Genomic DNA, 144,179 nt, shown 5'->3' on the forward strand with positions numbered 1-144,179 from the left:
GGATTGTGGTTGAGTTTCATCAAACATCTTTTGAGTACCTTTTGAGATGATCATATATTTTTTCATCTAAGGTCTATTTGTGTTATAATTTATATAAAAATACTCGTGTAGGGGAAAATTTGTGTTGGAAATGTCTGTAGTGAATTAATTTTTAATAAATTATTGAGTTTAATTTGTGGTGTTTTATTTGGCATGTTGACATATGATTTATGTTTCATTTCATGATTTTTTTTCTTTATTCAATCTTTGTCTATTTTTTTAATATCAGGGGAATATATAACACTTAATCCAACTACATATTATAAGGAATATATTATTATAAGGAATGAGAATTATTCAATGTTTAATATTTGTGTGAACTCACCAGGAAAGTTATTTGAACCAAGATATTATTTTAGAGATAATTCTTTCTTAGATTTTCTGGTTTTTCTATTGTCACTGGCCTGATTTGATTTTCTAATTCTTGAAATAATTACAGGAATTCTAATTTTGCCAGAAAACTCACTAGGATAGGATACTGAATATATTAGCATAAGTTCATGGACACTATTTCATAACTTTAGGAATCTCCAATTGTTTTTACCATTTCTTAATTTTTTAAAAAAACATATCAAAATTGTTTTATTTATAAATAGTATACAAATTTATCACCATTATACTAGTAATTAGTTGCTTATATTAAGTTGCTTAAATGATTTTATAGTTTTATTTTATTGTTCACTTATATTTGTGTAATTAACTTCTTGACTTTGTATTATGGTATAAAAATGTCATATATTGTATTCTTTGGATTCACTGCATTCTTTCTGATCTGTAAGTCATAAATTCTAAAAATTGTTTCATGTAATTGAAAAATTGTTTATTCTCTATTTAAGGATTATATATACATGTATTATCAATTAAACTTTATTGTCTATATTATTTCATTTGTTTTTTTGTATGTTATTTTCAAATTTTGTCTTTATTTGACTAATTATGTGGGCTTAAAAACACAATAATTGTTTTTTCTTACTTTTTCCCTTTATATATCTCCTTTTAAGTAATAGTATTCAAACCACCTACTTCTAAGAGGACATAGTTTATTCTCCTGTCTACTGGGAATGTCGCATATTTACAGTGAAGCTCAGGCAGTAATTGTTGGAAAAAGTAGGAAAGCCATGGTAAGTTTTATTAACATCATCAACATTAAAATGTGAGATAAATTCAATTAGTATAAGTGTCCAGAAAAAGACATTATTTTGAAGGAATTATAAAGATAAAAGTGCATTTAAAATGGAAAATTATAAAAATAACATTTTACTCTGCCCTAAAAAATAACTTGTTTGTGGAACTTATTAAAATGGTATATTTGGGAATTCATTAAAATCAAAGTCTAAATTAAAATCAAATATATTTCTGAATTATTTTCTAGATAAAGTTCTACACTTTTAATTTTCTGCTCAAAAATTATGTTAAATATTTCCTGTGGATTCTTTTGTCTTCTGATAAGAAATGACAAGTTACTACAAATTTGCAAAAATTTCAGGGCATATATGAAGAGAGAATAATGTTTTAAGGAGAATAATGTTGAAAATGGAAAGATGCCTAATCTTTAGTATTTTATAGTAATGAGATGACAGTTTGAGCTATACTTCTGACCTGAAAGATCCTTCTCTTGACTGCCATTCTACATCTTACTGGTAATTTCCTCTTGGTCTTAGTGAGTGACATTAAAATTTTTTGTTGAAAGATTGATTTAGTTGTGCCACAGAGTAAAAGCCTGCTTATTTGGTTACAATTTGATGCTGACCAAATGTTCTTTTGAAAAGTAATTCCAACATCTGCCAACTAAATTCTATCATACATCAAATTAGATGTTAGAACTATTTCTTGCCATCTGTATTCTGTAAACTCTTGCATGATAATTTACCATGATTATACAGAATATATTTTTTAGATGGGGAATCTATTTTGCTTAATCTGTGATGGATTTGTGATATGTTATCATGCTAATTTTGAAGAGTTTTAGTTTAGTTTTTTTTTTTTTTAATCAAGTGTGGTTGTCACTTCTTCTTGGGCATACAAAAAATTACACTTCCCAACATCTTGCAATTAGAAGGGACCATGTAATTAATTCTGGCCAATAAAATGTACGTTGAAATGATGTGTGCCACACCACGGTAATGAAATTAAAAGCCTCTTAGTGACTTGCTAGGGTCTTCCTTTCCTTGTTGGTGGTGGTTGTAGACTTTGTTAGCTGAGAAGTCAGAATCAAAAGACTAAAGCATCCTGAATACTTGAGTCACTGTGTGGTAGAGGGATGGCCTATGTAGTGGCTTAGACCTATGTGGACTTAGCGTGGATAAGGAAGAAATTTTTATTGTCTTAAGCTATTGAGATTTTGGGTGTTTGTTATTGCAGCCTAGTCCCTTGTGACAAATACTTCAAGAAATCTGCTAACTTGGGGCTTTTATTTACCAGTAGGGAGTTTATGAATATATGCTTACACTTATAACTACTCAGATACTTTTTAAATTTAGTCTGCTTTAAAAATTCCTTCTCAATATAAATATGATAATTTAATAATTTTATATTCATATACATTATTATATTTATATAAAATATGCTTTATATCTAATATTTCTATTCACTTCACTGTTATCAAATATGTAAGTACATGGTGGCAATTATATTTGACCCAGAAATGTTGAACTCATCCATTTTATTTGTAGCACTTGTCTTAGGACATGATTGATTATGTGAAATGTGCTCCACCCGTTGAATTTTGTTGTTATATTTTGTACTTGTCACATAGAATGCTTAACATGAAATATTTATGTCTCCCGAGGAGCCTTAAATATGCTCCTCAGCATTTGAAGTAGACAATTGTGGTAGTAAATATTTATTAATTGTAAAGCATGACACCAAAATTTATGAGATGGACTACACGCATATGGAATTTCCATACTGAATGCCAGTGTACACATTGATGTGTAATGGATAATAAGGCTGACATCTCTGAAAATGACTGTAAGCTCTTTTGAGGAAAGAATCTATAAATATACTGAAAAGACATTACTTAGCCTTTTTTTTTCTGTTTCGTTTTTTTTTCTCCTCAAATTTGGTGACAGAGAAATAAAAACCTTCTTTCCTATGTGCCTATGAAATTATTCACTCGTACCTTTAACAGCTATTTATTGAGTACCTACTTTATGTCAGGTACTCCTTTAGATGGTGAATCAGAACATTTAAAAAAGCAGATAATTTTCCTGCTCTCATGGAACCTCTATTCTCCTAGAGACTATAACAAGATAAATACATGTGATGATTTCATGGAGTAGTAAATCCTATGAAGTTGATGTGATAGGGATAGTGATTGGATATCTCTTAGGGGAAGTGATATTTGAACTAAAGCCTGAACGATGATCTGCAATCCCTGTAAAAATCAGATATATATATGGAGCCCATGGAGATCTAAATAAAACAGTGTAATAACTATCATCAGACACTTTTTGGTTAAAATTCTCTATGGGGGCATTATCCCATATAATGATCTTTTCATTGGGCTTAAGGACTGAAAATGTGCTCTAGAAGCTATTTTTGGTATAATTTTCAATTTTAGATGCAAGAATCATTAATTATTTTTGTGTAGTCCTCTCCATCTTCCAATGAGTGCAGTAGTATGTCAAGCTTGATACCTAAACCCAACTCAGTTTCTTCTGCTAAAGCTGTCATATTTCTTACTATTTTTCTTAATCACCTGGAGTTCTGCAGTGCCTTTCAAATGCCCATACACATCCACTAAATTCACTCCAAATAATTTCTTATAATGCAACTAAATTAAATGCTTTTTATTTTATTTTATTTTAAATCCTTTTTAAAATATCAATCTTATTACCACCCAAGGCCCCTTACACACATATCTGAGATTCTCTATGAGCTTCTCTTTGCTCTTAGAATGAAGTCACTAGATCCTAATAAAACCTAGAAAGCCTACATGATCCCTTCACATCCCTACCTCTCTTGGTCTCTCTACCCTAGAACACAAGAACTGGTGAACTTTCTTGCACGTATCATGTTCCATCCTGCCACAAATCTTTGCATATGTTACTCCACCTGGAATATTCTTAACTCACCTCATATCCTAATGATTTCTTTACAGTTTTCAAAAACTGATTTATTTTAAATGTTAGGAAACATATATAGAATAACAGCAAATATTATTGTTTAGACATTATTTATTGAATTAAATATTTTATCAAATTTGTTTCAGAATTTTTTAAAATATTGCATGTTTTACAGCAATACTGAAATAACTTTTGTAGCTATTATTTCATTGTCTTCTTCCTAACCCCAGATCAACCACTATTATGAATCTGGTGCAGTCTCCATTAATAATTTTGTACCAAAAGTTCCCCTTTCTATACAATTATAATCTTTATCTGAATTTGGCTAGTAAGAGTTTTGGTAAAGGATTAGGGAGAAAAGAATAGCAAACTATATGAATCTATTAGGGCTCTGGAAATTAAAAAGGCAAGTAGTGAGAATTTGGACAGGAGGAAATTTATACAAAAATTTACCAGAATTTACCAGTTCCTCTGTTTGAATAGCAAGAGTTCAGATTGTGAGGTATCTCTGAAGTGTGTGTATGTATAATCCTTGCATTTAAATAAATTCATATAAATGGATTCACATGGTTTACATAGTTTCTGCTACTTTAGCAACATTCTTTTCTGTAAATGTATCCATGTTGATCTAGTTTATTCACTTTAATGGTTATATTCAACTGTGTAATCATGCTGTAATTTATGCTTCCTCTTACCATTTTTAAATTATCAGTAATGGTTCAATGAACATTTTTCCATATTTTACTTATGCCTAAGTATAAGAATTTTTCTAGGATATATACTTATGATAACAATTGCTGGACTAGGGGCTTGAACATCACCACTTTATAAGATATTGCTAAATTGCTCTCTAATACAGACTTATCAATTTATCCTCCACCTGTAATTTACAGGAATGCCCATTTCTTGCCTTGCATGCCAACACTTGGTTATATCATCATATACTGTAGTTTTTATTTCCATTTTTCATCAGAATACTAATAAGGTTGAATAATTTTTATAACTTTATTGGCTAATTTTCTTTTTTGTAAACTGCCTATTCACCTCTCTTACCCAGTGTTATATGGAGTCATTTGTCTTTTTCTTATTAATTTATAGAAATGCTTTACATCTATGTGGTACCTATGTGGTTCAGTTGATTAAGGTTCTGACTCTTGATTTTGGCTCAGGTCATGATCTCAGGGTCATGAGATCAAGCCCCACCTTGGGCTCTGAGCAGGGCATGGAAACTGCTTTAAGACTCCTTCTCCCTCTGCCACTCTCTTTTCTGCTCTCTTACTAAACAAACAAACAAAAATTTTAAGAAAGAAATGCTTTAACTACCTATTAAAATATTGACATCACATGTGTATTTTGAATTGCTTCTCCTTATATGTGACTTCTCTTTTGTCTTTTTTTTTAATTTTTATTTTTTATTTAAAAGCAATTAACACATAATGTATTATAGTTTCAGAGGTAGAGGTCAGTGATTCATCAGTCTCATATTATACCCATCGGTCTTATATTATACCCAGTGCTCATTACATCCTGTACCTTCCTTAATGTCCATCACTCAGTTACCCCATCTCCCCACCCCACCAGCAACCGTTAGTTTGCTTCCTATGATTAAGAGTCTCTTATGGTTTGTCTCCCTCTCTAATTTTGTCTTGTTTTATTTTTTCTCTCTTCCCTATGAACCTCTGTTTTGTTTCTTAAATTCCACATGTGAGTGGGATCATATAATTGTCATTCTCTGATTGACTTATTTCACTTAGCATAGCATAATACCTTCTAGTTCCATCCACATTGTTGCAAATGACAAGATATCATTTTTTTGATGGCTGAGTAGTATTCCATTATATATATGTGCCACTTATTCCTTATCCATTCATCTGTTGATGGACATCTGGGGTCTTTTCATAGTTTGGCTATGGGACATTGCCAATAGAAACACTGGGGTGCAGGTACCCCTTTGGGTCACTAGACTTGTACCTTTGGAGTAAATACCCAATAGTGCAATTGGGGGTAGTAGGGTAGATCTATTTATACCTTTTTGAGGAACCTCTATACTGTTTTCCAGAGTAGCTGTACCAGCTTGCATTCCCAACAACAGTGTAAGAGGATTCCCCTTTCTCTGCATCCTTGCCAAGATCTGTCATTTCCTGACTTGTTAATTTTAGCCATTCTGACTAGTGTGAGGTGATATTTCTTTGTAATTTTGATTCTTCTGATGCCAAATGATGTTCAACATTTTTTCATGTGTCTATTGGCCATATGTATATATCCTTTGGAGAAATGCCTCCTTGTGTCTTCTGTCCATTTCTTGATTGGATTATTTGTTCTTTGGGTGTTGGGTTTGGTAAGTTCTTTATAGATTTTGGATACTAGCCCTTTATCTGATAAGACATTTCCAAATATCTTCTCCCACTCTGTCTTCTGGTTTTCTTAACTATTTCCTTTGCCGTGCAGATGCTTTTTATCTTGATGGAGTCCCAACAGTTCATTTTTGCTTTTGTTTCCCTTGCCTTTGGAGAAAGATGTGTCTACCCAAAGATTGCTGCCTGTATTCTTTTCTAGGATTTTGATGGATTCCTGTCTCATATGTAGGTCTTTCATCTGCTTTGAGTCTATTTTTGAATATGGTGTAAGGAGATGATCCAGTCTCATTCTTCTACAAGTGCAGGCACTTGTAGAAGGCAATTTTCCCAGCACCATTTGTTGAAGAGACTGTCTTTTTTCCATTGGAAATTCTTTTTTGCTTTGCCATAGGTTGACCATAGAGTTGAGGTTCTAGTTCTGAGTTCTCTATTCTGTTCCATTGACCTATGTGTCTATTTTTTCCAGTACCATACTGTTTTGATGACTATAGCTTTGTAATAGAGCTTGAAGTCTGGGGTTTGGCTTTCTTTTTCAACATTCCTTTGGCTATTTGGGGTCTCTTCTGGTTCCATACAAATTTTAGGATTATTTATTCTAGTTCTGTGAAAAAATTTGATGGTATTTTGAATGGGGTTGCATTGAAAGTATAGATTGCTCTGGATAGCACAGACATTTTTAACATACTTGTTTTTCTAATCTATAAGCATGGTATGTTTTTCCATTTCTTTGTGCCTTCCTCAATTTCTTTCTTGAGCGTTCTATAGTTTTCAGAGTACAGATCCTTTGCCTGTTTGGTTAGGTTTATTCCTAGGTATCCTATGGTTCTGGATGCAATTGTAAATGAGACTGACTCCTTGACTTCTCTTTCTTCTGTCTCATTGTTAGTGTGTAGAAATGCACCCGATTTCTCTGCATTGATTTTATATTCTGCCACTTCGTTGAATTCCAGTATGCATTTTAGCAATTTTGGGGTGGGGTCTTCAGATTTTCCACATAAAAAATTATGTCATCTGTGAAGAGTAAGAGTTTGACTTCTTTTTTGATGACTTGAATGACTTTTATTTCTTTTTGTTGTCTGATTGCTGAGGTAAGGACTTCTAGTACTATGTTGAACAACAGTGGTCAGAGTGGACATCCCTGTCATGTTCCTGACCTTAGGAGAAAAGTTCTCAGTTTTTCCCCATTGAGAATAATATTTCCTGTGGCTTTTCATATATGGCTTTTATAATATTGAGGTATGCTCTCCTTATCCCTACCCTGTGAAGATTTTTTAATCAAGAAAGGATGCTGCACTTTGTCAAATGCTTTTTCTGCATCTATTGAGAGGATCATATGGTTCTTGTCCTTTCTTTTATTAATGTAGCATATCACACTGGTTGATTTGTGTATGTTGATTTACCCTTGCAGCCCAGGAATAAATCCCACTTGGTCGTGGTAAATAATCCTTTTAATGTACTGTTGGATCCTACTGGCTAGTATTTTGGTGAGAATTTTTGCATCCGTGTTAATCAGGGATGTTGGTCTGTAATTCTTTTAGGTGGGGACTTTGTCTGGTTTTGGGATCAAGGTAATGCTGGTCTCACAGTAAGAGTTTGGAGGTTTTCCTTCCATTTCTGTTTTTTGAAACAGCTTCACAAGAATAGATGTTAATTCTTCTTTAAATGTTTAGTAGAATTCCTCTAGACAGCCATCTGGTGCTGGACTCTTGTTTGTTGGGAGATTTTTGATTACTGCTTCAATTTCCTTGCTGGTTACAGGTCTGTTCAGGGTTTCTGTTTCTTCTTCACTCAGTTTTGGTAGTTTCTATGTCTCTAGGAATGCATCCATTTCTTCCACATTGACTAATTTGCTGGCATAAATTTGCTCATAATATTTCTTATAATTTTTTTTTATTTCTTTGGTGTTAGTTGTGATCTCCCCACTTTCATTCATGATTTTATTTGGGTCTTTTCTCTTTTCTTTTTGGCAAGTCTGGCCAGGGGTTTATCAATCTTATTAATTCTTTCAAAGAACCAGCTCCTAGTTTTGTTGATCTTTTCTACTGTTCTTTTGGTTTCTATTTCATTGATTTCTGCTCTCATCTTTATTAATTCTCTTCTCCTTCTTGGCTTAGGTTTATTTACAGTTCTTTCTCCAGCTCCTTTTGATGTACAGTTAGGTTGTGTACTTGAGACCTTTCTTGTTTCTTGGAAAGGCTTGTAGTGCTATATACTTCCCTCTTAGGACCACCTTCACTGCATCCCAAAGGTTTGGAATAGTTGCGTTTTCATTTTCATTTGTTTCCATGTATTTTTTAAATTCTTCTTTAATTTCCTGGTTGACCCATTCATTCTTTAGTAGGATGCTCTTCAGCATCTGCATATTTGAGTTCTTTCTAACTTTCCTCTTGTAAGTGAGTTCTAGTTTCAAGGCTTTGTGTTCCAAAAATATGCAGGAAATGATCCTAATCTTTTGATATTGGTTGAGACTTGGTTTGTGACCCAGGATGTGATCTATTTTGGAGAATATTCCATGTGCACTTGAGAAGAATGTGTATTCTGTTGCTTTAAGACAGAATGTTCTCAATATTTCTGTGAAGTCCACCTTGTCCAGTGTATCATTCAAAGCCCTTGTTTCCATGCTGATATTCTGCTTAGATGATCTGTCCATTGTAGTGAGTGGGGTGTTAAAGCCCCCTACTATTATTGTATTATTATTGATGTGTTTCTTTAATTTTGTTATTAATCGGCTTATATAATTGGCTGCTCCCATGTTAGGGGCTTAAATATTGACAATTGTTAGATCTTCTTGTTGGACAGAGCCTTTAATTATGACATCATGTCCTTCCTCATCTCTTATTATAGTCTTTGGTTTAAAATCTAATTTGTGTGATATAAGGATTGCTACCCCAGCTTTCTTTTGATATCCATTACCATGATAAATGGTTTTCCACTCCTTCACTTTCAATCTGGAGGTGTCCTTGGGTCTAAAATGAGTGTCCTGGAGAAAGCCTATTGATGGGTCTTGCTTTTTTTTCATTCAATCTGATACCCTGTGTCTTTTGACTGGGGCATTTAGCCCATTTACATTCAGAGTAACTACCGGAAGATATGAATTTAGTGCCATTGTATTACCTGTAGAGTCACTATTTCTGTATATCGTCTCTGTTCCTTTCTAGTCTATGTTACTTTTGGGCTCTCTTTTCGATTTAAGGATCCCCTTTAATATTTCTTGCAGGGCTGGTTTAGTAATCACATATTCTTTCAGTTTCTGTTTGTCCTGGAAGCTTTTCATCACTCCTTCTACTTTGAATGACATCCGAGCTGAATAAAGTATTTTGGCTGCATATTTTTCTCATTTAGCACTCTGAATATATCATACCAGTCCTTTCTGGTCTGCCAGGTGTCTGTGGATAGGTCTGCTGCCAATCTAATGTTTTTATCCTTGTAGGTTACTGGCCTCTTGTCCTGAGCTGCTTTCCAGATTTTCTCTTTGTCTCTGAGATTTGCGTGTTTCACTAGTATATGTTGAGATGTTGACCTATTTTTATTGATTTTGAGGGGGGTTCTCTGTGTCTCTTGGACTTGAATGCCTGCTTCCTTCCTCAGATGAGGGAAGTTCTCTGCTATAATTTGCTCCAATATACATTCTGTCCCCTCTCTCTTTCCTCTTATTCTGGGATCCCAATTATTCTAGTATTGTTTCACTTTATGGTATCACTTATCTCTTGAATTCTCCCCTCATAATCAGTAGTTTATCTTTCTCTTGGCTTCTTTATTCTCTATCATTTTGTCTCTATATCACTAATGATCTCTTCTGCCTCATTAATCCTAGCAGTTAGAGCCTGTACTTTTGATTGCATCTCATTAATAACCTTTTTAATTTTAACTTGATTAGATTTTAGTTCTTTTATTTCTCCAGAAAGAGGTTCTCTAGTGTCTTCTATGCTTTTTTTTTTCAAGCCAAACTAGTATCTTATAATCATTATTCTTAACTCCAGTCCCAACATCTTACTTATATCCATATTGATTAGGTCCCTGGCAGTCAGTACTGCCTCTTGTTCTCTTTTGAGGTGAGTTCTTCCATCTTGTCATTCTGTCCAAAGAAGAATAGATGAACACAAGAACAAAATACTAAAATGGCAACAACAACCCCAGAGAAATATATACTAAACAAATCAGAAGAGATCCAAAACCGAAGAGAAACAAATGAACAAACAAAAGAATATAATCAGACAGGTGAGTAGAAAAGAGTAAAACACTGGATCCTGTGTGTATTTTGGTCTGTTAGAAAATTAGATCCCAAAATTGTAAAGAAAGAAAAACTTATATATGTGCAAAAACAAAATTAAATACATCAAAAGGATAGAATGTATCTGTAAAATTGAAAATTAAGACCAAAAAATTAAGAAGAAGGAATATAAACAGACAGGTGAACATAACAGAGCAATACATTATATCTTGTGTGTATTTTGGATTGTTTGTTAGAAGAAACTGTCTTCCAAAATTTTAAAGAAAGAAAAATTTATATAAATACAAAAATAAAATTAAATATAATGAAAGGATAGACTTTAAGTATAAAAATGAAAATTTTAAAAATTTTTAAAAAGAGCTGACAAAATAAGAAATCTGTTGAAAATGGACAGAGAAAATTAAAATTAAAATTGGAAGACTAAAGAATTGTGGAGGAAAAAAAACACATGAATTCCATATACTATTTTCCCCTAGTGCCAGAGTTTGCAGTTCTGTGTGATGGGTAAACTTGGTCTTAGTTGGATGTTCTTGCTGATCTTCTGTGGGAGGGGCCTGTTGCACTGATTCTCAGCAGTCTTTCCTGGGGGAACTGTACCACTCTTGCCAGGTGGCCAGGCTATGTAAGCAGCTTTGGCTTGTTCTATGTAGCTTTTGTTCCTTCAAGGCTTTCTGTACTGCATCAGAGGATGAAAATGAAAATGGCAGCCTCCCAATTTCTAGCCCCAGAGCCCAGAGCTCAGGGCCTCACTTCTCAGTGCACCCCCAGAGAAAAGCAGTCAATCACTCCTGTCTCCCTGGTCTTCTTCAGTGTGTGCTTACCCAGCCTATGACCCAGTGTTTCTATCTCAGGCACGTGACTCCGCTTTGAGTCTCCAAACCCTGCAGACTCCTGCAGTGTGCACCTGTGCTGCTCCTCCTGGGGGAGGAAGAAGGGATCTTGCGGTGGTTCTGCAACTTGCTGGGCCCTGCTCAGAGAACAGTTGCCTGACCAGGCCGAGGTTCACAGTATATGGTAACCCTGAGCTAAGAGCCCTCTCCTAGGCTCACTGATTGCAGCCAGTTTTCCTGCTCAGATGCCTGGGAATGCTGCTGCATTCAGTACCCCCTGTCTTCCAGTGACCCCAGGGATCCTGAGACCACAGTGTTCCATCTAGGATTCTGCTCTGTTTCACCACATGAGCACCATTCAGGCAGGGATGTCCCTCACTGGAGCAGATCTTTAAAAGTTCTGATTTTGTCCTCTGCTGCTATATCACATGCTGATGCTGGCAGACAGAGGCTCCCTCCCTCCTGGTTTATCCCACCTTGCAGAAAGTAGTCGATTTTCTATTTGTAGAGTTGTAGCCATTCTCTTCTTAGATCTCTGGTTGAGTTTGCAGTTGTTCAGAATGACTTGATAGTTATCTAGGTGAATTCCTGGGACCAGACAAAACTAAGGTCTCCTACTCCTCCCCCATCTTAGATTATCTCTCTATTTTGTCTTTTAAATTAGTCTCTAATAACTTTTATTGAAAAGATTTAAAATTTTAATGTAATTAAAATTCTCAGGTTTTTTAACTTACATATCGCTTTTTCTGCTTCTTGTCCAGATATCTCTCCATATCCTAAGACTGTAAGAATATTGTCTTACATACTTTTATCAAAGTTTTAGAGCTTACCATATTTATTGTGCTGAATATTTTATTTAGGCTTAAAATTTACATTTGTATATCATATGAAGTAAGGACATATTTTATGATCATAGATAATCGAAAGTCTAAGCACCATGTACTAAGTAGTCCATACTTTCTCCCGCAAATTTACAATATCAAATATGCCCTATATCATGAATTCTTTGCTTGATTCATTTCTTTAATTCTTGTATCAGTAGTGAACATATTACAACTTACTGTATAAAGTAAGTTTTGACATTTGGTAAATTTTCTTCTTATTTAATAATGTTTTTGGTATTCTTAGCCCTTTATTCTTTTATAGAGCATTTTTTGAGTTAGGTTATCAACCCCAATAAAAGCCTCTATTTGAATTTTGGTGAAAATTGCATTGACTTTAGAGACTAATTTGTGGAAAACTGACACAATTTTGATAATGAGTTTTTAGTGCATCGATATTTATTTATTTATTGGAGAGTATAGGTGCAGAGCAAGGGGCAGAGGTAAAGGGAGAAAGAGAATCTTTTTTTTTTTTTTTTAAAGATTTTATTTATTTATTTGACAGGTAGAGATCACTAGGCAGAGAGGCAGGCAGAGAGAGAGAGAGAGAGAGAGAGGAGGAGGAGGAAGCAGGCTCCCTGCTGAGCAGAGAGCCCGATGCGGGACTCGATCCCAGGACCCTGAGATCATGACCTGAGCTGAAAGCAGAGGCTTTAACCCACTGAGCCACCCAGGCACCCCGAGAAAGAGAATCTTAAGCAGGCCCCAAAGCAGGGCTTGATCTCAACCCTGAAAGCATGACCTGAGCCAAAAATCAAGAATCAGATGCTTAACTGACTGAGCCACCCAGGTGTCCCTACTGCATGGACATTTTAAAAGTTTTGTTTTACATCCTCAAATCCACTGTTTGATTTCCTCCATGCATTTCTTGAACATGTTTTTTAAAGAAACATTTCCAAGTATCTCATATTATTTGAAGATAGTATCTTTTTTAAAAATGTATTTCCCAAATGTTTGATTCTGATGTAAATAATTACTGTAATTACTCTTTGCACATTACTTAATTTTCAGATCTTCATCAAGTATGTTACTTCAGAACCCATCTGACTTCCTCCACATATCTCCTAGCTCTTTGAGTAGTTCTCCTTCATATATTTGCCACAGATGCTATTTGCCTTTGTTTTCATGATTACTTATTAAATGCTACCTCTTCCACTAGACTTCATGTTCTAGGCTATAGATTATGTTTGTTTTTTCCTATCTTTATGTCTTTATATGTCCTATGCCTAAGGACAGTGCTTTGCACAAAGAAGATACCTAACTAGTACTTTTTGAGTACTACATGAATGAATGAACGAATGAATGAGTTAGTAATATCATTTCTTTAAAGCAACGTATTCTTTATGCTTAGATTCTCAGACTGTAAGAGAGATTAAAAGAAGTTTCTCTTCAGACATAACAGTTCAGTTCACACTGGAGACAAATCAATTAAGGCTAGCAGTCTTTAAAAGACTGAAAATGATCACCATTCAAGACTTAAAATTATGTTTTCACTAGCTCCTGTCTGCTGATCATAACAACCTCTTCAAAGAAAACATGAAATAAATTGCACAGAAGAGGAGAGAAGCAAATGTTGCCCTTCATTTTAAGTGTCCTTTAATAGGAAAATGCTGTGGAGTATTTATGTAAATCAGCATGAATAACAAATGAAAGTGTTCTGATCAAGACTACTAAAAGGAAAGCTCAATGAATTAATTGTAAACAAAGTACAGCTCTTTACAATGCAATAGTTCTTAACTGGGTTGCAGTTTGATGAAGTATAAAGAAAATAGTTCAATTTTATACCGATATAACTAAAGTTTTAACAACTCTTCTTACAATTTGGATTACAAAGGAAGAGGAGCATATTAACTGTTGTCAAGATAATTGTACACGCTTTTATGTATACTTTTTCCTTTCAGGAGACTTTGAGCTTAAAAATGACCTTTTCCTCACCAATTTTTCTGTTAATAGCACATGAAGGAAAATAGAATTTGAATCCAAAATATATCTCTTTGGCATAGGGATTATTTTAGGCTGATTATTTTGAGTAAACAGCACAACATAGGAAAAGCTCTGAAACAGAGTAGAAGTTACCCTTCTGTTAGAGACATTTATATTCATAAGGGACAGGTCAATTTGTAAGTGTAGCTCCCTCTCAGGATCAAAAAGAGGAGGAGGACTAAAACCCTAGAAACTCTTATCAGCAGGGCAGGCACTGAATCTGCATAACAACCATAGCCTTGTTTATAGTGATTTGCCTGATAACGTCCTATAATTGTCCCCTCCCTCCCCATCTTTTGTTGTTAGCTGGAAATGGTATTTAAGATGGCAGCTAGGGACATTTTGGGGAGTTACTCAGTTTTCTTGGTATTTCTCACTTATACAAGAAGTATATATGTTATTATGCCTCTGCTTTCTTTTTTTTTTTTTTCTCCTGTTAATCTATCTTATATTACAAGAGATTCTCAGGCAAAAACCTAGGAGGATAAAGGGAAATTATTTTTCCATCCCAGAATAGTTAAATATTTGGTGTACATTGTAGTGATGATCACAGCTATATTTCTGGGTCATGTATGTTTTTTTCTCTTTGTCTCACTTTTATACATTTTCTAGGACTTTTGGAAAGGTCAAGGATTATAGATAAAGAAGAATTAATTCTCACTTTGCACATATACCCCCAGATTCATGTCACAGACTGTGAGTGGCTGATGGCACTTTAATGAAAGGTTTTAATGAAGAACAGTCCTGAAGAAAGGCAGGCAGGGACAAGGGGCCCCAACCTAAGAGGAAACTATCATTAAAAGGATTTTACACCATCCTGGAAGGAACCCTCCACCCTTTCCCATGGGAGCAACTACCTGATAGATAGATTAGGACATGGACAAAAACCTGACAGGTGACAGGTACAACGAGGGTTAATCAGATTAAAACAGCTCACCAACATTCTCATCAAAACTCCTAGACTAGGGGCGCCTGGGTGGCTCAGTGGGTTAAAGCCTCTGCCTTTGGCTCAGGTCATGATCTCAGGGTCCTGGGATCGAGCCCCTCATCGGGCTCTCTGCTCAGCAGGGAGCCTGCTTCCTCCTCTCTCTCTGCCTGCCTCTCTACCTACTTGTGATCTCTGTCAAATAAATAAGTAAAATCTTAAAAACAACAACAACAAAACCCTAGATTAGAAACTTGGAGGGCAACCCTCTTGGGTCTCCTCTGTCTTTGGGAGCTTTGTACTATGGCTTAATAAACTTTGCCTTCTGGTCTATCTCTTCATTCTTTGAAGCAGCGTGACCAAGAACTGCAGGCAGCAAGGAAAAGAAATTCTACAACAGTTCTGTAAGAAACAGATAACTACTGCTTCAGCCAGGATCAACTACATAATTTATGGGATCAAATGCACAGTGAAGATGTGGGTCCTCTGTTAAAAAAAAAAAAAAAACAAAACATTAACAGATTGACATCAAAGCATTCAACAAAATTTGGGGCCCTTTTGAGTCCCACAGGTTGCTGATTCATATAATGGAGTCTTCTACATCTGTTCTTTCAATCCCTGTATTGGCCAGATGGGGTTACTTTGTGCTTCTTCTTTTGTGACCAGGTGGTAGTGAAGAGCATATGAAGAACGGATTTGTTTTCTCAAAAGCGTTCCAAGTGAGCCCTAAAACAAAGACTTTAACCAATCATCAAAACACCGAGTGATCCTTGAGAACATGACAGGCCTTTCTTATAGAGACAAAGGTGACTATTACTGGGCATAATTTCTGTGAAATGAGCCTAATTATAAAATTAATTATATGTGTATTTTAATTATACAGTTATATTAATTATATAATTCCATTTCCCCCTTGTGATATTTTTAGTATGAAGTAACTGAAAATTGTGACATTGTCCAAATTAAAAAGACTTTAATTTGAAAAGGTACAATGCAGTTACTACTGCAGCTGATCTCAGCTTCTCTATGCACTGGTATTTTATTGCTTCAAACTTCATTCCTTTTATTCTGGATGATATCACCATGTCACCTACCACTTCAATATGAACTACCTTTTTTTTTCTTTACCTCTTCCTCTCTCAAAAAAAAAAAAAAAGTGGAAATATTTTTTAGAACTGGGCTGCAAACCTCTAATGTTTTCTGTGAAGTACAGAGGCAAGAGCAGATGTTGAAAAATGGTTCTTTCTGTTGCAGAAGAGTGATTATCTTTGAAAAGCAGAATATAGAACTGTGGTCTTTTGGGCCTGACTTGGGTCAGCTAGATATCAACAGTTTAATCCAACAGTTAGAGTAAGGAAGGAAGGCTCTAAGAAAAGGGTGATACTTGATGTCAAAAAGATGGCAACATCATGAATCATAAAGTAATAAGTTTGTTTCTGGAAGATCCATCCTCTTAGCAGGGTGTATATGGAACCGAGTTTAGCTCTGAAAAGATGAAAATGACAACAGCACCATGGGGCTAGTCCATGTTGAGGGGGTTTGGTCTATGGCATGCATAGCTTCTGCCTCAGCAGGAAAACTGAAACAGAAGCTCAGTCAGAAGGACTGCTGTGCAAGGAGGCAATGTGATGGCAAAATGGGAGCAAGTAAAGGCTGAATCAGAGACAACAGCATGGGATTTTCAGGCATTAAGAACAGTGACTATCAGGGGTAAGACTTTTCTACCAACATTTACAGAGCACTAGGATGCATGATAGGGGCAGGTGAGAAATAGAGAGATATATGACATGCATAAACATGCCTTGGGTGCTCTTGATTTAGGAGGCAAAAAAGACACAAACAATTTCATTATAATAGGGTAACAACAGGCTTAGAAGTACACACAAAGTAGGTGTAGCAACAGCAGAGTAAAACAAAGTCTGGAATTTTAAGAAAGATGTGACTGAATCATGACAAATGAGCAGAAATGAGTCAGTGAGTCATTCTAGGCAAATGGAAGAGCATGAGCAATGTCAGAGAGGTGTGAATCACCACAGTGTATCTAGAATTATAGACAACTCACTATTTCCTAGACTTTAGTTTTCAAGGCAAAGAAAAGGGGGAAATGGAGAGATTAATGGGCCAAGTCATGGAAAGAACTTTTATGTCACACTGTCATGCTTGGACTCCTGAAATGAAAATATTTTTAAATTTTTAGAGTTCAGTAAGGCAAAACTGCATTTTGAATTTAATCAAAGGTAAAGAGATCTGAGTGGTATAATTTGGAGGCAGTGAGACCTCTCAGGAGGCTATAGCAGTAATCTTGTGAGAACAGCCAAAGGCCTGGATTAGGAGAGTAATGGCAGGACTAAAAACGAAGAGCTACATGTGAGTAAGATTTAGGAGATGAAAGGGAGTAGAATTTGTCACACCAAAAATGTATCTTTGGAATAAAGATCATTTTAGGCTGTTTATTTCTAAGAAAGAGCCAACATAGGAGAAGCTGTGAAAACCAAGTAGAAGTTACCCTTTTGTAACAGACATTTACAAGAGAAATTTCCCTGGGTAAGGGTGTTTCCTTCTCTGTACTGGGAAGATGAGCTAATCCCTAGAAACTCTCACCCCTGAAGAAGGCACAGACTTAAATCTGCATAACAATTGTACGCTTGTTTAATGTGCCTTGACTGATAACCTTCCATAACTGCTCTCCTCCACCTCACTCAACACCTACTATCTTTCTTTTGTCTTTAGCTGGAGATGGTATTTAAGGTGGTGACTTAGGCAATTGGGGGAGTTAAACAGTTTTCCTGGATCTCTCCTATGTGTAAAGGCATATTATATTATTATTATTATTATTATATTATTATACATGATATTACTTCTTTTTCTCCTATTATGATGGGGCAGGGGTGAAGGGGTAGTGGTCTCAGCCAAGAACCTAAAAGAGTAGAGGAAAATTTATTTTTCCTTCCCCACAGAGGTAAAGATATTAATTAATTAACCAAATTGGTTTGTGGTTTAATTATGAACTTGAGGGAAAGGAAATAAAATAACTGGTTCTGAATGTCACTGAGGAAGGCAGGGCTAAATATACCCCTTGGGAAGTGTGTAAATTTACTTTAATGGCATGAAGGATATTAAGATAGGCTGTTATGCTGCATCAAAAACAAACAAAAAAACTTTCAGCAGATTAATAGCAAGTTTATTTCTTGCTCATGGTATGTATCCTGTGTGGACTGTGAGGGATCTCTGCTCCACGCAAGCACTTAGGGACCCCAGCTGTCACAGTGTCACCATTTTGTACCTGCAGCAATGGAGTCATGTCCTAGCAGTACAGGAAGGATAGTCAGGGGAAATGTTCATAGACATTTCTCACCTTAGCCAAGAAGTAACAATTTTTTTCTGCTTCCATTTCTTTGGTCAGAACTAGTCATATGTCCTCATCCAACATACACTTTATGCCAAAACCTGATAAATGTAATCTTCAGAGATGTGGGAAACAAAGGCAAAAGAAAAAAAAATTAGTAAATTTTCTTACTGTCTATAGCTCACGAACAATCCTTGAAACAGGCAGAGTGTCATTGCTCTAAGAACTCAGCTGCCTCAATGTTAATACTTTGCTAAGGGCAAAAGGCAATCTTAGCCTAACGCCCAGGATCCTGTAAGTCTACTATATATATTTATTTATCTATTTATTTATTTTTAAAGATTTTATTTATTCATCTGACAGACAGAGGTCACAAGTAGGCAGAGAGGCAGGCTGAGAGAGAGGGGGGAAACAGGCTCTCCACTGAGCAGAGAGCCTGATGCGGGGCTCAATCCCAGGACCCTGGGATCATGACCAGAGCTGAAGGCAGAGGCTTTAATCCACCGAGCCACCCAGACACCCCCTGTAAGTCTACTTCAACATTAAAAGTTCCTTTGGAAACTTCCTTTAACTTTATCCCCCAAGATACATGTTGGCAATCATCTCCCAAGCATATGACCCACCAATACACATCTGAAGGGTCTCATGACTCAGGTTCTATTAGACAGTAATAAATGATGTTTTCTCAACAATAGCTAGCCCCCTCAAGGTCCTGGAAATCTTGTTTCCAAAATTCCTTAGAGACTTACATTCTCCCTAACCACCACCACCCCCACCTTGAAAGTATTTAATGGACTACTCCTCATGACCCCAGCACAGCTCTGTCCATGGGACCCATCCCTGTGTTTTAATAAAATCACTTTTTTGTACCAAAAATGTCTCAAGAATTCTTCTTAGGCTTTGAACCCTAATGTCTTTACTACATCATTCAGTATGCCCAGAGGGAAAGGAGAACCAAATATTGATGATGACTAGTGAATTATGGTAGAACCTGAGGTAATGCTAATCGGTTCCAGGGTGAAGTTATACAGCATAAGACAGGCTAAGTTTGGCCTTAGTAAACATAGTGAGCATTCATTTTGTACTAATTCACTCCGTGCCAGGTCCTGTGCTAAACCTGTACATAGTAAAATAACTCAGTAATTTAACCCTCACAACCATCCAATAACACAATAAACTCTTAATAACTTTTTGAGTTTCAAGTTTGGAAGAGAACTTCCAAATGATCATCTTAAACCCTTATTTCACAGATGAAGAACTGATATTAAGAAGAATGAAATAAGGGGTGCCTAGGTGGCTCAGTTAGGCATCAACTTTTGGTTTTGGCTTAGGTCATGAGCTAAGGGTGGTGGGATCAAGCCCTGTATCCACCTCCACGCTCAGCATGGAGTCTGCTCCAGATTTTGTCTCCCTCTTCCTCCTCCTTTGACCCTACCCCCACTCGTGTGAGCTCTCTCTCTTTCAAATAAATAAAATCTTTCGAAAAAAAAAAAAAAAAGAAGAAGAATGAGATGAAAAGGTAAAAACTTTCAGTTATAAAATAAATAATTCATGGGAACAGAATGTACAACACGGTGACCATAGTTAATAATACTGCACTGCACATTTGAAAGCCGCTGAGAGAGTACATCTTAAAAGTTCTCATCAGAAGGGAAAAAAATTGTATCTTGTAACCCGATGTTAACTAGATTTCTCATGGTGATCATTTTGCAATATATACAAATATCGAGTCAGTATGTTGTACCTGAAACAAATACAGTGTTATATGTCAATTATAAAGTAATAAAAATCAAATAAACAAAAGCTCCCAATAAACCAAAGATGCTGATAGACAAAAGTGACCATCCTATGAGCAGGAGACCAGGCATTTTTATTTATCACAGATACTCATAAAAAAAGGAAAAAATAAGTAATTTAAAAAGAAAAAAAGTGAAATGATGAGTCTCAGATAACATAAAAAATAAATCGCACGGTTAAGAATCAAACTCAGATTAGACTCAGAATGGGAATTCCAGAGTATGTATCCTCCATTACACTATTCCTCATGTCCATGATTTAGATCCCAAAGATAAACAAAGGCCCTGTGATATATCATACAGCTGGACAAAATTATTGGCATAAACCTCTCAGTAAAGAATGGGCATAAAGACACGCTTAAATTGTTATATTTATTCAATATTGATATTATCTCTGTGGCTTACTCAAGAAACCATGGCTGGCCAGACACAATGTATAGGTATCCCAAATGACAATGCATTATTTATACTGCAAACTTTATGGGTTAATGGGGTAAGGAAAGGGTGTCATTTCTCCTTTACAAATTTCATAAATGCTTGTCAATGAACTCTTTATTTTTATGGCTTGCAGTCATATTTGGCACTATTTGTCACACCAAATTTCTGTCTAGTATACATGACAGGAGGGAAATAGAGCACTCCTCTGGCTAATTCTGATGGCCTACCACATTTATTTAACCTATGAGTTGCTATATCATGGTGCTAACATCCTGATTTAAAATTTCAAACAAAATTGCAAAACAGAAATGAATTTTAATTGTGAAATATTAAAAGTGATACTCTATTATTTAAACTGGCACTTAGATCCAGATACATAATCACTGACACAAGTGAAATTAGTGCAAAAGCTAGTTTACTTTCGGGTTGCAAAATTTAACAAATCCTATATTAAAGTTTACAGGCAAAAATGAGATTTAATTCACCACTGGTTTATAAAGAGAAGTAATACCAAAGAACAATAAGTTATAAAATTAAACACCAAAGGGCTTTTATGAATGAAGAAACACTTTTAGAAAAGCATGTGTATGGGGGCGCCTGGATAGTTTAGTTAGTTAAGCATCTGCCTTCCACTTAGGGCATGATCTCAGGGTCCTGGGATCTAGCCCCACAAGTGGCTCCCTACTCAGTGGAGAGACTGCTTCTCCCTCTCCCTCTGCTTTCCTTGCTTGTGTTCTCTCTCTAAAATACATGGATAAAAATCTTAAAAAAAATAAAAAGGCATGAATACAAGTTGGAGTGCACTTTCCAAACTTTGGTCCTTACCTCTGAGGAGTGTGCAGAGGATCTTTAAAATTATAGGTTAGAATACCAAATAAAAACATTTCATCTTCTTGGAGACTCTACTGTACAAACATTTTAATGATTTAACCATTATTTTTATATATTATGAACATGGATATATTATGGGGTAGAATCAAAGCTTACATCACTTTTTACAATATAGCAGGAATTATAATGGAAGCAGGTCATTTAGTTTTCTCTGAGAATAGCTGTTAGTGCCCTTTGCTACAAATGGTAGGAGAGCAATCAACTCTAAGACATTGATGTTGGGAATCTGCAAATTGAAGCAATACACGTTCGTGGTTTTATCATGTCTTTGGACTTCAGAGTAAGGACTCAAATTATCCTTCGGTAGGTAAAAAAATAGAAAAAGGCCAAGAATTATCTTCCTTTGAACATGAACTGGACAATAATGTGGATAAATGATGAGAGGTTACATTCAGTTACAAAGTTGGCAGATCATCTAAGAACCTTCCATTTTTATATTAGAGGACAGAGGGTTGGCTGAGCCCTAGGCAACAATACTCTTAAGACACCTGTCACCATGAGGATTTTAATCCTGCCTACTCCTTCAGAATCTATGTCCTCCATTCCTCTTGGCATAGATTTGAATTGTATACTGAAACTGTGAAACAGAGAGACAGATTTAATAATCATTCCACTTAGTAAGTACAGCTGGGGCAGGTAATTAAACAGGTTTTCTCTTGCCAGCAGGCCTAAAGCAATGTAGCTCAGAGTCTCAGTCACACCACTGGACTGATGGAAAGCTAATATTAAACAGGACTTCTCTATGCAGGCCCATGTCAGCATTGCTGTTCTTCCCAAGAAGGAGTTATTAAAGGAGCCTTGTCAGGCCGCCAGAGGGCTGCCAGATCTTCAGTTTTAGAAATATTGGATTTATAGGTTGAAAAATGAAAAAGGACTAGAATAATTGAAAAATTATTATCATTATTATTGAGGTGGTTGATATCTAATAAAATATGCTCATTATGAATCTTTGATATTATCATATGAATAACTATTCAAACATTGGGGAAATAGCTTCTTAATTTTTAACATTTCTAGTTTTCTTTGCATTATGAAAATACAGTATTTAATTGATGTGAGTCATAGGAGCGTAATTGCAAGTAGGTTGGAAAGTGAAAAAATACTCATAGGGAGTTGAAAATTGATCTTAGTTAAATAGCACTTTGTTAGGAAAGGGTTTCTTGCTTGTTTGAAGTTGGGAAGTCAAATCAACTTACACATTTTTCATTTAAAAAATATACCAAATTGTATCTTCAGTTCAGTTAATAATTTTTCCTGTATTTATCATCCCTGTTATATACTGCTATATAACAAACACCCCCAAATTTAGTGTCTTAAAAATAGTAAACATTTTATCATATCTCAAAATTTGAGGTATTAAGAATTTGGGTAGAGCTTGGCTAGGTAATTCCACTGCCGCACATTGTGTTGACCTAAATCAATTGGTGGTATTTGGCTGGTGGTTGATCTGGTCCAGGGAGTACAAGATAGTGGGACAAATGGAAGTTTTGGCCTAGCTGCCTCTTTTTCCTTCTGTATGGAATCTTAGGGCCTATCCATAGGGCTATTTTTGGGTCTGCCATTAATGCCCAGTCAGCATGTATTGATTAACGACCAGTGGAGTTCATGAACGCTACCTATTCAGTGTCTGCGGATCTTAACAATACATCTTGTCCTAATTTCTACATTGTGTCAATACTATAACCATTTTTCACATATCAACATATAAATTTCAACAAATGTTTTTGGACAGCATGGTAACATTTTAATTTTGGTCTACTGTCCCGGAAAACATCAAATCTAAGTACAATTTCCTTGGACTACTCCAATCCTATAGTTTTACTTTCAAGTGGGTGTGTGTATGGTTGTGGTGGTGGTAGAAAGAACAGAAGGGGCTTGGTTTGAATGACTTTTCAATGACTTCCCAGTATGATGTGCTGTTTATTGTTTGCTTGTTTTTTGGAGGAGGGAGGGGAAGGATGGTAGGGCTACAAAATCAGTGACTTAAATAATGTATTTTTTTTTTTTTACTGCTTTAAAACATTCACAAAAACTCTCCTAATCAATATGAATTCAAATTTCATGCTATATGTTAAATAAAAACATTTGGGCAGCTGTGCTAGATGAGAACAATGCAGAAATAAATAGGATTGGAACTGTTGACTGAGTATTTAAAAATAGAATAAAGACACAGTTCTATATTATAGGAAGCTAAGTTTCAGATATAGTCACACAATATTAAGCATTAAAATTTATAATTTTCTTTTTAAAGATTTTATTTATTTATTTGACAGAGAGAGATCACAAGTAGGCAGAGAGGCAGGCAGAGAGAGAGAGAGAGGGAAGCAGGCTCCCTGCTGAGCAGAGAGCCCGATGCGGGACTCGATCCCAGGACCCTGAGATCATGACCTGAGCAGAAGGCAGAGGCTTAACCCACTGAGCCACCCAGGTGCCCCCAAATTTATAATTTTTTTAAAAACTAATTTTTTACTAGATAATATTTTTATGGCCAAAAATTACAAAATGCACTAAATATTAAGTCATCAAAAAAAGACCTTTCCTAGCTCCTTGTTCTTATCACCTTTGTCCTGTGGAGAACTAATTATTAGCAGTTTCTTTATGTTTAAACCAATATGAATATGTATTCTTATGTTCCCATTTTCACAAAACTGTTGTATTCTACACATGCTATTATAAACTATGATTTTTTCACTTAATAAATCTATATGCACCCCTAAGTGCTTTCTCATTTTTTTACAATTGCATAATATTGCATTATATGGGTACACCACAATTTAAACACCTTCCTCTTGATGAACATTTGCTTTTTAAGAAAACCTTAAAAATATAATTAGTAATCTATCACTTATATTATGTATGTATGTATGTATGTATGTATTACAGAGAGAGAGAGAGCATGAACAGGACGGGGGTAGGGGAGAGGAAGAGGGAGAGAGGTAATCTTAATCAGGCTCCATGCCCAACATGGAGCCCAACGCAAGACTTTATCTCACAAACCTGACGTCATGATCTGAGCTGAAATCAAGAGTGGGCTCCTTAAGAAACTTAACCACCCAGGTGCCCCTATTGCTGATGTTATTTTTAAAAAAAGTATTCATGGAAAACTTCCCAGAAGTGAAATTACTGGGTCAAAATATATATGCAATTGTAATTTTCATAGATATTACCAAATTGCTCATCATAAAAGCTGCAAATATGTACTTACTCTAAAATTTATGAAACTGGCTTCCACACAGACTTACTGACAATGTATAATGGAATATTATTATTTTTCTCCAAATCGGTAAGTCAAAAAAGTGGCATTTCTGTATCATTTATGTGTATTCTTTTATTCTCATTAAGTTTATGCTTTGCTTTCCATATTTTAAAGAGCATTTGCCTTCCTGTAAACTGTATGATCATATCCTTTCACCAAAGAGCTATTAGATTGTTTTTTTTCTTATTAATATTCCTTAGTACTAATATTTCCGGAATTTATATATTGAGACACTTTTTAAGATTATTATTTTATTTTTATTATTTTTTAAAAGATTTATCTATTTATTTCACAGAGAGAGAGAGAGAGAGAGAGAGCGCACACATTCCTGGGTACAGGGTGAGGAGATACAGAGGGAGTGAGAGAGAGAGAGAGAGTCTTAAGTAGGCTCCAATGCCCAGAGTGGAGCTATCTCATAACCCTGAGATCATGATCTGAGCTGAAATCAATAGTTGGACACTTAACTGACTGAGCCACCCATATGTAGGAGCCCCTATACTGAGACATGTTTTACCTGATTTTAAAAAAACATGTGTCTTCCTCTTTTATTTGCATGGCCATTACATATGTGTATATATACATATTTTGGCCTTGCAGGATTTCTTTATGTTTGTGTAGTTAAATCTATCTTTTCTTTAATGACGTCTGGAATTAGAGTTATATGGAAAGGCTTTTGTCTCTCCAGTCTTAGGAAGTAATTATCCCAGTTTTTTTTCTGGCACATTTATGTACTTTTTAAATACTTGCTCTGATTGGAGTTTATCTTTATGTCTGGTGTGAGATATGGATACAGTTTACTTTTCTCTAGTAATTCCAACGCCACTTTTTGAATCTCTTCCCCACTAATCTGATATGCTAACTTTATCATCTTTCAGATTTTTATATACATTTGTATAGGTTTTGGAATACTTTATTCTGGGGCATTGTTTTGTTTGTTTATGAGCCAATACCTCAGTGTTTTAATGTTGAAGCTTTACTAATATTTATTATAAATATGTTATAAATAAACCGTTGTAAGATTCGTTCTTGCTGTCTTCCTTATTCTTTTTCAGAGTTTTGCTGAGAATTCTTCTTTGTTTATTTTCCTATTTAAACATTATGATTAGTTATGATTACGATTAGCTATTACAGTTTGCATAATTAACACTTTATTGAGGTGGTATCACACTTATAGAGTAATTTACAGATGATATTGAGCATTCCTAATGACACAGTATGCTATTAAATTTGTTCATGTCTGTGTCTTGTCCTTCAATGTTGCTTTAAAGTTTTCTTCAAAGACATTTTTTTGTCTTTGTTATTGTTATTCTTTCCTACTTAAACTTGGTATTATAAACGGGGCTTTTTTTTTCTTTCCTTTTATTTTCTAACTGGTTGTTATTTGCATATATGAAGCTATTGGTTTCTCTGTGTGTGGTTTTTTTTTTTTTTTAAGATTTTATTTTTTTGTCAGAGAGAGGAGAGAAAGTGCACATGCAGGGGTGGTCAGCAGGGAGAAGGAGAAGCAGGCTCCTTGCTGAGCAAGGAACCAGATGTGCAGGATTTGATTCCAGGACCCTGGGATCATGACCTGACCCTAAGGCTCACTTAACCAACTGAGCCACCCAGGTGTCCCGAAGCTATTGGTTTCTGAATATTAATTTAATAATCCTTTAGTTTACTGAATTTTTTGTAATAATTTTCTAGTTCATTTTCTTGGGTTCTACATGTAAATAATCACATCTCAGCAAATAGTGGTAATTTTATAACCTCCTTCCAAAATGTTCTACCTACAATTTCTTACTCTAAATAAATTCATTGACTTGTGAGCTGAAATAGATTTTTTTTTACCACGAAGTCACTGACTTCCATTTCATTTGGTATTATTAAGTTGAATAATATTTGATTTCTTTTTTCACCTACAAAAATAATCTGCTATATAATTCAACTAAATGTTTATCAGGGATGGTTGCTAAATTCTTTCAAATGCTTTCTTATCATGGGTGGTGGCAATTTATACTACTTATTTTTTTTTAAATTTATACTACTTATATTAATAGATTTCCTACTGTTGAATCATCATTACATTTATGTAATAAATAAATTTATTACATATTATTACATGATACAATTACATTTTAATTTTTCTGTATTTTCTGTTTCAGTATATTATTTAGGATTTTTCTATTAATATTTATGTGAGATTATTCTGTAGTTTATTTTCAAAGTACAGTCTTAAGGCTTAGTAGTATCAATGCCATATTCTTCTTATAAGCTTGCTTTCTTTTTTATGCCTGGAGCAGTTTAAGAGCATTTCAATGGTCTGATTGTTAAATATATGTTAGAATTCTCTTGTGAAGCCCTTTAATCCTAGTGCTGTTTAGGAGGATTAATCTTTGACCATTTTTCTCTCAATTGTTTTATGGAGATTTACCTTTTCTGATTTCCCAAGTTTCAGTACCAGTTTTGACAAATTATTTTTCTTAGTAAAATATCTGTTATCCAGGTTTCAAATTTATTTTCATAGTGTGAATACAGCATTTATTAGTCATCTGATTTCTTTCATTTCTGTGAATCTTCTTCATTATAACTTCCTATTATATGTTTTCTTCTAATTGATTTTTATTAACTAGTGATTTGTATATTTTACTGTTTACTTCTTTCATCAAAGAAGCAGTTTTTCAAAAAAAAGCAGTTTTTTAATTATTTTTGTTGTTTACATATTTTTATCTCATTAAATATTCTACTTTTATTGTTATTCTTTCCTTATGTTTCCTTTCAATTTATTTCTGTACTTCCATCTGAATCAGTTCCTTAATTTGTTTTTTCTTTTTAACTGATTCACATATTTAAGGCTGTGCATTTTTCTATGAACACTACTTAACTCTGTTCTGTATGTTCATATATGGAAGTTTTATAATTTTGATCACTGTCTGAGTTAAGAGAGAATTTTTCTATATCTAAATTTATAGATACATTTGTTTACTTATTTTGTTAATTTCTAATTTTGTTGCATTTTTATCAGAGAATATTGTCTTTACTACCTCTGATGGTTAATTTTACGTATAAACTTGACTGGGCAATGGCCCACCCAGATATGTGGTCAGACATTCTGATGTTTCTGTGACAGTATTTTGGGTAAAATTAACATTTAAATCAGTGGACTGGGAGTAAAGTAAATTGCCCTCCGTAGTATAGGTGGGTCTCACCCAGTCACTGAGTCTGTTGAAGACCTGAATAGAACAAAAAGACTGGCCTCCACAAAGGAAGAGAGAATCTTCCAGCAGCCTGACCTCAGGTTTCATCAGGGACATCAGGCCCTCTTGGTTTTACAGCAGACTGCCTTAGGACTTGCACTAGTATACTGTCTTGCCTGGGTCTTCAGCCTGTCTGTCTACCCTGCAGATTTTGGATTTACCAGCCTTCAAAATCACTGAATCAAATTAAAATCTGTCTCTCTGTCTTCCTGTCCGTCTCACTCTCTTCCTCTCCCCACACATACATCCTATTGTTTCTGTTTTTCTGAAGAACCCTAATCACCACCTAACATTTTAATCTAAATTCCCCCATTCTCATTTTACTAACATTTTTAAGAGGACCTCATGTGAACAGCATTTTCTGAATCTGTTCATTATAAAATTTCAATGACTTCATGACACCTGCACTTACTATAAAAATCTGTAAATGCCTTTTTAAAAAAATTTTTTTGTTTTATAATGTTTTCCACCATCTTCTGGCATTGAGTTTTACTGTAGCCAGCCTTACTTTTTACCCTTACAGATACCTGGTTATTTTCCCTTGCTGCTTTATAGTTAAACTCTAGTAATTTTACTAACTTATGTCTAGCTGATGAGTATCCTACTCAGTTTATTTACCCATATAGTATGCCTTTTTAATGCATAAATACAATAGTCATTGCCACTTACTAACCAAAACTTGATAAAATTACTTAACTTCTCTGCATCTAAGTCTCCTTATCTTTATAATAAGGAAAATAATTGGATTTGACAAAGAAGGTTGTTATGATACTAAGCATTTTAAAAATGCTTAACACTGTGCTTGATATATAGTAAATGATATTGTTTATTTAATAAGTTAATAAGCCAAAATAAATTCCTTTCAGAAAAGTGTTCTTGATTTTAAGTGTTTAAACATTATTTGAATTTTTCTTCTTGGAGAACTTCAATTACATGTGAATTAGATGTTATTTTTCTGTTTTCTTTATATATTATTTTCTCTCTAATCCTTAATCAAAAGCAAAGCCATAAAGAATTACTGAGGTTTTTTATTTTTTTGTAAGCACAGAATTTTTTGGGTTTCAGTGAATGTATATAGCTGTGCAATAACAATTACAGTGAAATTTTAGAACACTTTCATGACCTCACCTCCCCCCCTCCCCAATTTCTCTCATGTTGCCTGCAGTCAATTCCGGCTCCTGCACCTGGCCCTAGGCAATCTCTGATCTATGTTGTTGTTGTTACAGTTTTACCTTTTCTAGATTTCATGTAAAATGACATCATCTAGTATGCAGGCTTTAAGCTGGCTTCTTTCATTTGTATTCTATGTATAGTTTTTTCCTTTATTATTATTGACTGGCATTTCACTATATGGGTATGGCACATTTTATTTATTCTAATCTGCTTTAAAATAGTTATTTCCTATTACTTTTTGCTTGCTCTACTTGTATCTATTTCATATGCTCCTTACTGGGTTTTCTGAGGTGTCTCTTTCATTAAATTTCAAATTTCATTTTTCTACATGTTTCTTTTTTTCTTACTTATTCCTGTCTTCCCCCAGGTCTTATTGCATCTTTCCCTGTTGTCCCCTGTCTCTGTCCTAAGTTCTTAAATTTGTCCTTTTTGAATTTCCTTTAGGGAAGTGAAGGTTTAATTTGGTTTTCTTAATTTTTAGAGATATGTTTGGGCATGTCTTTTATCTGTTCTGTGGAAACATTTGTCTGAAGAGAGTATATTCCCTCATTTACTTAATAAGTATATTTTGAGTTCCTACACTGTTGCAAGCACTGAGAACATAGTAGTAGATAAAACAGAATAAAATTAAAATTTTGTGAAAATAACATGTCAGATTATGACTTGTGTTATGCAGGGAAATACCACTCACAGTAGAGGGATAAGGAAGGTTGATGCGTTTGTCACAATTTTAAATAATGTGACCCATGATGATCACTCTTGGGAGGTGACAGTTGATTAAAATTTGACAGGGCTAAGGGAGAGAGCGATAGTGATTCTTGAGGAGAATATGCCAGGCAGAGGAAAGAACAGGAAAAGTCTTTGAGGGATGATTATGCCTTGTATGTTCTTGGAAAAGAAAGAAGCTAGGTAACAGAAAGGTTTAGAAACCAGAGGTAATGGGAAGTGAGATCATATGGGGCCTTGACGGTTTTCCTTAAGTTTAGCTTTTGCTAAAGTGAGATGGAGAGGGAGCCCTGCAATATATGCAGTGAAAGATGAAAGAATTCTGAATATTTTTAATCTTTTGGTTAATTTGGTGATCTCTACCACTTTTTAAATAGTATTTATATACTGATTCTGTTGCACATCGTCTTTTAGTATGTATCATTGAATATGTTAGAATTTCCTGAACTAGCTAGTTGTAGATGGTTTCTGTGAAAGTGGAGTGTGAAAGGATGCTAGGCAGCATTCTAGACTTGACAACCTAAAGGCTCTCCTGCTGCTGCCATAGAGACAGACTGCTTCCTACCAATATGGCTCCTTCTGTGTGTCTTTGCGCACTTTCCACAACATCCCCCACCCTCTGTTCCTCTTGATCATATATGGGCCAGAGGTCATGTTCTATCTTGTTCAAGAGATGTAGATTTTGCACTTTTGGGTGAGCGCTCCCCTACCTTTGTTGATGTTGTCAGAGAAATGCTCTTGAAATCTCCGCCTTGAACTCTCTGCTTTTATGATCTCTTCCTTTATGGCTTCTGCCCATCTAAGCTTCTTTGGTAGCCCACACAAATAACATGAAAGCAGCTTATTATAGTTGTCTCCTAATTTCCCTGAAAAATTGAAGTTACAGGGTGGTATTCCTTTTCTTTGCTGCTTTAGTATGATTTTCAAGAAGATGAAAGGAGAAACCCTGACATAGGTAGTATGAAGGTTAATTTTATGTCAACTTGGTGAGGCTAATGTGAAAATATTTTTTAGATGTGATGAACATTTAAATCAGTAGACTTTGACTAAAGTTGATTACCTTCCACAATGTGGGTAGGCCGCGTCCAGTCATTTGAAAGACTGACATTCTCTGAAGAGGAAGGAATTCTGCATTCAGATTGTCTTCAGACTCAACACCGCAACATCAATTTCTGCCAGAATTTCTAACCTGCTGGACTTCCCTACAAAATCTGAACTTGTTATGCCCTACAATTATGTGAGCTAATTCCCTAAAATAAATCTCACTTTATATATGTACATACATCCTATTCATTCTATTTCTCTGGAGAACCCTGACTAACATAGATTGCCATATTTGTAATGAAAATTCAATAACTAATTTGATACAACTATTGGGAAAATTTTGTACAGAGTCTTTCCTTTAATAATTTTTATATTTATTCAGCATTTATATAAGTTTAAGTTTTTCAAAGATACATTGATCAGCTCACATATAATTCCATAGGACATTTTTTGGGAGTAGTTGTTTAACGTGTCAGGTAATTCTGTATTTTATTCTGACATACTGAAATGTTTGGGAAGTGGTATTAAAGCAGAGGGGTCAAAGGGCTAAAGTTTGAAGGGATTATTAAATGGGAAACTATGTCTGTTAGATATCAATGACTGGGTCAGTAGATCACAGCCTGAAGATGGAGTTCATGTCATCTTTGAGTGAAGAGAGGAATGTTATATGTCTCTTCCCTTTGAACATATCACTATTTGGTAAGGCATTCTTCAACTACATTTTGTAACCAAAAATGTATTAGAGATATAGTTTAAAATTCATGAAATTAAATGTTATGGATACACAGTGATGTCATATATTCTAGCTCTCTATTTAAAAATATTTCTTGGGCATTCTTGTTAGGGTCTTTAAAGCAGAACTGGTGGGGTGGGGCTTAAATTTTAATCCAGGTTCAGGAAAGTATAAGGGTCATTGGAAAAATATCCAAACCTTAATCATTAAAAACACAATTGAGTATACATCTTTTTTTTATTGCCATTGTTTCATGTTATTTCACATTTGTGTTATGAACATATGCTATGGCAGTATACTAAATAAATATAATATATAAAATAATAGCTTTTTATCGAAAGGCTTTTTATTTATATGAAAAGCTACAAACAGTAGCTTTTTAAAATGTAACCTGAATAACTACAATTTAGAGGATTATCTCTAATATCCAATGAGAGAGACAGTATTTATTATACACTTAACCCTATTGGACCACATTCATTTATAGCATATAAGAGAAATAGATTTTCCAAGGGAGCAGTCCAATCAGAATTACCAGACATTTATCAATGCGCAGAATTACCCCACTGGCTTGTTTTTGAAAGAAAGAACACTTCTTACACGTTTCCATATGGCACACTGCTTTGGGAAGTCTCATATTCTTGAATATGTGCCATGTTTTATAATTATTAATGGCCAAATCATTTGCGTAGTGTTAGGTTGCCTTATATTTTCATTATATTTATTCATAAAATTCTTCATAGCCATAAAGAGTGTCTATGTCCCCCTACTTTAATAATTGCTAGTTGGGAAATTTAAACCTGAGGTTTCTTAAGCTGAACATAAGTAAGTGCTAAAGATCCTTAGCAATACGTTTCTTACTTTATAGTATGTTGTAAAATCTTTAGAACCAAACACACTTACCACATAGATGACATTACATAGTATGGACTACGGTTTACCCACACCAAAAGGGAACCCTAAAAAGATGAAATGGAAGAAATAAGCAAAAATGATCCTACTGGTGATTGATAAAAATTCAGATATTAGACTAAGATTTCTAATATGGTAGAACAACTTTCAAAGCGATCTTTGATGTATACTATGAGATTTGGCCAAAGATTTTCTAGTCTTAAATTTTGTTCTCAATTCATAACAGGAATTTTGTGAAAGTCCTTAAATAAATTATGAGAGAGTTTCTATTTGGGGGAAAAAAAAAAAATTCAAGATGTTCCTTCAATTCAGATCCATAAGCCAGAAAGTTTGTCAACACTTAAATGTTCCATAAAGAATATATAGTGGATTTTAGTATTAATTTTGGCCTGCTTAAGTGTGTAGCCAACAAAATGTTTTATTTCTGTCGGATTTGCTCTGGACTTTATATGTGTCCCAGGTTGCTCTTATTCCTCCACGTTTTGCTCAGGTATCTCTTCTTGCTTCAGAGATGATAGTGCTGGTTTTTCAAAGGTGTTTATGTTTATGTGTGCCAGAGGCTCTCAAACCTTGTAGATCAGAATTTACCAGGCCACATTTTAACAGTGCCAAGACCCCAATCAAGGAGATTCTCATTTATTAGTGGAGTGGGCATGCATCTGAAAATGGGCACAGCTGGTAATTATGATAACCATCACTTGTGCTTACACTTACTTATCTTAAAGTTCAGTCTTTATCAAATCTATTATTTCTAATGGCAAGAAAATGATCTGTAAAATATGGGTTGCCTGTTTTTTTGCTTAATACCAGAAATGACTATGTAAGATCATGGTGTCCTTTCTGAGTTTCTCTGAGCACTGTTCTTCAATTTGGTTCTCTTTTCTTCTGTTCAGCACCATGATGCTTCCTCGCTATGCTAATAAACAACTCCTTGCCATCCCTCCTATCTTTTCTGTCCCTCTACCCCCCAGCAGCAGCTCAGCATGTTTACTGCTTAATCACTTCATGCCCAAGAACATGTGGGCTCTACTGAATGAGGCTTGTAATCAAATGATAGAGCTCTACTTGATTATCATTCACAACAGTAGCCCAATACATGATTTTTCTAATTATCTCCCCTGTGGTGGACATTAGCCCCTGTTCGGTTTTCAATTATAACATCTATATGTCTTAGTAGCCAAACATTCCTAAGGGATATACTATCAGAATAACCATGGAGAAGTTAGTCAGAGTGCCAGGAAAGCAACTTCCTTTGATGACTCCTTTTCCTTTCATGGTTAAGTTGGACTATTGTCAGGAGCTGGGCCAAAGGAACAAAGGTGAATCAAATGCCTTTGTTTTTTAGTGAAATAATACTTCTCTGAATTTTTCCCAGATCATAACAAAAAGTAAATGCCATATTAACTTCTCTTATGTATTTTCTCAGATATGTAAGCATCATTCCTTTCCACTGCAGGAATGTTCTAAATGAGCTTGTTTATTTTCTGTAGTCATTAAGATTATGACTTCTAAAAAAAGTTTCATTTGTTAAGTGACTGTTTTAGGTACATCATTTCTTAGGATCTGAATCAGACCTGATTATAATAATATTATTTCTAAAATAATTGATGTTATTGAAGCTCTTTCAGGAAGTCTTCAATTAAATGTTGTCAATATGTATTTTGCGTTTTACAGACCATAGTATATATCATTTTTACTATTTTACAGTTTTCCTGACAAATTTGTAACAGAGAAAGTGATTTCCTGAAAAATGTTGAATTTGGCAAAATATTAATATTCTTCTCATGCTCTCTGTCCCCAGAGGAGATACTATGGAGTCATTTTGTTTGAGTGTCAGGTTTTATTGATGATCTTGGTCAAAATCATTTATATTTTGCAGTTTCCTTGCACATGTCATTAATAGAGAACTGCTTCCTTGCTTGCATGAATGTTTGATTTCCTTTTCCAGTTAAATAGTGATCCAAATGCAAAATCTAATGCTTAGGGTAATCATGTGAATTTATGGCCATCGCTTGGATGCTGGGCTTTCAGAAATGAAATTGAATAGATCATATTTCTCCATAAATGTAGGTTTTACAGCTGAGATAGATCTAATATTGATAATCTCTTTATTTAACTGTTTCAAAATGCCATATGTGACTGAAAGCAACAGAATGGAAATAACTATGTTTATAGCAAATAGAACAGGAAATGAAAGCAAGATATGCAGAAAGCTTCTTACTGAAGTGAGCGTCATATGAGTGCTATAGCACAGCAGCATTAAGGGCAGCAAACAGCAGGTTGATAAAAGGGATTGGGGTGCACTCAAATGTAGGATGAGGAAATTAAAATGGGAAAAATATGACAGCTATTTTCAGATTTTACAGAATATCCCAGAAGGGGTGACTTGACGATTAAATTAAAGCCAACTTAAAATCGGGGAAAATACCTGCTGATTTATTTCAACAATTTTGGATGAAACAAAGTACATCTGCCCCATCATGTTTTTCCAGTATCTGCCATTGTCAGATCTGTATTATTGCAAAAACAATGGCTCGGATACAAAAAAATTTTCAATTTAAGTGACTTTACTTATTCTAAAATGGATTTTGACTTTGTCTTTTTCTTAGTCTCTATTCATTCATTTATCCTACATGGTCATCTGCAAGTGAAATTAGTTAAGGGAAGTGCTTTGGATTGAATTGCGTTCCCTGAAATTCCTGTGTTGAGGTCCCAACCCTCAATATGACTATATTTGGAGTGAGAATTTTTGGGTGGTAATTAAGGGTTGGGTCATAATCAGATGAGATTGGTGGCATTATAAGAAGAGGAAAAAGAGAGAGAGATCTCTCTCCTTTACCATGTGAGAACACAGTGAGAAGAGGGCTGTCCGCAAGTCAGTAAGAGAGCCTGCACCACAAACTGACCAGGTTGGCACCCTGTTATTGGACTGTCCAGACTCTAGGGCAGTAAGAAAATAAATTTTTGTTGTTTAGAATAAAATTTCATTGTTTAAACCAGTTGGCCTATGGTATTTTTTTCTATGGCAGTATCACCAGACTAAGACAGAAAGCATATTCATTCCAAAGACATATCTATGCTCAGATGACAGGACAATTATTTACCATTTCATTGAACTAAATGAGTTCATTTAACTCACTGTTTCTGCTGTGAGGAAACTACTTCCTACTACTACTCACTACTTCCAATGTTTTAGCAACCATGGTGGTGACAGATCCACAGAGGTTTTCTGAAGACAGTATTCAGTCTGCATTTGCTCCCTGTGCTGCACTCATTTGTCAAATTTTTTTAGAATACACGGTTATTTTGTGGTTAAAAACAAACAAGCAAACATGAAAGCTTTGTTTGAACTTTCAACAATGTCAATTAGAATCACATCAAGTTACTTAAGGGAATATTAGGCATAACATACATGGATGCAAGAAATTTTCATATTTTATTCTACAGGATTTAAATCTAGTTATTCAAACTGTAATTCAAGTCCTAGAATGTCTATTTTCTTATGTCTGGGATCTGGAGGAGTCCCATATGTATATAGGAAAAAGGCGGGGTTTCCTCTGAGCTAAAATTTGGGGAAAAAAAGCTATTATTTACCAAATTTATACAAATATATATGAAGGATATATAGATTTTTACTCTCCAGATTGAATTTTGGAGGTATCATAAAATTCACTGTAAAGTCAACTCTTCCTTCTTTTCACCCCTGTGGTTTGCCTATAATTTATTTTTTCAGATTTCTCTGCAGCATTAAAAAGTCTTTCAGGGGCACCTGGCTGGCTCAGTCAAAACAGCATGTGATTCTGGATCCTAAGGTAGTTGAGTTCAAGCCCCACTTTGGGCACGAAGTGTACTTAAAAAAAAAAAAAGTTTTTTCACATGCATTGTCAGGCTCCCTGCTCTTGGTCCTCTTTTCCATGCACTCATTCTTCAAGCATTTTCTCATCTCTGGATTAAGACCATCTCAATGACCAAAAAATTTCAGAATGCTGTGATTTTTGTGACATTCTTTAAGGAAGTTAATGAAGACATTGCATTCTTCAGCAGGTGAGTGTGGAGATAAGTCAGGATGAATCTTTAGAAGAAGGTAATGGAGCACAACAGAGCAACCCGACTGCAGCCACTCTGGTAGGGCTGAAGTGATAGTCACCAGCAAAGACTCCCCATCCAAAAGCCTGCTACCTGGGCCCCAGAGCCAGGCCAGCTCACACTTGTGAAGGCTCTCTTCCCAACAGCCCAACTATTACTGTTTTTAAACAATCATAGATATCACAGCAAATGGAGAAAGAAAAAGTATGTAAAGTACATGATAAAAATGAAACTACTGTTTTTAAATCATGACATAAAAAAATCATTCAAAAACACAATCTAGGGGCGCCTGGGTGGCTCAGTCAGTTAAGTATCTGCCTTCAGCTTGGGTCCTGATCCCAGAGTCCTGGGATCAAGCCCCGCATCGGGCTCTCTGCTCAGTAGGGAGACTGCTTCTCCCTCTCCCATTCCCCTGCTTGTGTTGCCTCTCTTGCTGTGTCTCTCCCTGTCAAATAAATAAATAAAATCTTAAACACACACACACACACACACACACACACACACACACACAAAATCTAGCTCTTTTAAGTTCTGTCACATTAGTATTTATTTCCCATGTTTACACATATATTTATTCCTTATATATTTAAGTACCTACTATATGCCAGTCACCTTGTTAGACTTTGGACATAAAAGGAATACAAAGACACGGGCATCCCTGTCTTTAGGATTTCTTATACAAAAATTGGCCAATATGATGAATCATAGACCTTACCCCTGAAACAAATAATACATTATATGTTAATAAAAAAAATTGTCCAGTAACTCTGAAATTCAGTAAATTGGAAATCTGGACTTAAGAGAGCTACACAGATGTTACTATGAAACTCATTCAGTTGCAGTTTGCACAGGTGAGTTCTTTAAGTATATTGCCTATTATGAAAGTCAGAAAGCAGATACTTCATGTAACTGAAAAAAATATCTAATAATTATTGATAGCTCCAAAGTGAAACGAACTTAAGACTGACTCATTAAGATTGTGACTGTTAAAAACACCAGTAAGAAAACTACACAATATAAATCATTAGAGCATAGCTTTTCCAAAGTGACTCTGCCTCTAGAGATGACCTTTTCCTGATGGATTCATTGATAGGTTTAAACACAGAGAGGAGATAGAAGGAATGGAGAAACTGTGCATTCTCCTCTTCACCTCTTTCTCTCTCTCTCTCTCCTGTTTCTCCTGCAGATTATGGGAAAGATTTGTTTATGTAAGTACACTGGGGACTACTTCATGGTTTATGTAGTTTTTAAGTATGATCTATTTACACTTCAGCCTTTGACTTAATCTCCTCATTTTTGCTTCTTCTTTAGCTTTTCTACCCAACTCATTTCCTACTGATCTTTAGCAGGTACTGCTCTGGTTTGAATAGTTTTTATCATCAACATTTTAATCTAACTAAGAATACATCTTCACAAATACATTCTGTTACATCATGATAAAATAATCAACAATACCTAGTATTCACTGATTAGGTATTTGTGACATATCTAAATGCAGTACTAATGGATTTTTATGTGAATATCCTGTTATTTCAGCCACATTTATCAGATCCAACACTCTGATGATTTAATCTATTATTGCTAAAATCAAGAGTTTTATATTACCTAGATTCAAGCAAATCCCAGTATACCTGAGTTCCATAATTTTTCTAAACTTATCCCATCTAAACTTTGTATTCCATATTACTAAAGACCCTCACCTTCCACAGTTTTAGAAGTTACTTGCCATAATTCTTCCAACAGACACAGATAAAGTGAATTACAAACTGTTCACTGAAGAGCATTACTTTTTTGTTCTCCTTGGCACATTTGTGGGATTTGCTCTTCCACTACATCACAAGGCAATTATTACGAAGATGGTATAGACATTCAGAACAGGCACTGAATCTCATTTCACAACTGCCTGTTTGTTTTGGTCAACTGGCTTATCTTTTGTGGTGCTGGATATTAAAAAGCATTTCATCTTTGTAAAGTTGGTATCAAAGAAAAGAGTCTGGGAAATAGGTGTCCTGGGTTCTGGTCTTCCCTTTGGTATTATCTTCTTGGGATGGGAAACTCAGTTCATCTCTCTGATTCCTCATCTGTAATTAATGCATCCAGACTATACTAATGATAGTCTATACTTTCTTCATTCTTCTCTTGCTTCCCGTTTTTCAAGAGCAGTCAGAATGAGCCAGCCCTCATAGTTCAATTTAAGAGAGATTCATTCAGCACTGTGTGGAAGTAGTCAGCTGGTATATTATTGTTCATTTTGCTCCCCAGTTGGTAAGGCATTGCAGTTTACAAATCCTTGAGGAATTTGCTAGAAATAACATCTTAGATATCAGATGTAAAATAAAAGATGTTAGAACTTCAAACATTCCTTATGGTCTGTCTTATGGCTGACGCTGGTATTTGGGTTGTCTTTCTCCATAAAAAATATTTAGAACTCTGTTTTCATTTTTACTCTTCAACTGTCTCATTTAAGTTGGCTAAAATCTCTTTATAAATGGTCACATCGTGGATCTTTTATGCTATTTAAACACCTTTATTTCACCTTTTTTCCCCTTTTGCTTATATTCAGTATAGAGATAACTGGTTTCTAGGAGAGAATTTATTCATAATTTTTAAAGGCTAGAATTCACTTCATTGCTTTTCTTCTCTCATATTAGGAAATTACAAAGAACAGACCACAGTGGACAATTCTGGTTTCTTTGATATTCAAAATTTAAAACTGAGGTGACAAGAAAATTATTTTGTGTGTATGTTTTAACGCTACTGCATAATTAATGCATCCTAGTGGGAAAGGAATATAAAACATGTACGTTAGAATATCCAACTAACACACTGTGGTAGAAACCAAGCTTTCAATAATCATTTTCTTTGTGAAAGAGAAAGAAAAGAAATCCAAGCATTACTACTATTGAATTATAAAACAACAAACTATCTCTTCCTCTGTGGCTTTCATCCATATAATTTACAGTGCAAATGCAATTTTTGGTACACAAATGCTTCTATATTGAGAGCTGTGTGGAAAATAGAATGCCTAGTTCCAATTTTCTTGCCAAACAAAGAAAACAAAATCCTTCCCCATCTTCTGTATTATGTGAGTGCCAATAACGCCTCTTTGATGGTAGCTTTGTGTTGTATTGTGTTTTTGCTTTTAATTAAGATATATTGGGTAAAATAGTGCTTCATTGTATTGTACAAAATACTAAAGCATGGGCTAATTACAGCCTTCAATGGGATTCAGTATAGACCTCATGTTACTGTCTCATGCCCATTTTTTTTTAGTGTTTAGCGAAGTATTCTGATGTTATATTTTCTCCTGGGGTTTTCTTTTTAGTTTCTCTTTACCCAAATGAAAAGCAATGACCCCTACCTAAAATGTTAATTAAATGGCTACTTCGCTTGTTATAAAGTTTTTATTTAAAAATATTCTTACATTTTGGATGCCAAAACTCAATTTTGCCCCATATGGCCCTTTTCACAACACTTGTTTTTAGAGGGCATAATTTTCACAGAAGGCAGAATTCAAAGTTAGCAGAAAGCAGGTTGGGAGCCAGACAAATATGGAAGAAATGTCACCCTCATCTTTATTTAAACCTGATTAACCTTTTTAATTTAGTCATTAAGTTTTATTGAAAATGAACCAAATGTGGTCATTAGTTGTGGAAAGAGAATGGAATCAATTTAGACATTAAATTAAAGGGCAAAATCTCTAGAACTTCTAGGTAAAGATAAAATGGTAAGGTTGCTCATTGCAAACCAACTATAGGGGAAAAATATTATCTATATTGAAACTGCAATTTACCAAGATGTCAATCTACTTCAGCATTTGCCACAATGTGATAAAACTCCAATAATGCCTAGTATATATCTTTTCAAGAAACCGATTAAATATTTGTTAGTTGACTTGAAAAATGACTCTGGCTTTGATTCCTGAGCATGGGGTATGATTAGGGTACGGGTAAGGGTCAAAAGGACAATTTTATTTCCTTTTATATGATCTTAGTAAAATATCTTTATCCATAAATGTGATACAAACAGTGTGTTGCAAGAAAAATGTCCAAACACCCAAAGGAAAAATTTTGTGTACATTTTAAAAGAATGTTATCAATAACTGTGAAAGGTTCTGTTTTATGTTCTTTCCCTGACCCTTTCGCTAAATGCCTGCAATTCTTTTGTCGTGAATTTTCTGCAAACATTATTAGTGTTCATACAAGTATCTAATCTTCTGTTCAACTGCACTGGATTAAAATGGAAATTGTAATTGTTGTAATTGTCATTTTCATTCTGCATGCTAAATACAATGGAGTCTATTAAATTATTGCCTGAAAATGCATAATGTTTAATAATGTATTTTGAAAGTTGGTTTTGCCAACAGCAATAATGACACACAAATACATGTATTATGGAGTGCTTACTATGTGTTCTTGCTTGGATCATGTCATGAAATCCTTACAACTACCCTGTGGTATCACATGGATACATGGGACTTCTTATTTTGTTCCAAGATGATGCTATGGTTTTTCATACAATTTCGCATTGAATATTTACATCAGCTCCCCCTCTCTTAGGAAGTAGGGATTTTAAAAATGAGGAAACTGAAGGTTTGAAACTAGGTTATGATGAACAGAGTTTCAAACCCAGACAGACTGCTTCTATATTCTGTGGTTTCAGTCAGTATATAATGCTGCCTTCTTATATAGATTATGCTTTACTGAAAAGAGTAGCAGGCTGGTTTTTGAGTTCTTTTATACTGGAGATTTTTGTGAAGTCAACAGTGACCATGTGAAAGTGCTCATATATCATTGGCCATCAACATGAAAGCAAACTATTGCACCGGAGTTTTGGGTATATACAAGAGATATTTGTGTCATGATCCTTGCATTGGGCTCGGCTTTAAAATCTAAGTTACATCAAATCTTAGGATGGCTCCTCTTTTTACTCAAGTGAAAGATTAAGTCCTCAATGTGGGCTACAAAATCCTGCATAATCTCACCTTCTTATCTCTCCCCAACCTCATCTCCTACTGTTCTTCTTGGGTTCTACGGTGGTTCAAGCATATTAGCTAGTGTTTTATGTTTTATAATACACATATATGTTCTTTTGTTTGTATCAAATAATATGTTAATAAAATGTTTTTATGGTTATCACCAGTGTTTCTTCTAAAGTAACAATTTCTTTTTTTCTTTTTTCCTTTTTTAAATTTAAATTGCACTAACCATTTCAGTTCTGATACACAAAGTGAACAGATGTTAGCTTTTTTTCCAACGTAAGATTGTGCTACCAACAGGTGCTACACTTTATTTTCTTCTACTTCCATTAGAGAGTTTCAGAAATATACAAACCTTTCTGAAAATAATGTAATTTTTGGATAGAATCACTAGAAGGATTTTCCCATGCACTAGATTCCTAAAGCTGCTATTACAAGGTACCACAAACTGGTTAGCTTTAAACAATTTATTCCCTCACAGTTCCGGAAGCTAGAAGTCAGAAATCCAGGGGTCAGCAGGGCTGCACTCTCTTTGAGGGCTCTAGGGGAGAATATGTTCCCTCCCTTTCCCTTGGCTTTTAGTGTTGCCAACAATCCTTAGTAATACTTGGCCTGCAGATGTATGACTCCAACCCTTCTCTCTTTTGTCACATGGATTTGCCCTGTTTGAGTCTCTTTTCTTCTTAGCAATATAAGAAGTAAACTATTCATAATTTAGATACCTTATTTTATTTTATTTTTTCCCAATTTTTTATTTAAATTCTAGTTAGTTAATGTAGACTATAATAATAGTTTCAGGAGTAGAATTTAGTGATTTATCACTTACAGGTAACACCCAGTGCTCATCATAACAAGTGCACTCCTTAATACTCATCACTGATTTAGTCCACTCTCCCTTCCCACCTCACTACATCAATCCTCAGTTTGTTCTCCATCCTTAAGAGTCTCTTGTCATAGGATACCAGTCTTATAGGAACAGGGCCCATCCTAATTACATATGACCTCATCTTAACTTGACTACCTGTACAAAGATGCTACTGCCAAATATGGTCAAACCCTCAGGTTCCAGGAATGGGACATAAATGTATCTTTTTGAGGGCCACAATTCAACCAATAACACCACTCTACTATGGGCAAGCCATTTACATTCTGTTTGTTTTCTGATTGCTGCTATAGGATTTTCTCTTTTGACTATAACTACTGAGCAATACTTTTTCCTTTTACCTAGATATTTATAGTTGAGCCATATCATGCCATGTACAGGTCTTGTATATATATAAGTATATATATATATACAGTTTATATATATGAAATTTGTGTTTGACTAAAAATCTGCTTGCTCCTTTTGGGTCACTTAGATTTAGATTTAGATCCTTATCTACTGGGAGGGCTCACTCCTAGTCCATATGTTGTCCCAAATAGTTCATTCCACTGGTGCTACCCTTGGCTATTATTTCTATTCATCATACAATATGATTGTGTTTATTATTGCTTGACATCATTTCTGCCTATCAGATTCAGTTTTCTCATTTCTTTAGAAATGAGACATACTTACTATATTTGACCCTTAACGTGCAGAGAAAAGAGTTATGTTGTCTTAAAAATAATACGTTCTTCTCTATGGCACCACCTTAACTTGCATTTGGCTGGGGACTGATGGACTGGTTTTCTACAGTTATGGCTAACCCTGTTGCCCCGTATTAGTGTTTGGAAGAAGGGAAAATAGCACCCAGGGAGGACACCCTCATACCTAAGAAGACTGCCAGACTATTTTGTAACTCAGAGAGCCCTCTGGAGGCTCTTGGACAAAATATTCAAATTAAGTATTAATAAAGAAACAAGTTTCCCTTGCCTAAATGACAGAAGGGCATACTATGATTGCTATATTTTTGCATTTTTTTTGGAGGAGGGGAAGTGCTATAATAAAGTAGCACAATTGGGTAATAACCATCATGTTTCATAGTGGAAACATGAGTCAGACATATCTGGGGGCCAGTTTTATCTTGTTACTTACTAGGTAGTATTGTTGACCAAGACAGACCAGAAGGAATTCACCAGATATTTTTACCTCAAAAATACCAATATCTATATGAATAAAATTTTAGTGGGGTGGGGGGAGGTTTGTTTACTCATCAGTATCTATAATATACTGATACTCATCAGTATCTATAATAGTGTCTGTTTTTCATACCAGACTAAAAATCACACTGAGACCAAAAAGCTAATTACAGATGTATATCTTTCATTACAACTTCTTTTGTTAAGATGTTTTTCATTATCCAAGTAATCATCTCTATTTACTAAAACTATTATTTGGAAAACATATTTAAAGATTAAAAATCTTTTTTAAAGATTTTATTTATTTATTTGACAGAGAGAGATCACAAGCAGGCAGAGAGAAAGAGGAAGGGAAGCAGGCTCCCCGCTGAGCAGAGAGCCCGATGCGGGACTCAATCCTAGGACCCCGAGATCATGGCCCGAGCCAAAGGCAGCGACTTAACCCACTGAGCCACCCAGGCGCCCCTGGAAAACATTTTAACCAAATACGTTATGCAGTACTTGAAATAATGGACACAACCCTTCTCTGATATACTAGAAATATTGTCAATGTATGACATTGTCGCCAGAAAACCTAAAGACTTTTATATCACTCATTGATTGGATTTGTTAAACTGCAGATTTTTTTTTTGATGTTTATAATACAGTAACCAACTTAACCTGAAAATGTTACAATCATCTTTCTTCTTAAAACAAAGCAAATTCAAACAGGTTTTGATAATAAAAGCAAAAAAAAAAAAAGAAAAAACAATTTGCTTTCATATAAAATATCTTCTTTCTTTTAAAAGAGAGTTATATCACAAGAAGAAAGTATTACTGGACACAAAGGAATACTAGAAAGGAGTAAGCATGGAGAAAGGCACATCATCATTTATAATTGCAAAAGAGAATGTCTATAAATAAGCACACTTTTTGGGTGTAAAGCAAGAAAGCTTTTCTGTATAGAATTAAATTTAAATTGGAGGAAAACATTTTGTTGAATCAGAATTTAGTTAATGCTTTTCTCCTCAGAAATCAAGGTTTAATCTCAGGTGTACGTTTCATGAATGTTAAAGAATGTTAGCTCTCCTGGGTCCTTAAATCCTTTTAGGTTTAATTTCTGTGATTGCTGGCATGTGATATCCTTAATTCAGTTTTTTTTTCTCCTTTTAACCTCTAACATTCTTTCACATATGGCAAAATGGTTTTTGTCCAAGTCAGTAAAATGAAGGGAAAGAAAAGCACTCCCTCCATAGTGCCCATACCCCTACAGTAGCTGTCCACCTACACCCGCCAGACTTTCCTCCAGCCAACTGCAATCCAACACCTTCAGGGCGTGGTGTGACGAGAGATACCAAAGTGGTTCTTATTATAGGTAAATAAACTTGCTTCTCCCCATTTCAATCACTGTAAATATATATATCTGGACAACTGAAACCCACACTCCACACTTTGAAGGAGACCTACATGAATTTGATAGTATATATGGATGTATAGATTATATATAGATATTTAAGTAAATCTACACACACACACACACACACACACACCCCTGTACGTTCTGAAACAATGAATTAGTGACAGATTCTAAATGTAGTGAACACTGCCCTGCATCAGGGGGTGTGCTGAGGATAGGTTACTACTGCGGTTATCCCAGTGCAATCTGGGATTTATTCCTGGCTGCATAGTTTCTAATCTAATTCTCTTGCCTTTCTAAGAATTCATGAGCTACTTAACAATCATTGTAAAAATCCCCCCTTTTGCTTAAAGGTAGCTACGTTGACTTCCTAAGTATATGCTAATAATAAATGCTTTGTTTATACAACATATTTTTAACATTTTTATAATGTGAATAATCAGAAGGTTTACTTTTAAAATGTGTTCATTTAAACACTGAAAAAATTTTGAGCTGCAAGCTTTGGATCATCTTCCTGTCATGTTCTCTTGTAACCCTAACTATATAAGCATAATTATTTACTGTATTTTTAAACAATTACGTGGGAATAAATGTACCTTATTTAATTCAGACTTTGATTTTTATTTTGGACATTCGACTTTCAAAGCCATGTGACCGAATGCATTTTGGTCAACTAGGGGAATCCTTTTTGTATTCATAAGAATTTTTTGACTGCTCTGCTCCCCATGCATCTGTGTGCTAGGTTTTACATTGCAGACATCAATATTACCCCTGCCTCAGTGACAGAAGGGTTTAAAATTTCTTGTAGCAAAATAAATTGTCGTCTTCTTATCATCTGAAAATGGCCCTTGCTGTGGGCTCTAAAACAAATAAATAAACAATAAACTTTTCATGGAACAACATTAAACATTTTCTTTTTCACTTATTTATCTCTGCTCCCACTGCAGCCAGCTCAGTTCTCATTTAATGATTTCATGCCCATTATTTTTTAGGTTTTTTAATTAAGTGATTTTTGTGGGAAATTATTCATTCACATATAATACAAAATATGCTAATTATTTAACCCTTCTCTTTATTTCATTTGTAAGAAGCAGCAACCTTTTAAAATATATATATATATATATAATATACATATATATGTCTACAGCCGCTAAAGAACATAGACTAAGTTATTGTCAGAAAGTCTAATGTATTCTTTTAATCTGTTTACTCTCTATTTGTAGAATTATTAACATAAAATAGGACAAAATAAGGAGAAAGCCATTTTGAAGAAAAAAATAGTATAGTGAAAAATTTTACAGTCATTGTTTTTCCAAATAGTACCTATCTTGATGCCTAGTACCTAATAATCACTGCTTAGATGTTTTATAAGTAGATATACAAAATTTAATTTATTTTCTAAAATTCTACCTTTCAATCTTCTGAAGAACCACAGCCTACTTCTTAGAGTAGGATTTAAAGTGGTAAAAAGATTACCCAAGTATAGTTAACTTTAGGATTCTCTAGGTTTGACAAGGAATAATTCCTTATAGAATGCTCTGCAAATAGTATATCTGAACATAGAATATCACCACATTTAATTTCATCAACATCATGCTTACCTAAAACAATGATTATTACACATGTAATAGTACCAAATATGAGAGTTCCAAAGGCAGGATCTCCAGGGTCCTTATCCTAGAGCTAGTTCTAGGCTACTGATACAGATCTTAATAAATTCCAGGGGAAACTAAAAGACGGCTAGAATTCCAAGGGATTAAATGATAGGAGGAATTTTAAAGATGAAATGAGGCCTGACCTGTATTAAGAAGAAAAGGCAGATTTTAGCTGAGCATGGATAAAAATGAAGGGCATTCTAAAAACACATAAAGTGTGAGCAAATACTAAAATCAGGGCACACACAAGACTATTTTCAGGGATAATACATTAAACAGTATTCCTTGAATAAACTGTTTGATTAGGGAAATGGTAAGAAGTAGGTACATTTAGACCAATGTGAAGAATTTAGATTTTAGTGCTGGAGGCAGATGGGAATCATTAACTATTTTGATTGCATAAAATAATATTTTATGTATTACTTTTTTAAGCATGAACCTCTTTCTCAAATAATTGAATTACTTTGCTTCTATGATTAGTTTTGAAAAGGCTCATCTTTGTCTGTCTTTACATTATGTTCTTCAGTTATCATTCACTTAACCTTTGGTTTTTTTAAAGGAAACATCTCTATACTTCATATTATTTATCCTTACCCAACATCTAGATTTCATAGAAATTCTGATTTGTTTGGTGGAGAACAAAGAGATAATGAGTATCTCTTTTCTACACATAGAAGAATGACAAATTAAAATTGGCAAATATGAGCTTACAAACAGTGGCATTGCATTATTTAATATATTGTGTCACTTTAACAAGATTTTCTTTCTCGTTCAGATGCATTCAGTCTCTGAGACTGAATTCTCAAAAGATGCATTCTTTTGATGCATACGGAAGAGACAAAGAAACAGAAGCAGCCATAAGTATGAACTTTGATCCTGGGCTCTTCCAACCTAGCTGTGACCACTCATCAAAATTTCATGTGCAGTCTCTAAAGTCATTTGGAGTTCACCAAATCAAATTACTTCTCATATTACCTCTTTTACCTACCCTAACATTTTGTTCTTCCTGCAAATATGGCGTGATCAAATTTCCTATTGTTATACTTGTCTTGAGAGACACAAATATTTGATCCCTTCATCAAATGGTACAAACTAACATAATAAATGGCAGGTCCCTTTTTATGATCATAGGGTATGTTGCTATTAGGCAGAATGTCTTCTTTTTATCCAGACCTCAAGTAAACGGTAGTTCCTTCAATAAACTGAGATATTCTTTCCTTTTCTTTTACACCATTGGTACAAAAGCCACAGTCTGACCTATTTCTTCTTCCTACCCTGAAAATTATAACATCTAAAATATTTCCCTGAAAAATGGTAATTCCATTAAAAAAAGTAACTGTTAGAGTTTACTGACTTTTTTTCGTCCAAAGTGACTAATCTTTAATGAACACAGGACCACTAGGCATTGTTCTGAGAATTTCTGTATACAGACATAATGTAACAATGACACCTTCTAGTATCTTCCTTGGTTACGTTATGTAATTCCATTTTAGAAAATTCACTAATTCTTTTAGTTCCATTCAATGTTTACCTTGCTTGAAGCATTCTTGAGTTGTGGATCATGGATATATTTTACTGTTTTTGATTTCAGAGTTAGCAGTGCAATGGTATCTATTATTTTGACTCTTTTTGACCCAGGAAGACTGCGATACTTTTTAAGAACCTCTATGTCCAGGCTGAGCTCTATTTTGACATCTATTTTAGTACTGCAATAACAAGTGTGAAATTTGGCTACCTTGTTTTCCTCTTTGTAACTAATCTTTACTTGTAGTTAGTTTACATCTACTACTACTACATATGAAATAATCTACCCAGGAAAGAAACAAATAGCTAACATATCACAGTGCAATCCTAAAATACCCTTTTTGATTACATAAAAGCAACTCTGAGATAGTAAGAAAAAATAATGAGTTAACATGTGTTGAAAGATTATGATGTTGTAGACAGTTAAGGACTTTATAAGTACTGTCTCCTTTAACTTTCAAAACAACCTTAGGGTATTAACTATAACTGTTCCCATTTTCAGATGAAGGAACTAAAACACAGAAGCTAGTATGGTTGGGAGCCTGGGTGGCTCAGTTGGTTAAGCGTCTGCCTTCTGCTAAGAGTCCTGGGATTGAGCCCCACTTCGGGCTCCCTGCTCATCAGGGAGCCTACTTCTCCCTCTCCCTACTTCTCTCTCTCTCTCTGTCAAATAAATAAATAAATTCTTAAAAAGAAAAAAAGAAGCTAGTATGGTAGAGTGTGAAAATAATTCCAAACTAACTTCAAAAAATGTTATTTACCGATTAATAATGTAAACTTTTCTATTAGCCAATTAACTTTAATATTAGCCAATAAAAATAACCAACTAGGGACGCCTAGGTGGCTCAGTTGGTTAAGCGGCTGCCTTCGGCTCAGGTCATGATCCCAGGGTCCTGGGATCGAGTCCCACATCGGGCTCCTTGCTCAGCGGGGAGCCTGCTTCTCCCTCTGCCTCTGCCTGCCTCTCTGTCTGCCTGTGCTCACTCTCTCTGACAAATAAATAAATAAAATCTTAAAAAAAAATAACCAACTAATCATATTAAGTTATATGGTTTGAATTTCATGTTGTTTTCAAAGGAAAAGAAAAATAGTTTTCTATTAATTCTGTTGTGGTGTTAGGTAACAAACAATTCCCCACTCTCTGGCAGAAAAGAAAAACGTTTCATCTGGTGCTCCTGTAGAATTTATAGCTCCTTAAGTGGAAAATCTCTGACCTACACTGGATGTTCACTAAGGTCACTGATAACAAATGGGCCTGTCACACTGGGGTTGAGGAAGTAGGAAGTTTGTGTCCAGGAGAACATGGAATAGCTGGAGACAGCAAATAACAGGCATAGAAAAAGACACATGCTGGCTTGGTCCTTTCTCCTTGCTCCACAAAATTACTTTATGTGTTGGTGACAGTGCCCTTTACCATTTAGCCTGGGCAGAGAGGAGTAACAGAGAGATCGTGCTTATTACCTCTGTACTTCTTCCACATAAATTTCAGATCGGCCCTCCTACCTAAACCAAGCCACCATCATAATTCTTTACAGAAGCCCTTTTTCTTAACATGATTTTACATGAAATAATTTGATCTTGCTCAATAATTTATTAAAACTGACAACAGCATTTTTATGGATTCCTTGAAAATATTTTCTAGGTCTTAGGAAGGGGAAATTACATACTAAAAACCGAATATTGAAGGAAGTTCACACAGGTGAAGGGATGACCTCTAAGATAATCAAGTATCACATGATAATAAGTTAAAAAGTGTTTACCTTAGAGATGAAAATAATCTATGTAGCCTGGTTTAGATTTTAAATAAGAAAAATCAGTTACCTATTTAGTTTTTGTAAGCTTGTCATAATTGTTTTAGCTTTATTTGGTGTTAAAATATTTCAGAATTTAAAAGGAATATTTTGAAGATTGTGTTAAGGTGTGATAAACCTAACAGAAGCTCACAAATTCTCATATAGGATTATACAATACTTATAATGGAGAGGGAGATGTTTTCAATTGGGATATTAATTAAGAACAGAACATATGATTTAAATTGATAACAATATGTTATACATTTAAGATTCAACTACTCAAACTTCTTTTAAGATTAATCACTATTTACTTCAATTTTTTTTTAAAGATTTTATTTATTTGACAGAGATCACAAGTGGGCAGAGAGGCAGGCAGAGAGAGAGAGGGGGAAGCAGGCTCCCTGCTGAGCAGAGAGCCCGATGTGGGGCTCGATCCCAGGACCCAGAGATCATGACCTTAGCCGAAGGCAGAGGCTTTAACCCACTGAGCCACCCAGGGGCCCCTATTTACTTCAATTTTTAAAGTGTTTAAATAAGTCCAAGAGATACAAATCTGAAATTGACCATTTTAACATATAAAATCATTCAAAGATATATAAACTTATAATTTAGGTTGTAGTGAAGTTTTAACAAATATTCATGATTTTATAAAAAGATTATTTGTCATAGTCTGATCTTGAGCTAAAAACTTACTCAACAAAATATGAATTGTTAGTTGCTTGACATGCCACAGGAGACCATGCATTTACGGTAAGTGAAAGACATAAAATACATAAGGTGGTCAGCACATGAGGAGACATGAGAAGACAGAATAAAAATATTTTTACCATTGACTAATAAATGTCAGAAAGTGTAATTGAATGAAAAAGGAAAGAAGAAAGTATCTAGTATGAAACTTGTTTAGTAAATGAGGTAAAATAATGTACAGACAGAGAAAGAGAAATTCCATTATTACTAGGAAGTAATGTAAACAGCCCCACATCACAGAGCTGGAATGAAATAAGCCCTCTCTGAGTGGCTGTCCAGAATGAAGCTGGATCTCCATGGTCAGCCTTGGCATCTCATTATCCAAGAGCTGTATACAGATAAAAGAATGTCTGTGGAGACCAATGGATAAGATTGATAAAGAATACGAGAAAGAGGGTGGAAGAAAAAATGTATAAAGCACGATTAAAGGTGCTAAGTATTTTTGTAAGTTCTAAAGAACAACAAAGTAGGAAAATGATAGCATACAAATAAATAATAAGTGGAAAGAGTAATTAGTGAACACATTTGAAGGGGATAATGAGATGAAATTAAATTTAAGGTGAGTAGTGTATGTATGCGAAAATTCCTTTGTTGAAATATGTAAGAGTCAAACTATACAACCTTAAGAGAAAAGCTGCCTCATAATTCTGTTCCCCATGGATTCAGATTCTAGGAGACAACCTGGGATGAACACCAGAGGGTCCAGGTCCAGAAGAGTATGTGCATAAACCTCATGAAGCTTAGTGTTAAACTACAGCTGGTGTTTGAATGGACCGAATCTGCCAGGTCACCACTAAGAACCAGGGCAGAGGCAAGAGCATATTCAGGATTTCTGGCCAGGTCAGTTGCATAGAAGCAGAGCTCACTAAAAAGTTAAGGAAACTGACTGAACCACAGTGAAGTAGAGACTGAAAACCTAGGAAAGAGAGAATCTGGAGGAAACATATAGTGTTGGATAGATGGGGAGTCTATGTTCTATCAGAACTGGCTGGATTCCAAAAAGATACACATTGCCACTGAACTGGATTTTCCTTGTTCAGGGAAGAGGAGATTCGTAGGAAGAAAACACTTCATATAAAAAAATCCTACAAGAAGGGTGGAACACTCAAATGCATACAGCAGATAGGAAGTAGCGCAAATGTGGGAAGATCTTAACTCATAATGAAGAGAGGGAGAGGAAAAATAAAAGCAGAAATTAGGATGAAAATTGGCAAGTGACACTTTGTCTCAGTGTAAAAGAAGCTAAAAGCAGTAGCTGGGATTATGGCACACAGGAGAATGCATGCTCCATTTGAAGAGGAAACACTATTTAAATCCACTAGAATACTGCCATCTGGAATGTAGCCTCATCTCCTGATATTCAAGAGAAGTTGAAAGTAAGAATTTTAAAACTAAGCAACTAATTAAAGAAGAAAACTAACCAAGTGGGCTAACTATGTAAGTCTAAAGAAATGTCATATCTTGGGTCTTCTGTTGTCTTCTGGGATATATTACAATGTATTATTATATAGGTTCTTATGATAAATAAAACCACTTCTTAATGAATCAAGTCCACCTCTGATAATTTCATCTCTTAAGGGAGAAAACCAAGGGGCACAGAAAGCTCATTCTCCGCATTCTCCTCTTATCTTGGGGAAATTTTCAAGGATAACTAAGTTCTGAATTAAAAATAAGAAATGTGTAATTTGTTCCTAAAACATTCCATTATTCTTTCGATGTACTGGGTCCTCTTCTTTACTTGGGTCAATAATTGAGAATGGTACAGTTTAAGATGGCATAGTAACCTCACGACTTAGACACCCCCCGCCCATTAAAAACATAGTATGTTGTTGGATAAATCACAGATAAAAGGCATAAAAATGGAAAGTAACCAACCAGATTGTTCTTATCTTTGGACAAAATATCTACACCAAATCCTCCTCAATTCTACATAGAAAATCTAATATTTTAAAAGAGAATTTAGCAAGGTTGTTGAATGCAAGAGTTAATATAAAAATCAATAGCATTTTTATACAAAAGAACCCATTTAAAATATAATAAAAATACTCCATAACAATAATAAACTGTAAGATATGGAGAAATAAACCTTAAAATGATGCAACCAACTGTTAGAAACTAGTTAAGAGTATATAAGGAGATCTAAATATAAAAATTAAAAGGAAGACCAATGAATAGACTGAAAATAAAAATTCTTCCCTGAATTAATCAATGAATTTGATTTCCATTCAAAACTGAAACTGCTCTTTGGAACCTTTCAAACTGATCCTAAAAGTTCTCAGGGAAATAAAAAACAAAAAAGACAATTTTGAAGAACAGTGCATGAAAGATAATTCTCACCAGATATGAAGATTCATTTGCAGCCTTAGTAATTAATATAGTGTGAGCTGACAGAGACAGGGGTTGATAAATAGATCAATAGAATAGAGAAAAAAATTGCACTTATATTGAATTAATATATTCCAGAGGTAGTATTGTAAATGAATAAAAATGATGGACTAGTTAGTAAGTGCTGGTAAAAAAAAAGATTATTCATATAAGAAGAATATAAATTTAGATCCCTTTCTTAAACAACAAAAAGATAAAATGCTGATGGAGTAAAGTAAATGTCAAAAGCAAATCCTTTTTTTTTTTTAATATTTTATTTATTTGACAGACAGAGATCACAAGTAGGCAGAGAAGCAGGCAGAGAGGCAGGCAGAGAGGCAGGCGGGGGTGGGGGGGAAGCAGGCTCCCTGCGGAGCAGAGAGCCTGATGCGGGGCTCGATCCCAGGGCCCTGGGATCATGACCTGAGCTGAAGGCAGAGGCTTTAACCCACTGAGCCACCCAGGCGCCCCTCAAAGCAAATCCTTAAAACTGAGAAGAAAATATATCTTTGAGACATTGGTTTAGGAATAGATATCTTAGAAAAGAAACCACAACCCTCTAGACATAGGAATATTTATTGATATTAAACATTTATATTCAAAAAGTAAACAAAGGAGAAAGATAAACTTCACACTAGAAGAAAATATTCCCAAGGTAGATAATCAGAAAGTGTTTGGAAAATATACAAATGCCAGGAAATCAATAAAAAGACATAGTATTCAGGGGAGCCTGGGTGCCTCAGTCAGTTACACCTCCAAATCTTGGTTTTGACTCTGGTCAGGATCTCAGGGTTGTGGAATCAAGCCCCACATTGGGCTATGAGCTCAGTGGGGAGTCTGCTTGAGATTCTCTCTATTTCTCTCCCTCTGCCCCTCCCACTGCAAATGTGCACAGGCTTGCGCTCTCGCGCTCTCTCTCTCTCTCTCAAATAAATGAATCTTTAAAAACTCACAGAGTATACAATAGGGAAAAATATAACAAGAGCTATGCATAGAGTATTCACAGAAAAGGAAACCAGAATGGTTAATAAAACAAGGAAAATGCCAAATATATTAGTAATCACAAAATTGCAAAATAATGCCACAATAAAGTAATTATTTCACATCCATTAAAATGGAAATGACCTGTTGAGAGCAATTAATCAGGAATAGGTATTTGAGACACTCATACATTCCATACATTCTGAAGAGTAGTAAAGAAATAGAGGATTATTTTCGGCAATTTGAAGTAAAGATGAATATTAACATAATTTATGACCCAGGTATATTCTCTAAAGAAACTCGAAGATGTGGCTATATTTATGAATACATTAAATCTCAAAAACAGTATTTTGAACAAAAAAGGGGCAAACTGCAAAATGACATATTCATTAGGACCATTGCCATGAAGTTTAAGATTTTATTTATTTATTTGACAGACAGAGATCACAAGTAGGCAAAGAGGCAGGCAGAGAGAGAGGAGGAAACAGGCTCTCCACAGAGAGCCTGATGCGGGGCTCGATCCCAGGACCCCGGGATCATGACCTGAGCTGAAGGCAGAGGCTTTAACCCACTGAGCCACCCAGGTGCCCCTGCCATGAAGTTTAAAACACAGTATTTTGAAATACTGATGGATGTATATATATTATCAAAAACAAATGAGCATGATAAATGCGAGTATTAATTAATTCTGCCTGGGGCAGAAATTGGAAAGGTTTATACAACATTCTTTGATAGTAGTTGTACTTTTTCTGTGTTTGAAAAAATGATATAAATGAATATGAAATTATGTTAAGATTTTTCTAACGGTGGTTTGTGAGTACATGGCTAAAATAAACACTGGCTCTTTATTAACTTCCTATTTTTATATAAATGTTTGAATTTCTAGAAATACTAAATAAAATATCAATTATGATCACATTCCACTGAATGACAAAAAAGGAGGAAAGTATACACCCATTAAAAAGGGAATTCTCTACTAATTTGCTGAGAAGAAATATATAATACCCTTATCTCCTAATTTCTCTTCCCTTCCCTCTTTTTCACTTTGTATTTTAGAGAAGAAAATAAAAATCTAAGTATCTAAATCTTTATATCTCCCTCTAAGCACTGTTTTAACTCTATACGGTAAGTTTTGATAATACTTTGTTATTTACCACCCATTTTAAAATACTTTCTAATTTGACTTGTGATCCTTTCCTCCCACCTCCCTCCTTTTCTCTCTCTCTTTCTCATATATGGGGTTTTTAGAAAAAAACATACCATTCTTATTAATTTCTAATTCAATTTATTGTAGTCAGACAACATATTCAGTTTTATTTCAGCCCTTTGGTATTTATTGAGACTTGTTTTATAGACCAGTGTGAGGTATATACCCCGTTGAATGCTCTACTTGTACTTGAAAAGAAAGTATATTTCATATTTGTTGGATGTCATGTTCTTTAAATGTAAATTGTAATTTGGTTCATAGTGTTGCTCAAACCCTTTTTGTTTTTACTAACATTTTCTGTCTCTTATTCTACAAAATACTGAAAGAAGGATATCAATATGTTTATGGATTTGTCTATTTCTTTCCTTAGTTTTGAACTTTTTTGCCATGTGTATTCCAAAGTACTGTATTATATTGCATTTTCTAGATAAATGAAAATAGAATTTGCTCAAATATTAGGTGCATGCAATTTAAAATTTTCATATCTTCTTAGTGAATTGATACTTTTATCATTAGGAAATATTCCACTTCATTTCCAATATATTCTTTGTTTTGAGGATTTTTTGGAGAATGTTCTCATGCCATTTTTCTGGAGTTTGGGGTGTTCATGGTATATCTTCTTTTTTAAAAAAAATGCTGTTTTATTAAACTGGAATACTGAAACTGACTTTGCTTTTCATACATTTTGGTTGTGCCTTATCTTTGTAATACAATTTCATCTGGATTACTTATGTACCCTCAGTGAGGATATAAAAAATAAGTCCCTGGCTGTCTGAAAAAAGAAGGTATTCTTTTCAAGAAAGAGTCTTCTTCACAATCTGCCAAAAGGCTAGGATTTTCTCCTCCTTAGGCTGGCTCTTGGGTTTATTATGATCTTCTACCAATACTAGCCTCCCGACTCATGATGTCTATTCCTGAGTAGGCTACCCACCGTTCCACACACAGCTTGGCTAGTTTTGTTAGACACCACTGAGAGTACCAACTTTATAAGGATTAGACAAGTCATGTAGAATAATCTCAATGTTTCAGTTTGATTTGCCAACCCTTCATATACAGCATAAATGCCAACCATTCTTCTCCTTGCTTCCCTCTTGATCAAAACCTCTACTGTAAAACTAAAAGATAGTTCTTACACCATCTTTATTTTGGGAAAACTGAAGAAAAATGTTTCTATGGGCCCCAACCCAGGTTTTGTTATTCTTTTGGCCTGTGAATTCAATCTTCTCTCTACTGATAGGTGTGCCTCCTTCAACCTGATCAAAATATTTTGGAATCTACTCTTTCCTTGGTTTATTTGTTTTGTTTAAATACAATTTATATTTTAGAATAGAGTTAGATATACAAATTAAGAAGAGAGTATAAATAAAGAGTTACCATATAACCCTTATCCAGTCTCTCCTATCATTGTCTTTTATTAGTATGGTACATTTATCATAATTACTATTACCTAAAGTCCATACTTTTTTTTCAATTTTTAAAACATTTTTCTTTAATATCCCTTTTCTGTTCCTGAATTCCAGCCAAGAAACTGTATTGCACTTAGTGGTCATGTCTCCTTAGGCTCCTCTTGGTTGTTGATAGTTTCTTAGACTCTTCTTGTTTTGATGACCTTGACGATTCTGAGGATTACTGGTGAGATATTTTTTAGACTATCCCCAAGCTGGGATTTGTCTGAAATTTTTCTCAAAATTAGGCTGTGGTTTTAGGTTTTGGGCAGGAAAACCACAGTGAAATGTGTCATTTTTATTACATTATATCAGAAGTACATGCTAACAAAAGAACTTATCACTATGGATTTTGACCTTTATCACCTGTGTGATATGATGTTGTCAGGTTTCTCCACTTAAGAAGTTTCTCTTTTGTTCCACTCTCCATGCTTTCCATCTGTGCTTTTTGGAGGTAAGTCCTTATGTGTAGCCCATACTTAGAGCGTTTGCACCTCCAGTAAGGCACAGCATCTATATGAATTATTTGAAATTCAAAGATTTGTCTCTTTTCTCTTATTTAAGCATTTATGTAATCATTCATTTATATCAGTATGGACTCCTGGATATTTATATTATAGTACTTTAATCCTCCACACATAATCAAAACTACCATTTTAATGTTACGGCCAGTGTATTATACCTCTAGCATTTCTAGCCAGGGAAGCAGATTTTGACTGTGTCTCCCCAGATGCTCTTTCGGGGGGGGGGTTGCCCTGCAATCTCAGTGTTCCGATGAGTCTAAGAAAAATCACTGATTTTCAGTTTGTCCAGTTTTTTCTAGTAAGAATGGAAGTGACGGTTTGTGAGCTCTTTCTTTTTGGGAACTAAAGTGCAAGTTGGTGTATTAGTGTGTCTTTATGTTTAAAAGGTGCTGGGTCTTGTTTTTTTTTTTATATTAATTAACATAGTAAATTGAATGAAAGTTTCAAAAGATACATTGATGAAAATCGACCAGAAAACGAAATTTGAAACACAAAATTTGACACTTAGGACAGATAAGAGAATGAGAGGAATAGTGAAAGATGTGGGTCTTGTTTTTTAATCTGTATGAGAATCTCTACCATGTGTTTAGTCCATCACATTAAATATAATTATCACTATTGTTGTGTTTAAGTCTTTGCCATATGATGTGTTTTATATTTCTCCCACATGTTTTTCTGCCCCTGTACTTCCTTTCTTGAATTTTTCATGTGAAGTTATTTTCTTAGTATTCCATTTTATCTCCTCTATAGACATTTTAGTTTTTCCACTTTGTGTTATTGGTATTTAATGATGTAGTTTTAAGCTTCCCTTCAAAAAATATTACACTATTTCACAATGGAAGGACTTTACAATAGTATAACCCTTCCTTTGTTACATATTCTATGAACCCCACAGTATATCAAGTATGATTTTTTATTGGTAATAGTTTACAGTCCTCTAAGGAAATTTAAGTATCTTTCCTTATATAATGTTAGATATATATGTGTATTACATGTATGCATACATTCCTATATATTTACTCTTTCTGCTGATCATCACTCCTTTCTTAAGATATCCAGATTTCATTAACCATAATTTCCCTTTAGGTTGAAGAACTTACAATAGTGCAGGTTTCCTGGGGACAAATTCTTCTGTTTTGTCAACTTAAAAATGCCTTTATTTCACCTTTATTTGGAGAGATATTTTCACCAATTATAGATTCTTAGGTTCATATTTTATATTCTTAGTTTCATATTTTATTTTCTTTCACCCCTGTGAAGATAATATTGTATTATCTTTTAGCTGTCGAAGTGTCTGCTGAGAAGGCCCCCTTCTACTATATTTAATGTGTCTTTTTTCTCTAGCTGCTTTTAAGATTTGCGTATTACTTTGTTTTTAGCAGTTTGATGTGCCTAGTAATTTTTAAATTTATTTATCCAAGTTGAGGTATTTGATGAGATTCTTGGATTTATGGGTTGATTTCTTTCAACTAGATTTTAAAAGTCATCATTTATCCTGACATATTTCCTCTAATCCATTTTCTCTCTTCTACTTCAAGGTTTGAAATTATGCAGACAATTTGATATTTTCTGATGTATCACAGAATCTGTTATCTCGTTTTTGTTTTAATTCTTTTATTTGCTAGTTTGGATATATTCTGTTGATCAGTATTCAAGTGTATTGATTCATTATTCTCCTGTGCTCAATCTGTGGTTAAATCTAACAGATGAATTCATTTTTGATCATTGATCTTTTTCCCATTCATAAAATTCCACTTTGTCCTTTTGTATATTCTCAGTATTTTGCCATGGATGTTGTCCACCATTTCCAATAGATGCTAGCTATGGTATGAATGTTTATATCCCCCTAAAATTCGTAAGTTGAAACTGATGTAGTTATAAAGGTATTTGGAGGTGTATCCTTAGGGGAGAAATAGATCTTGAGAGTGGAGACCTCATGAATGGGATCAGTATTGTTATAAAAGATACCCTACCAGACCTCCCTAGTCCCGTCCCTCTGCCTTGTGAGGTTGACAGCTAGAAGCTGCCAACTATAAACTAGAAAGTGGGTATGCACCAGACACTGAATCTTCTGGTGACTTGATCTTAGACTTCCCAGAATCATCTGGGTGATGTGATGTTGTCAGGTTTCCCCATTCCACTAGAATCCAGAACTATGAGAAATAAATTTCTGTTGTTTATAAGCTATCAGTTTATGGTATATTTCTTGTAGCAGCCCAAGTGGAGTAAAACAATAAGTTAGTGTCTCTATCATATAACTGATACCATCTATAATCATATCATGAAGCCATTTATGTTTCTTCTATCAACTATTTCTTTTCTGACTATTGGTCACTTTTTTGTTGTTGTGTTGTTGTTGCTATTTCATGTGACTTGCAATTTTTTTTTTCTTTGTTTCCTGCCAGACATTTTGTGTTAAATAACAGCAGGGACTGAATTATACAGTATTTACCTCCAGAAAATATTATATGACATTTTCTTGCAGGTTGCTAGAGCTGGAGGCTAAGTCAATCTGAAATGTCGTTAAACTGTTTATAGGCATTGCTGCAGATTTAGTTCACTACTGACAACATATTTTCAGATTGTGATCTGGGCTTTTCCTTCTGTAGAACAAAGGATCTGAGTATGGGTGAGGCTTCTTAGTGCTTTATAGGTAATTTACTGGTCAAACTGTATCATCTCTTTTTCTCCTTCACAAATTAGAGATCAGCTTGCTGGCTATTGGTGAGAGATCTTTGCTTTCCAGTCTTGCCTCCACATTTTTCTGCCTTGGAAATCCTCTATTTGCCCTGCTGCAATGGCATGTTCACTCCAAAACTCATGGTGGATGCTTTATACTTCTAGAAGGCTTTGGAAAGAACGGATGCTCTTAGCTCTCCTGGTGGCCTTTGGTAGTTGAAAGTTTGGATTATCCCCAAAGGGTTTCTTTCATATGGAGCTCTTTTAATACGATTGACAGTGTGGTAACTGTGGTACATAGAATATACTCCTTGATTACTGGAAAGAGTTTATGAAGCAGTTATTAGTAAAATCTTACAGGAGAGTAACTAGAGAAAGTTAGGAGAAATTAAGATAAAAAGAATCCAAGGAATAAAATTATGATAAAGGAAAACTAGTCAACTCTATAAAGAAAGAGAAAAGAAGAAATGGGAGGAGGAGAAAGCCAATGAACATCTGTAAAACAGAAAAGGTTTAGAGCATATCTATTGGAACAAGTTTAATAGTGTCAAGTTTTGTTTTAATTGGCTTACTCACTTGTAAGACTTGGCCAAATTGACTATTTGTGGTATCTTTTTGTTCTTCACCAGGATGTGCATTTGTTAAGAACAGATACTGTGCCTTATTCACCATATATTTTCAGGAATATGCAAAGGGCTCAGCACATATTAAGTATTTGTAAATATTCACCATTGTCTTAAGGTTTCACTCCATTCATTTATTCATTCATACAATATCTTTTGAGGATTTCCTAGTATGTGTCAAGCACTCTTCTAGAAACTAGGAACACCTTACAAACCACAGGAAAAATCTATGCCATTGTAAAACTTTTAAAAAAGAAAGCAACAAATGGGATACAAAATGAGCTAATTGTAAGCATTCTAGAACATGATAAGTACTATAAAGGGAAATAGAAAGGGAATGGGTGATTTGGAGAGCATGCTAAGAAAAATGGGTTTTAATTATAGAGGACAATCAAGAAAAGCATCAATGAGAAGATGCCATTTCAACAAAGACCTAAAGTACGTACGGTAGGGAGATAGTCATGTAAGATATGAAAGCCTTAAATTCCCACCATCTTGAGTGACTTAGTAATTGCGAAGAGACAAGTATGACTACGCTGGAGTAAGGAAGGGGAGAGTAGCACAGGATGAGAAAATGCAGTTAAGGGTAGGTCAGACTATACCAGACCTATTAGGCCACTGTAAGCCCTTTTACTTCAAGTGAAATGAGGAACTCTGCAGTCTTGAGCAGAGGAGGAACACTATATGACTCATGTTTCAAAAGTTTTACATCCTCTCAGATGATATAGCTAACGAAATGGAGCTTCACTACCCTATAATTTTCTTTTCCACATAATCTATTTCAGAATCCCTATAACAGTCTGTGGGATAGAAACATGAATCATATTTCAACTCACAGTTATGCGTAACTCATAGGTTGGGGAAAAGTGAATTGGGGACTAAATATGTAGATACACCATGTCCAAGAGAAGCAAGACCCAACTTCCCAGATTCTAAAGTCTTTCAATATTTAAAGAAAGAACAAGTCTAACCTGTCATCTTTTTCTAGGTAAAGGAATTGAGGTTTGAGACAGAAACTAGACCTTTTGACATTAAATCCGCATCTTTCGCCATTAAAATATGCTGTGTCTTCAGAGCTTTGTAAAAAAAGAAAATGATGATTAAGACCTAGAATGAACAAATGTTAGTTGTACACTGGCAGGTGATAAATACTTGGGGCTCTGTGGTCCATACAGTGTCTTTCACAGCCGCTCAACTCCAAGTTGTAGCAGAAAAGCAACCATAGACAAGTGTAGCTGTTTCAGTAACCCTTAAATTATAAAAACAGGCAGTGTGGCAAGTCAGATTTGGTTGGTGGGCCATAGTCTGCCAAACTCTGATTTAGAGTCTGTTGTTGGGAGGAAAGGGGAGATTATAAAGCAGTTTCTAGAAGTTATGCTGATTCTTTTAAGCTCAGTAGTTCCTGGGTGACATTGAACAGGAAAAAAAAACTATGCAAATAAGAACATGAATATAACTAGCTTTCAATAGCAATATGTTCCTACATATAGCCCTTCTGCCTAACCAAGAATACCTCTGGGAGGAATTGTAAGTTATTCTTTCTCCACAAAAGGGTATTTGGAAGATTGCAGCACTGGTAGATGAAAGGACATATTTGTTTCTCAGAAGTGTGTAAATGATTTGCTAAATTCCCAAGGCATTCACAGTTTGGAAATTATACTGGAGGAAGAAATAAATATTTATAAAATTTTGAAACTATTCAAATGTTGGTATTTCTTAGATTACTACAACTGATAGCTGACATTAATATAGCATCATTATTCTCCCATTCTTTCTTGGATCTGTGAAATATTTAAGCATTTATATGAAATATATAATTCCATATACAATATATATGTGTTTTTCTCTCACCCCTCTTTCTGGTAGGGAAACTGAGTCACAAAAAGGCCTAATAAATGCCTAAGGAAGTTAATGACAGGCATGAGCAGAGAATTCTGATTTCATGATGCCCAGATTAAAGCTGTTTACATTTTCTCTAAATCAATGTATCTATAGTCCTAGGTTGAGTCTCCAAAGCAAATAGACAGGAATCCCACGGTATGTCAGTTTCAGACAAGAATGATAATTTGCACGTGTACATTTCAAATGAGGATCTATCTACCATTTTCTACAGCTGAAAGCCTATCTTTGTAAATTCACATTTAGCAAAGATGTTCCACATACCTAATTATTTTTGGTTAGAGTACTTAGGTAGTAAACAAGTTTGTTGGATATTTTCCTTGGCCAAAATAACTTTAATAGGGAAGACTCTCACTAAGGAGATGATTAAAGGTCCCTAGTGGCCTTCTACTCCACTTCCAAATCCAAGTAGTATATTTCCAATTATTACTTAGGTCTTTGCCGATAATCACAGACAAAATGGCATAGGAAAGCCAGTCATTAGACATATTCTTTGGCTAGTCTCTGATTGAGAATTTATTTGAATCAAGATATATTATCTGCAATCACATTTGGCTCCTCTGCATATGTGTATGATATTTTTGAAGGCTTGAACTACAAGAAAGTTAGCTGGCTTCTTACATGTTAAACTGATAATTAAAAGTGACATATATTCCTTTTATATGGTATCTCAGGCACAGGAACTATTGATTCAGGTTTTCATAACAAAACATATTTTGTTTAGGTAAAACCACCTTTGTAGGTATAAAATTAAGATTTAAAAATAAGTAGAGAGTATTTTTGGAGGGAGTCAAGATGGCGGAGAAGTAGCAGGCTGAGACGACATCAGGTAGCAGGACATCAGCTAGATAGCTTATCTAACCATTGTGAACACCTACAAATCCAATGTGAAATCGAAGAGAAGAAGAGCAACAATTCCAGAAACAGAAAATCGATCACTTTCTGAAAGGTAGGACCTGTGGAGAAGTAAATCCAAAGCGACGGGAAGACAGACCACGGGGGGAGGGACCGGCTCCTGGCAAGCGACGGAGCGACGGAGCACAACATCAGGACTTTTAAAAGTCTGCTCCACGGAGGGACATCACTCCAGAGGCTAAACCAGGGGGAAACCCAGGCGGGGTCAGCGTAACCCCAGGTCCTGCGGGGTCACAGAAGGACCGGGAGTGTCTGAGTGCCACAGAGCTCGCAGGTATTAGAGCAGGGAAGCTGGCTACAGCGACAAAGCCGAGGAGTGAGCTCTCAGCCCAGGGTTACCTTGTGCCGGTCGCAGGGCTGGGTGGGCTCGGAGTGCGGCTGGAGGCCGTGGAGATGGAATCGACTGGGCGCTGTTCTCCAAGTGTGAGCAATTGACTGCTTTCATCCAGGGATGACCGCAGGCCAGGGAGGCAGGGCGGTTGGGCACTTTTCTCTGAGGACGCACTGAAGAGCAGGACCCCAAGTTCTCGGCTCCTCCAGGCCGAGAGATTGGGAGGCCGCCATCTTCATTCCCGTCCTCCGGAACTCTACGGAAAGCGCTCAGGGAACAAAAGCTCCCAAAAGCAAACCCGAGCAGATTACTTAGCCCGGCCCCTGGCAAGGGCGGTGCAATTCCGCCTGCAGCAAAGACACTTGAGAATCACTACAACAGGCCCCTACCCCAAAAGATCAACAAGAAACCCAGCCAAGACCAACTTCACTCACCAAGAACATCGGAATTCCAGAAGAGGAGAAAGCAAATCTTATCTGGACAAAATGACAAGGCGGAAAAACTCACCACAGAAAAAAGAACAAGAGGCAGTACTGAAGGCTGGGGACCTAATCAATACGGACATTGGTAATATGACAGATGTAGAGTTCAGAATGACGATTCTCAAGGTTCTAGCCGGGCTCGAAAAAGGCATAGAAGATATTAGAGAAACTCTCTCTGGAGAGATAAAAGCCCTTTCTGGAGAAATAAAAGAACTAAAATCTAACCAAGTTGAAATCAAAAAAGCTATTAATGAGGTGCAATCAAAAATGGAAGCTCTCACTGCTAGGATAAATGAGGCAGAAGAAAGAATTAGTGACATAGAAGACCAAATGACAGAGAATAAAGAAGCTGAGCAAAAGAGAGACAAACAAATACTGGACCACGAGGAGAGAATTCGAGAGATAAGTGACACCATAAGACGACACAACATTAGAATAATTGGGATTCCAGAAGAAGAAGAAAAGAGGGAGGGGAGCAGAAGGTATATTGGAGAGAATTATTGGAGAGAATTTCCCTAATATGGCAAAGGGAACAAACATCAAAATCCAGGAGATGCTAAGAACGCCCCTCAAAATCAATAAAAATAGGTCCACACCTCATCACCTGATAGTAGAATTTGCAAGTCTTAGCGACAAAGTGAAAATCCTGAAAGCAGCCCGGGAAAAGAAGTCTGTAACATACAAGGGTAAAAACATTAGATTGGCAGTGGACCTATCCACAGAGACCTGGCAGGCCAGAAAGAACTGGTATGATATATTCAGAGCACTAAATGAGAAAAACATGCAGCCAAGAATACTATATCCGGCTAGGCTATCATTGAAAATAGAAGGAGAGATAAAGAGCTTCCAGGACAAACAAAAGCTGAAAGAATTTGCAAACACCAAACCAGCTCTACAGAAAATATTGAAAGGGGTCCTCTAAGCAAAGAGAGACGCTAAAAGTAGTAGATCAGAAAGAAACAGAGACAATATACAGTAACAGTCACCTTACAGGCAATACAATGGCAATAAATTCATATCTCTCCATAGTTACCCTGAATGTTAATGGGCTAAATGCCCCAATCAAAAGACACAGGGTATCAGAATGGATAAAAAAACAAAACCCATCCATATGCTGCCTACAAGAAACTCATTTTAGACCTGAAGACACCTCCAGATTGAAAGTGAGGGGGTGGAAAACAATGTACCATGCTAATGGACATCAGAAGAAAGCTGGGATGGCAATCCTTATATCAGATCAATTAGATTTTAAGCCAAAGACTATAATAAGAGATGAGGAAGGACACTATATCATACTCAAAGGGTCTGTCCAATAAGAAGACCTAACAATCTTAAATATCTATGCCCCTAACATGGGAGCAGCCAACTATATAAACCAATTAATAACAAAATCAAAGAAATACATCGACAGTAATACAATAATAGCAGGGGACTTTAACACTCCCCTCACCGAAATGGACAGATCATCTAAGCAAAAGATCAATAAGGAAATAAAGGCCTTAAATGACACACTGGACCAGATGGACATCACAGATATATTCAGAACATTCCATCCCAAAGCAACAGAATATACATTCTTCTCTAGTGCACATGGAACATTCTCCAGAATAGACCACATCCTGGGTCATAAATCAGGTCTCAACCGGTATCAAAGATTGAGATCATTCCCTGCATATATACAGACCACAATGCTCTGAAGCTAGAACTCAATCACAAGAGGAAATTTGGAAAGAGTGCAAATACATGGAGACTAAACAGCATCCTTCTAAAAAATGAATGGGTCAACCAGGAAATTAAAGAAGAATGGAAAAAATTCATGGAAACAAATGATAATGAAAACACAACTGTTCAAAATCTGTGGGACACAACAAAGGCAGTCCTGAGAGGAAAATATATAGCGGTACAAGCCTTTCTCAACAAACAAGAAATAGCTCAAATACACAACCTAACCCTACACCTAAAGGAGCTGGAGAAAGAACAACAAAGATAGCCTAAACCTAGCAGGAGAAGAGAAATCATAAAGATCAGAGCAGAAATCAATGAAATAGAAACTAAAAAAACAATAGAACAAATCAACGAAACTAGGAGCTGGTTCTTTGAAAGAATTAATAAGATTGACAAACCCCTGGCCAGACTTATCAAAAAGAAAAGAGAAAGGACCCAAATAAATAAAATCATGAATGAAAGAGGAGAGATCACAACCAACACCAAAGAAATACAAACAATTATAAGAACATACTACGAGCAACTCTACACCAACAAATTTGACAATCTGGAAGAAATGGATACATTTCTAGAGACATATAAACTACCACAACTGAACCAGGAAGAAATAGAAAACCTGAACAGACCTATAACCAGTAAGGAGATTGAAACAGTCATCAAAAATCTCCAAACAAACAAAAGTCCAGGACCAGACGGCTTCCCAGGGGAATTCTACCAAACATTTAAAGAAGAACTAATTCCTATTCTCCTGAAACTGTTCCAAAAAATAGAAATGGAAGGAAAACTTCCAAACTCATTCTATGAGGCCAGCATCACCTTGATCTCAAAACCACTCAAGGATCCCACCAAAAAAGAGAATTACAGACCAATATCCTTGATGAACACAGATGCAAAAATTCTCACCAAAATACTGGCCAATAGGATCCAACAGTAAGTACATTAAAAGGATTATTCACCACGACCAAGTGGGATTTATTCCAGGGCTGCAAGGTTGGTTCAACATCCACAAATCCATCAATGTGATACAATACATTAATAAAAGAAAGAGTAAGAACCATATGATACTCTCAATAGATGCTGAAAAAGGATTTGACAAAGTACAGCATCCCTTCCTGATTAAAACTCTTCAAAGTGTAGGGATATAGGGCACATACCTCAATATTATCAAAGCCATCTATGAAAAACCCACTGCAAATATCATTCTCAAAGGAGAAAAACTGAAAGCTTTTCCGCTAATGTCAGGAACATGGCAGGGATGTCCGTTATCACCACTGCTGTTCAACATAGTACCAGAAGTCCTAGCCTCAGCAATCAGACAACAAAAAGAAATTAAAGGCATCCAAATTGGCAAAGAAGAAGTCAAACTATCACTCTTTGCAGATGATATGATACTATATGTGGAAAACCCAAAAGGCTCCACTCCAAAACTGCCAGAACTTGTACAGGAATTCACTAAAGTGTCAGGATATAAAATCAATGCACAGAAATCAGTTGCATTTCGGGGGCGCCTGGGTGGCTCAGTGGGTTAGAGCCTCTGCCCTTGGCTCAGGTCATGATCCCAGGGTCCTGGGATTGAGTCCCGCATCGGGCTCTCTGCTCAGCGGGGAGCCTGCTTCCTCCCTTCTCTCTCTGCCTACTTGTGATCTGTCTGTCAAATAAAGAAATAAAATATTAAAAAAAAAAAAAGAAATCAGTTGCATTTCTTTACACTAACAACAAGACAGAAGAAAGAGAAATCGAGGAGTCAGTCCCATTTACAATCGCACCCAAAACCATAAGATACCTAGGAATAAATCTAACCAAAGAGGCAAAGAATCTATACTCAGAAAACTATAAAGTACTCATGAAAGAAATTGAGGAAGACACAAAGAAATGGAAAAATATTCCATGCTCATGGATTGGAAGAACAAATATTGTGAAAATGTCTATTCTACCTAAAGCAATCTACACATTTAATGCAATCCCTTTCAAAATACCATCAACTTTTTTTAAAGAAATAGAACAAATAATCCTAAAATTTATATGGAACCAGAAAAGACCTCGAATAGCGAAAGGAATATTGAAAAAGAAAGCCAAAGTCGGTGGCATCACAATTCCAGACTTCAAGCTCTATTACAAAGCTGTCATCATCAAGACAGTATGGTACTGGCACAAAAACAGACATATAGATCAATGGAACAGAATAGAGAGCCCAGAAATAGACCCTCAACTCTATGGTCAACTAATCTTCGACAAAGCAGGGAGGAATGTCCAGTGGAAAAAAGACAGCCTCTTCAACAAATGGTGCTGGGAAAATTGGACAGCCACCTGCAGAAAAATGAAATTGGACTACTTCCTTACACCACACATGAAAATAGACTCAAAATGGATGAAGGACCTCAATGTGAGAAAGGAATCCATCAAAATCCTTGAGGAGTACACAGGCAGCAACCTCTTTGACCTCAACCGCAGCAACTTCTTCCTAGGAACATCGCCAAAGGCAACAGAAGCAAGAGCAAAAATGAACTATTGGGATTTCATCAAGATCAAAAGCTTTTGCACAGCAAAGGAAACAGTTAACGAAACCAAAAGACAACTGACAGAATGGGAGAAGATACTTGCAAATGACATATCAGATAAAGGGCTAGTATCCAAAATCTATAAAGAGCTTAGCAAACTCAACACCCAAAGAACAAGTAATCCAATCAAGAAATGGGCAGAGGACATGAACAGACATTTCTGCAAAGAAGACATCCAGATGGCCAACAGACACCTGAAAAAATGCTCCACATCACTAGGCATCAGGGAAATACAAATCAAAACCACAATGAGATACCACCTCACACCAGTCAGAATGGCTAAAATTAACAAGTCAAGAAATGACAGATGTTGGTGAGGATGTGGAGAGAGGGGAACACTCCTACACTGCTGGTGGGAATGCAAGCTGGTGCAACCACTCTGGAAAACAGTGTGGAGGTTCCTCAAAAAACTGAGACTAGAGCTACCCTATGACCCAGCAATTACACTACTGGGTATATATCCTAAAGATACAAACGTGGTGCTCCAAAGGGGCACGTGCACCTGAATGTTTATAGCAGCAATGTACACAATAGCCAAACTGTGGAAAGAGCCTAGATGTCCATCAACAGATGAATGGATAAAGATGAAGTGGTATATATACACAATGGAATACTATGCAGCCATCAAAAGAAATGAAATCTTGCCATTTGCGACAACATGGATGGAACTAGAGGGTATCATGCTTAGCGAAATAAGTCAATCGGAGAAAGACAACTATCATATGATCTCTTTGATATGAGGAAGTGGAGATGCAATGTGGGGGGGTTGGGGGGAGGTAGGAAAAGAAAAAATGAAAAGATGGGATTTGGAGGGAGACAAACCATAAAAGACTCAATCTCAAAAGACAGACTGAGAGTTGCTGGGGGGAGGGGGGACGGGAGAGGGTGGTGGGGATATGGACATTGGGGAGGGTATGTGCTATGATGAGTGCTGTGAAATGTGTAAAGCTGGCGATTCACAGACCTGTACCCCTGGGGATAAAAATACATTATATGTTTATTAAAATAAAAAAAATAAGTAGAAGGATTTAAACTTGCTTTTTTAAAATAAATGTACCTATAAATTTGCTTTAAAAAAAGGTTCAAAATCCTTAGCTTACCTCTCACCTGTAATGAAGAGAATAAAGGAAACAGAAAACCCATAGAGAGATTTTGGGGTAGTTTCGAGAACTATGTGTTGAGTCCCGTATGTTAGAAAAAATGTTACCTCCTTCAAAAGAGGTATGTTTATTACCTTAAATAAGACCTAGTATTCTTAATGTCTAGATACTAGAGATGTATCAAAATATTTGACATTATAATGCTGAATACTAAAAGCTATTCAACAAATTTTATTGCTTGGTCATATAATCATTTGGATATACATAATACACATGCCTCTCTGGTATATTTTTATCTCAGATGCTACTGCATATGTATGAATTAACTGAAGAGAAATTCTCTTTATATGTTGCAGCCATGGGGGGAAGCTTGTGATACATAGTGAATGTTACAGTACTGTCCAATAGAGTATCCATTTATAGTAATGTTCAATGGTAATATCTGAAGCATTTGAAGCTCTAACTTTGAGAAGGAAAGGAATTTCCCAATAAAAGAACTTTAAAATGAGTCTTTTATTGTAAAGAATGCTGATCTTGGTAGAGAGACAAGCAGACAGACATAAGATGCTGAACAGCTGAGTTTGAAAGATAAAGTGTTGCAGCTACACATAGTCATTTATGTTAAATAATAAGGCAAGCAGCTAGCATTTTATCAAGCATAATAGAAGTGATCACAGATATGACTCCATGCTTACCACCTGATTTTGACCATATTAACATGTAAAAACTGAGAAATTTAGGGTCATAGTATGAAAACCTGAAATGAAAGAAAATATCTTGGTACGAGGCAGTAACACTCTAGAAAAATGAACACAGATCTGGACTCATCTGCAATACTGATCCAAATGAAAGTTTGTTTAGTGAGACATAGTTAGAAACATAGTTCAGAATCACTATACAGTACTCGTAATTCATGCATGTAATCTTACATGATAGAAAATATATAATCAGTATTTTTTAAAAGATTTTATTTATTTACTTGACAGACAGAGATCACAAGTAGGCAGAGAGGGAGGCAGAGAGAGAGGGGGAAGCAGGCTCCCCGCTGAGCAGAGAGCCCGATGCGGGGCTCGATCCCAGGAGTCTGGGATCATGACTGATCATGACTGAAGAGGCTTTAACCCACTGAGCCACCCAGGCACCCCAAATCAGTATTTTCTTTTAACAAGTTCTTTAGTAGTCTTCATAAAATCCACTGCCCCTCTTTAAAAATTTAATCAAAACGGGGCACCTGGGTGGCTCAGTGGGTTAAGCCTCTGCCTTCGGCTCAGGTCATGATCTCAGGGTCCTGGGATCCAGCCCCACATCAGGCTCTCTGCTCAGCGGGGAGCCTGCTTCCCCCTCTCTCTCTGCCTGCCTCTCTGCCTACTTGTGATCTCTCTCTCTGTCAAATAAATAAACAAAATCTTTAAAAAAAATTTTAATCAAAACTGAAAAGCTGAAAATTTTGATGTGGTTCTAAAATAGGGATAAATTCCATATTTTCAAATACTTGATTTTTTAAGATTCTGTTTCCATTAGCAATAAAATAAAAAAGGATATATTTCAATAATGTTTTCATCTTTTGAGATTTTGAAATATTAAACTATTTTTCTTTCTTTAATTTACTCATTATGCAGTATGAGCACCTGGAAGTCATTGTAAAGAGGACTCATTAAGATTCTTCTGTGACAAATTTTAAATTTACTGTTTAGGGAGATTCAGTTTATGTTGGCAGTTTCTTTTTTCTTTTTTTTTTTTTAAGATTTTATTTATTTATTTGATAGAGAGTGAGAGAGAGAATGACAGGGGAGAGGGTCAGAGGGAGAAACAGACTCCTCATAGAGCTGGGAGCCCAATGTGGTTCCGGGATCATGACCTGAGCCAAAGGCAGTCGCTTAACCAACTGAGTCACCCAGGTGCCTCAGTTTCTTTTTTCTTATTACTGAAAAAATTCACATTGATCTTGAAACATAGGCATTTCTTCAAGTATATAATGCATATAGACATCACTCTAAAGTTCTTATGATTTATTATGCTAAAAAAGTCCCTGTAATGTCTTTATATGAACATAGAAAAACACACTTGCTCTATTTTTTTGCTTTAATCTCTATATTTATTCCTCACTCTCACATTAAGCAATATAGCCTCCATTTAAATTAATAAAAATCTGTGATGCAATATGAGAAAAACTAATCATCAAAATAGATGTAATACATTGCTATCCTGTCTGTACCAGAACAAAACAAGTTATTTTTAAAAAGGATTGATTCTGATAGAAAACTAAGTTCCTTAACAGAGTGATTCTAAATGAAAGGATTCAATACGGTACATAGTGGAAAAGAAAGTGCCTCTGAAAGGCAATCAAGAGCCCTGATTTGGTCTGAGAGTGATCACGGGTATTTAAGAATTTATATTTATACTCCATCCCATGAAAATGCAATTCATGAAAAGTGATGCTCAAACTCTTACAAACATATATTCTATCCCCAGAAGAACACCCATGATCTTCATTCTATTAATATAATATTTAGTATCCTAGGAAGGTTTATAATAAATATAATGTTGCCAAAATGAAAATGAAAATGAAATGAAACAAAGATTAACAAAACAATAAAGATCCAAAAGTTAAGTTTGAGAAGAAAGGAACAAATCTCAAAACAAAAGAAAATAAAACAAAATGTGTATTTATCAAGTGTAGTAGTAGCAAATGAAAATGAAGAACAGGAAGAAGCACCGATGAGACACTGAGTATGAGCGCTCTCTCCCAAAACATAAATGACAGGAAGTAAATGAAGAACATGGCTATTAAAAATATATTGTGATATTAGAAGGATAACATAATAATTAAAAATTTAAGGTAAAATGAAAACACTGATGGAAGACAAGAGAATACCCCACCATAAAAATCCAGTATTTCAATTCAAGGTAATTTATAGAAACATATGATTAAATGCAAGAGTATCTAAAGCTTATAAAGGAAGGCACAGAAGTTTAGTCAACTGAAATAATCATTATTGGTGCAAATACGAAAGGCCATATCTGTAAGGAATTCATTTTAGGCTTTAAGGTTAGAGGTACATGTATTTTAATCCCAATCTGTCATTTGTTTGCTGTCTGATCCTGCTATTTAATCTTCCGAAAGCTCAGATACCTCATTAGAAATTGGCCATTACAGCTGTCATAGAATTTTTGAGATAATCAAAGGTGATTATGTATGTAAAGCATTTAGCTAAATGCTGGGCCAATAACACTCACCCAAATTTTTGGCTGGGGGAGGGGGGAGAGGAGACAAATAAATTAGTTGGCAAACTTTTATTTTACCCATGATGCTTCTTCAGAATGGATATAAAGCAACAAATTCTCTTTGAGCAGAAACACACACACACATACACACACACACACACACACACACACACCCCATTCCCAGGCCTCTACTTGTCATGTTTTAAAACCTTAAAAGTTTTAAGTTTAAAGCTTAAAATATTAAGAACAAAGAGAAGGTTTTACAAATTGCCAAAAAAGCAGGAGATACAGCTTTAAGAACGTCCTGAAACCTTTTCCTCCTGGCTTTGGAGAAAATCTACCCAATGCTAAGACAGAAAAGTAATCACTGCAAAATACAATGTCCCATCAAGCTGAACTTTTCTTTCTGAATTAAGTACTAATACACAAAAAATAAAAATCTTGTCATAGCAAAGTTGAATGTAGGTAAAAATGAGTATCTCAGGACACATAAAAGATGCTTAATAAACATTGTTTAGAAAAAGTAATTTGAGGCAAGATTGATGGAATGAAGTAAATTATATAGGATTAAACCAACATGAAAAAATGGAAAAGCAGAAGAGAGAAATTCATGGAATTTTAGTCTACAGATCTAACTAGAAAGTGAGTAGGAAAAGTAGAAGTTTGACCTAAAAAAGATACTTATTCTTAATAAGTTCAAAGTTTATTTAATAAGAATAGGTCATGATGGAAAATAAAGAGCTAACTAACGACGGTAAACATTTACCTATAAAACTGCATTCCATTTCATTTCATTAGCAAAGTATGGAAAGTGAATCCTGGCTTAATTATATTATTATAAAAACTGCATAAAAGTTTAGACTACAAATAAATTTTAAGAGAATTAGAACTCAGTGTTCACTAGAAAATATATATAAATGAAAAGAGCATTACCTCATATGATACAAATTAAAGGACATAAGCAAAAATTATAATACTTAGAACAACTGTTTTCAATTGTCTCATAATTAGAAGGGACCCTGATATAAAAAATGCAATCTTCATGCCTACAAAAGATGCACTTAATTCTATAAGGCATGTAATCTTTCTCAATTATTGGGTCAAAAAGACAGTACTGAAGACAGTCATATATACCTATAAGCAAATAAGCAAATAAATATAAATTGTATAGATTTACAGAGAGAAAGACACAGAGAAACAGAAAGTCATTTAAAGCTCCTTGCTTCTTTCTCTCCCTTTCGCCCTCCCCTGGCTTGTGCTCTCTCCTTCTCAAATAAATAAATAAAATCTTTTTTAGAAAATCTGTTATTGTAACATATCTCACTTTTGTGTATAAGACTTAATTTTCCCAAGCATTGAAGTAATATATGATCATTGAATAAAATTTGGAAGATAGTAAACACTATAAAGTGAAAACAACCATGAGATCCATATCAAAATAATACCTGTGTATAAAGAGATGGGTGGACATAATGAAAAGATAGATATAAATAGGACATAAAACATCAATTAAATTACATCATAAATAAATGCACTTTTATATCAAGTTTTTAAAAATTAAGACTGTATTTTGTCTGTGTTTCCAAGTTATTAAATATTCTACTTCATCATAAAGTCATCCCATAAATTATTTAACCAGACTTCTATTGTTTGGTACTGACATACTTTGTAATTATTTATCATAAATGATGATTCTGGTCTAGAAGTGGAATTATTGAATCAAATGCTGTGGTCATTTATATTTCTTAATAATTAACCAGTGGCCTGAAATAATGGGACAAAAATAAGTTTTAGAGCTGCACACATTTGGATTAAAAACCTAGAAACTCCACTTTAAGCTTTCTGTTTCCAATAAAGAAAAAAATCTTTAAAATCAAGATGTTGAATTTGTCAACAAGGCTGTTAAAAGGATTTAATTAAATAATATATTCAATTTAAATATGTTTATGTTAAACATATTTAAAGAACCTATTTGAGAACCTGGCACACAGAATATCCCTGAATGGTAAATATTTTTATTCCATAAGGTTATTTACTCTTTAGCCATAATATTTATTGTAAATATTTCTTTTCTGAAAAATTTCAATTTATTTTTTATGTAGTAATTTTGACATCAAGAAGTTTGTTCTATAATACAATCTATTTTTCTTTTTTACATTATTTCTGTATTCTTTTAAGCTTAAGAAGTTCTTCCCTGAACTGAAATAAGAAAATAAATCACCTATATAATTTTTCTAATGCATGTTGTTATACTTTTTTCCTAAAGAAAAGTATTATAAAGAAAAGTAATAATGAGTTGGATATCTGGGTGATGTGCTTTTCCTAGTATTACCTAATTTAATAGTAACTGTACTCTCTATTGTATTCTTTGAGTTAAAGAACCGAGATGTCTGAAAAAGGGAAACTGAACCTCACGGGAATAGACTCACAGTACATCAAGCCTATTAGGTTTTGCATAGTGATTTAGGATTCTTGATGATAGCCTGACCTTCACATGTATGTTAGAAAAGGAGCTGCTTGTCAGCATGGAAGCAGATATTAAAGATGATATTGATGGCTTTTCTTTTACCATGTGCTAAACACTGAATCTTGGTCTATTTTTTCCAATTTGGTGATTGCTAAACAGAATCCAAACAAAATATGGCACATGATGAGTCTTGAGGATTAAAAAAAAGGCAAGTTAATGGACAGCAGAAAAATAATCTAAAGAATGAGAATATTTTAAAAAAATTTCTACAGAAAATAAATGAAAATGCTATGAGGAGAAAGAGGATTGGAGGCAGGGCAAACCCCACAAGAAGTAAAAGTCTATACTGACTTCAGAGATGTAAAATAATATGGCTAGAATCAGAAAACTAAAAAGAGCCTAAAAATCTAACAAGTAAACTGAAATGCATTTTGAGGCAGAAGAGACTGTAACAGAAAATACACGCAGTAATGTGGAGGACAAGTTTGAGAAATTTATTATGAATACAAATTAAAAAAAAAATTTGTCTAGGTGAGAGATCGAGTTTACAATTTACTGCCAAGAGTAAGATAAAATAATTTCCTTTTGGACAGAAGAAATAATCAAATGTACAAGAAAAGAATTTCTAAAGCAAAGAATTATTAAATATGAAAACATAATGTAGGGAGGCAGAGGAATTAGTTTATATAAAAATAATAAAAATCAGACTTGTGTGACATTTCTTCTCTCCAAATATAAATCACAGAAACCAATAAAATTTTGAGTAACAATTAATCTCATCCTAGGATCATGAACCTCATTAAACCTTTATTCACATGAGAATTTCATATAATTACCTAAGAAATAGAAATTATACCATGCTTTTATCCTTCCCAAGAATACTATGTGAGTACCCTTAGCAAGTAAAACATCTGACTGATGTTAAAAGTCAACTGAGAGGTAAATCAAAATCAAGAATTCAGAAATGGTGAAATCATAGCATTAAATGTTTGAGGATGAACACTGAAATCAATTAGTTAAATTAAGTATAAATAATGGTTATAATTATGACTAAAACTTGAATGTGAAAGCTCAAAACCATTCTAAAAGGTTTTTGTTTTTTCCCCCAAAGATTTTATTTATTTATTTGACAGAGAGATAGAGAGGGTCGCACAAGTAGGCAGAGTGGCAGGTAGACAGGGAGGGAGAAGCAGGCTCTCTGCTGAGCAGGAAGCCCGACGTAGGGCTTGATCCCCGCACTCATGACCTAAGTCTAAGGCAGATGCTTAACTGACTGAGCCACCCAGGCACCCTAAAGGTATTTTATATGATAATAGTTAAAACATAAAAATAATTTTGATCAGAAACATTTATTTAAGGAGACTATGTTTTATGGTATGAGATTATGGAATATAAAAATTTGCTTTATAATTTTTCTCTATATTTGTTTTTTGACAATGTATATGTGTGCAGTTTTTAGTTAAAACATGTAATGGTAAGGAAAAAGATGTCCGACAAATCTGGTAGTTAGGCTCTTTGGAAAATTAATGTATTAACAAAATAACAAGATTCAGATATCTAATTTTACATCATATTGAAATAAAATATATAAAGAATACAGATTGCTATTTAATAAATCTCTGAAGAAGTAGACTGACGGAAAAAATAACAAGTTAGAAAATATTTACAGATTTAATCCCACTAAATATGTAAAAATACATAGCACATGAATAATTAAAAATGGAAATCACACATTAAGTATTTCCAATAAATAATGCATGTAAAATATCCTCATAGATAAAGTACTTTGAAATCAGTAATAATAAGATCTAAGTCATCACAAGTGTGGAGTCAAAAAATTATATATTACTAATTCCAGAATAATTCTAGTTGGAAGATAAACATGAAAAATATCACCTTTCCTAGTAAATAGAATATAAACTGGCAATCACATAACTTTTTACAGCCTATAAATTTGATGAAAAATAACAATATTTCAAGTACTTGGTACTGACACTCGTGTTGGGAGTGAGCACTTTTTGGGAAGAATTTGACAATATACATGAAAGGCTGTATAAGTATCTCTATCCTTTGATGTAGCCATTTTAGCATTATGAATTTGTCCAAAAGAGGGAACTGAAAAATGTGGCATATGAGTATGAACTTAATATTTATATTACAGAAACACATGTTACAAAAAGACAAAGTGTCCATCAAGAAATAAATGATGACACTTGAAGTTAATAATCCAAACCTCATTTGTTTAGGAAAAATATAACAATGAAAAACACATTTATTGACTTACGAAAATAAATTAACTCACAGCATGACATTAAATAAAAACAAAGCAAGAAATAATCTAGTATGTTCAGTATAACTTTAGATAAATATAGAGAGCACCAAAAAAACTACAGGGTACCAAAGAAGGTACTGAAAGAATATACACCAAAATATTGACAAAGATTTTGCTAATGGGTGGAATAATAGGTGGCTTTAATTTCTGCAGTATATTTTTATATATTTACAAATATATAATATACACAACACAAAAATATACCTGTAAATATATAAATGAATACTATATGTTTTGGCTACATATATTATATATTTATATATATTATTATTATTATATATTTTTATATATTTATAAAATAATATATATAAAAAACTCAGACTTGGATTGAGTCATAGTTCTGTTACTTAGTAGCTCTTTCATTTTGCACACATGACTAAAATTTTATCTGAGTTTCAGTTTCTTCAGCTCTAACATGGGAAAGACACTAGGACATAGGGCTGGTGTGATTAAATGATTAAATGAAGTAAAACAATTACCCATACTATTCACCAGGCACTTTATTATAAATGGTATTTAGACCACATAAAATGTCAACCTAAAATTTGACTTACCAAACTCTGAGTTTAGGGATCCTGTTTTGTAGCATTATGTACATAAATACCTGTGTGGTAGTGTGTGTGTATGTGTTTTCAAATATACATACATACACACATATGTATTAATAGTAGAGGTAAAGATACAAATTCTCTCAAAATTCTCCCTCATTTCAGTATCTACACACTTAAGAATCTCAGGTTTCAACTATGAAATTGAACAATAGACGTTAGGACTCTAGAATGCAAATTCAAAATTTTCACAAGTATGGGGGTGCCTGGGTGGTTCAGTGGGTTAAAGCCTCTGCCTTTGGCTCAGGTCATGATCTCAGAGTCCTGGGATCGAGCCCGCATCCGGCTCCCTCCTCAGCAGGGAGCCTGCTTCCCTTCCTCTCTCTTTGCCTGCCTCTGCCTACTTCTGATCTCTGTCTGTCAGATAAATAAATAAAATCTTCAAAAAAAAAACAACTCACAAGTATGTAATGGGTCATAATGAGAATGTTTCTGATGATCAAATATCCCATTCGATGTGTTGTTGCCTTTTCCAAGAGTTTACAGACTGACATGAGCAGCTCTGCCTGCTCCCTCTCCAGCAGCCTATATTTTTACTGGATCAAGTCCACACAACCCTCTTTTGCATTCTCATTACCAATTCTAGGAAGAAGTGAATTGGTTTTCAACTTGTATATTTGATAGGTAGCCTAGCTGATTGAATAGACAGGGAAGGATATATATGTTTTTACTTCCAGTCTTCGATTTTTCTTTTATTATTTCATAAAACTTGCTGTTTCAGTTGTTTGTGTCTCCAATTAGTGAAGGTGTTAGATGTCTGACTTCCTGGTAAACTCCGTGGGTGTTAACTTTATTGCCTCTTTAGGTCCAGATTATGCTAAATTCATTTCAGAGTATGGAATTAAATATGACTACAATATAATTGCATGGTTAACTGCAAGTAAAACTTACTCCAAAATTAATATTTAAAGTGGAATAGCAATCAAAAGCAGAACGAATGAGGAGGTATTGTTACAACAGAGTGCCCTGAAAATTAGTCTGTTTCAGAGAAATTTAGGATGTGAATCAGAAAGCAGTCCCAAATATATCTCCAGAGAAGGCCATCTCTACTTTCACCATTTCTGGTGGGTTAGATACTCAATCTCTTGTTTTATCTCTTCTGCATTTGGCTAGATAATCTCTTTTGAGACAGAAAAACAATGCTTAAGATTTTTCTTTTTCTTTTTCAAAGGTTTACTGTAACAGCTTTTCCTTCTACCTTGAACATCTTAAGTCTTAGAAGACTTCTCTTTCCATATGTTTGCTAGATGTGAGAACTAAGCTCAAGTGCTTTACTTAGTACTATTTAGCATTAAATTCTTAGCAAGCATTTTAGTTTATCTTCCACCTCAGAGGATAATTGAGTAAGTAGAGATATAAATTACAAACAAACAGTGTTTTGGGGGCTGCATCTTACTGTACTTTGTTGATTTAATGCAATCTAAAATGGGATTTTATGTAGGGAATCAATAATCACTAGATTTCAAAGGCTGTTTACATGACAGAATTTTAAGGCAAAATTTTAACATCTAAAGAGATGCCATTTTTTAAAATATTCTCCCCCCCCTTTTTTTCTGAAGAAAAAAAGGGACCAAAAAGCCATTACTGTGCTTTATATTCCAATCTATGAGAAGAATATTAAAAGTGTTCTAAATACAGAATCCAGTCAAGAATTAGTCCCAATATGATTTTAAATCTTAGAAATTCCAATGTCTTCTTGTGTTCAGAAGAGATTATTTTAAATGTACTCTTTAATGGGCATCTATTAGAAAACATGCCCTAGCATAGCACCCATCTGCACACAGTATCATAAAGAAAAAGAAGAAAGAAAGGAACTACTCTTCCTTTCTTTAACATATAAGATAGGTTGATTTATACCTCTTTTGATTCTTTATTATAAGCTAATGATTGGTATTTGGTAGTTTTCTCTTGTACTTCCTGGTTCTTGAATAAAATAAAATATAAAAGATGATGCATTTATGCCATCGCCAGAAAAATAGAAGCTCACTGATTCTCTTTTAGCCTCAGATTAAATATCTTCATGTATAGTATCATAATGTATTAGCCTGTAGAAACTTCAGAGGTTATTCAGGTTTAATACTTTAGTCTGCAAATAATGAAACTGACCCATAGAGTGTCTTATCTTCAGTTACCCATCAGGGAGTGAACTTTTTCCTATACCTTGCTGCCTTCCATCTCTTCTGACTCTTTAATAAATAGGTTTCACTAAACAGTGGTGACTGACCAGGAGAGAGAGCCACGAGTTGTCGGATTAAGAGTCCAAGATACATCCTACCACCTCATCTCTCATTTTAGGCTTTTAAAAAACTCTGGCCATGGGGCACCTGGGTGGCTCAATTGGTTGAGCTTCTGCTTTCCACTCGGGTCATGGTCCCAGGGTCCTGGGATTGAGTTCCACACTGGGCTGCCTGCTCAGCGGGGAGCCTGCTTCTCCCTCTCCCTTTACTCCCACCCTACTCATGCTTGCTCTCTCTCTCTCCTCGCTCGTGCTTTCTCCTCCTCTCTCTCAAATAAGTAAGTAAAATCTTAAAAAACAAAAACAAAAACTCTGGCCATTTGCTATCTCCCCTTGATTTGGGCTCTGTTTGCTGTACTATGTGTGTGCACACTCATTAAATTTATTAAATAATTCATTCAACAAATTTTTTTCTAAGCTCTACTATGTACTTTCAATGAGAGGGGGACAGATATGCAAAAACTAGCTACAATGTAAGTTAGAATAAAATAAGAGGTAAGTGGACTTTCACATCGTAGATGGAAAGGGACTTGATTACAGCTGAGAAATGAAAAAAAAAATAGGCTTCAGATAAAAGGCACTTGGGCTACTCCTGAAACAATGAGAAGGCATTTGGAAATTGAATCTAAATAGGCATAGTATGCTCAGCAAACTGCATCAAGGGAAAAGTGCGGTGATAATCAAATGGAGGGGACAGGAAATGGCAGGAAATATAGTTTGGCTGAGATTATTTCATGAAGTTATCATAAGAAAGATCCTGGTCTTCATGGTCTTTTATAAGTGTTATAGCCCCTTTTACTACCAATGGAGAGAATAACTTGACTTTTTCTTGAAGTTGAAAAACATGGACTTTATTTTTTTTCAAGTTTTGAATATTTGCATTAGCGATTCTAACAATCATAGTTCATGTTTTCTGTAACTTCTTTTTTTTTTTTTTTAATTTTATTTATTCATTTGTCAGAGAGAGAGTGGGCGAGCAGAGGCAGAGGGAGAAGAAGCAGGCTCCCTGCCAAGCAAGGAGCCCGATGTGGGACTCAATCCCAGGACGCTGGGATCATGACCTGAGCCGAAGGCAGCTGCTTAACCAACTGAGCCACCCAGGCGTCCCTTCTGTAACTTCTTAACTAGCCTGTGTATTGCGTGTTTAGAACAGGGAGAAGCCTGGATGACATGATTTGAAGCATGCTGAAAGAATTCTTGGCTGTAAAATCTTGTGTTCAAGATTATTTGTCCATGAATTATAAACATCAGTGCTGAAAGATACCATAGAAAACTAGACATTTTATTTCTTAAAAATATTTTATTTATTTATTTGACAGAGATCACAAATAGGCAGAGAGGCAGGCAGAAAGAGGGGAGGAAGCAGGCTCCCTGCTGAGCAGAGAGCCTGATGCAAGGCTCTATCCCAGGACCCTGAGATCATGACCTGAGCAGAAGGCAGAGGCTTAACCCGCTGAGCCACCCAGGCACCCCACTAGACATTTTATTAAATGAAGCAACTGGAAGGCAATATTTTGCCCAGAATCACAGAACATTGGGAACATTGTATTTATTTTTTAATTAGTGAGATTGCTTCTGTAGAATTCTCTTGTAAAATTATAAAATCCAAGTTTCTCTAAAGAAGCAATACTTTTCAGAAATGTACACATACACACACATCTTTTTTTCTTTTTCCTTCTTCTTTAAAATCCTGGTCACAGACTGCATTAATCATATTTTGTTATTCACAGCTTACTGAAATTTTGGTCCATACATGGCTCTCTGATCACATTTTAAAAATATTTATTCATAATATAATTAACACCTCTAAAGTATCATGCATTCCAAGAATTCAAATATTTCTAAAAATTTACATTTATCTATGTACTTATACTCATATCCTGTCTTTGGCTTCTCACCCAGAAGTACCATATATTCAGAAGTTTATGCTTATTATTCCCTTGTTTTTCTTTAATATTTTCTATTACACATATATATAAATGTTTAACAAATATGTTGTGCAGTATTGCTTATTTTTTAACTTATTAAAAGGGCTATAATTTTATATTATCATCTTAACATAAAATATTTTGTCAGATAATTAACTATAATTTGAAAAGAAGAGGTAAGAGCCTGAGGGAATAATAATAAAAGCCCATTCAACAAACATTTATGGAACAGTTAACATTTGCAGGCAATGGAGATACAAATACAAATAAAATATAATTCTTTCTTCAAGGAATTTGTCACTTGTGAGAGATGGATATTCATAATAATTGCAATGAAATGTGAAAAGTACTATAAAAATATTTTTGTAAACTGGTGTGGGTATATAGGAGAGGTGACATTTTCCTTACATCTTTAAAGATGTTTGGGCTATCACTATGATATGAGATAAATTTCAGGTTGGAAGAGACAACTGCGTAGTGTTATCGAGGTGGAGGAAGAACAGATGTCACGATATCAAGATACTATGAAGGACCAAATTAAGTCTGCAGGAATCAAGGCTGGTGAATTAGTAAGAGCTCTCATGGATTAGCGGGGAGATTAGAGAAAATGGTAGAAATTACTATCAATACTAACTCTACCATAGATACTATAGATTCTATAATATTTGGTGACTATTAGAAATGTCAGTGAAAGCAAGTAAAAACCAAGGATTAGACAGGCTCCTACATTGTATAACTGAATAAGTAATGGTGCTCTTACAGATGCATAAGAGGAGTTGGTAGGGAAAAGAGTTTTTTCCCTAAATTTAACAGTACTCATTTTACCTAATTACAAATGCAATGTTTGTAGAATACTTTTAACAAGTGTGCAGCAGAGCAATCTGGTATGAATTATGCAATTTAAGTATACATATACCTCATGATGTGTATGTGTGTGTGTGTGTGTGTGTGTGTGTGCCCACGCAAGTTTATTAGTGGGGATGTTCAAAGAAGCTCACTGGAGCATTTTTGCGGTGCGGGAAGGCAGGGTGGAAGGCAACCTGAGTACCCATAAGTTGAATCCATAAATAAAATATGCATACAATGGAATTTTAGCCTACACATAACAGCATTTTAAAAAAATTGTCTTGTATTGTGGTTTGGTATTCTTTATTCTTATCACAAAACTGGCCAGATGTGACTGAATTGTCTAATCCATGACTTTCATTCATGTGGCCACCGTGCTCCAAAATCTTACTAATAGAGAGTTTCCCTGCCATTTGATGTTAGGTGTAGCATGAATGTAATTTGTCTGGAAGCTTCAGTGACTACTAGAGTGGGTCCTGGCCTCACATTCATACCCCTCCTCCTTTCTTTTAATAACCCAAATAGCTCACATGCAACAATCTGCCTTTTTCTCTGAGCCTCCACCAGTTGCCTGGTGTCTGGTTCTCATAAAATTATCCTGACATTCACAAAGCAAATGTCCTTTCAGTTTTGACTGCAGGGTGAGGTGACCCACCAGATGTGGTATTCTGGTACAGTTTGAAGGAAGCATACAATGTTTACATTAACCTTTTCAGGCCCTTTCCCATATGGGGTTAGCAGCATGGCAGTTAAATAAAGATGCTTAGTCATCCAGAATCCTGTAAGCACTTGACACCATGTCAAGTAATCTCCTTTACCCCAAATGATTTGGCCATCCTGGACATGGTAGAAAAGCAGCCCAGTAATAAGAACCCGATGGTTTTCAATAACCTATCTATGTCACAACATTATTCTCTTTTCCTTTTGGTACTACGCTTTTACCAAACCTCATTATGGGGTGACTGGCTACTAATAGGAGGGGGATGAACATTTCATCCTGATTTTATGAATTTCTGGACTGCAGACAGATTTGTCAATTATTCACTTCTTGGATTATGATCTTGCAGACAGAGCGTTACAGACCAGGCAGACTAGTAAACAACGTCCCTTCAAACTGTTGAACAATTCAGTAAGGAAACTTTATACAAAGAGGAGAACTGTCTTTGAACCTGCTTTATTTATTCCAGTAAATGATAAACTATTCAAACCTGCCTTTCTTAGTAGCTTATTCCAATAAAATACCTATCGAAATGACTATATTTAAAACTTTATGCATTTATTTTTTTATTTTTTTTAAATATTTTATTCATTTATTTGACAGAGAGAGACACATTGAGAGAGGGAACACAAGCAGGGGAATGGGAGAGAGAGAAGCAGGCTTCCTGCCACTGAGCAGGGAGCCCGATGTGGGGCTTAATCCCAGGACCCTGGGATCATGACCTGAGCCAAAAGCAGACACTTAATGACTGAGCCACCAGGTGCCCAAACCTTTATGCATTTATTTCCCTAAGAAATGAAAGACAAATCTAAACACCTGCCTTTTCTTGGTTAAAGCTTCTGATTTCACTTAAAATAGCATGTGGTTTTCTTAAAACTTGTTATTTTTCTCCATCTTTCCCTTCTAATTTATGAAAAAAGAACATAGAAGCTATTAGTAGATATAAATGTTCCAACAGCTTCGAGGCAACACAAATATCATTTTACAAATGTGAAATTTGTCACAATGCTCAAGTAATGAAAAAAACATCATGAAGACTTTCCTTTGTAAGTCCTGTGACAGCTAAGAAGTAATAATTCCTATTAATAAGTGATTTAATCTGTCTCAACATGTGTCCAGGCCCACAACTATTATGTCAATAAACAGAGCTAATCAGTTTAATGTGCTGTAGGCAGGGACTAGTAATGCATACAAATGTAAAGATAAGAAGGAAAGGAGTCTTCATCTCTTCTCTTGTGAGTTTTTCCCCAATAGTGACAGGCTTTGAGATAGCCCTCAGTGAATTCTCTTACATTTGTACCTGTCGGAAATGTCTGTCCTCAAGCTTACTCTTATCACTGGACCATTCTAGAACTGTTTTTATTCCACTCTAATCTTCTCAGTGAATCTTGCTGCCTTTGCAGTGTCTTACTGTGATTAGGGTATTTACTCCACCATTCTTGACAGGAAGACTGAGGGTGTGAGAAAGAAGGACGATGGACTAGGGAAGGACAAACAAGGTAGGGAAGTCACATAGATTCTCTGTGTTCTGTCTTGAGAAACAAACAGTCACAAGTGAGCATGGTTAAAAGATTTCTTTCTTAAGCTGGTATTTAGGAACATAACCATGTTGAACATATATGCATATGCGTTTTTGTCTATGTGTTGTATGTGTGCTGTCTGTACTGGTATCTACAGGCAATGTGTTGTATGCTAATGTGATCATGAAACATTTTTCCAGATATTGGCCCTACAAGTGAATAAGAAGACTAAAAAATTCATTAAACTCTTGATAACTTTCTAAAGTCTTATTTGGGGACAATGATAATGGTGAGAAACAACTCTAATTTATCTAGTATTTCTATTGTGCCACCTGTTTTATAGACCCTTTTAAACAGTCCTCATAATAGCCTTCTTCTAAAGGTACTGCTATTTAAAAAATTTTTTTTTATTAACATATAATGTATTTTGAGCCCTAGGGGTACAGGCCTGTGAATCGCCAGGTTTACACACTTCACAGCAAAAGGTACTGTTACTTGCATCCATTTTACAGATCACTGAAGTATAGCAATGGATTTTGTGTTCCCAAACCTGCTTCTTTATTTCCCTCCAGCCCACACTGCAGCCCCTGGAAGAAATTGTTTTTGGTGATGGGAATCAAGAGACAAAGGCATGAGCTGCAGAATTACCTTCATACTTAAGCTATGGCCCCACAGCAGCAACAAAATTGCAACCCTGTAGGCTCTACACTGAAGTAATTGGCAATACTTGAAGTATTCTCTTGCAGAGAACTCCAAGGCTAGACATCTCTCAAGCACAGTGCCCAGTCTTGACTGGGAACAAAGTCCTAGACCAGGACTGGTGGCCTGAGGAAAGAAAGTCAGAGACCAAGAAATTGACCCATCCAATAGGAACTCTGCATGTAGGGAAACTTGGGAGTATTGGTGAAGACCTCTTTTGCAAAATCTTCCGGACCCTGGCTGAAATTTTAATTCTCTAAGGGTAAAATTACTTTCTTTCTAAATATACACTATTCCTGCAAGCCATCCCAGATGTTGTCAGCATAAATTATCTATAATCCTACTACACTGAGCAATTTCTAATCTGAATCTAGGTCTGTCAGATTCCAAAATCTATGTCTTTACAACCATCTGCACTGTCCATAGAGAACACAACAGACAACTTGTGTCTCTATTGATATCTGCTATTATAAACAATACACACTGCTTGACATGTAATAGATAAAACTCCTGAGAAATGAGAATGTCTCATATATACCAGAGGAGCACTTTCAACCTTTTTCAGTTCCCTACAAACTATTTTAATGTATTCAATGAGGAAATGCTTAGATTAGATCTGTTTATAATGTCAAGTCAATTTTCTATAAATAATACCATTCCAAAAAAATCGATATTTTCACTATTAAATGTACATAGATATCCATATGTATAGAGAAGTTAATAATAAATGGATACATAGATTAGAGAGGTAGATGAAATACAATTGTAACCAACCATTGGCAGAGAAGTAGAATCTCAAGTCTTGCCACATAGTGGGAACAGATATTTGCATTACATCAACAAAGCCAAACACGTTTGCTCATTTGAGATGAATTTTAATATATATATGCTTACATTTTTGAACCTGGGGGTTACATTTGCTTTAGTAGTGATAGCTGAAAGAATTCATTTTTCATAGATTTATCCTAAGAGGGTGTTATTAATATCACTACTGCTACTTTTTACTTACTTATTTTTATTTAAAAAATTTTTAAAAGACGTATTTATTTTAGAAAGAGAGAGAGAGTGCACGCATGAATGGAAGGAGGGGCCGAGGGAGAGGGCAGATAGAGAGGGAGAGAGAGAATCTCAAGCAAACTTCCCACTGGGTGGGGAGCCATACAAGTCTCCATCCCAGGACCCCGAGATAATGACCTGAGCCAAAATCAAGAGTCCAATGCTTAACTGACCGAGCCATCCAGGTGCCCCACCAACTGCTAGTTTTTAATTGTATGCTTCCCTCATTTTATTGAAGTCAAAAACCTTTACTATACCTTGACTTGTATTCCCACTACTACCTTCACCAAAACTGAACAAAAAGTACAACTATATTATAAAACTTGTCCTGAAGAAGTAGGCTGAAGATACAGAGTTCCCATTTTGTATAAATAACAAGTGACACTTCACCATTTAAAAATTGTCACCTCTTAATTTCTCACACAGTGTCACGGATAAAGTAGGTGCTCAATAAATGTTGCATTATGTTGAAAATACATGTGTACCCAAGTACAATTTATGGTGAAAGAACCAGATAGCTCAAGTTTCTATGGTAAATGCAACTAAGGTGGTACAATCTAATTTGTGGGTGATAGTCTAGAATACCTATTAATATAAATTTCGATGCAGTTCTACTCAAGTCATTTGAAAAAGATTAAATCATAATCTAATTTACTGCATGTATTTGAATGAATACTCCAACTTTAAGATAAAATGTTCTTATATATAAATATAGGTATACATACAAGTTTGAAATGACAGTGATACACTCAGCAGTCTAATAGAACATCTGGGAGAGTTTTGAGGCATACTAAAAAATGAAGACAGTAAAAATGAAGATTGCTTATAAGCTGATTTAAGAAGTAGACAGAATTGTTATCTCTGAAAATATTGCTATATTTATATATATTATAAATAGGAATATTGCTATTCCTGAAATAGCAGTAGAAAGAAGTGTACTCCTGCTTAGAGTTGGAGAGGGTGTGATGGGGGGAACAATTATTAACCTGAATTAAAGGGTATGTCTTTTATATAACTTAGGGTATACATTCCCATTCCTGTAAAGAATGAGAATGAGAGAAAAAAAATTGAAAAGCCTTCAGTCTCACTGTGTGCACGAATGCTAACTCTACACCTCTGCCCATGCATTTCTTTTTCTTTTCTTTTCTTTCTTTCTTTATTTTTTTTTTTAGATGTTGTTTTTCTGCTTTGTTTTAGACTGTGGAAGGCCCAAATGTGTTGCATCCAAAAAATAAACATGTTATAAGAGAATGTGAGAGGTGACTTTCTACTGGCCTTGGCTTGGTTGTGCAGCAACTGGGGGCAAGTGTTAAAATTAGAAATGTCTGTACTCCACTTAAATAAAAGGAATCCACTGACACAGGACTTGGCACTTATTTTCCAGCTTATAAATGCACACACACACTTGTGGATGATGTTTTCCTCTCCCAGTTGTCTTATTATTGATATGGCCAGGCATAATTTCTGTTGCTTTGTTTAGAGCTTCAGTTAGACCTGTAAGTGACCTGGTTTATTATGTTAGTTTAGGTGCTTACAGCCATACACATATTCTCCAAGTATGCTAAGATAACAGTACCAAGGGCAGTAACAAATGAGTATTTAATACTGGCTGAGACAGAAATAAAATGACTGTTTTCAAATAGGGCTGATTAAATGAGAAACAAAGATAAGTTAGAAGCTAATGTATGAACTGTGTGACTGGTAACACAATTAATTATCTTTTAAAGGACTTGTTATAGCTTTATAATTATTCATAATTCATACAGCTCTCATATAATATTATCTTTTGTGCCACATACATATACTTGATGTGGCATATAAAAATTAGGGATTTGGTACAGCATATTATTATTATTCGTACTTCTTTCTTTTTTCTTGATAAAGTAATTTTTTGCTATCTAGATTACTTTAAATACATTAGCTCATATAATTATTTAATTCTGTTGCTAGTGAAATCTAAGATGAATAATAATTTATCTTCTTATCTAGAATGCAAGCCCCTTGATGGCAGGGACCACATTTTTATTTGCCATAATGCCTTATACAAATTGTTTGCTCAATTTTTTTTTTTTTTTAGATTTTATTTATTTGACAGAGAGAGATCACAACTAGGCAGAGAAGCAGGCAGAGAAGAGGAAGCAGGCTCCCCACTGAGCAGAGAGCCTGATACAGGGCTCAATCCCAGGACTCTGAGATCACGACCTGACCCAAAGGCAGAGGCTTAACCCACTGAGCCACCCAGGCGCCCCTGCTCAAATGTTTTTATTGAATGTAATGTTTATTTGTCCAACTCAGACAAAAAAAGACTTTTCTAATTCCAGAAGCATAATTATATTTTAAGTTCATTTGCAAAAGGTATGTTAGAATTACTATACTGCAGTTGTAGTGGCTCAGCAATATTTCTATAGATAATTTCATATCTAGATTTTGCTAATCTTTAAAAATACATATTTAAATTACCAACTGATTGACATCCAAATTGAAACAAAGTACCTTGCACTGAAGCAAAGGGAAATATTTAGGTTGGACAGTGTTGCTCTTGTTTAAGCAACAGTGCCTGATTAGCTAGTAAAAATATTAGTTATGCTAAATCATAAGAATTGAGACTGTTTTGTTAATTAAGAGTTTTAATTAGTAAAATTTATGTAACTATACTTATAGATATCTTAGTTTCAAGGAGCTATATTGTTGTTTAGCACCAATATTAAAAAATTTATTTTACATCCTTAATATCTGTACTTATTATGACCCCAAAGCTTTGGGTGTCTATATACACTTATAAATAATTATCTACTAATACTGATTTGACAGCAAGGAGTGGAAATACTAGATAGAAGGAAAACTAAGTTCTTCAGGGTCTTGTGTTGATTTCTATCTTATTTATTTATTTATTTTTGTATAAAGAGCTATAACTGGACATTTTTACAAAGCTAAATATAATTTTCTTCTCAGAACATTATTTTGGAGAAATGTTTTCTTCTATTCCTCTGTCCTCCAGAGTTACCAGGATGGTGGCCACTCTTCTGAGAGTGTCAGATTCTCTCATGCCACATATCCATTTCTATTTAACATATTTCCTTCTTTCAGAATAGAACCTGGTATCCTGTCTACATGTCTTCTTGATAACAGTGTTTACACAGGATTTGGGGAATTTAGAACCATTTCCCTCACAATTATAGTCTCCCTCTACCTTTCAAATGGGACTTTCACTGGGATATTGATGGAGAAAGACCAGTATTTATTACTAGATTGATTGATTGATTGGTTACAATACCAGTATTTATTACTAGATTTCTAGTTGTATTTATTACTAGATTTCTAGTTGATATTGTGACAAGTAACAAAGTTTTGTAAACATATTCAGGTAGCTTGTAAAAATCATATTTAGAAATTCAAGTGATAAAAGTAGGCCATTGACCACTAAATTTAAGTAAAATGGATTTAAAACTTCATATAAATGTGGAAATTTTTTAAGCATATAATATTAAATTGGTTTTAATTTCTTAAGTTTTAGACACATTTATCATGAAGTAATACCTTACTGGAAAATACTAGAAGCATGTGCCTCAGGCCTAAAGGAAACAAAGTAATCCTAAAAGATTCAGGTAGTGTCCATAACAGTAATGTGAAACAGGTATTTTCTTTAGTTGTGTGACCTTGGTCCTCTCCATTAATCTCTCTGGGCTTCTTTTCCTTCCTTTGTGAAATGAAGGGATTGAACTAGATGAACTAGATTGAACTCACTTCCAACATTCACATATATTCCCTTCTGTGGATTTTCCATTTACAGAAACTGACTGGGGTTGTACTCAGGAGACAGGTAATTCCATACAGATTAGGCCTCAAAACGTGTTTTCCCTACTTATACATAGTTTCATGCAGGGCCCTGAGGAAAAACTGACAGTAGAGGTTATTTTTAAAATATTTCGACCAATGCCTTTTTATTTCTGGCATACTGATAGTTAACTGTAATTTATCAAAGATAAATTGTTTCACTAGCCACAATTGAATTGTGAATCACACATAAATTTCTTTGAATGTAGTTTGGTTAAAATTTCCTCAGAGACTCCTCATGTAAAAGTTATTAAAAGTCAGTATCATGATCCAGAAGAGCAAATAAACTTTTCAGTATGTTTCTCTTTAAACCTATACTTACTGATGAAAAAGAAATAAAATTTAACCTATTAGAATTAGATCAGTTTAGGTTCAATAAGAACAATGAAAAGATGTATTGAGTAAAAGAGGAAAGAAGTCTATTATATCTTTAAGGCATTTAATCTCATGTACAATATAATTTAACGTAACATAATCTAATTAGCCTAAATATGGCCTGTTAACTATGTTTGTATTGGCTTTACTGTTTTAAACAAATAAAAACAACACACACAAATTTGGGGTTCTTAGCAATGAATAAGAATAGTTCAAAATTGGAATTTTTATGTTCATTTATAGTCAACTTTTTTGGTGAATGCTCAAGAAAAGATAATAAGCAACATATTTTTATTTGTGGATGGTACTAACTTGGATGATGTTGCATACACTGGGGAGGACAGGGAAATAATGTTAATAAAGAACCTGGAGGCATTAGAAGTGTGGTAAGGAAATGATAAAACCAAGATTTTAGTTGTAAAAATGCAAATCATTACATAAGGGAAGGAAATAACCTAATGCAGCTACTCAGAGGGTGGGACGGACCCAAGAAAACAGTTAGGGGCAAAATAAATGTCTGGGTGATAGAACAGAGCAAAGGAGATATGGACTAGCGATGATAATAGGCAGAAAATGTTCCCTTGCACTTTTGAACCACAAAGGCGTTGTGGCATAGGAAGATGAAGACCATGGCACCTAAACATTGGATTCATCTTCTGCTACATATCACCTCTGTTCAGTGGACTTTTTCTAAATTAATAGAAAAATAGAGCAAGAAATAGTGACTGTCCCTATGGTCAACATGTGAATCTTGGGAATTAAAAACAAGTTTCACACAAATAGCAGATAAGCTTCATTCTTATTAGACATAACTCAGCCTTCAAAAAACTCAGGCCATAGAAACAAGCATTTCTTTCTTTCTTTTTTTTAATTTTAATTTTAATTTTAATTTACTTATTTGTCAGAGAGAGCGCACAAGCAGAGAGAGAGGCAGGCAGAGAGAGAAGTAGACTCCCTGCTGAGCAAGGAGCCGCACCCCGTCCCCCCCAGTACCGGGCTCAAACCCTGGTCCCTGAGATCATCACCTTAGCTGAAGGCAGATGCTTAACTGACCAAGCCACACAGGTGTCCCCAGAAACAAGCATCTGTAACCCATCAACATAATTTAAAGGATCTAAGCAAGCAAGTTTCTATTTAGCTTTTAGTCATTTCCCAAATAGAGACCATTGAGTTTATATTCATTGAATGAATGAATGAATGAATGACTGAATAAGTAAATACAAAGTAGACATTTTTATATCCATTTCATAGAGAGAAAAGGTGAGATCCACAAAACTTACTCAGTATTGCTAACCTCACCCAGGAAATTAGTTGTGAAGCCAGAATTTAAGTATGCCTAATGCCAAAGTGCATGATTTTCCCCATTATTAAACTAGCTCATTGATAATGTGAACTGATCCAGTGCCATCAGTCCTGTAATGCTACCTTATGTCTCCTATCTGCTTTTAGAGACTTCTTTTGGATTTCTGCTTTCTAAAGCCTTGGATTAGGTTTTTCACTGGCTTTTAACGACTTCTGTTAAGCACATAATAGAAAGAGTACCTGGAATTATTTCTAAGTTCATATACATACAATTTAGAAACTATGGAAATGGCAGATTTTTACAAGTAAAAATTCTCATCTGAGCAAATTACAATGTCAAGATATGAGACTATTACACATGCATTACACAAAACTTACTTCTCAGTGTTAAGCCCAGCTATCACAATAATCCCAGGGAACACTAGTAAAATACACCTTGAAAGATTGCTAACATTAATCAGGACCTATAGACAAAGAAGATGCAGAGCTTTATAAAGATAGCTTTTGTTTCACTTCTCAATTTTTATTTTGTTCTGCCAAATAATTTGGTATTTGGGTACACTTATTTAGGTAAGCTTAGGTGATAGATATATAGGCAACTGAATGATATCTCCTACTTATCTTGCCAAAGAGTACAACACAGGTACTTTCATTAGACAGATTGAGTATGAAATGGACATGGTCCAAAGTGAGTAATGTTTTATGGGCTTTTTAACTTTAGACATTAGTTTCAACCAGGGAAGATAAAAATATTAATATGTCAGTTTTTTAGAATGAAACTTGCCCATGATTATACATAGTGCTAATTAGCCTAAGAATTTATTGTTCACCCTCCATAATTTGCTGTATCTGTCAATAGGTAACACTTTGGAGAACCATCAAGTGATTTAATTATCTTCATGGGTGCAACCAACATGAAGCCACTTAAAAAATGGGCTAAAACTTCACTTAAATTTAATACATAAAATTATAATGTAAAACATGAATGCCACAAGCCCGACATGAAAATTAGCCTGTACAAAGTTTATTAAATCCTGTTTGGGATTACCTTGCCTTAAAGAAAAAGGAGAGAAAATGTCAAACATATTTTTGCATTGCAAGTAATTAAAAAAAAAACATCAGAAAGTCTTGACCTTTGATATAGCAACTTTAAAAAGATATATGGTTATTTTATGAAAAATAGAGACCTTGGGACCATGAACCAATGAGATCAGGTTCTTTCCTCTGATTCCTAATTTTAGAGCAGAATGTATTTAGAAATTACCGAGATATGGTCTGGGTTAACATATTTAGACATATTTAGTGGTTCTTGCTTTTTTGTGATTTTTTTTTTTAGGACATCTTTAATTCAAGGCAGTTCTTAAGCAAGCAGCTAGAGTTGGAAGCAAACAGACAAGCTAGTGTCCCTGAGACCTCACTAGCATTACACCCATCACCAGCAAATCCACTGAACACAAAATCACCTGGAAAATCTGAGTACTGTATCTTGTTAAAAAGATCATTAGACAGAGAGGACCAGGCATTTTTCCTTCTTTGTCCAGTGAATTCCAATATTCTGGCTATGATCCTTAAATGTACAGGTAAACCAACCTATACATAAACTACAAGAAAACATGGTAGTAATTGTTCTTTAGTGTTCAGAGACCTAGAGCATTAAACATGTATAGGATGGTCAGAAATGGAAAGAGGAAAGAAGTTATAATAGCAGTGAATGGAAATGAGCCTGAGTGTTGGGGGAAGGGCTGAATCTTACACAGAAAAAAGGCTCAGTGTCAGAGTGGGATAAGTGTGGGGTGCCTCTTGATTCTGAATGATAAAAGCAGATACTTGACCTCTGCAAGTCTCTGCTTTCTAAGGTTACAATTTTACTAGAACCTCAGGCAAGGCTGTGACCAAAATGAGTCAAAGGCTCCAAAACTGAGGAAATCTGGGGGCTGAAGAAGAGTCAGGCAGATATGTAAGAAGTGGCACCTTAGTTCTTAACCTCATATACTGGGATCTTGTCCTACCCAATTCGACTGTAGCAAATTGTACAAGAGTCAATGGGCAGATAGGTCTGGAAAGGTGCCAGTGTTCAGGTACTGAGAAAAGGGCAAAAGGAGCAAATGGATCATCTCGGATGTGATCTTTGGAGTGTTAAGACAGTTTGAGGCTGGTGAAAATCTAAGCTAAAATGCTGAATCTTTTTAGATTCTAGAATCTAAATCTATTAGAATCTAATAAAGATTATTTTCTTTATACATAATACATAAGAATTGACAGGAACGAGGTATTATATCTGCTAAAGTTCCTGCAATTATTCTGGTCTCTCAATATTGAAATTTTGTCATCTTTGAGAATAACACAATAATATAAGCAGGTTAAATGTTATTGATATTAATGAAAAATGCACTTTTTGCTATAATATTAATAAGACTGTCGCAAAGATTTTATTTTATTATTATTTTTTTTTAAAGATTTTATTTATTTATTTGACAGAGAGAGATCACAAGTAGGCAGAGAGGCAGGCAGAGAGAGAGAGGAAGCAGGCTTCCTGCTGAGCAGAGAGCCCGATGTGGGGCTCGATCCCAGGACCCTGGGATCACGACCTGAGCCGAAGGCAGAGGCTTTAACCCACTGAGCCACCCAGGCGCCCCTGTCGCAAAGATTTTAAAGCAAGAGTCTCAACACTGGTAGAGATGAACAATACACTTACGTTATATGTGTGTGTGTGTGTGTGTGTGTGCACATGAGTGTGCTTTTATTGTTGTTATTATTTTTTTAAGGACAGATACCTTGCCCCATCCCTGGAGGTTTTGCCAATATGGTATACGGCCTAGGTATATAAATTTTTAAAAATATCTTTAACTTATACTAATATACAACTTGAAAGCAGATAAAAGTTAAAAGTCTGACCTTCAGAGTAAAACTGGTCCAAATAATGTTAGACATGGTAGCCAATTAGTCAGTTTATTCAGTCTTAGATTCCTTAATATTAAAGTTGGGATGTTAATAGAAACAACCTGATAGGATGGTTGTAAGGATAAAAAGAGATGAGGCATGTAAGGCACAACCAGGCTGCAGTGCAATAAATGTATTCAGTGAATATTTCCAGAATGAATGGACTGCTAATGGGTGAATATTTTAAAATAAGGACCAATTTCTAATGATTAAAAAAGAAACTAATGGGAAATGGAAATCATGTAACATCAATCTTTTGCAGCAAAATATGTTCTTATTCATACATATGTTAATATTAAAATACATTTTTCAAAATAATCTATTTTAAAATAAAATCTAGCACTTAAAAATAAATAAGTAATAAATGATCCAAATGCTCTTGGAGCTCTGATTTATCTACTGAAATTCAAATTGAGTTCAAGAATGGAAAATTGTATGTAGATAGGATTCCTCTTGGAGGAGCTACATTTGGGAAATTTGTCCATTGTATATCCTATTTTTTTGTGATCCTGTCTTATAGTACCTGCTGTGGAAACAACAACAAAAACTGTGCTAGGCATTGGCTTTTCATCTCCAAATTCATTCATTTCTTTGTCAGTGTGTGACAAGAAAGCATGCTATAATGTTGTTATATTTAATTTTTTAATTTTGAAATAATTATAGACTCAATAAGTTTTTAAAAATAGTATAGAGAGGTAATCTGTACCTACCTCACCCAGGTTCCTTCAGAGGTAATATTTTATATAACTAGAACATACTGGCAAAACCAGGACATTGACATTAGTACATTACAATGATTTTTACCCAGACCTTACTTGGACTCTACTTTTTTTTAATGTCTTTGTATGTAGTTTATGACATTTTATTAAAAGTATGGACTCACATAACGGCCACCAAAATCAAGTTTTGGAACACTTTCCTCATCACAAAGGATCTCTGCTGTGTTATACCTTTATAGTTCAAACTGGAATATATTTTGAGAGTAAAAGGGGTCTAATAATGGGCATAAGCTGGGACTTCACAGAGAAAACTGGTATATATGGTAATCTTGATTTAAGCATATACGAATATGACCACAGATGCTCAAAAAACAATAGGAGGGAGAGAGAATGCATGAATTATGAATATCTCATATTGTGCAGGAATTTAGTGTTTAGAAGCACATTTTTTTCCCTTTGTGTGACAGGCTTCAAGGGGATTTTCAAGGTAATTTTAAATGTGTGAAGTTTTTATCTAACGTTTTACCTTTAGAATCTAAAGTGTAAGTTTGTGCATACACAGAATAAATGAGTCAAGTACATTTTGATGAGAGTATAAGCAGAGTTAGAATTGGGACAGCTTGATAAGACACAAGAGTGGAAGGAAATTGTGACATGCTCAGTCTATGACAAGATGTGGCACTGCAGAAACTGTCTTCTTGTCTGTTTTGAGGCTATAGTCGGATAAGTCTAATGTAACAAATGTAGATATGACTCAATCTCCGCTTTATGCCTTTAACATATACATTCAACGCTATAAATTTCCCACTAATTACTGCTTCTGGTATGTTGTGCCTTCCTTTAAAAAATATTTGTATATTCAAAATATCTTAAAACTTCTAAGAGTTCTTACTAATGAATCATTGAACACCTCAAAAGCATGATGTACTATATGTTGGCTAATTGAACATAATAAGAAAAAGAGTTCTCCTTTGACTCATGTTATTTACAAATGTTATTTAATCGCCAAATATTTGGAGATTTTTCTAGCTATCTTTATGTCACTGATTTCTAGTTTAATTCCAATGTGGTCGAGAGCAGACATTGTATGTTGTCTATTCCTTTAAATTTGTTAATATGTGTTTTGTGGCCAGAATGTAGTATTCCCTGGTGAATATTCTATGTGAGCTTGAGAAGAATGTGTATTCTGCTGTTGTTGGATTAAGTAGTCCATAAATGTCCATTATATCCTCTTAATTGTTGGTGTTATTGAGTTCAACCACATTCATACTGATTTTCTGCCGGCAGGATCTGTCTAGTTCTAAGAGGGAGGTGGTGAAATCTCCAGCTGTGATAGTGGATTCATCTATTCCTCTTAACCTTCTTATATGGTCCTTCTTGGTTTCTGTGGCTCCAGAGGTACTTCTGTCTCACCTTCATGTGAGATGGATGCTATCATCTTTATAAATACTTCATACTCTCCAAAATAAGGTCTAATCACAGATTATGGTATATAAACTTTTATATACATTTATTAACTCCAAAATATGGTCCAAATTCATATTTGTCCTTGCCTTCTTGATCAGTCAACAGATGAAGAAAGGTGTATCAAGATATCTTATTATTATGTTTCAGTTTATAAGCACCTTTAAGTATTTTCAATCAAGAAAATGCACAATTTATATTTACATTTTTAAATTATGTTCTTTATCAATAGATACACTTTGTTCTAGGTAACATTATATCATTAACCAAATTTGGGAATGATCTCAACTTAATACAAAATATTTTAAATTTTGGCCAAATACAATAAAATTCAAACCAAACTGAGAGATGCTGAAAATAAATTCACAAGTCCTCTTTTTGATAGAGTGTGTAATTTAGAGGAAATAAGTAGAGAAAATTCTGGTAAAACTACCTTTAAAACACCTGATTTAGCAAAATCAGTGGAAATGGAGATGTGTATTATGAGCAAAGTGGGAAATCCTCACCCAGCCTCAGACAGGCAGTCTCATAAAGGGCACCAGGAAGAATTTCCTAGAAGGCAGTGAAAAAACAATGGTGGTAAAAATATAGTTGGGTTTTCACACAAAACTGAGTCTGAGGATCATGAAATTTTTCACTAACTCATCCTTTCATCGAATTAGCCAAATGACCATGAAAAAATGTCACCACTTGGTGTGACAGTTTGTACTGCCGATCTACTGAGACACCCCAAATATGGCACAGCAACTTAGTCAGATAGGAACCTCACAGGAACAGGGTTTTTCTTTTCTTTTCTTTTAAAAAGGTTTTATTTATCTATTTGACAGAGAGACAACAAGAGAGAGAACACAAGCATGGGGAGTGGGGGAGGGAGAAGCAGGCCTCCTGCCAAGCAGGGAGCCCGACGCGGAGCTTCATCCTAGGACCCTGGGATCATGACGACTGAGCCACCCAGGTGCCCCAGGAACAATGTTTCTTGACTAAGACAACCCAGGCCTCTAATTTGCTCCTTAATGCCTTAAAAGTTTAATAACTAACTAATATGGCCAATATTTAGTATCCGATTCATTTTTTTAAGCAGAACTCACAAAGAATGTTCAAATAAATAAGAAGAGTACAGTAGAATCTATCTTTTGTTTCAGAGAAAATAAAAGGCCTAGAGATAATGCATTTATAGGTTAATGTAACAACAGAAATAACAGTAGCAATAAAATCACATATTCAAACAAGTGAAAGCTACCCAGATTTTAGTCAATTAAGTGATAGTTACGTCGTCAAAACACAGATGACTAGCACACACAGGAAAAAGATTAATTCTGGTCTAAAAGAATACATAATTTGTAATCTCAAGGTAATAAAACACAACGTGGTATAAAAAGACAGAATGAAAGAAGCTTTTAAAAAGGACCACACTGACACTTAAAAAAAAAGAAAGAAAGAAAGAAAGAGAAAGAGAATGAGAGACTATCAAGACATTTTACAAATTTATGAAATAAAATTAAGGAAAAATAACACTGCAATACTTAAAACAATAATAGAGTAACTCAAATCAATAGAGGTAAGACGAGGAAAATTATTGTTCATATATTACAAAAGTTTACAGATACATAAATGACTGTGTGCAACAAGGCAATTGAGAACAAACATGTAACTAATTGGTATTTCTGGGAAAGAGAACATGGAAAATGGGAATTACAAAAAATCAAAAGATGACATAGCTACATCTATCTATCTGTCATGTTTAGAAATAACGTGTGGTATATATTTTCAGACTGGAAGATGAAGCACATACCGGGAAAATAGAATAAAAATTGTCAGACAGATCCCATTTTTAATAGTAACAAAAAGAATAACATACTTAAAAACATATTTCAGGGGCGCCTGGGTGGCTCAGTGGTTAAAGCCGCTGCCTTCGGCTCAGGTCATGATCCCAGCGTCCTGGGATCGAGCCCCGCATCGGGCTCTCTGCTCAGCAGGGAGCCTGCTTCCTCCCTTCTCTCTCTGCCTGCCTCTCTGCCTACTTGTGATCTGTCTGTCAAATAAATAAATAAAATCTTTAAAAAAAAAAAAAAAAAAAAAAAAACATATTTCACATGGAATAAAAAAAATACATCTCAATAAAATGCATTATATATGTATATGTATATATGAAATATATATAAATAAAATGCTTTTGAGAGACATAAAAGGAAACAAATATATGGAGAAGTATACTTTGGTTCTGGAATAGATCAGGCAGGAAACATTTAAAATTCTCCCTAAGTTAATCTGTATGTGTAATGCAATTTCCCTAAAATTACCAAAATATTTTTGAACCTTGACCAACTTATTCTGAAGTATATAAAGAACAATAAAAAATAGAGAAAATTTTAGAAATATTCTGATATTCTGGAAAAAAGTTAAATATGACTAAAATAAGTTAATATTCAAACATCTATAAGATTAGTCATTGTAAAAGTAAACACTAACACATTAATATAGAAACACTAGCACATGAATATAAACAATAGCACATGAGCAGACTGGCAGGGTCCATTTGTTAGGATTTGAAAAATAACAAAAGTACCAAAGTGATCGTTAGGGGAAAGAGGAATTATTCAGTAAGCACATATTAGGACAACTGAGTAGGCAGATACATTTAAATCCTCAGGAAAATTATGTGGAACATCTACCATGAAAAATGTTCTCTTTTCTTAATATATAAAAAGTTAGTGCAAATTAATAAGATAAAAATTGGTAACCTACCAGAAAATGGGCAAAGAATAATGACAAAGATTTCAAGTAAACATCATGGGAATCATTTAAACATATGACAAGATATTTACCCCATGTATAATCAGAGAAATAAAGTACAAATTAAAACTCCAATGAAATTCCATTTTTTAACTGTTAGTTGGCAAATATCAAATGGTTTGAAAACACTGTGGGTAAAGTTATGAACACACAAGAGGTCTCAAATATTGCTGACTAGAACTTTTTTTTTAAGAAAGCAAAGGTCAGAAACTTTATGATGCATTCTCATTTGTATTAATTAAAAACAGATTATTTGCACAGTTATGCTTGCATGTTCACAGAGTATCTTTTCAAGGTTACAACAGAGTGATTGCTATTAGCAGAAGCAAGTACTCTGTAGAAAAAAAATTAGGTTGACTTATGACCTGGTAACACTTAGATGCCAGAATATAAGATTATCATGTCTATAAATTCAAAAAGGAAGGAGTAAATAAATTCCATGTACAACCAAGTGTAATTCATAAGTGAAGGCAAAGAAATGCATCATGGCGAGAAGCAATACAAAGTGAAATAAACAGTGAGTCTTGGGAAATCTGTTTGAAGATGAAATCCAGCCCATCAAAAACAAACTAAAAAATACCCAGTTAATTGGGGTTCCTGGGTAGCTCAGTTGGTTAAGTGTCCAATCATGGTGTGTGTGTGTGTGCATGTGCTCTCTCTCTCTTAAAAAAAGAAAGAAGAGAGAAAGAAAGAAAAAAGAAAGAAAGAAAGAAGAGAAAAAAGGGGATGCCTGGGTGGCTCAGTTGGTTAAGCAGCTGCCTTCGGCTCAGGTCATGATCCCAGGGTCCTGGGATCGAGTCCCACATCGGGCTCCTTGCTCAGCAGGGAGCCTGCTTCTCCCTCTGCCTCTGCCCACTCTCTCTGACAAATAAATAAATAAAATCTTTAAAAAAAAAAAGAAGAGAAAAAAAAAAGAAAAGATATCCAGTTAATTATGAGCAATTAGAACGAAAAGCTTAGAAAAAATGAGCATTAAGTTTATCCATGTAAACATAAAGTTTAATATAGAGCTACACTATGACCCAGCAACTGCACCCCAAGGATGCAGAAGTAGTGAAAAGAAGGGGCACACACACCCAATGTTCATAGCAGCAATGTCCACAATAGCCAAACTGTGGAAGGAGCTGTGATGCCCTTCAACAGATGAATGGATAAAGAATATGTGATTCATATACACAATGGACTATTACTCAGCCATCAGAGAGGATGAATACTTACCATTTACATCGACATGGATGGAACTGGAGGGTATTACGCTAAGTGAAACAAGTCAATCAGAGAAAGACAATTATCACATGGTTTCACTCATATGTGGAATATAAGGAATAGAGCAGAGGATCATAGGGGACGGGAGGGAAAACTGAATGGGAAGAAATCAGAAAGAGAGACAAACCATCAGAGACTCTTGACTCCGGAAAACAAACTGTGGGTTGCGGAAAGGCAGGTGGGGGGTGGGGTTTCTGGGTGATGGGCATTAAGGAGGGCATGTGATGTGATGAACATTGGGTTTTATAAGCAACTAATGAATCATTGAATACTACATCAAAAACTAATGATGTACTAGATGTTAGCTAATTGAATTTAAATAAAAAAAATACCTAAGGTAAATACGGATTTACAAAATGGGGAAGAAAAGTTATCAGTTATAGAAATGAAACCACATCTGTTGAGTTCTCATAGATGCAAAAATTAGCCTTTAAGTTTGCACTATTTATATGTCTCTCATTTTTGCTAGTATGTTCTAGGATTTTGACCCAGCGTATTTTAGTTGAATTATTACTACTTTCAATTAATCTTTACTTTAGTAATTATAATACATTTTGCTTCATTACATTATTTATCCTACCTTTAAAAGTAATTTTTATATTTAAATAATTTTATAGCAATATTTTTTGTGCTCTTTTTTCCATGAGCTACATTCTTTTTTTTTTTTTTTAAGATTTTATTCATTTATTTGAGAGAGAGAGAGAGCACGGGCAGAGGGGAGGGGCAGAGGAAGAGGGAGAAGCAGACTCTCTGCTGAGCAGGGAACCCAACATGGGGCTCAATCCTGGACCCTGGGATCATGACCTGAGATGAAGGCAGTTGCTTAACTGAGCCACCCAGGTGTCCCAAGAGCTACAGTATTTCTCAAAGTAATTTTTCAGGTGGAGAACATTAGAGATATGTTTATGCACAATTCCTATATATTTTCAAATGTATTTTGTGCCTTCTTTAAATGTTCCTTTTACCTAATCCAGGCATAGGAATCTGCGGTTATAAATTTATTCTTTTATAACTTTGTCACTACTGTGAGGAGGGAGAGGAATGTTCAGATCGCTATCGTAAACTGAAACATTATATTCTTTTTGTTTTAAAGATTTTATTTATTTATTTGACAGACAGAGATCACAAGTAGGCAGAGAAGCAGGCAGAGAGAGAGGAAGGGAAGCAGGCTCCCTGCTGAGCAGAGAGCCTGATGTGGGGCTCAATTCCAGGACCCTGGGATCATGACTTGAGCTGAAGGCAGAGGCTTTAACCCACTGAGCCACCCAGGCACCCCTGAAGCATTATATTCTAACACTGCATACCAAACAGAATTGGGAATGGGGGGAATCAAGTGAATGTTTTCTGTTTCCTATGACCGTCTTTTACCTCAAGCTTTTCCCATCTACAAATGAATCACTGTTAGTGATGTTATCATTAATGAAAATGTGGAAATCAGGTGAGGGGAATTTTATTGACTTGTTATCCAGTATATTCTAACTGAAATCAGATCATTCAAATTAGCCCAAAGTGGGTACTGGCCAGGTTTAATCACCTGTTGTTAACCATATATCAGCATATTTTATTCATACAGATGGGGGCAACTAAAAAAAACTATGTTTATCTGTGATTTTTTTAAATGAAGCATTTTTCTTTAACATGTGTATCTTCCTTAGGTATAGCTATTTCCAGAAATAGACATGCTCAAATATAATTGAATACTATTGATTTATTTAATTGAATACTATTGACTTACTGCTCTGTTGAAATGGAAATAGCAGAATTACAAACCCAACTGAGTACAAGTGTACAATGTAGAGTCAAGACCCTTGTAAAATTCAAAGTATTTAAAGAAGAGACCACAGTTTTTCCATAGTTTTAGTGTTTGGTTGGCCTAAAAACCATAAAACAGTTTTTTGTCTTTTTAAATAAATTATTCATGAGAAGAGTGTGTTAGCTTCCCAGGCTAGAAGTGGAAATCTGACTTGCTTCTAGTCTCTGCATCTTGATTTGGTGAAGATTAGAAATGAAAAGTCAAGACAAAATTAATGGATTAATGTTGTAAAAAATTAGCAAAAGGCTTTAATTTGATAATGGAAAAAATGAAACTTGGTTAGTTAGCTTATGAATCATGCTGCTGTTATCCAAATGTAAAAGCTCATAGTAGCAACTGTAGTATCATTAGTGGTTCTCTTGGCCTTTTGTTTGGTTTTCATCTCCAAGATTCTTGTTGCTCATTAAGATCAAGTTTGTCTTCATTGCCTGAATTTTGGTATATAGGTACATAATTGCTCAGAAAGAGACATGTGCTCAAAGTGCTTATAATTCATGTCTCTTGCTAAATAGTCAAGACAAAATCATGGTGTTGTTATTTCATTTTATGCAAAAGAACACAAAGATACCCTTTTTTTCTAATGACCTCACTGTGGCTTACTTTTATTCTAGGTTCTTTTGGTAATGAAATTAAGAACTGCTATGAAATAGTTTCAGTGTTTTTGATCATGCTTATTTTGTAGTAGTTGAAATAGTAAATTAAAAAATTGTGCAAGTATATTTACATGTACTATATATAGATATTTGGCACTATTTTCACGGCAATAGTATCAATGGGGAATATATAGTTTTCCAAGCTATGTGAAGGGTATTGGTAAGTTACCTCAGATAATCACTTACTTGCATGAGACTTAAATTATGGATTTTTTAAAATTATGGCTTTTTAGTGCTAATTGTTGACTAACAACGATATTATGCTGCTAACTGTAAGTTTACTATATTTTTACTAATTCTCTATGAAAATTAATATGTATGATCAGCAGGTTGATCAAACCTGTCTCATGACATTAAATTTTTATTGGGAGAAAATCTCTTCCACCTTTTCACAAAAGACCTACAGGCTTCCCACAGACTTTCTGCTTTTGCTTAGCTCATGGGTAGTTTTTCAATATTCGAATTTGAATATACTTACTCAATTCATCAAACAGCCTTTGCAGACTCATAATAACAACCAGAACTTCAAGACTGATTTTGTATAAAATCTAAATTTGCCCTCCCCACCTCCTATTGAAGCCTAGAAACCTTCAGTGAGAAAAAGAGACCACAACTTACCTCTGTTTTCTTCTTCTTTGTCACCTTATTCCCTGTCCTATTCTTTCCTACTGTCTTTTCTCCAGGTTTCTGGAGAGACAAGAAGAAAAAACAGGTAAAGGGATGTGACTAAGTCAACAGCCGACGTTTTAAGTGTTCCTTTTACTTTTGGGGTACCTTCCTTCTAGAGCCTCTTCAGAAGTTCCTGCTCCAGGTCTCCTGATGCAGGTTGAATAACTCCTCTGTAGCAGTACATTGTCATTTTGGCATCTGGGGTTCAACTGTACAGCTCTATCTTCTCTCTGGTAAGATGTTAATTTCTCTTGGCAGGTCTATTTTATAGGGCCCATGATGACTCCATGCCAGCTCTATGCAGTGTGGCATACGTCTAGTTCAAGAAAAATATGCATTCATCCTTTCTGCTGGCTAATTTAGGTGTTTTAAGTAGACCTCAGTGCAATGGCACTCTCCTGGTTCTGCCTTGCCTTTCTGTCTTATTTTCTTACTAGAAATGAAACCAGAGGCCATAGTCCACTGTAGCTTCTATATGTAGGAACCAAAACCAGTACTCAAAATCTTTCAATTATAGGTAAGTTAGAGGACCATTTGAACACCAGATTTGGTCTATAGTTAGAGGTTCACCTCCTGAGTTTTCCAGGCTCTCTGAGAAGATGCCAAGAATAGTATTTTGTTAGGGGAAAGCCTACGTAGAGACAATGGGCAGGGAGCCAGGAATTCTGGGAGAGTCTTCATAACTGATGCCAATCTGATCCTGAATGAAGGAGAATGGAAGAGTAGGTTGGGGAGAATGGTCATAGACTTCTGTGTAGTCAGATGAAAGTCAGGCAAAGTCATGAAGGAGTCTTTAAGCCACTGTAGTCTGTTAGGGGAGTCCCATGTCTCCTAATAGTGAGTTTCTGTTCGTATTCCTGCACTATGAAGTCACTGGCTGGAGGAGTCCATGAAAGGTGTAGCCTTTATACAAACCACAGAGCACCAGGTGGAACTGTTGGCCACCTACCATTCCTCCCCTTTCCAGCAAAGTGTGAGAATATGGACTGATAATGTGGAAAAAGCTCACTCTAAATACAACTCATCACTAACCTTCCCCCAAAAGGCCTCCATCCCTTACTTTTCTTATTGTCAAAGTTCATAAAGGGCTTCAAGAGTAATGGAAGAGGTTTTTCCATTTCCCTTGGAAAATCTCTACATGGTTATTTAGTCTTGACATTCTGTAACTATTTTATGTTATCTTTAAAGATTTATTTATTTTGATAATGGGGGAGGGGCAGAGGATGAGGGAGAGAAATCCTCAAGCATACTCCCTGTTGAGCACGGAGGCTGACATGGCTCTAGCCAAAATCAAGAGTCAGACGCTTAACTGACTGGCCACCCAGATGCCCCTTTATTTCATTTTACTATTTAATTTAATTTGTTTATTTTGAAAGAGAGCATGAGCATGGGGGGATGGGAGGGTGGGAGGGAAGAGGAAGAGGAAGAGAGAGAATCTTAAACAGGCTCTGAGATCATGACCTGAGCCAAAATCGAGCTGGATGCTTAATTGACTGAGCCAGCAGATGCCCCTTTTCTGTAACAATTTTAAATGGAGGTCCCATTTTAATTTTAACATTCTGCAGCACATTTATTTCTGAATCTAGTAAAAACCATGAGACTAAAGTTTAGTATTTTCTTCAAAACTGAAACTGATAAGAAAAATAATCATTATTAAAATAATTATTTTTATATGAGAACACATGAGGGTATGCAGAGAAGAAACAATGATATTTGATATACCTGTTAATTAAACATCTCATTGTGACTCCTGAGGGTATTACACAAAAGTTTCTGTTTATTTGTTTTATATAGTAGAACATTTATATCAATTTATATGCAGTACTGGGAAAGTAAGCTTGCATATTTATCTATCCATTCCTTCTCCTTCAAATGTGAATAATTTGTTAGAAGCCATTTTTTTATTGCCTTTCCTGCTCTTACCTATGAAACATACTGATTTATACACATTTTACAAATGCAAATATATTCCAATCTGAAACTAGTAAATGAGAAAGCAAATGAAAATAACTTATTTTAAATGTTAAGGAGCTAATGTGTAACACATGAGCTCTTTGTAATCTAAACCAAAATAAATTATTGGGTGACAGACTGTTTTGAAAAAAAAAAATTCAATTTTGTTAACTTCCAAAAGCTAGCCCAGGTTAGAGTAAATTGACAGAAAGAAAATAAAACCAAAGAATGTATTATTTTTGAACTCTGTCATCTTAATATCCAGGGAGACTTAATGCCTCATTATAAAGTTATTGATTTTGGTACACAGAGCACAGAAATAGTATGTTATTTATCCAAAGTAATGCCATGTCTCGAACTGAATCTCTTGTTAGCCTAAGCAGGTTTCTTTGAGTGCATAGAACATGAAACAACTTCCTAAATTACTGTAAGATTTCTAATAACCCCAAAGCAGAAAGTGTGACACTTTTTAGCATTAATCTTTACATATAGTGTAAAGTAATATTTAATAAGGTGTTGCTGGATTATTTCTCAATTCTATTCTCAATAGAGGTTCTGGTCCAAAAATAAGCCTAATTTAGTATTTAATCAGTATAACTTACAGTTTAGGAACTCATCTAGTTGTATTTCTTTATACATTGAGGCAACTCTATAAATGTGTTGGTAAAAAACAAACATGTAAGTCCAATCTATAATATTGATATTTGACAGACTCAAGTTCCAGGTGGTTCTAAAAAATTAAATAAAAGAAATTTATCCTTATAAATCTAAATATTAATAACAGAAAAATCTATTTGTAAAAGCAAGCAAACAGATAAGTAAAACAACTTTAATTTTCCTTTTGGTTGTGGAGATGATCCCAGAAATGGAAAGTGAAGATAAAAAAGTATTCTCTTTTTCTGAATAGGATGGAGTATCTTTCTCAATAGAAAAAGTCAATAAAACATTTAAAAACCACTTATTTAAAGGCCTGGGAAAGTTGTTAAAGTAACAAGAACCAAAAGGTCAAGATTCTGGAAAAGGGAAAATGGAGGTGAATTTCTCTGGAATCATTTGTAATTGTAGGCTTAGTTTATTAGTTGAGAACCCAGGCTTTTCCTGGACAGAGGGCAACTTCCAGGGAATACTGATACTAATAAACTTTTAACAAGATCTAAAACTCAAGAAAAAGTTAGAGACATGAGGGGCCAAGGTCTCAGTGAGAAAGGATAAAAGAAATTACCTGACACACTGTAGGTTTCCCCCAATTACTTAACCTAATTCTGAAGCTGCTCAAGGTCGGGGGTAGAAAAGCTAGGCAGAAAGATTCTGAAAGGGAGGGCACAGTTTTCTGCTGTCTCATTTACTGTCTTTAAAAGTAGAGTTTGAGATTTATCTGAGAGAGTCCCTGATAAGCATACTAAGCTTTCAACTAGAAGTCCTGCAGCTTCTTCACTTTTAGCCATAACTATGAACCACTTACAGAGCCTTGATGAAAATTAGTATCCAACCTCTACTCAGTTTAATCCCTGATTAGATTATAATTATCAGCCACTACTCTATCTGCCCAGCAAAAGGCAGAGTGAACCACTCCTAGAGACATAGAAGACCAGAGATTTAAAAATATATCATGTTCAGCATTCAATTAAAAAATGGTCAGAGATGACATCACCTAAAACAAAAACAATGAAAAAGAGACACAGCTGAACCAATGTTGGAGTTAATAAAAAATACTTTAAAATAACTATGATTTAAAAAAATATATTTTATTTATTTATTTGACAGAGAGAGAGAGAAATCACAAGTAGGCAGAGAGGCAGGCAGAGAGAGGCAGAGAGAGGGGGAAGCAGGCTCCCTGCCGAGCAGAGAGCCTGATGTGGGGCTCAATTCCAGGACCCTGAGATCATGACCTGAGCCGAAGGCAGAGGCTTAACTGAGCCACCCAGATGCCCCTAAAATAACTATGATAAAAAAAGACAAAGACACGGAAGAATAGATGAAAAGATGGGAAAATTTGTTATGAGAAGTATCATCTATGAAAGATTTATTTATTATTTTTTTATTTTTATTTTTTTATTATTTTTTTTCATCTATGAAAGATTTAAATAGGAATTCTAGAAGTGAAAATTGAAATGTCTAAAATAAAGAGTTCAATGGATGGGTTTAATAGGAAATTAGAAACAAGCAAAAAAGAGTATTAGTGAACTGGAACACATATCAGTAGCAAATATCCAAACTCAAGGATGAGGGGAGTATGAAAAATACCAAAAAGAGCAAAAGAAGCACACAACATGCCATGAACAGCTAGAATACACATCTAGAACCAAAGTTCGAGGAAAGAGAAAGACTGGGACAGATGCAGTAACTAAAGGGAAAAAAAAAGGTGTAATTATATAAAACTGATGAAATATACAGACCAAAGAATTTCTGTGAGGCCCAAGCAGGGTAAATACAAAGTATACCACACATAGATATATCATAATAAAATTGTTGAAAGCTAAAGACAAAGAGAATATCTTAAATGTAGCCAAAAGGAGTAAACACATTACTTTCAAAGAAACAAACAAATAAAAAAGCAGGTTGATAAATCAATCAAGATTTTTCTACCCATCAACAATTTTTTTAAAGAATGAAGATATAAAAGAACTAAAAATAAAATATAAAAACAAAATTTTTAAAACAAAGAAGATTTAAATATATTTTCAGACACATAAAAACATACAGAACATACTGCCAGCCAACCAGCACTTAAAAAAAAATTACATGGGAATTGTTCAGGTAGAAGGAAAATGATCCCAGGATATGTAAGTACATAAATAAGTGTCCAGCAAAGGAGAGATTCATATAGATGAATACTGTCTGGACAGAAAGATAATAATACTTTGTGCAATTGAACATATATATATAGTTAAAACGCATGAAAACAGTAATGTGAAAGGTGGGAGGCTGTATATAGAGTTAAAAGGTCCTATGTTGCTAGCATTATAGAAGAAATGCTGAGAATAATAATCCATATCACATTACAATGATTGAAGAATGAATGCTGTAATTGACAGTAATCATTAAAAGAGTAGAAGCAGCAGCTATAATTAACAAATTTATAGAGGGAAAATAGAACAGTTAAAATAACAAAACAAAACAGAAAAACACCAGATTAACTGAATAGAAAGCAAGAAAGCTTTATGAGCGTAAAGCAGGTGGGCCAAATAGAAAACAAGTAATTAAACAGCAGATATGAAGAAAACTATATCTTTAATTACATTTAATGTGAACGAGCAAAATAGTTCAAGTAGAGAATAAGATTGTTAGATTAGGTTTTAAAAAAACCTCACCTCTATACTAATCCTAAGAGAAATGTTTTAATATAAGAATGGAGAACGACTGAAACGCAAAGGATTGAATAATAAATTAACTATGCAAATACAGAGCTAAAGAAGATTTATATTAATATCAAAGACAATTTTAAGGCAAGAGCATTGCTAGAGATAAACAGTAAAATTTCATAATGACAGAGAAATCAACTGGAAGATACTATATTTCTAAATTTCTATGCAATCAATACACAGATTTAATATATATGAAATTAGCATTCACAAAACTTCAAAAGTTGCTAATACTTGCCGTTAAGATAAATCAGTAAAAATATAGAAAATACGAGCAGAACAATTAATAAACAACTTAATTAATAGTTCTAATTTTCATATAGTGTGCTCTATATATAATTAACACAATCACCAGCACTAATTGTCACGTAGTGTGTTCTACATTCTACAATGACAAAATTCAAACTATTTTCAGGTACACATGGTACATTTACTGAAATGATAGAAGACAATCTTTATAAAATAAAATTTTACCATTTTACCAAGGAATTGTTTCATGCTCAGTCTACTGGGTATCCCAGCAGAACTATTAACTTAGGTGTACATCTTGCGCAAAGAAAATGAGCAAAATTCTATGGCAATTTCTATCCTGTGAGTTAATGTTGCTTATGCAATTAAAAAGGACTGCAAACTCATGATGAATGTCTCATGGGTTGTTTTTGCTAAGGAAGTTCAATGTTATTTCTTTTATTTTAAAAAATGTTATTTGCACAGAAGGAAGATGAAAAAAATGTGCTATGTTTTTAACTAAAGAAAGTTTACTTCTAAGCACTTGTATTGCTAGTTTCTCCCCTTAGTTATGCATATATAATTTACACTGCCTCAAACAAAAATTCTCCTTGATGTTGACACTAGGATTAATGTGCCTATCAGGCAGTTAGCCCAACTTGCCATCAATAATGTGAAGGTCACGGGGCCTACTATTCACTGGCCGGTGAGTATTGTATCATGCTATTCCTGTAATAAACCTCTGAGCCTGGCTGGACATTTTATAAAATGTGTGTGGCTAAAATGGGAAGTAAAATGTAAAATGTAGATGGATCAGCACAAACAATTAGAAAAACTGCTTAAAGAGCATGCCCTTTGAATCAATAACATCATCTTTGTTTAATAAGCACGGCCCTTTGATTTATCAGAAAAGACTCAGATTCATCCCTCATTAATGGAAGACTGTGCTGCAGGCTTTGTTTACTTAGAAAACCAAATTGGAGGAAATGCTGCTAGCTTGCACTTGTATGTGGTCTCGATAATTTGCAGCAGCAAAATATGTTTCCAGCCTTGACAAAACTAGGAATTATTTCATATGTAGTAAATTATAAAAAAAATGAAACCAGCTCAATTTTAAGAAAAATCCATAATTACTTGTTCTTAAAATAATCATCTGCAAAATATAATGGTGATACAAGCCTGGCTTAAAATAGAGTTATAATTCCCCTGTATCATTACCTTTGGGCTTTCCAGAGGCAAAGTGACATCAACAAAATAGGTACATGTGACACTGAAATGTAAGACTCTACAAAGTTTAGAGAAACTGGCAAAGTGGCAAAAATCAGGCACATTAGTCTGAATAAAGGTATATTTGATATGTAAGGCAAATAATTGGGCATAATATAGTTCATAGATTGTTCAGAGAATTAATTTCACAAATTTATCTCTGGAAATGCATATTAAACAAAGAGCCCATTTTGAATTTTCTGATTTCCAGTCTGTATGTATCTTTGGTTAATGCACAGAGATGTGGGTAAGACTTGACATTTTACTTTTTAATTAATGACTCCACTAAGTATCTTGCCTGAATGTGCTATGGAAAGTGAAAGTAAGTGCTTCTTTGACTAAAATGTCATTATTTTCACAAAGTATACCAACGGCCAGCTTAATGGGTTACAGTTTCACAAATAATTAGGCTCAATTATAAAATGTCAAAATAAATGAACAGACATGGCCTTTGATATGTTTTCTTTATTTAAAACACTACTAATTTGCATAGAGGCCAATTTGCCAGACTGGCAACATTTAGTTGTTCTTTCTAGCATTCATGTGAATCATCTTGTTCTATCTAGTTCATCTATGTTTCATCTATTGTTTCCAATTTATAAAACTGCTCTTATTCAAGTAAGATCCTAGCAGTTTTTCTAATGCTAAAATGAAATTTATATTTATCTGATACTTTCCCACTGCACAATAAAGGCTATCTTTCTTACACAACATGGTGTAAGTAATGTTATTAAAAACTTATCTAACCAAAATCATTTCCCTCAATGTCCTGAAATTTTCTCCATTAATTATTAATGGTTTAAATGCTTATGTATGTGGAATCCCATTTCCTGAATTATACATTCAAAATAAGGGGATATAACCTCGCACATTTTCTCCATTTCTTGTATTCAGTCTTCATAAAGTTAGCATCTCAATTATTTGCAGCCCTTCAATGACCAACTTCTCACTGATTGCAGTTAATTCTTCCTAATTCATCCTTCAAGCCTTTAATTCCTGATTAAGGGATCCATCAGAATATAGTCAATGATTTTTCTTTTTTTCTTTTTAAATATATTTTTTAAAGATTTTATTTATTTATTAGACAGGGAGACAGCAAGAGCGGAAACACAAACAGGGGGACTGGGAGAGGGAGAAGCTCCCCGTGAAGCAGGGAGCCCAATGTGGGGCTCAATCCCAGAACCTCAAGATCATGACCTGGGCTGACAGCAAAAGCTTAATGACTGAGCCACCCAGGTACTTCGTCAGTGATTTTTCTGAAGTCACCAGCGTCCTCTGTCAGTCAGCTCTTGCTTCAAACAAACACAAAATCTCAGTAGTATACAACAATATGCATTTATTTCACACATATTTGCAATTTCGCTGGGGCAGCTCTGCTCCTTTTGGATGGGCACAGGTGGCAACTCTAAGTACAGGCTGAGTCCAGGTATGCTCCATGAGTTTCTTATTTTACCTGGACCAGTAAGCTGACCAGGGCATAGTCTCATGGTGACAATAAAAGTGCAAGAGGACAAGAGGAAACATGTGAGGTCTCTTAAGGCCTAGGCTTAAAATTGGTCACTCTCACTTCTGTTCATATTTAATTGCCAAAGTAAGCCCCACAGCTGAGCCTTATGGCACGAGGTTGAGAAGCATCCTTTGTCTTTTGTGTCAGAAGCCTCAAAATTACAAAGCAATGAAGATCAATGCCAGGAAAGGTAAAGATTTGGGGCCACATAGCCCCAAGAACCAAAACGAAGATTTCTTCTAAGATGTTTTCCCTCTATGTGCTCTTTAGAGCCCACAGGTTTCTTAACCTCAATTCTAATTTGTTTTTTTTTCTCTACCTCATTATTTTTTTCTTGCTTTTCAAGTGCTAGAGTTCCAAAAGCTCCTTATCAAAATACTTATTTTTTTCTTCTCGTTCTACACATCACCCCCCACCTACCCTGAGTGGTCTCGTACTTACATGGCTTTCATTGTCACTTGTATTCTAGAAACACTTAAATATAAACTTTTGACTCTCATCTCTCACTTTAATTTGAAACTCAACTTTCTGAGTTTCTACTAGACTTATCAACCATAAAGGACATTAAGACCTCCACACTTACAACTAAATTATTGTTAGACATTCCAGTTATGAAGCCCATTCTACTATCTTTAAATATTTTAATGGCATCATCTTGTCCCTAGATACTTAAACTTGAGTTCTGAGAAACAAATGAAGCAACTTTTCCTTCCAAACCCCTCAAATTTAATCAGTTGCTATAACCTTTTGAGTCTACCAAATTCACCTCCTAGTATTTCCATTTATTTGACAACTTTTATTATACCTAAATTGCCATCAAGGTATTGTGGTAAGCCACAATTCTAAGCATTCAAGGTAAAAGAAATTAATTAATATAATAATGATAGATAACTGGAGTCTTTAGAAAAATTCAGAAAAATCATTGACGAAGCCCCAAAAGTTTGAAATGTAGCCAATATTTGGCTTTCCTCTCATTGCATGGGTCCAATACATGTAGACATTTGTTATTCTTTATCCTGGTGGTGGAAGTGGGTGGACACAGGCACAATTTACATTGGAAGCATCCGAGTTTAAAGTCCATTGGCAGGGCCAGTGCCTGACGGTAGTGGGATGTGAAGAGCTTTCAGTAATGGTAGCACCAATGTGTGTGAATTACAGAATCACAAATTTATGATGTGACATTGCTTGCATTGTTAGCTTTCCAGTCACCTTGTGTCTTATAAATTTTCTGTGCTAGCCTTTAAAACTCCCAGTGGTTTCATGAGGTGTTCAAAATGCCTCCAAAACATCATTTTGCTGCTTAAGTTAATCAGGAACAGTGTTGTTTCTTTTCAACAGGATTCTGCTGTTGATCAGATTCTGCAGAAGGAGATTCTGAAGTGAGGATTTCTATGCTAAGAGATTTATTATTGAATGGTTCTCATGGTTAAAGAATGTATCAGGCAGGACAGGGAAAGAAGACACTAAGTGTGGACATGATTTCCAGCAAAGTCTTATGGAGGGTGAGTTTCCTAAATGGAACTCTGTATTGTTAAGTTACAGCTTATAGATTGTCCTCTTCAAGGCAATGGTACTGAACTACATACTTCAGTGCAGGTCAGTTATTGAAGAAGTCCCACCTTTGGGGCTTATAAATCTTGAGGCTTGTCTACCTATCTGCTTATTCAGGCAGTGTCAGTAGTTCAATGGCAGCCCTCAGAATTGTAGCTGCGGGTTATAAGCAAATCTACAGAGATTCCAGGGGGAAGAGAAAGAGGAACCCACAGAAATGATGAGAAAAGGTTTTTAGATGAGGCATTGACAGTGCCTGCTATATACAACTGGTTAAAAAAATACTGGATTTCAAATAGCACATTTTTGTAGAAAACTAAATGAATTCTTAAGCTGGTTACCACTACTTAGTGGTTCAAGTAGTGGGATGCTGTCAGTACTCAGGAATTGTCATCTAGCAACTATGACTTGCAATGAGAGGCAGCATGGGATAATGCTTAATGCAGGTATTATCAAATCCAACTGCCTTGGTCAAATTTCATCTCTGCCACTTTCTAGAGAGTGAACTTTGGTAAGTTACATAACCTCTTCATGCTCAGTTCCTACATGAGTAAAATCAGGGTTAATCATAAGTACCTCATAGTACATCAAAGTTTTTCTGAGTATTAAATCAGCATTTCTACAAAACTCAGTACAGTGGCAGGCTCATGATAAGTAGTAAATGATGTTAAATAAATAAATGTAGTAATGAAATACCTAATTAACTGTTTCTAACAATTTCTCTGGTGTAGTAGTACATTGCGAATAACATAGATCTAAGACATCTGAATGCTGGGAGCTAAAGATTTTGAGCATATAGAAATATATTTTGGCTAAATGACATTAAACATTTTTCTTCTTCTTCAGGGTACAGGTTCTGACTGTGTAGGTTTTGAAGGGAAGAAGAACCTCGCCTCTTTTTTCCTTCTTTCTCTTGGCTAGGGAGTAAGTATATTAACAGGCTCACCAACCTTTTTATCACTTTGACTCTGGAGGGAGAGACTAAGGTAACTGGGGCAGGTAAGAACATTCATGGAGGCAGTGGTGGCATCAAGAGTAGGGGTACACCATTAATAGTGTTTGCAATAGTCTATTTCTTTAGAATGTTTCGGCTATGTTTTTGATACTCAGTTTCCCTTAAGTCCTGTTTATTTCCTGAGTCTGTTGTCCAGTATTTCTAACAGCTCTTGATATGCCCAAAATTACGAAATAAATTCCTTTTATGTTCCAGTTAGCTAGAACTGACTCTTTTGCTGCAACCAAAACCCCATATAGTTCAACCACTTGTCTTGGAGAAGTATACAGAGAGGAAAAGAATATGATATGATATATACTGAAGCGATTTAGTGAAAATAATTTATCTTTGCCAAAGGTATATGTATGTGCATTCTTTTAATTGATCTTAAAATTTCTAAATTGGTTAAATTTTTAAAATTACTCAATTCTCCCCTTCATAGTTGCTAATGAAGAAGATAGTTCTTAATATGCATTAAATGGAGCTTTCCTTGGATCACTACAAAAAAACTAGTAGAATATATAGTTGGGGTCATTTTTTTAAATGATGATTTGTTTTTAGTACCACTATACTCTGGATCACTGCATATAGAGTTATTTATTCTTGGGCTAGATTGTCTGAATTTAAAAATCTGGATCTACTATTTACTACCTCATTAACTGCACTGACCTTGTTTGCTTATTGACAAAAAAGAGAATTATAGCTATAAGTTTTCATAGGGTTATTGGAAAGCTTAAATGAGTTATCATATGTAAAGAGCTTAGAATGAAGCTAACTTCATAGTAATTATTGTAGAAGGAGCAGTTCTTCCCTTCCACTTCCTCCTCTTCATTACTACTGTTCTTCTTATTATTTGCTAGCTAACTTGTACTAGTGTATAACATTGTCTTAAACTTCTTTGTTATAATTAAAATCACAAAAACATAAGTCTGTAAGATCCATAAGTCAGATTTCTGTTTAATTTGCTATATTTATAATAAATACTATCTTTTACCTTTATATGTTTTCTTTAATAAATCATATATGCAATGGTTAATATCGAGAAAGTAGACTTACATGAGGTAGAGTTAAAAACTGGCCACAATAGCATGTGCTATGATGAGCACTGGGTGTTATATGCAACTAATGAATTGCTGAACACTACATCAGAAACTAATGATACACTATACGCTGGTTAACTGAACAGAAAAAAAAAATCACCACAATATATCCCAACAATATTTCTCATACTTAAATCTGAGGTTTCTTTTCTAATATCCTTAGAAATATGCCTAAGGTAGTTAATGTCTATAAATTAAGTACAGATATGATTTGTAAAATTAAATGAGATAAATCACTTTTATTTTAGAAGTATGACTCATAGCATTTTAAATTTAATAATACTTTGAGATGGATTTTAAGAAATTTCAATGTATTCCTTTTTACCCTACTGAATGTCAGCTCGGCACTGTAATGTGATATTGTTAATGTACAGACAATTTTGACGGAGCTTGTGTTATACCAAACAAGATGGGATACTCTGTATGGAATAAGCTAAGTATTTTATCCAGTGGCAAGAAAGAAATTTGAAGGTCAGAATTTACACTATTTTCCACTTTCAGCTCTCAACTAGTATTTTAAAAACACACTCAACACATTTTATCTGCAAGGAAATAACAATCTAGAGAAGAAAATATTTTCAATTCACAATTCTTCTGACAGCTTCGAGGGCAAAGCATTACAGAAGTGTTCTCAAAATTTTAGGAGATATAACAAGTGAAACAAGAGCTGTTCTTTAGAATAATGAATAAGATATTGTGGCTCATAAATGTATACTATGCCTAAAATACCAGGGAGTGTCATTCCCTATGTATCCCAATCACTGCTGTATAAATATGGATTTTTCCATTTTTTTTTTTCCTGGTGGTAGTGATGGGATGAACTATATCATACAAATCAAATTTAGTTTAATTATTTAGCATACTAATGTATGCTGGGTGATAGGAGGGCAGGGAGTAATCAACAACTGTACAAAGAGTCAGCAACATGGTTTCTGTCTCTGATTTACTTTAGGATTTTCACATTTTCTTTCAATACCTCTTTTAAATTTAGTGTGCAGAAACAAGCAGATCTAGGTCCACATTCAGCTGATACAGAAATGTCCCAATCTTAAAGGCTTTATTATAAGCATTTTTTGGACAGCTCTGAAATTTAAATATTAACTATAACATTTCCATCTGCATCATAATTCTATAAGTTCTGTATAATTCTATAAGTTCTGTTTGTATACACAGCTTCTATTCATATTACAAAATCTGGTGTGGTGGCAGAAGATGTGGCAGATGTCTGGGCAGTAATAACCCAGGACTAAGTTCAAATTCCATCTCCCTATTTTTTTAAGCTGTGTGAATTTGGGCATAAAATTTAACCTCTTTAATTCATAAGAATGACTGCTGAAATATTGTTGAATTGTTTTACAGGTATAGATGTGTATAAACATCTACGATACCATATATGTATTAGCTACACAACAATTTGTAATTTTTTTAACTACCATCATTATTGTTAATGCCAGTAGAGCCTGCTGGTGTTATATTAATATGTATTTCTGGTGCTAGTTTGTCCTGTTACAAAATAAATGAAGTAAGTTTTATTATTATAAAGCTAATAAAATTTCTGTGGCCCAAGGAAGGAACTTATAATACACATTATATTTAATGGTGATATAGTAAAAATATTATCATTGACATTTGGGAAAAGATAGATATCCCAACTGAAACATTCAGTTTTTAACATTTTTCTGAGACTTCTAGCCTTAAGTCACAGAAATGAATGAGATAGAAAGATGAGGAAGGAGATAGAAAGTCACAGAAATGAATGAGATAGAAAGATGAGAAAGATGTTAATATTTATGGATGATATTATTTATGGACATTTATTCAGGAGTCCAAGAGAATTAACTGGAAAGTATTAGACCTTGAGTTCTACTAGTCCTCACAAAATTTGTGTGGGTTTTTAAGATTGGCAAGAAGAACAACTTGCTCCATAATGAATTCTGTTTGATATAAATGAATGAGCAGATAACACTAGTTTCTTACAAAGGAAATATATTCCAGAAATAACAGTTATAAAATGTAATAAAAATCTTGCTTTATCATAAGAACAAAAATTGTATACTACCTAGGAAAAATCCTTAAAAGAAGATTTAAGATTTATTTTTTTAATAAATGATACAAATTTACTCAAGGGGAAAATAAAGAAGATCTGCATTAATAGGTAGATATACTATGTTCATAGAAAAGAAGACCCAATATCATCAAGAAAACAATTAATATATAAGTCTAAATAAGCTCCTGACACAATTCAAACAGGTTTCTGTGGAACATGACAAGCTGATCTTAAATTACAAGGAAGAGAACAGAAATAATAGCCAATACTGTCTTGAAGAAGAACCAGGCAATGGAGATTATCCTATTTAATCAAAAAGGTTCTAAAGATATCATTTTAAGAGCTGTATTGGTACAAGAATAGGTAATCAGATGAATAAAATAGGATAGAAGGTTCATATACAGAACCAGGTAAGGGATCTATGATAACTGTAGAAGTTCACATTAATGGAGAAGAAGTGAACCATTCAATAGATGACATTTGTATAATTGATTATACATTAAAAAAAAAGCAATCCTTATTTCATATCACTTATAAAATAATTTTCAAATGGATCACAAACTTAAATATCAAGAAGGCAAGCTCAAAACACTAAAAAGGACAGTAACAAGTATATTGATGACTTTGGGTATAAAAAAGACCTTGTTTAAATAAGGCATAAAAACCCAAAGGCTTAATGGGTGACAGATGACGACCATATTTATCAGGAACACTGAGCACTGTATAGAATTGTCAAATCATGGTGTTGTACATCTAAAACAAATATAACATTGTATATCAACTATAGTTCAATTTTTTTAAAAAAGGCCCAAAAGAAACTAATGAAAATTTGACTATATCAAAATAAAAAAGTTCTTTGCCAAAATAAACAAACCCCAAAACCCTGAAGTTAAAAAAAACAGGTGACTGACTAGAAGAAAATATATGTAAAAATATTCCCAAATTTTTAAAATTAATAAAGAAAAAATTAATACTGTGGGGATCCTGAGTGGCTCAAGTGGGTTAAGTGTCTGCCTTCAGCTCAGGTCATGATCCCAGAGTCCTCGGATCGAGCCCCGTGTCAGGCTCTCTGCTCAGTGGGGAGCCTACTTCTCCCCATTCCAATCCCCCTGCTTGTCCTCTCTCTCTCTCTCTTTCTCTCCCTCTCTCTCTCTCTGTCAAATAAATAAATAAAATCTTTAAAAAAAGAGAAAAGATTAATACTCTGATAGAAAAGGGGCAGATGATATGACTGGGTAACTCACAGAAAAGGAAATAAAAATGTCCAATAAATATAAAAAATGTTCAATCTCACTAATAATTAATGGCATCCAAATTACACCAAGTGAAATGTCAATTTTTTCATAGATCAGAGTACCAAAAATTGAAGTTTGATGATATAAAGATTTGGCAAACAAATGGTAAAATGGGTATCTGGAGACATTAATGGTTAAATATACTAATGGTACAGTCATATGTTAGGCATCATTATCTCTTCAAAGTATACTCATTCCATGACACAGCAATTCTACTTCTCAGTATCCACCTTTTAGAAATATCCACCCATTTTCACAGGATGGATGTTTATTGTGGTATTGTTTCCATAAGTAGGAGGTTCACAGCAAAAAAGGGAACAACTTGAAAGACATTAAAATGGGAAGGGCTAAATAAATTTTGGCTGATCTTCTCTATGGATTGTTATGCACTTATTAAGGAAAATAATGAAGATCCTTACATCCAAAGCACATATTTTTTAAAAAAATAAGTAAAAGATGGATACATGTAAGGTGATGACTTTGTACAAAACAAAACAAACACACAAAAATACTATATAGTTTTCGTGGAAATAAATGTTTATGTGTGCGTTTGTGTGTGTGGTCTAAAGGGAACTTAGAACTCTGAAATAATTTGTATTATTTCATTAATAATAATCATGAATTAATTATGTCATGTTCAATTTATCTTTAAAAAGAACACAAAACAGTAAAATTCTACCTCGAAGGATAGTTTTGAAGATTAAATTAGCCACAGTACTTATAATAGTCATGGACATATAATAGTGGTTGTTCAATTAATGTCAACATCTTTCACTCATATATGAAAAAATACACAAAAGTTATTTAAATTTCTATTTCTTTCATACAATTATCACTTAACAGAAATTGAGAAAACAGTGATTATAACAGAGAACATGGATTTAGAAATTGTCATTCCTGTGTCTGCCATTAATTGATTTGGATTGGACTCTATACCCCTAGATGTAAAAATCTAATTTAATTTGAAGAACTACTGTTAAAAATAACCGACTGACTGAAAGAAAGAAGATAGTTTTGAGTTTGTGTATATAACACAGATATATGAATATATATATTTGAATATATACTGATATATATTTGAACTCTAACATTATAACAAATACTGAAAACTATCTTCTTTAATTATATATATGTGTTATATATATATGTATACTCATATATATTTATACATGAGTGTACATACTGAAAACACATATATGAATATATATGTTTTTTATATATATATATGAATTGTAAAATTAAAACCAATACTGAAAACTATCTTCTTTCTCTCAATTACATATATGTGTTCCTAATTATTTGTAACTACAGATAATCAATCAATATAGTTTCAGGTTGTCATCTGTCATCCTTTGCTTAGTGCAGTGGTTCTCAGTCTGGAGAGCACATAGAATTACTTGGTGACTTTTCAAAAAAACACCAGTGCCAATGCCTCCCCTGAAGGAAATGGTACCTGTAAACTATTCCAGAAGATTTTATTATGCAGCCAGTGGAGAGAATCATGACCTTGTGGGAAATCTGTGTGGGATTTTAAACAGAGTATATACTCGTTACATATTGTAAAATCTTCCCTTAATCAGAGTTCTTTAATTATTTGTGTGGATAAAACCTCCATTTGTTTTCAGTTGATGATCTCTGAGTTGCCATTAATAATAATGTCATTCAATTTCCAAAGGAATTGGAATTTATAACTGAGGGTCACTGAATAATAATATGTCATCATTTAAGAAATGACATTAATTGAAATTTTAAAAAATCAGATAAGCTTTAAAAGTTGTTTGATAAATATATCGCTCAGAATAAATATATTATAATTCATGCATATCACTAAATCTGATGTGAAAAATTTCTCTCTTAGCATAGATACATCACTATTTCAGTATTACAAATTGAAATGTCCATCTTAAGGTGCAAATATTTTTATCAGTTGGCTTGTAATTATTTTCATTGAGTCAATGAAATGTATTTGCACTAATGAATATGAGGTATTATGTATGTATTACAGAAAATGAACTCTAAGGTAATACTTAAAATAACTGTAGTGGAAATATTAAGTTGGAATATTTTAATGCCCTTTTAAGTATCACAATATACTATAACCACAAAGTGGCTAATACCATCGCCATTATTCCTGATTAAAACATAAAGTTAGCTATAGCTACTAAAATAATACTTAACATTAAAAGGAGATTTGTGCCTATTGTTTTTAAAGGGTGGCAGCAAAAGAGGTGAGATTACAAAAACAGAATAAGGACTTGATTTTAAGAAAAAGATTCTATGCTGTTCTGCGATGCCTAAATATTTAACTATGGTTAAATATATCCCACATAGACATACATACGCTCAAATACAAGCACAATATGAAAAGCCCACATGGCAAGGAATGGCGGCCTCTGGCCAATGGTTAGCAAGGACTGCCAACAACCATACAACAGAGTTTGGAAGTGCATTCTCAGCTCTAGTCAACACTGGAGATGCCTACACCCTGGACAACAGCTTGACTGCAACCTGGTGAGAGAACCTGAGCCAGAACCTCCCAGCAATGCTGCTCCAAGATTCCTGGAAACTATGAGATAAGATAAAAACATTATTGTCTTAAGTTGTTAAGTTTTGGGGCAATTTGGTATGCATTTCTAGATGACTAATATACCTGCTTTTATTGCTGCCTCTGTTACCTGCATCTAGAGAAGATAACAGAATTCCACACTGGAGATATTAGAGAGCAGAAGAGCAGAGTTTGCCAGAAAAAGAAGGAAGAGGGAGGATAGGCTTTCCAGCTAGGGATGACATTTCCATATGTATCTCCTACTCCTCTTGATTTACTTTATATTTAGGCTTATGAAGCAATATAAGTTTTTAGCAAATATCCCTGATCTGCTTTTGCTCATACCATCCTTTTGCTCTGGGTTTCACTCAATCACACTCACATCTGTTTATTTTTCAGCCTTCCTTCTACTTTCTCCTAAGATAGTCACTTTTTCTGTGCATCAGTGATTCATTTTGTAATTTTCTCCAGTTGAAGCAGTATTTTTCTCACTTGTGTTACCAAAGAAAACTTCACATTTCCTCTTCACTTTTCATTGTTGGCCTTGCTTGATCGTGACTGGGTATAGTTTTTCTCAATCAGATTTTAAGCTCAGAGAAACATCTATGAGTGAATTGTTTGTTTTCTCATTCCCAGCACTTGTAGGATTGCATTGAATTAAAATAGGCTCTGGGCATAAAAGAAATTATAGGGTTACCTATGCTAAAATTGTAGTCATATTGCTGTATTTCTTTCCGTCCAATATAATGTAGAGGAGAAACTCAGTTTTGGAATCAGAAAGACATACTCTCACTTGGATTTACCAGATGGTAATTAGATAGGCTTGAGTTTGTTTTTCTTTTTCTTTCTTTTTAAATAAAAAAGAAAATCCTGGGTCTATTTTCTCATATACAACATTATATTAGAAATTCCTGAGAAGAATTACAAACCATATGTAATACACATGCAATATTATCTTGTTCATTTCATGTGTATTAAAAAGATTCAATGAAAGTTGGAAAATAAAATCAGTATACTTAGTTTCAGAAATGTAGACATCAAGAGAATGGGTTGACTCTTTTGGATTAATCATATTAGAATCTTGTCTGGAATCTGTGTCAAGGCAGCCAGCCAATTAGCATGTAATTCTTAGGCAAAACAAAATTTAGCACTCATTTATTTTCAAGTAAGTACTGCAGGATAAGAAAATGCCACATTTCATGTGGTATTCACATGCAGAAATTGCTAGGGTTTGAGACTAAGAGAACTACTTATTCACTAAATGAAATTTACAGACAAGTGCTTAAAATGGACCACAAGTTCCAGTTTGTATCAATTAAATTTCTTAGATTTTTTTCCTTAAGTGAAACCATGAAAGCAGAGCTGCAGAATATGTGAAAAAACAGTTTAACAGTATACTTGTCAATCAATGAAGCATTTGGAAAATGCACAAGCATTGTTTCAGCAAATGGCCTGGACGAAAACTTAGAATTTGAACTAATTCCAGTAGTTTCATAGATTAAGAGAAAATCAGCCATAACTGTGAGGGTTTGTTTATAGATCCTTAAGTAATAAAGGGCATTATGCCCTATTCTGGAGATTTGGGGGCTGCTATGAGAGATAAAGGCAGTGTTTTCATAATTCAAGCAAAAGCTCTTCTAGATACATCGAAATTCATGTTTGGGGCAAAATCAATAATGATAAATGATAATGCTCTTTTTTTGGCCTAATAAACTGCATTACAAAGAGATACATAGCAAGCTTAGAAATACTAATTGTTGATGAATATTCATTTCCTAGAAAAGCTTGTATTATGCGGAAATTAAATTCAAAGCATACTTGTAAGTACCTTGAGAAACTTTAAAAAAAAGTTGTTATAAATTGTCACATTAACAGATTATATTTTGTTGAAATTGTTCCTCAAACTACTTATCTTTGCCACTTTTTTAAAAACAGTTGTCTTTTATACTCCTTTCTGAGAATGAAACATCCAAAAGAAGAAGACCATTCCATAACATCTTGCATTGTAGCCAACTGCCAATGTAGTCTTTGTTCAGAGTGAGGCCATGTTGTGTGGAGAACAATCTGGTAGGAGTGACAAGTTCTAGTTCCAGCAAGGCTGTTCTAGTCTGGATTCTGGATCTGCCTCTTACTTTTGGGAGCTTTCAGATGCCAAGTCTCACCCTGTCATTCACTCATTCCTCTGAGTCTCTCTTCAATTCTATCAGCAATAACAAATATTTATTATAGGCTTTCCATGTGTCAGGCACTCTGCTTAGTGCTTCAAAAAATGTTTGAACAAGATAGACATAGTGGTGGATCTTGTGGAACATTACCTCATAGGTAAGGGAGACAATTCAAAAGACTAACTGTAATTGCAATAAAACGACAGGAGAATTAAATGCTGCTCTGGGCATACATAGCTACAGTGCTTAACACAAGGCCAGGGGAAAGAAAGACCAACAAAGAGGAAGTGTCATTTAAGCTGTGACCTGAGGGATGAGATAACATGTATAAAGCAAAATACACCCATAGACCATTATTATTTTACAAACTGGCTCCGTTTTATAGGCCAAAAATGACAACTGAATTCACAGATCTACTCTTTTCTGAAATTATTCAGTTTAGCCATTGAAAATGATTAAATCCATTTGATTTTATGAGGACACTTCAGTATTACTGGTGAAAAAGCATGTTCTCACTTAGGTGCATGGGGAGAGCTAATGACATTCCTATGTTCAATATAGTGGGTAAATTTCTTTTGTTAATCAAAGTTTACATACTAATATTCTAGAAGATAGTTGAAATTATTCCTAACTGGGTAATTCTTACTTTAAGAAAAAAATAATTTCACTTAAGCATAGTATATCTTATTTTAAAAATATTATTCAAATATCATATTAAATATATTAATATATTTAAATATATGTTATTTTAAAATATAAAATCCTTGATTGGAGCAGACAGCCTTATTAGGTGTTTTAATTTCCAGCAAAAATTTCATTGAAAAGTTAACAATTTTCCTGCTCCCCTTCTCTCCTCCTCTTCCATACCTATCAACAGTAAGAAGTAATAGTAGAGGCTTTCTGAAGTGAAAATAAGTATGTTGCAAATTATACCACAGTACCAGGCTGAAATGAAGATCTGATCCATCAATAACAATTTAAATTAATCCCAAATAAGCAAAGAGAAAAAGAAATACATTGTGAGGACCATGGTCCCGGAAAGCTCGGTCTTTTGGGGAGAAAGTGGAATAGAAGGTCAGGGCCACATCAGGAGGAAAAAAAAAAAAGAAGTTTAAAGTAAGACTCCCTGAGAGACTTCAATAAGGGTATGATTAGTTCAGCATTGCTTTCATTCTGTACTTCCCCCTCCCACTGTAGACTTCAGTTTTAATAATGATTAAAGAATAATGCTTGAATCCCATCTGAATGGCTTTTGAGATTTAACTCACTGAATCTATTCATAGCACTGAGCTTGTAAGGCGGCCTCAACAGATCTGCACAACTAATCGTGGAATATTACACTGATACTTCATCTCCCACATCAATACCAATTACAGCTGCACAGAGAACATTGCATATTATTTTAATGGGGTAGGAATTTTTAATCCAGTCAGGTAGTTCTGGATGAATGTGTTTGTATGTCTGTCATTAAAATTTGGTGGCTCATGCTGCTCAAGACAGACACATTTTGAATGTTTAAAATTTTCACAGATGTTATTTATCCGTCAGAATGGAAATTTTCCTGCTCTCTACTATATAGATTCTGCCTCATTAACATAAATAAAAAATAAAGCATAACAACAACAATCTTGCTTAATGTGTACACACAGAAATATTGTCATAGGCATCTGGCAATCAGTTGGAGATGGTGAAAACTGCTAGATGAATGAATCTGGCAGAAGTATGACATTATTTTCTGAAGAAAAAGCGAACTAACTGTTAAAGATTTTGCCTTTAAGTCTTATTGCTTTTTATTTTCAATGGGGTTATGGTCACCATGGATATTCATGTAAAATATGCCTTTACTAATTATTCATTACACTAACATTTATTCTCTTAAGTGAGAAGTAAAGATGGATTTTTCTTACAGTCATTTGGTTAAACCAAATCATAATGAAGAACGCTACCTTTTTAACATCAGGATCTGTGTATCACAACATCTCACAGGCATGGACTTGAGATCATGATAATGACAGAAATCCATCTAATGACTATATATTCTTTGCTATATTCAAGAAGATGTCATTACAGAAGGTTGATTATGACCTCTGAAATTTCTTTTTCTGTCCATTTAAGAAATACTTTGCGAATTTCTAACATGCAGGGTATGTCATAATAAGACAACTTGGTTTTGACTTAACTCTGAATTTGTTAAAAGCCAATAGGAAGATGTGAAACTGATACAAACATCTTCCACTATCTTTAGACAATGTTTGCCAGCTTGCAGCTCCATGTCAACTCTGTTTATGTTTGTCTTCCCAATTAGCCAGAAGACTTTCATGAGGCCAAGTACCATACTTTATTATTGCATGTGAATTCATAATGATGGACACAAAGGAGGCATGCTGTATATTTTTGTTGAAAAAGTAAATAAACACTTTATATTCTTTTACCTGGGGTTATAGTACATTATATCTTTGAGTTGGAAAGAATGAAAAATTAAGACCAGGATTCAAAATCCATTACAAAAGTTATGACTGCAAAAACATTATGTTATAGGAACAGGATATTTCAGCTTTTCTAAAAAAAACTAAAGTGTCCAATACATCATAATTGGGTAAATGGAATTCGAAATTAAAAACACAGTACCAGGGACGCCTGGGTGGCTCAGTTGGTTGAGCAGCTGCCTTCGGCTCAGGTCATGATCCCAGCGTCCTGGGATCGAGTCCCGCATCGGGCTCCTTGCTCGGCAGGGAGCCTGCTTCTCCCTCTGTCTGCCAGTGCTCTTGCTCTCTCTCTCTCTCTCTGAGACAAATTAAAAATAAATAAATAAATAAATAAATAAAAACACAGTACCATTTACATTAACTCCCCCAAAAAACTTAATTATAAATCTAAAAAATGTACAAGATCTAAATAAAGAAACCTACAAACTGATCAAAGGTATAAAGAAAAACAAATTAATGGAGATATATCATGTTCATGAAAAAGAAAAATCAATATTTTCAAGATGCCAGTTCTTCCTAATTTGATCTATAGATTCAATGCAATCTTAACCAAAATCTTGGCAAATTATTTTGTGTGCATTGACAAACTAATTCTAAAGTTATGTGGAGAGGCAAAAGACCCGAACTAGCCTACAAAATATTTAAAGAGAAGAACAAAGTCAGAGAACCAACATTATCCAAGTTCATGACTTATTATAAAGCTATAATAATCAAAACAGGAGGGGCACTTGGATGTTTCAGTAGGTAAAGCATGTAACTCCTGGTCTCAGGGTCATGAGTTGAAGCCCCACTTTGGGCATAGAATTTACAAAAAGTAAAAACAAACAAATAATAATAATCATAATAATAATGTATAGTATTAGAAGAAGAGACAAATAGATTAATGAAAAGAATAGAGAGCCCAGAAACAGATCCATGCAAATATAGTTGACTGACAAAGGAACAAAGGCAAACATTGGAAAAAAGACAGTCTTTTCAACAAACTGTATTTGAATAATTGGACATCCACACGTAAAAAAATGAATCTAGACACAGATTTTACAATCTTCCCAGAAATTAACTTGTAATGGATCACAGGCCTAAATATAAAACACAAAACTTTAAGACTCCTAGAAAATAACATAGAACATCTAGGTAACTTTAAAGATAGCAATGACTTTTTAGATACATCAAATTATTGTCATGAAAAAAATTATTGATAAGCAGAACTTCATTAAAATTAAAAACTTCTGCTCTAAGAAAGACAACATTAAGAGAATGAGAATAAAAACCACAGACTGGGAGAACATTTTCAAAAGATATATCCCCTACAAGAACACTATTCAAAATGGACAAAATAGAAAATATGCTTCTAAAACTCAGCAATAAGAAACCGAATGAACCGAATGAAAAAGTGGCCACAGACCGGAACAGTCACCTCACCAAAGAAGACCTACAGATGGCAAATAGGCATGTGAAAAGATGTTTCATATCAGATGCCATTAGGGAATTGTAAATTAAAACAACCATCAGATACCACTACACACCTATTAGAATGGCCAAAATTCAGAACACTGACAACACCAAAAGCTAGCAAGGTTGTAGAGAAACAAGAACTTTTATTCATTGCTAATGGGAGTCAAAATAGTATAGGAACTTCGGAAAACAGTTTCTCATAAAACCAAATATACCCTGGAGTGCCTGGGTGGCTCCTTGGTTGAGTGTTTGACTCTTGGTTTTGGATCAGGTCATGACTTCCTGGTGGTAAGATTGAGCCTGGCACCAAGCCCTGGGCGGAGCTGAGGGTGTAGCTTGCTTAGGATTCTCTCTCTCCTCTTCCCCTGCCCCAGTCCCTCTTCTTACTCTCTTTTTCTCTCAAAAAAAAAATAAAAATTTAAAAAGATTATAAAATTAAATATACTCTTACTATAGGATCCAGCAATTGTGCTCCTTGGCATTTACCCAAATGCGTTGAAAATTTATGTTCACACCAAAACCTGCCCATAGATGTTATAGCAGCTTTCTTCACTACCAAAACTTGGAAGCAACTACGATGTCCTTTAGCAGATGAATGTCATATATTAGACAAAAGAATATTATATAGTGCTGAAAAGAAATGAGCTATTAAGTCATGAAAAGAGAAGAAAGAACCTTTACTGCATATTACTAACTGAAAGAAGCCAATCTGAAAAGGCAAGATGCTATATGATCCCAACTACATGACATTCTGGAAAATAAATTTGGCATAAAATATTATTGATACTTTCTTTTAAACTGAAATCTAAAACCTCGCTGTTATAAAACAGCTAACCTTCTTAATGGGAATAATAGATTAGTCTGCTTGTTGTTAGCATAACAGTGTTGAATAGTTTGTGATGTCTTTAATAGTAGTGTGCTGAGAAGTTGGAAGATGGACAGTTTGAGGGCATGACATTCTAACTTTTGGATATCCTGTGCAGAGAAGACTTTGGACAGATTGCAGCAATGATAAGCATCAGAGCACTGATCTCCAGGCTTCTAGCGTGAGTTGAATTTAAGGAAAACCTATGGAGTAAGTTGAGGGCTTTCATCCCTGATAGTCCTAGTTATATTCAGCCCTCATTTTAAATAAAAGTGGTATCTTTTCAGCTTTTAAAGAGTTCCAAAATTATTTTCTAATAGTAAACTAAGCACTATAGAAAATTTACCCATTTTATTTTTCATGTGGCAATAACCTCTGTCATTATTGAAGAAGGATAAATTTGCATTGCTCCAGCCATGGTTAGATATTTTATTATATTGTATTATCAAGAAAAGAAATGGAATAATCTTGTGTCAAGGTCATGTACAATAGGATAAGATACCATCAATTTGGATAGTTTAGTTGCTGTCTCATTATAAGTTGAAAGAGACAAGCTGACCTCTCAAACTACTTCTCAGGATAAATTCATAAGCTTTTATGAGATAGCTATCCCCCAAAGTCATTACCTAGGACTGATGTACTAGTCTTTTTCATTACTTATTAGAATATGGTGGGAAACTAGCTCCCAAATATTATTTTCTCCCTTCTTCTGGGATTAGAATTGGTAAATGACACAGAGAAATGAAAACCCCAAATTACAGTATGTTCACAAACAAGATGCAGTGGGCATTTGATAAATATCTGTGTAATTCTTCATTTCCAGCTTGATCCATCTTTAAGCCAAATAGATTGAATTCAAGACATGCAATTCATTACCTTATATCACCTTGAGACAGATAAAAATAATTATTTATTATGTTATTTTGTCTTCATTTAAAATTTAGTGAGGTATTTTGTCATTAGCATGGATTGTGGAATATGTAACATAAATACCTGGCAAATTTTTTAGTGTCCTCTAGAATTTGTTAATTGAAACTGGCACTTTAAACTTAATGTTAGATTGTATATTTATTGTAAATATTAATAATTAACCTTGAATAATTAAACAGAAAGTATAATGAACTATACATATATACACATATATATATTATCTGTACTATATATGAATTTATATAAACTTTTATTTGTTTTTATTTATGTCTTAAGTCATGTGTTTATATTTAATAATGAGAGTCCATTTCTTTAACATGTGATATCCTGAAAGGTAAATACTAATCAGTGTATCAAACTACCAAATTTTAGATCCAAAGGGACCATATGAATTATGTAGTAAAGTCCCCAACCTCTACTTTTCACAGATAATATCAAGCAAAATTAAAAGACTTGCCCAGTCAGGGCTCCTGGGTGCCACAGTGGTTAAGCAAGTGTCTGACTCTTGGTTTTCACTCGGGTCGTGAAATCAGGGTCGTGAGAAAGAGCCCCACATGGGGCTCAACACTCAATGTGGAGTCAGCTTGGGATTATCCCTCTCCCTCTGCCTCTGCTGCTCATGTTCTCTCCCTCTCTCTAAAATAAAAATGTAAATCTTAAAAGAAAAAAAAAAGGCAACATAAAGATTAATATTCTAGGCTCTGGTGCCAGAAGTGCCAGAATGCTGGAGTGCTAATCTTTTCTTTACCATTTACAGAATCAGAGATCTCAAACCAATTAACTGACTCTCTAAGCCATATTTCCTCAACTGAGAAATGGGAATGAGCATAGACCCAACCTCTTTGGTTTCATGTGCAAGGATTAACCTTGACAAAGCTATACATATAATGTGTTGGGAAGTACTGATAAACACTACATACACACTCAGAAATATTTATTCTCTTAAAAATTGAAGTCTAGTTCTATTTATATGAGAGGAAATCCCCCTTGAAAATGGGTTTGGAGAGAGTATTTTATTTTATTAATATGCATTTTAATAATGTTTATAATCTCCATTTGTAAGGGAGAAGAAAACTGAATGATAGAATTTATATTCAACAAATAGTTTATGTCTGAGGAATCCCTAGGGAATTTACAAGGACAAGAATTAATTTTGACCTGAAACAATTAACTCATTTACTAGAGGATATAGCTCCTGTTAAGTGAATGAGATCTTTTGATCTCTATGAGAGCTGTATGTAGAATTGAAGACATGAAAATCTATTACAGATTCCATTATTAACCTCAATCTGTAAGTCTGAATCCTAGTGAAATTACTTCTCACTTTAGATTTTCTGGAAACTTCGTTTCATGAAATAGAGACATGATTCTCATTCTTCATTTTGAAGGGGAATTAGACTTAAAATGCAGGCTTCTTAGTGGTGTATCTGCATGTCCACCATGTAATGACAGTATGGGCAAAGAAAAAGTTCTTCCTTTGATGTGTACAGGACCTTCATCATATTTGATCTATTCCCTTCATTCAAGGAAGAAAACAGTGTTAAACGGCACACTAGTCCCAAGTAGAAACACTGAAATTATGTGTGGAAATACTGTCTATGGCTAGTTTTATAGTCTTTAATATAGGTGCAAAACTAAGAATATCTCAAGGGTACAAGTCAAGACGGAAACAATGCTTCGTTATTCAGTGCCCGAGGGATGCCCATCTTCTAACATAAAAAGATTATTTCAAATTTTCACATATTTATATATCTATTCTTTCTTTACTCTGTTGATGAATAATCACTATGCTGTGCCTTAGATCTCCTAACCTTACTAACTCATCAACTGGTTGTAAGGCTGTACCTTTTGATCAACATCTCCCCAGTCTCCACCCCTCAGTCACCATTCTACACTGTACCAAGTTCAGCTTTTTTAGATTCCACATAAAGTGATATCATATAGTATTTTTCTTCCTTTGTCTGACTTATCTCACCTAGCACAATACCCTCACGGCCACCCATGTTGTCACAAATTGCAGAATTCCCTTCTTTCTTATGGCAGAACATTCCAGTGTGTGTGTGTGTGTGTGTGTGTGCACGCGCGCGCGTGCGCGCACGTGTGTTTGTGCACGCATGCAGATAGATATCAATGACAGAAATAGATATGGATATAGATACATCCCTCATTTCTTCCTTATCCACTCATTTGTTGATGGACACTTAGGTTGTTTCCATATCTTGGCTATTATAAATAATGATGCAATAAACATGGGGGTACAGATATCTTTTTGATACTCTGATTTCATTTCCTTTGGCTATATACTCGGAAGTGGGATGATATGGTATGAATGATATGGTAGTTATCTTTTTAATTTTTTGAGGACTCTCCATACTCTTTTTCATAGTGGCTGAACCAAATTACATTCCCATGAACAGTGCACTGTGTTCCCTTTTCTCCACATCCTCACCAACACTTGTTACTGCTTATATTATTGATGATAAGTGTTCTAGCAAGTGTGAGTTGATACCTTACTGTGGTTTTGATTTGCATTTCCCTGATGATAAGCAATGTTGAGGATCTTTCCATGTTCCTATTGGCCATTTGTATGTCTTCTTTGGAAAATGTCTATTCAGTTTCTCTCCCCATTTTGTAGTTGGGTTGTTTTGGTGTTGCTGCTACTGAATTGCATGAGTTCTTCATACATTTTGGATATCAACCTCATAATATATATGGTTTGCAAATATTTTCTTATATTCCCTAGTTTGTCTTTTCTTTTATTTCTTTTTTTTTTATTGTTTCCTTTCTGGGCAAAGCTTTTTAGTTTGATGTAGTCCCACTTATTTATTTTGTTCTTATTGCTTGTGCTTTTGATGTCATATTCAAGCAGCATCATCAGGCCAGTATCAAGGAAGATTTTTCCTGTTTTCTTCTAAAGGTTTTACAATATCAGCTCTTATGTCATTAATGTCTGGGAGTGGTGTAAGATGAGGTCAAATTTCATTTCTCTGTAGGTAGTTACCCATTTTTCCAACACCATTTATAGAAGACTATTCTTTCCCCAGTGACTATTCTTGGCTCCCTTGTCAAATATTAGTTGATTGTATATCTGCATATACAGTTTATTTCCAGGTTTTCTATTATGTTCCATTAATCTTTGTGCCTCTTTCTATGCCAGGACCATATTTTTTTAATTACCATAGTTTTGTAGTATAAGCTAAAATCAGGAAATGTGAAGCCTCTGATTTTCTTCTTACTTGGGACTGTTACGGCTATTCAGAGTTCTTTGTAGTCCCATACAAATTTTAGTGTTGTTTTATCTATTCTGTGAAACATGCCATTGGAATTTTGATAAGGATTGCACTGCATCTGTAGATGGCTTTGGTTAGTATGACATTTTAACAATATTTCATCTTTAAATCAATAAAAGAATTATGTCTGCAAAGTACTTACGAATATCAGATATCACTGAACCTACAGGAGATATTTTTATTCACTAATCTGTCTAATCAGGGGGACATTCCTGGAGAAAGTACATAGTGGGTGTGAAATCAAGTGTAAAAGAAATAAGACTGCTACTCTCACAGTTTAGTAAAATGAAAATGCTAATGCTTTATGCCACGTTTCTCCTCACAACTTCAGTTGCTTTGCCATTTGAAACTGCTATATGTATGAAGTAAAAACGTTTACAATGAAATATCGAAGAAATACATCTGCCTGAAATACAACTGTACTGATTATCTATAGTTTTTATGTGACTTGACACCTTCAGAAATTCATTGAGTGATGAATGTTGATAAACTGTTCTTTATATGTTAGATAATTATTTAAAATTTAAATTTCCATATAGTTAAAAAAAGAAAAAAGCAAGACCCCACCAGCATACAGAGAGATCTCTAGCTAGGTAATGCCCCATTTCTTAAGATTTTCTTCACAGAGATAGAGGCTGTGTCTATAATGGCATTAGGATTTCATCACCTTTGCCAGCAAAATTGAAATATCCTGGATTTATCTCCCTTTCCAAATATAACAATAAAGTTTGCATTTATGAGATTATTTGAAATTTCACATTTGCCTATTTTTCTATTTATCACTTTTTAAATGTATTGATTTTTGACCCAAATTTATATATGACTAAACATATCAATGTATATTTAGAGTTGTTAAATTCCTACAGGGAAACAAAAGAGCATGAAATGAGTAAATTTTCTGTAGTATTTGCAAAATAGTATATATAAATATATATACAAAATAGTATATATAAATATATATACAAAATAGTATATATAAATATATATACAAAATAGTATATATAAATATATATACTATATATAAATATATAGAGAGATAGAGACAAAGACAGAATGGTGAAGGAAAGAGAAAGAAAGCGAATTAGCAAAATTCTGAGATACTCATGTCTTCTACAAAATAGAGAACAAAGCTCACAGACATGTAACAGTCATTTAAATTATTTTTCAGATGGAATAGTCTGGTCAGTACCTACTTTTCTTTTAACTGAGTGGAAAATGTAACACAGTCTAAAACCTCCTCACCATTGTGGGGAGATTCCATTGACTTGGTTTAGGGATCGTTTAAGATATATTCATCGAATTCACAACACCTTTCTGTTGTTGTTACATTAAGAATTTGTCCTACTGCTTAACAAGAAAGGACCCTGCTCATTATTTAATTATTTACCCTATGATGGTTATTTATCAAAAATCATGTCTGATGTATGTGAAAAATTCTATCTATTGATTTTGGGATGGGAGTTTGATATATGCATTTGTAATCCTCATACTAAAGTTCTTAATTCAACATCACAGACACCATCAAAGATGACTTTAGTATTGAGAGAAGCATTTTTGCAAGTAGTAAATGAGAAAATGAAATCTAGTTCAAACTGAAAATTGAACTGCATTTTCAAATGTTTTAATATAAAGAAGTAAGCTTATTGCTTTTTAAAAGTACCTGGTCATTTTGCTTAATGAACCCCCCCTTTTTTTTGTAATATACTAGATTTCAATTATCTTGGCTTAACAAGAATAAGTACATAATGCTAGTATAATGTCTTTTGTTTTTCCTTTGCCAAAAGATCTCCTCAGAAATGATAAAACTATACCAGGATAGATTTCTGCTGTTCTTCTCATTCTCAGAAAGCATATGAAGTTGAAAGTAAATTGAACAGGAAATGATAAACATTGTGGTTTTCAGAATGTATTTATGCTCTCTGAATCTAAATTTGAAAAAGAGACATTTAAAGTTTGTATAACTCTTGATTTACATTTTATTGTTTAAAATTTTAAATGCAAATATAGAGCTTTCTTTATTGGGGCAATATGATAACTGGTAGTTTCTGATTACTCTTAATTTAATTACACTAGTAAATCCCACTAGCATGATGCTGAGAGTCTAGTTTATTTCATAATAAATATGCGTGTTCCTTCTCCCTTCAAATATATAGACTCATTAGCTTGTTAAAAAGATTTTATACAAATTTCCTTCTTAGTAAAATTCAGACACAGATTAAATTCTTTGACATCTTGTAGGCAACTCTTAAAACTATACATAATTGCAGCAAACTTTCTGAAGCTTTCACTATAAGAATAGAATATTTTAATAGTTTAACTGCATATGTTAAACTACAAGACATCTTAATATCATCTCAAGAGCCAGGGATAATCCATCACAATATTGAGTAAACTTCACTGTCAAAATCTTCTGCAACTGAGTATATTTCTATGCTTATTAAGGACCTGAATCATATCTGAAAATATTATAAGTGAAGTGGTCATTACTAACAAATGCAGACTAATTCAATAATCCTCATCAACTGAGGACGTACGAGTATTATGAGACAACTAAGTTTAATCAAAGATTAAAACAGTGTTTGAAGCGAGAAGGAAAAAAGAGGAGCTGAAGTATTGCTTTTCCTGACCTCTCTAAGTTTCAGTATATTATCGACAGTTTTGATTTTCAAGGGGGGAAAATAGTTCTTTATGGGACTTTTAATCTGCTTCCATGGGACAAATGGCATTGCTCTCACCTGTGTATTTCATGGACAGAGCCCCCCAAATAATCAGGAAGGAAGCATACCTTTAAACCTTTTAAAATGACTGCAATAGAGCCCATTAACTCTTCCTCAGGACTTACCTGACCCACATACACCAAATACCATCACTGCATCTCCCCTGCACGTTCTCAATTAGCATAGTGGGCTGAAGAGTGGCCCACATAAATCCCTGGAATCTGTGAATTTTGCCTTATTTGGCAAAAAGTTCTTCATAGACATAATTAAGGATCTTGAGATGAAGAGATTATTTTGGGTAGGCCCTACATTCAATGACAAGTGTCCTTGTGAGAGACACACAAAGGAGATCTGCCAGAAAGAAGAAAAGGTGCTGTGAAAACAAGGGGAGCAGACTGGTGTGGTGATAAGCCAAGTAAGACAAGGACTGCCAACAATTACTAGAAGCTGAAAGATGCAAAGAAGGATTCTTCCCTAGAGCCTCCAGGTTTGTTTGGACTTCTGGCTTCTAGACTGTGAAAGAGTAAATTTCTGTTGTTTTAAGCAACCCAGTTTATGGTGCTTTTTAGTAGTCCTAGGAAACTAGTACAGTCATTAAGTGACCCCGACAAATGGTTTTACCAACTCTTCAATTAAAATGGACAAAGGGTTATTAAAGCCACCATTAGAATACTGCTGCTTTATCTCAAAGATAAAAAATAAATTAGCTACAACAGAGCCTCCTGGTTTTACTAATCCAATCCAGTCAAACCACAGATTTCATGTTCCTGAAAGTACTATATGATTTTAAAGCAATATCTTATTTAACAATTAAATATCCTCTTCTGCAATGTGACAAGAAAGAGAAGCAAACAGCAAATACTCTAAGATTCATATCGGACTTTGGCGTTACTAATAAGAATGGCAATTATTAGCAAACTATTTCCTCTATATCCAAATTTGCATATTCTTTTATTGATTCAGATACAAATACAGTAACTATTAAGAGTCAGGATCATCTCCTAGGAAATGTAGGAGATAGGGTCATTTTAATTTACTCATCACCACAATGGCAGCTGCATAGCTAATTCACAAATGTATGTCTGTGTGTACATTACCTATAATTCCTACGTCCTAAATATCTACCACCTGCCATCTCTCCATGCATATATATGTATTTCCTACGTCCCAAAGTCAAGATGAATATCTGATATAATTTCTATCATATTTAAGAGGGTCTGAAAAGTGATAAGAAAAGGAAGCAAGTGCAAATTTTATATATATATACACACACACACATATATGTGTGTGTGTGTGTATGTATATGTGTATGTGTGTGCGTATATATATATACGCACACACACACATATACACACATATATATACACACATATATATATACACATATATGTGTGTGTGTGTGTGTGTGTGTGTATCCATATATATATATGGATTTTCTTAGGCACTATCAATCTTTATGCTATTTAAACTTGGGAGAAAAAAGTGGCAACAGCATTGATCGCACAGTAACATACATCCTGGCAGTCACTGTATCTACCTCATCTTCCACTGGGTGTGAACCATTACAACTTCCTTACCCTGAACTGGTCACTGCTAACAAATACAGACTAATTCAATAATCTTCATCAACTGAGGACATAGAATATTATGAGAAAACTAAGTTTAATCAAAGGGTAAGACAGTGTCCCCCTTACCCCCTAAGAGCTTGGTGCAGCCTTTTGTGTTTTTTTTGTTTGTTTGTTTGTTTTGTTTTGTGATGAAGGGTATTCTGACATTTGAGACAACTAAGTTTAATCAAAGGGTAAGACAGTGTCTTCTCTTACCCCCTAAGAGCTTGGTGCAGCCTTTGTTTTTGTTTCGTGATGAAGGGTATTCTGACATTTTACTTGTTAGTACTGGAATCTTTTTACCATTTCTCTCAAGGATATGGTCTGATATCTTGGAATTCTTAAAATGGACATGAAACAGGACTCTATAGTACCTTTTTTATGGGTGTTTATCCCCCACTACACTGGGAAGTCAGTGATATTTTCTCAAACTAAAGAGACAAAGAGTTTGTCAGGGTCATTTGTTACAGTATAAACCAATCTTATGGTCAAAGGAAAGTATTTCTGAGTAAATTATATGAGGTACAACAGAAGAATATAGATTTCCTAAATGTACAGTAATATGTAAGACTGTGTGGCTATATGTAAGCCTTCCTAAATTCAATTTTTGTATTTGTAAGTCAACAATTCAAATTCCTTTATTTTTTGTGCAAACAATTAATATAGGACTTTAAGCCTTTTTTTTTTTCAACATTGAACCACCGTCTTGAAATTATCTTGAATTCCAAATGAAAGAGGCCTCAATGGAAGGATTATTTTACACTTTCCATTATGAAGGTTAACAATGGAGGATATACCACATGTCAACTTGTTTTAATTATATGAAGAATTTTCTTTAGAAGTGTTCTCAGTATCTAGTCTCAAGCCTTATAGTTATGCTTGTTTTCTTTTCATTACATTTTTATTGTGTTCTCTAATTTTATTCTTCTAGAACATTTATAGTCTTCTCACACTAAATATATTGCCTTAGCTCTCCACAGTGGCAACAGAAGAATATACGAGTGTTAATAATGAGTTGCCAGTGGCTAATCTTAAGTCTTCCTTAGTTTGCAACAAGCATTGGATACCTGCCGGGAGGTACCAGTGGAAACGTGCTGCGATAAGAGCTCTGCTCATAGTCCTTTCGGGTATATACTAATTCCACTGTGTTGTGCGATTAAGGAAAGAAAAGACAGGTTCATGACTCAGAATATTTAGGTAAGGCTTTTTTCCAACTCTGCTTAAGAACAAGTAACAAAGTCCATAAACAAGACTCACTTGGAAACTATCACTCTACAATTTAGATTTTAGTAATATCCATTTCTGTAGCTAGGAGGGAAACAGAACTCTCATGTCCCTTACCTCATATAAATCATTTGTGCATTTCTACAAATGTTTACTGGCATGTGTAAATAAAAATAAAATAAATCACGGGATTGGTGAGCCAGGTGCAGGAACAACAGTAGGAAAAGATAAACAGCAAACCAGTGGCATGGCTGAGCAGCTAGACTGGGAAGTAATAAAAAAAGAGGGCATGGTAGGAAATCAGCTAATCAGAGAACCATCCTACTCTAGGTAAAGGGGAAGCTCTATGAACAGTGGTTCTGGGTGAGTACTTGTGCCCTAATTCTGATCTCTAGAAAGAAAATTGGAAAAATACTTTGCTGTTCATTTAATGGATGTTTAATGCATGAATACAAACGCATGAATACAAATATAAATCCAAACTAACCAAAGTCCTTTATGATCCCTAAATATGTGAGAAATTGGGATATATTTTTGAACTGTTCATCCAAATTTACCAAGATAGAAAGAGCTGAGAAAAATACTGAGGAAGCAAGGGCATCTTAGGAAAACAAGCCCATTCTAGCTCTAATATATTACATGTATTAGATATGCCACTGACCTCTCATTAAAAGGCCAAAAAGTAGCATAAATGAACTAATGGCTCAATAACTGAGTGTCAGTAAGGACAGGATTTTTTCAGCAGGCTCTGTAAGATTAAAACAAAAAGAAGAATAAATATTTCCCATTGTATAGTATACAAGTGAGGATTTTACATTCAGTATAATTCAGAAAAGTCAATTTTTAAGATTTTTGTGGGGAACTGGAAATTATGCCTAATAGTTCAAGGTTGACATCATGAAAAAAAAAGCATTTTCCCACAAAACTTACATTGGTAGCAAACATACAGTGTGTGTACAGAGGTAAAGCCACATACACACTTGATTACAGTATAATTTTTCTTGGTGTGGCTATTTTTTAAGGAATTTAGAAAGGACCAATAATACAGGTAGAAGGTCTAAAAATAAATAGTGTTGCCTGAATGTATTAGTTTTGTCTTAAGCTTATAGAGTTTCCTTAAGCTCATTTCCTCCCTCTATCCCTTTTTCCCCCAGTCTCTCTGCCCCTCCTTTTCTTGTGTTTGATTAAGTCTACATCTCCATTCAGTTATTTGAACCTGGAATGCCTTAATTAAATTTTGAGCTGAGTCCTACTATTGAAGCATCAAGTTGCTCAGTTGCTCTATAAATGATTAAAAGATGACTTGTCCAGAGCAACATGGTTCAGAAGATTGAATCTGAAGAGAATAGCAAATGCTGTGCTTCTCATGTCACTTTCTATCACTGAAGTATGTGCAGTAGATGCTTCATTACTAACATTCTCTTCTCTTTATCATTGATGAAGTTGAGCAGCATTAGCCAAGCATGACATATTAGCTCTTTTTAAACAAACACATCAATCTTGTGTTTTCATGTTCTCAGTTCATTATTGGAGTGATGGAGTGAAATTGTGGCTACTTTGTGGGGTTAGGATTCAAATGAGATCTAAAATCTGGGTGAATGACATTTTGTTGCTGCAATTATTTTTGGAGAATAAACAATTACAGAATATGGAAAGCTAGAGTTCATAGTTAAAAATAAAAGTAGTTATGCCTCTAAATATGGTATAAAATGAAATTTTCTTAGTTACAACTCTGGATATTGTTTTTATTCTCATCCTATTTCTTTTCAAAGTTATGTTTTTTTCTTTATTTTTAAAAACAATTTATTCACATACAATTATTGAAAAAACATTCTAAGAGTATAGAGAATTCAGGAAGTTTGAAGAGAATAAAAATTATTCATTATTTTATAATTGAGATAATTGTTTTAATTTGCACATACTCCCTTCAGCATCTTCCTTTTTTATAGTAGATGTCATACTGCATCTATAACTTAGCACTTTCTTATCTTTGGTTTTTGTTTGAGGTGTATATTTTTACTGCTATTAAAAACTCAAAAAACTCAATTTATACACATGCATGGTATTTCAAAATGTATCTGCAAATAGCTCATGTTATTCTGTATTTTGAGCTTTTGGTGAATCCCAATTTTAGCTATTATGAAAAGAATACCAATTATCTCATACACACACACACACACACACACACATACGTATATTTCTGGTTACTTCTTTAAAGATTTTTTTATTATTATTTATTTGAGAGAGAGCGAGAGCATGAGCTGGGGGGAGAAACAGAGAGAGAGGGAGAAGTACACTACCCACTGACCAGGGAGCCCGACATGGGGCTCAATCCCAGGACCCTGAGATCATGACCTAAGCTGAAGGCAGATGCTTAACCAACTGAGCCACCCAGGCACCCCTTGGTTATTTCTTTAAATTAAAAGTATTTTCTTATCTCTTCATACATTATGTTAAATTTTTACACATAACAACAGAACTCTCTCAGAAGCAATGCTCATTATATGCTGCATATACCTGAATTCAAAACTCACTAAAAAACAAAACAAAAAAGAAAGAAAAGGAAAAAAAAGAACTTTTGCCAACTTGATTGAGCATAATATCGCATTCAAATACATACATTTCGATTTGCTTATTAAACTTTTACTAATCCTTCTTTCAATTAGATTTACTTCTCCCTTTTGCTTTTAGAACCTATAATATTTTAATTAAATTTTGGGCTGAATTCTATTATTGACAAATCAAAGGTGCTGCATACACCATTGCCATGTCATGTAGATATATAAGTGATCACTATACGTAGGACATTGTAAAGTGATAAAAGATGTGATATGAGTATAAAAAAGGGAAAACCAAGTTTTAAACTCTATTCTCATGGTCATCACACAGATAATGTAAGAGTTTCATGTATGGCAAAAATAGAGGTTGGGCAAAATCCTTTAATGAAATGCAGTCCATAAAATTGGCATTCCAGATTTTCAAGTAGTTCCTTTTCTATAAACTGATTAAGTCCTCTGACGATACCTTTAAATAGAATTATTGTTACAAAAATTCACTATGTAATTTTATATGAACTTCCTAAAGGAATGCAAATTCTGATGATATCTTTCAAGTTGGTGTGACCATAACATAAAATGGAAATGAAGTGTATATCCAGGAAGTCATGAAAGAGGAATATGAAAGCCAAGATGAAATAATTAAAACAAAGCTTAATCAAATAAAGTCTGCAATTACAGCTCAGGGCACTGTAAGTCTACTTAAATGAGATTAGTGAAGCACTGCCAGAGCTTTAGAGAGAGAGAGAGAGACTGGGAGAGGTTCCAGAAGATGGGCAATAAACCAAATCAAATAACCAGAAAACAAAGTGACTGGTGAGCTTCAAGTCAATATATGGGAAGAGTTTAGAAGATACTGTTAAAAGGATGCTTTAGGATAACATGAAAAATTAATCAGTAATAACTAGGATCTATGTGAATGGGCAAAGAACAAACCATTTTAGAATAATTGCATCAATATCTTATATAATTTGTATATTATTAGATTAGAAATGTGGTAAAAAATGTCTCAGCAATAGTCACGAATTTGAAACAATGTTTTATAATGTGTTTATGGACAATATGGAGAAATACAAATAGATTAAAACATATTAAATTATTGTGTATTGCATTACTACTACAGGTAGGGTACTTTTTAAAAAAAAAGATTTTATTTATTTATTTGAGAGACAGAGAGAGCACGAGCCTGGGAGTGGAATGGGCATAGGGCAGAGGGAGAAGGAATCTGACATGGGGTTCGATCCCAGGATCCTGGGATCATGACCTGAGGCAAAGGCAAAGCCTTAATTGACTGAGCCACCCACGTGCACATGTAAGGTACTTTAAAGCAGTATAGAAAATGTGTTAGGAAGATCTAAGGGAAAAACCATGTTCTAAACTTTATTCTGAGAAATGTGCAAAACCAAGTTAATAAGTATAAATTTGAAGGAAAACATGTAAATGAGAGCCTTATGAAAAATTGTCATAATTAATATTTTGTCAATGATTTATATTGCAACATGTTAGGCAGATAAATATTGGTTGGTTAAACTATTAAAACACTTTGAGAATATGGTCATAAATTACGCTGATCACATGCAAGTGGGAAGGATATTCATTTACTGGTTAAAAGTTATGAACTGAAAGATAATGATAGGCTA

Source organism: Martes martes (assembly GCF_963455335.1).
Source record: "Martes martes genome assembly, chromosome: 5".
NCBI lineage: Eukaryota > Metazoa > Chordata > Mammalia > Carnivora > Mustelidae > Martes > Martes martes.